General features: G+C 33.6%; 6 protein-coding genes and 4 pseudogenes across 6 annotated transcripts in view; 6 read left to right on the forward strand and 4 right to left on the reverse strand.

Annotated features, from left to right (window-relative positions):
- LOC120154351 overlaps positions 1-102 on the forward strand; it is a 1,156-nt gene extending 1,054 nt beyond the window's left edge. The window contains exon 1 of the mRNA XM_039166125.1: positions 1-102. This exon is cut by the window's left edge and continues 1,054 nt beyond it. The gene's annotated coding sequence lies outside the window, so the exon portion shown is untranslated.
- Positions 103-12,435: 12,333 nt separating this feature from the next.
- Positions 12,436-13,545, forward strand: LOC120154353. Its single transcript, XM_039166127.1, has one exon. The coding sequence runs from the start codon at positions 12,436-12,438 to the stop codon at positions 13,399-13,401; it is 966 nt and encodes a 321-aa protein (XP_039022058.1). The 3' UTR covers positions 13,402-13,545.
- Positions 13,546-33,094: 19,549 nt separating this feature from the next.
- LOC120154334 lies at positions 33,095-41,111 on the forward strand (annotated as a pseudogene).
- Positions 41,112-41,576: 465 nt separating this feature from the next.
- On the reverse strand, positions 41,577-47,963 carry LOC120154378 (TOM1-like protein 4). The gene is given in 11 exon segments (XM_039166155.1): positions 41,577-41,914; positions 41,916-42,423; positions 43,033-43,224; positions 43,297-43,382; positions 44,257-44,338; positions 44,949-45,097; positions 45,395-45,508; positions 45,602-45,700; positions 45,939-46,017; positions 47,274-47,443; positions 47,786-47,963. Coding segments are annotated over 10 exon segments (1,551 nt in total). The 5' UTR covers positions 47,384-47,443; positions 47,786-47,963; the 3' UTR covers positions 41,577-41,782.
- Positions 47,964-54,202: 6,239 nt separating this feature from the next.
- On the forward strand, positions 54,203-55,185 carry LOC120154335. Its single transcript, XM_039166117.1, has 3 exons — positions 54,203-54,283; positions 54,365-54,791; positions 54,866-55,185. The coding sequence occupies exons 1-3, from the start codon at positions 54,203-54,205 to the stop codon at positions 55,183-55,185; spliced, it is 828 nt and encodes a 275-aa protein (XP_039022048.1).
- A 2,980-nt stretch (positions 55,186-58,165) lies between these two features.
- Positions 58,166-59,936, reverse strand: LOC120154379 (transcription factor MYB14-like). Its single transcript, XM_039166156.1, has 2 exons — positions 59,686-59,936; positions 58,166-59,223 (listed from the first exon to the last, which is right to left on the reverse strand). Exons 1-2 carry the CDS (start codon positions 59,840-59,842, stop codon positions 58,376-58,378), a joined length of 1,005 nt encoding a protein of 334 aa, XP_039022087.1. The 5' UTR covers positions 59,843-59,936; the 3' UTR covers positions 58,166-58,375.
- An 11,329-nt stretch (positions 59,937-71,265) lies between these two features.
- LOC120154311 lies at positions 71,266-72,707 on the forward strand (annotated as a pseudogene).
- Positions 72,708-73,454: 747 nt separating this feature from the next.
- On the reverse strand, positions 73,455-97,707 carry LOC120154336 (annotated as a pseudogene).
- Positions 97,708-100,707: 3,000 nt separating this feature from the next.
- LOC120154371 lies at positions 100,708-105,941 on the forward strand (annotated as a pseudogene).
- A 38,114-nt stretch (positions 105,942-144,055) lies between these two features.
- The window catches only part of LOC120154358 (dof zinc finger protein DOF3.5-like), a 991-nt gene continuing 867 nt past the window's right edge, over positions 144,056-144,179 (reverse strand). Inside the window, exon 1 of the mRNA XM_039166136.1 lies at positions 144,056-144,179. This exon is cut by the window's right edge and continues 867 nt beyond it. Coding sequence (XP_039022067.1) covers positions 144,146-144,179 — 34 coding nt within the window. The 3' untranslated portion in view covers positions 144,056-144,145.

Raw genomic sequence — 144,179 nt, forward strand, 5'->3', positions numbered from 1 at the left:
TCAAGATTGTTTCTCACAAACATGATCAACGGATCATATATCTAGAATATTTATATGTTGTCATGTATTAATTTTCTGAAATATCTTTTTATAAAACATGCACGGAAGGCTTTGATTGGCTCATACACATGCTTGGATTTTAAGATGAATTTACTCTAACCATTCGATTTCCATCAACGGCTAGTATAATGTGGCAGGAATGAATATGTTTTTGAATTAATAAGTAATGCTGCCACCAACTTGAAAGCCCTTTTTGCTTGCTTAAAATAAAGGGTAAACCACTTCAAATACCACTCACCTTTAGACTCAGCCTCGTTTATGCCACCAACGTTTCAATTTTGTCAATTTTAACACTAATGTTTAAGTTTAACTGCAATTATGCCACTCCGCCGTTAATGGATTAACGACACGATGACAAGGCATCTTCGTGTTGTGACGTTGCTAACGTGGCTCCCTCACCAAAACGACGTCGTTTTGGCATGATTGTGTTTGGTGCTAAAAAACCCAAAACGACGTAATTTTGTTTGAGAAAATTCAGTAAAATTATGCTTTTGAAGGGATTTGAACTCATAAAAAACAAGGCTTAACCACTACACCAACTTAAGGTTTTAACTTAATTTTACAAACATAATATACATAACATGAGTCAATATTCCACAAGTTACTTTCTAAAAAAACCATAAAATTATTGAAATTCTAAAAAAAAAAACACCTTAAATTCCAGAAAATCTAAAAAAATCCTAAATTTCTAAAAATCTCAAAAGATCATAAACTCTAAATTGTAATCCCTAAAAATCATAAAACTGCCGTTAGTTTACTAATTAATATTAATGCATATGTTACAATATTATTGGTGAGACATTTGTGAGGTATATAATAGGGGTAGGAGAATTCTATTCATGTTAGGCACAAAATTTATAATTATTGCTGACTTCCTTGCTCGCATGGGATGTTGTCGAAGCATGGAGCTTTTCAAGCTCACTTAGCCGGCCCCCTCAAGAATTTTATCACATTTTTAATTCAGATCTAGCTAATATGCTAGATCGATCTACCCACTAATTTTGCGGCTATCTTTGTTACCAAAAAAAGCTTCTCCAAACAATATCCCACACAAGTTTGATGAAGCAGAGTTGCATCCATTAGGCTGAGGGAGATGTGAAGCACGCTACAAAACAATTAAAATCATTACAGTGGAAGAACTCGACAAAGAGGCAAACAACTACCAAGAAAGTGGATTCGAATACTTATTTTGATGACTAGGGATGTAAAATCGGGTAATCATTCATGTTTCAGTCGGATCTTGTCAGGTCAGGTAAAATCTTATACATGTCAGGTCAATTTGATGGTTCGAATCGGGTCAGGTCAGGTCCATGTCAAATTAGCTCAGGTCATTTCAGATTAATTTGACACCAGATTCAGTTCGAGTTCAGGTCGGTTTAATTTCAGTTCGGATCGATGTCAGTTTAGGTCAAAACAGTTCAGGTCTAGAGCAGTTAAACACCAGGTTAATTTAGGTTTGGATGGAAATCAGCCAGATCTCATTCATATTGAGTCACATCATTGACAAATAAAATTCAGGTCGAATCTTTACCGGATACGAATTGAGTTCAGGTCGAGTAATTTTTTATTTTTGGATTAATTATTTTTCCCTTTTGTGAATGTTGAATTACAATTTGTAATTGTATATGATTTAGAGCAAATTACTAAAAATAAGTAATCATTGATCATTTTTTATAAAAATATAAATTTAAGGACTAAATTGAACAAATATGAAATTACAAATAAAAATAAAAAAAACAACAAGCATTGATAAGGGACCTAATCAAAATAATTTTAAAATGTGATGTTGAAATTAATATAAAAAAGGACTAAATAATTTGAAGGACTAAATTGAAAAAAATTTAAATTTAAATAATTAAAGAACACAAATAGATCAAATTGAAATAAATGTAAAATGTAAAAAAATCTGAAAAATATACTAAATTACAATCCTTTCAAAAGTTGAGAAAAAAATTAAAACAATTATAATATATATAGTATATACTAATATATATATAAACTATATAGTTATATATACTATATCTAAACTATATAGTATGTAAACTATATATATAAACTATATAGAAACTATATAATATATAAATATATATATTATATATATATATAAACTATATATATATATAAATTATATATATGTATAAACTAATAGTTTATATATATATATAAATATAAACTATATAGTTTTATATAAACTATATATAAAATATATGTACTATATATATATAAAGTATATAGTTTATATTTATATACTATATATAAACTATATATACTATATATATAAACTATGTAGTTTATATATATATTGTATATGAACTATATATAGACTATATAAACTTTATAGTTTATATTTATATATTATGTCTAAACTATTTGTATACTTTTATATACTATATAATTTATATATAAAATATATATACTCTATATATAAATTGTATAGTTTATTAATATATACTATAATTTATTAATATAAATTATATAGTTTATTAATATAATATTAATTGAAAGAATTAAAAATATATAAGGATCAAATTGAAAGAATTAAAAATATAAAGCTTAAATTGCAAAATTACCTTTGGATTAAATTGAACAAATTTAAAACATGGGGACGACGTTACAAAGCCAATTAAACTTCAGAAACATGCGGGCAAGAGGCCCGAATTTTAAGAAATATATAAATGAAAATTCAACCATAATTTCGGTCATTTTCAATTTATTTCTCATTCTTTGATTTTGCTCCCTCTCTTTACACTCCAATTCTCTCAAAATCCTCTGACTTTTCCTTAGAAATCTCATTCATAAACACCCAAACCCCAAAAATCGTTTGATTTTTCGATCAAACATGTAACATCCCGAAATCCAGGTCAATGACTAAAATGAAAATTTATGAAATTTAGGGATCAATTTAGGAAAATTTAAAAGTTTAAGGATTTAAATAGGAATATTTAAGTATTGGATTAAATTATATTTATGGAATGAGTGAAGGGCATTATGGTAATTTTAGCTTAAAATATATTTTCTTCCCCATTATTAAGAGTGAACACGTGGGTTTAGAGAGTTATTTAGAACTCTTCTTTTTCTTCCTTTCTTCTTCCCGTGTGCTCAAGCTCAACCCTCAAATGTGAGTTTTAATTTTTATGGTTAATTCTTGAATGTTTAAGTTGGGTTTTATTCTTTGAGTGTTATATAAGATAAGGAAAGTTTATATAATATTAAAACATTAAGAAGAAAAAATTAGAAAGGAATTTTGATTAGGGGTTTAGAAATGAATTGTTGATATAAAGAGGTTTTTGAAGTTTTATTGATGAATTTGACTTGTCATCAACCTAATTAAGGAATATAAAGTGTTAGAATTGGATTTAGAACATGTTGAAAATTGAGTATGATTCTTGAATGCTTTGTGGAGGATTGGATTTTGAAGTTAAAGAGGTATTGAATGAGTATTAATTAGTTTAAGTAGGTGTATGTGAGTTAAGGATATGAAAGGGGTTGAAATATGACACAATTGAGCTAGAATGAAGTCATTTTCGTGCTTAAAATTGATTTCTGGGCTGGTATGTATCGGTACACATTCAATAGGTACCGATACATCAAGAGTAAAATCTGGGAAGATGTTCAAAGTGTACCAATACATTAAGGAGTGTATCGATACCCCCTTGATCAGGAAAAACTTTCGAATGTAATTTGTGTATCGATACATAGGTAGTGTGTCGATACACTCGTTAAGGAATGTATCGATACCCTATAGTATGTACCGATACACTTTAAAGGGAAAATAAAAATAGATCTTTTCTTTAATCTAAGAAATGAAAGGTTAGAGTATATCAATTGGAATACTGATATGTATCAATACATGATTGTGTAGACATTGATCGAAAATAATGTTCAGATAGGTCGACAAAGTAAGATTTACAGGAAAGAACGAGAACTTGATAGTTTCCATTGAGACCCAGGTGAGTACATGTTTTAAGATTTGGATTACGTAAGGGAATTAATACTTGTGATAAGTCTAATGTTGAGTTAATCGATCTACAAAATAGGCCAAGAGGGGGGTGAATTGGCAATTAAAAATTTGGTGGAAGTTTTTTGTAGAAAATTGAAAGTAATTTGCACATCGATTTATAGTGGTTCAACTTTCTCAATCAAAGTCTATGTCCACTACCTTAGCTATCCACACTAAGGATTTTCCAACAAATTCACTAATTGGTTCTTTCTTTTGAGGACAAAGAGTAACCTTACAACTCCCTCAAGAATTATACACCAATTCTTGAGCACACTCTCTCCCAAAGAGAAATACACAAATTTTGCAAACTTACAAGAAAACCTCACAAGGTAAGATGTTTTCACAATTCTAGAACAAGATAAGAACACTCAAAGATGATTACAAATGATCACAATGTGTGTTATTGAAAGCAAAATGAATATTGAAAGGAAAAATTGGCTTAAATTGCACAAACTTGGTGTTTGATGCTTTCTCTCTTGTTTCTCAATGATTTCTTGTTGATCAATGGCTTCAGAACTTGCTTAAATACTCCTTCAATTGATTCTGAACATTGGGGATGATTAGTGGAGTCAATGGAGCCATTTAAGTGTGAAAACAATTAATAAAACAACTTGGAGCGTGGGGGTATTGGTACCCCTTAATAGGGTATCGGTACCTGCAGAGTAAAATTCAAATATTTTGACCGTTATATGCCTTAGGGTATCGATACCACCTGAGGGTATCGGTACCATTTCATGGGGGTATCGATACCTATAGGGGGTATCGGTACCATTCGAGCATTCTGTTATTTCTCGGAACCAAAGTGTTCACAGGGGTATCGGTACCCTATAGGGGGTATCGATACCATACTAATAATTTTTATTTTGGCTCGAATATGGCTCGAAATACTTTGTAAAAGTTGTTTAAAAGGTATTTTAAGATTTGAAACTTAATTTTACACTTGAGTAAGGATTGAATTAGACTTTTGAAAACTTGGAGTAATAATTTTCATATTCGAATAACTTAATCGAATATATAATTCAATATAAAATGTTAAAATTAATTAACCACTTAATTTGTTATATTGAAACATTAAAATGTTTTCAACAATCTCCCCTTTTTGATATAACAAAATATTTTTAAGATTTTCTAATTGAAAATCAATTTTGAAATCAAGTTTGAAAAATTACTCCCCCTCCCCCTTACTCTAACACTTCTCCCCCTTTTTGTTAAATCAAAAAGAAGGCTCTAAAAGATTTATAAAACAATTTTTTTTGCCAATTGATGTGAATTAGATAAAGCTTAAGCTGCCAAGATCAAAATCAAGAGAAATGTTAGCCATTAGTTCCAAAATTTCAATATTCATAAATAAATATGCAATGGAAATTGGTCATAACTAAAATGATGCAAAAATAAAGAGTCATTTAAGTTCAAGATAAAAACAATTACCAAACATCCAAAATATCCATCACAAATATTCAAAGCAAATTTAAAAATCCATAAAGTCAAACATTCATAAGCATCAAAATGTTTAAAACAATAGGTTCGAAGTTCAATCCAAGACAAGCAAAGCATGGTTCAAGCATCCGTTGGAGGATCGGGAGGAGGAAAAAGAACTCGCATAGCGGCCATCTCATGTGTGAGCGCATTAATACGTTCATTCATAGTTGTGTTGTTTGAGCGTATCTCCCGGAGAATTTCCAATTATTGAGCTCCCATTGTGGATAAATGAGACTCTATGGAAGTTATACGTGAATCCATAGATGCGTATCGGAAATTGAATGTCTCCATAAAAGATTGAAAATATGGAGGTATTGGATCCGCTTGTTGTGCTTGTTCTCCGGGCTGCTCCGGCTCGTCGTCGGCTTCGTCAATATCTTGCATTAGTTGTTGAAGCTCTGGATCGTCATCCGCTCCCGGTGGAGCTCGTGAAGAACTAGCTCCTGGAGTTTCTTCAGAGGATCGAACCCATTCATCGGTTTCCTTATCCTTCGTCCATCCCGATCTCGTTAAGGAAAGAAGATTAATTTGATTTTTGAGAGGGATGGCTACATCAAGCTGTACCCAAAGTTTGGCTTTGTTAAACAAATTACTCAATAGACAACCGTAAACTAGACTCAGACAAGTTTTCTTATTAGGAACGAGATTCACGATGTCAACGAGAACTTAAAAGATGATATGAGGAAGGTTAATTTTCATATTATTCTGGATACAATGTATCCACCACAAATCTAAGGCTCTAAGAGTGGAGTATTTTCCTCCGGATGGTCTAAACCACCAAGAGATCATAAGATGAAGAAACCGATCGTGATGATCTAAGACACTCGCACTTGATCTAACATTGTAACGGGATCTGACGATTTGTTTTTCATTGTATAATCCATCATCATCTAAGCCAAAAGCATTTACTATATACTGAGAATCAATGTGAATGAATTGACTAAGAATATAGGATCAGATCCCTATGTTTGAGGTTTGTTCTCGATTTTGAATGCAAACGGCATTGGAATAGAAAATTCGAATGAGTTGTTGGTAAACAATCGGTTCGAGTTGACAGAGTTTATCAAATTTCCAATCTAATAGGGTAGGTAGATATCTAAAATTCATATCTACCATAGCTTGAAGGGACGATATGCGTTCTTCGTGAATTTTATATGACTCAAAGTAATGAGAATACCTATAGTAGAGATCTTGTCTACGACCAGGTTCATTAAAGCAAGAATTACCTATAGTCATATTGTAATCAGGAATTTGAGGAGGAATTGGAGGATTTGGATTTGGAGGAGGGTTTTGAGGTCGGTTTGATCGACTATAAGATGACCTATGGCGTTTGTGAGACATGACTTAGGAAATCAGAATAGAATGGATAACCTGCAATTTTGAAAACACATGTATGCAAATATATCAATCCCAAAACACATGACCTATGGCGTTTGTGAGACATGACTTAGTCGACATATTAATTAAATATTGAATGATTATATAGAAATATAAATAATCAAATAAAGTTTTACGGAGTCTAAATACTAAATGTAAATCCAAACAATAAATTGTTATTTTTATGATAGTGTAATTAAATTTACACTTTGAACTTTAATATAAACATCTGTAAAGTAGTTTAACCCATATTAATCAATTGAATTTATATAAATTCAGTCGATCGTCCTTCTCCTTCAATTTTTAACTGAAACATTTGAAATAGAAAATTTAATTGATGAACACAACTATTAAGTATAAATATATAAAGAAAATAGTAAAAAGGAATAACGTGGGTAATAAGAAAAATGTTTTTAAAATATGTCATATTCCAGGGTTAGGAATGGATAGCTTATGTTGTCACAAACTCAACACAGAGATTTAAAAAGAGAGAAAGGGTTATAGTAAATGAAGAAGAGGGAACAAGATCCAGCATGATGGAATGCAGCATCTATTGGGGATTAAGGGGCTATTTGTTTACTTCATAATGATTAAGCGTTGAATGATTCAGAGGGTTTGTATGAATTAGCTCTGAATGTGACATGCTTTTTGATAATGGCTTTGAATCATTCAGATGTACTTCTGTGCTGAATCATTCAGCACTGTTTTACTGAATCAGTGAGCACTGAATCATTCAGAGGTGCGAAACAAACACACTGAATGTTGAACGATTCAACATTCAACGCTGAATGATTCCATTAAGAGGCAAACAAACAACCCCTAAGATTATGAAAATCTATGGACCGCACTGCACTTATATAACCCAATTCCTATATATCAATCATACTTCCTACGTCATCTTCTTCTTGTCCAGCCAGAGATTGATGCCATTAATTGAACTTCATCTCCATGCTTCTTATAAGAACGTACATGTATATGATATTATAAATGTTTTGGGCTTGTCCTAAGCATACGGGCTAGGGATGAAGTTTGATGATAAGCTCAACCTGGTTTATCTGAAAAATGTTCTGGGCTTGTCCTTAATAAAAAAATAAAGAATTATTTCATATATGGTGCGTGAGTTAAAAAAAATTATAAACAACAAACTTTTCTCTCAATTGAAAGCTTCAAAAAAAAAAAATCTAAAGCAGCTCATCTCTTTCTTCAATAACGTTAGTTTCAATGGTGATCGCCGATACTAGTATTTTTTATTTTTCCTTAATTCTTAAATTACATTTTTCTTTCTTATTTTATTTTAATTTTTAATAATTCAGTATTTATGACTTGTTTTTCTATGTCTTTATGGCACATGTTCTTATGTGTTTTGACACATTTTCGATCATTTGATCATCGTTTTTTTTATATTTTTCAGGGTTAGATTTGATATCGACATGATACATCAATATGACACTTATTTACTATCATGTTGATTATCCATACTTTGGATTCTTAGATTGGATTTAGATACGCGACTTGTGTTCGTAGATAATTATTTTCACGTTGTTTGACTATGATTTATGATTTATTAATGGTCTTTTAATAGTTTTATATTCTTTTATGGTTCGTTTGTCGATGCGATCAAATATGTTCGTATTTATCTTTTGTACGAGTTTTTGGGTTAAATTTTTAATTTTTTCTTGTAACACCCTACTCCGATCCGACCCGAAGCCCGAAGGATTCGAATGTCACATAGAACCACTGGAGTGGCTAACAATTTTTTAAAATTAATAACTGTAGCCATCATTTAAAATCAAAAGATCAATTACAGTAATAAAATACTTTATAAAATTAGAGCTCCATGACATATAATTTAAATAAAAATAATACAACTCGAGTTTACAAATTCCAATAAGCAGTGACAATTGCCCTATAAAGACTCACTTTCTCTACGGCTCTGGTGGGTTCCCTTAACCAAGCCATAACCTATGAGTCGTCGGCTCATTTTTCAACATGCACGCGGTCAGAGCCTTGATCTCCTCCCATTGCTTGGGAGCTTACAGTTTCATGTTTTATTTAGCTTCCCGATGGGGGTTCTTTTCACCCTTACCTCACGGTACTACTTCGCTATCCGTCACCCAAGAGTATTTAGCCTTACAAGGTGGTCCTTGCTGATTTACACAGGATTCCACGAGCTCTATACTACTGGGGTCAGAGCATAAACTAGTGATGCGACAAGTAACCAAATATTACTCTGTGAGGAAATATTGGAAGTCCTACTGCGAGAGTGCTCCTCGAACGACTTGATATACCAACCTACGAACGGAAACATCGAAATGCTGAGCTTATAAATCCCATTAGTAATCTCTAATCTAGTGCAACATATGAATCTCATAAACATAAGCATGCTAGAAGACATGGTAGTAAGCAGTAGATGCAAACATGATCCTAATCAAGCGCTACCTACTTAAGGCTCGACATTTCTACCTCTTTATTGTAAGTCTTACACTTCCCTTAGTCTCTACTAAGGGCCTCGCCGTGAGTAAATGTAGACCTCAGTATCATCCTACTATACATCATCATGCAACACACAATGATAATACATGGTATCACAAAGACGTCAGATACAACCACTCAACAACAAGTAAGCAGCATGGTGTAGCCCGAGGGTCACTTGGCATCACGGGACTCACACTCCTATTTACTTACTAAAGAAACTTAGGCGAGACCTGTATCACATAACATCAGCATCTCCCTATACCATGAGTTACGTCCGGGTCACATAGAATCGAAACCTTGCTCGGTTAGTCTACTCCTCTAGAGTACTCAAGATGTGCCTGGGTCACTTAGTGTCGGCACAACATCCAACTAGCAATTTAAAGTGCAAAAACATTGGATTGGATATATTTGGATAATCTTTAGACAATTGGATGATCATCATACATACACACAACTAACTCGGGTGTCCTCATCGTTTACCCGATGATAAACAAAGACATAAGTCTTATTAAATCTGACCTCATAAGGTTTTAATGGTTATCACACATTACTATTATTATCATTTATAACACCATCAGGGGAGATCACTCCCCCACTTACTACTATTTCTTTTGTTCTCTTTCCTAGAACGTTTTGCAAGAGCTTAATAATATTTTAGTATTTTATGCCTTCAAGGCAATTCATATTCATTGCTACCCTCTTGATATATTACAACTAGCCCAATACTTGAATCGGGGATTAGTTCATGGATAACGACCCCCTAGTCGCTCTTCTCACATTTCCCATCGGTTCACCCTTAAACTTATAGGGCAACTTATAGATCTTTGGTTATAGGAGTTCATATGGTACTCATTTTCCTCTATCACGCTAGTCACATCGTTCATCGTCTCATTTATTAGCACATCTTTCAGAACGATCCTTCATTCACAATTACACAATACGTGTTCGATTGAAGATACTCAGAAATGTATCCTATAGTATGGTTACTTCGTTTGTAACCCACCCTATGAGTGTTTTCTAGGCCTCTTTGGCCATTTACGTCCTTTACGGACTAAGTTATACCATTACGGGTCATCTTTAGCTCCTACAGGCATTAACGATGTCAAATCTAACCATCCAAGTAGTATCAGTACTGTACTTGCAATATTGATATCCTATGGTCAAGTATCGATACCCCTATGAGTATCGGTACCAAAAATGGCATTAGTTCCTGAAAATTTGGCCAGTATCAATACTAGGTACCCTGAGTATCAATACTATAGTAGTAGTATCGATACTCTCCCCCAACAATATCAATATTCCCAACTGGAAAATCCTCAAATTTATCTCAATTCATCTAGTATCGATATTGTTCATCCAGTATCAATACTTAAACCTAGAAATGTCTTATTTAAGCTTGAGAAACACTTAAAATTACCCCAAAGGTCTTAGTTTGGTTCCTAATAATGCACTAAAGCTTTAGGAAATTATTTAGGGTCTTAAAGTGTCATAAAAACATTCTTTATACTAAAAATGTCATCTAAAACAAGAATCAAGTAAAACCCCCAAAATATGCTCAAATACCCAAATCCCCAACAAGGCATCATGTTTAAGAGTTTCATAACACAATAAAGGATTAAAAATATAATACCTTAGCTTAGGAATCCAAAATGAAGCTTCTTTCTTCATCTACACATGTTTTCTCCTCTCCATTTGCATTTGAATACTCTAAACTCATTTTCTCTTTGAGTTATGGAACTTGGAGAGGAAGAAGAAAGAAATGGAAAGGAAGAGGAAATGAAAGGAAGAAGATGAATGGAGAGATATAAAAACTCTCATCCTCTAAAATTGGGTAATTATGCTTTTGGTCCTTTCTCATATTTTTACCATTCAAAAATCTCCTTTTATTGCTAATTGGGCCCACTTTCAACCCAACTAAGCCCAACGACTTGAATTATTAATTCTACGAAGTCCACTTGCCTCTCAGGTAAACTTGAAACTACTAACCCATAATTTAGGGTGTTACATTTTTCCTTATATGATCTTTATGTGATCTTAAGTGGCTAGTTTTTGTGTCAATGATTATAAGAAAATATCTTAATTGTGTACTTAGTTTACGTTTATAATCGCAAACTTTCATTGTAATTCTAGATATTTTATCTTTCGATAAAACTAATTGCTTCCGTAAAAATTATAAATAAAATTAAATGAATGATATATGTCATCAAGGGTTTGATTTTTATATAATTTAAGATTTGTGGATTATGTTTACGTGTTTAGAATCTAGAGTTTTAAGATTTAAAGTTTAGTACATGTAATAATATTTAAACATTATTTATAAAACTAAAATATTTAATTAACGATATATCAAATATTACACCATGAAATAAAATTCTAAACCAAGTAATTTTCATTTATCTGAAACTCATTACAAATTGTTCGAGTTTGAATTTGTTTTATAAATAGTGATGATTATGTTTTGGATCTTGAGTTACATTTAGTTGATTGATTAGGAAGAGGGGCACTTTCAAATTTGTATTAATTTTCCCTATTCGTAAGGAGTTTGAACTAAATAAGCTTAATCATAAATATCCCACTTTTTAGGATCTAATAAAAAACATGTCCTTCATTTTCTTTATATATATATATATACACACACAATATAAATCAATATCATGCATTCTTTAACCCTAAATCAATCCTTGTGAATAATATATTAAAAAATCAACAAGAAAATGATAAAGCAACATGTAAAGCTTATTAGTAATAGAGTTTAGGGTTGAAGTTAAGATAAGATTTGAGTTTCAATCCTTATAATTTGGGTATATATTTTGTTTATTATAGTTGAAATAAATTAACGTGGGTATATACGTGACCGTTACATAACGGGTTTCAAACCCGGTAACAAAATTCAAAACACTCGCATGATAATGATAAAGTAAAAGTTACGAACAAAAAAGCAAGAGCCAACACTTTACCATTTGTCCAAATCCAACAACCTTGAACTGTATAAAACGGAGTTGCTTAATCTTTATCTATGAACTCGGAAACCAACAAAACACAAAATGGGTTGTTGCATCAGCAAATGCAAACCCAAGAATTATTACATGGACGATTTCAGTCATGTTCAAGACAAGCTTGTCATCTCATCATCACAACAAGCTCCCAAAACTCCCATTCCCCTCGCAAAGAAAATCTCCCCGTTGCCTCTTTCCCCCACCATCTCATCCTCTTCTTCAGTTTCTTCCTTCACCTGTTCCGCCATCAGCACAGCAACTGGTTCCTGTTCTTCGGCTTCCAGCTCGGCTTCTTCGACATTGAGCTCCAAGGATCGATACTTTTCCACTGAGTTTTTGTGGGCATGTGTTAAGGAAAACCCTCATATTGTCCGTATTAATTCAATCAAGGAAGCTTCTCGTACGTTAGCCGTCACTAAATCTCCTCCTCAGATATCGAACTCACCGGTTAAACCGGTGGTGGCACTGGCGAAACAGGGGAGTCCGGCGAGGGAGAATGGCCGCTCTACGCCGCAGAAGAGAGGACGGTCGAATTCACAATCAACTTTAACGAGACAAAAGAGCTTCCGGAAGGATCCTGATTATAGGCTTAACTCTCCATATAATTATTTACCAAGTAGAGTTTTGAGGTCGCCATCACCAAGCAGGAGATTTAATGGAGACAACAACAACATTAACAATAACTATAGAGGATTATTGGCAAGTACGTCCAAGGAAATTTGCTCATCGAAGCGAACCGTTGGTCCCAAGGTGAATGCACTCAACTCAGTTTCTTCCTCTCAAAGAAGGGAAAATTTCAGGGTTTCGAGTCCGAAGCTCAACAGCCATGAGCCAAGTACTCCATTGAAGTCTTGTTTGAGAAATAGAGAGACTTTGGTTCATCGAATAAGTTCGAAAATTGATAAAACTGCGCTGAGAGCAGCGTTGTCATCGCAGCAAGAAAATGAATCGGTTACTATGGAGGAGGACATTGTCAATCCTCTAATTTCATTGGATTGCTTCATTTTTCTGTAGATAAATTAGTTTGCATGCATACTGAACATTTATCATGTTCATCATACATTTACTTTTCTTTTCTTTTTTACGTTTGTTCATTGCATTTCAAGATTGTTTCTCACAAACATGATCAACGGATCATATATCTAGAATATTTATATGTTGTCATGTATTAATTTTCTGAAATATCTTTTTATAAAACATGCACGGAAGGCTTTGATTGGCTCATACACATGCTTGGATTTTAAGATGAATTTACTCTAACCATTCGATTTCCATCAACGGCTAGTATAATGTGGCAGGAATGAATATGTTTTTGAATTAATAAGTAATGCTGCCACCAACTTGAAAGCCCTTTTTGCTTGCTTAAAATAAAGGGTAAACCACTTCAAATACCACTCACCTTTAGACTCAGCCTCGTTTATGCCACCAACGTTTCAATTTTGTCAATTTTAACACTAATGTTTAAGTTTAACTGCAATTATGCCACTCCGCCGTTAATGGATTAACGACACGATGACAAGGCATCTTCGTGTTGTGACGTTGCTAACGTGGCTCCCTCACCAAAACGACGTCGTTTTGGCATGATTGTGTTTGGTGCTAAAAAACCCAAAACGACGTAATTTTGTTTGAGAAAATTCAGTAAAATTATGCTTTTGAAGGGATTTGAACTCATAAAAAACAAGGCTTAACCACTACACCAACTTAAGGTTTTAACTTAATTTTACAAACATAATATACATAACATGAGTCAATATTCCACAAGTTACTTTCTAAAAAAACCATAAAATTATTGAAATTCTAAAAAAAAAACACCTTAAATTCCAGAAAATCTAAAAAAATCCTAAATTTCTAAAAATCTCAAAAGATCATAAACTCTAAATTGTAATCCCTAAAAATCATAAAACTGCCGTTAGTTTACTAATTAATATTAATGCATATGTTACAATATTATTGGTGAGACATTTGTGAGGTATATAATAGGGGTAGGAGAATTCTATTCATGTTAGGCACAAAATTTATAATTATTGCTGACTTCCTTGCTCGCATGGGATGTTGTCGAAGCATGGAGCTTTTCAAGCTCACTTAGCCGGCCCCCTCAAGAATTTTATCACATTTTTAATTCAGATCTAGCTAATATGCTAGATCGATCTACCCACTAATTTTGCGGCTATCTTTGTTACCAAAAAAAGCTTCTCCAAACAATATCCCACACAAGTTTGATGAAGCAGAGTTGCATCCATTAGGCTGAGGGAGATGTGAAGCACGCTACAAAACAATTAAAATCATTACAGTGGAAGAACTCGACAAAGAGGCAAACAACTACCAAGAAAGTGGATTCGAATACTTATTTTGATGACTAGGGATGTAAAATCGGGTAATCATTCATGTTTCAGTCGGATCTTGTCAGGTCAGGTAAAATCTTATACATGTCAGGTCAATTTGATGGTTCGAATCGGGTCAGGTCAGGTCCATGTCAAATTAGCTCAGGTCATTTTCAGATTAATTTGACACCAGATTCAGTTCGAGTTCAGGTCGGTTTAATTTCAGTTCGGATCGATGTCAGTTTAGGTCAAAACAGTTCAGGTCTAGAGCAGTTAAACACCAGGTTAATTTAGGTTTGGATGGAAATCAGCCAGATCTCATTCATATTGAGTCACATCATTGACAAATAAAATTCAGGTCGAATCTTTACCGGATACGAATTGAGTTCAGGTCGAGTAATTTTTTATTTTTGGATTAATTATTTTTCCCTTTTGTGAATGTTGAATTACAATTTGTAATTGTATATGATTTAGAGCAAATTACTAAAAATATAAGTAATCATTGATCATTTTTTATAAAAATATAAATTTAAGGACTAAATTGAACAAATATGAAATTACAAATAAAAATAAAAAAAACAACAAGCATTGATAAGGGACCTAATCAAAATAATTTTAAAATGTGATGTTGAAATTAATATAAAAAAGGACTAAATAATTTGAAGGACTAAATTGAAAAAAATTTAAATTTAAATAATTAAAGAACACAAATAGATCAAATTGAAATAAATGTAAAATGTAAAAAAATCTGAAAAATATACTAAATTACAATCCTTTCAAAAGTTGAGAAAAAAATTAAAACAATTATAATATATATAGTATATACTAATATAATATATATAAACTATATAGTTTATATTTATATACTATATCTAAACTATATAGTATGTAAACTATATATATTATAAACTATATAGAAACTATATAATATATAAACTATATAATTTATATTTATATACTATATATAAACTATATATATTATATATAAATTATATATATTATGTATAAACTAATAGTTTATATATAATATATAAATATAAACTATATAGTTTTTATATAAACTATATATAAAATATATGTACTATATATATATAAAGTATATAGTTTATATTTATATACTATATATAAACTATATATACTATATATATAAACTATGTAGTTTATATATATATTGTATATGAACTATATATAGACTATATAAACTTTATAGTTTATATTTATATATTATGTCTAAACTATTTGTATACTTTTATATACTATATAATTTATATATAAAATATATATACTATATATATAAATTGTATAGTTTATTAATATATACTATAATTTATTAATATAAATTATATAGTTTATTAATATAATATTAATTGAAAGAATTAAAAATATATAAGGATCAAATTGAAAGAATTAAAAATATAAAGCTTAAATTGCAAAATTACCTTTGGATTAAATTGAACAAATTTAAAACATGGGGACGACGTTACAAAGCCAATTAAACTTCAGAAACATGCGGGCAAGAGGCCCGAATTTTAAGAAATATATAAATGAAAATTCAACCATAATTTCGGTCATTTTCAATTTATTTCTCATTCTTTGATTTTGCTCCCTCTCTTTACACTCCAATTCTCTCAAAATCCTCTGACTTTTCCTTAGAAATCTCATTCATAAACACCCAAACCCCAAAAATCGTTTGATTTTTCGATCAAACATGTAACATCCCGAAATCCAGGTCAATGACTAAAATGAAAATTTATGAAATTTAGGGATCAATTTAGGAAAATTTAAAAGTTTAAGGATTTAAATAGGAATATTTAAGTATTGGATTAAATTATATTTGGAATGAGTGAAGGGCATTATGGTAATTTTAGCTTAAAATATATTTTCTTCCCCATTATTAAGAGTGAACACGTGGGTTTAGAGAGTTATTTAGAACTCTTCTTTTTCTTCCTTTCTTCTTCCCGTGTGCTCAAGCTCAACCCTCAAATGTGAGTTTTAATTTTTATGGTTAATTCTTGAATGTTTAAGTTGGGTTTTATTCTTTGAGTGTTATATAAGATAAGGAAAGTTTATAATATTAAAACATTAAGAAGAAAAAATTAGAAAGGAATTTTGATTAGGGGTTTAGAAATGAATTGTTGATATAAAGAGGTTTTTGAAGTTTTATTGATGAATTTGACTTGTCATCAACCTAATTAAGGAATATAAAGTGTTAGAATTGGATTTAGAACATGTTGAAAATTGAGTATGATTCTTGAATGCTTTGTGGAGGATTGGATTTTGAAGTTAAAGAGGTATTGAATGAGTATTAATTAGTTTAAGTAGGTGTATGTGAGTTAAGGATATGAAAGGGGTTGAAATATGACACAATTGAGCTAGAATGAAGTCATTTTCGTGCTTAAAATTGATTTCTGGGCTGGTATGTATCGGTACACATTCAATAGGTACCGATACATCAAGAGTAAAATCTGGGAAGATGTTCAAAGTGTACCAATACATTAAGGAGTGTATCGATACCCCCTTGATCAGGAAAAACTTTCGAATGTAATTTGTGTATCGATACATAGGTAGTGTGTCGATACACTCGTTAAGGAATGTATCGATACCCTATAGTATGTACCGATACACTTTAAAGGGAAAATAAAAATAGATCTTTTCTTTAATCTAAGAAATGAAAGGTTAGAGTATATCAATTGGAATACTGATATGTATCAATACATGATTGTGTAGACATTGATCGAAAATAATGTTCAGATAGGTCGACAAAGTAAGATTTACAGGAAAGAACGAGAACTTGATAGTTTCCATTGAGACCCAGGTGAGTACATGTTTTAAGATTTGGATTACGTAAGGGAATTAATACTTGTGATAAGTCTAATGTTGAGTTAATCGATCTACAAAATAGGCCAAGAGGGGGGTGAATTGGCAATTAAAAATTTGGTGGAAGTTTTTTGTAGAAAATTGAAAGTAATTTGCACATCGATTTATAGTGGTTCAACTTTCTCAATCAAAGTCTATGTCCACTACCTTAGCTATCCACACTAAGGATTTTCCAACAAATTCACTAATTGGTTCTTTCTTTTGAGGACAAAGAGTAACCTTACAACTCCCTCAAGAATTATACACCAATTCTTGAGCACACTCTCTCCCAAAGAGAAATACACAAATTTTGCAAACTTACAAGAAAACCTCACAAGGTAAGATGTTTTCACAATTCTAGAACAAGATAAGAACACTCAAAGATGATTACAAATGATCACAATGTGTGTTATTGAAAGCAAAATGAATATTGAAAGGAAAAATTGGCTTAAATTGCACAAACTTGGTGTTTGATGCTTTCTCTCTTGTTTCTCAATGATTTCTTGTTGATCAATGGCTTCAGAACTTGCTTAAATACTCCTTCAATTGATTCTGAACATTGGGGATGATTAGTGGAGTCAATGGAGCCATTTAAGTGTGAAAACAATTAATAAAACAACTTGGAGCGTGGGGGTATTGGTACCCCTTAATAGGGTATCGGTACCTGCAGAGTAAAATTCAAATATTTTGACCGTTATATGCCTTAGGGTATCGATACCACCTGAGGGTATCGGTACCATTTCATGGGGGTATCGATACCTATAGGGGGTATCGGTACCATTCGAGCATTCTGTTATTTCTCGGAACCAAAGTGTTCACAGGGGTATCGGTACCCTATAGGGGGTATCGATACCATACTAAATAATTTTTATTTTGGCTCGAATATGGCTCGAAATACTTTGTAAAAGTTGTTTAAAAGGTATTTTAAGATTTGAAACTTAATTTTACACTTGAGTAAGGATTGAATTAGACTTTTGAAAACTTGGAGTAATAATTTTCATATTCGAATAACTTAATCGAATATATAATTCAATATAAAATGTTAAAATTAATTAACCACTTAATTTGTTATATTGAAACATTAAAATGTTTTCAACAATCTCCCCTTTTTGATATAACAAAATATTTTTAAGATTTTCTAATTGAAAATCAATTTTGAAATCAAGTTTGAAAAATTACTCCCCCTCCCCCTTACTCTAACACTTCTCCCCCTTTTTGTTAAATCAAAAAGAAGGCTCTAAAAGATTTATAAAACAATTTTTTTTGCCAATTGATGTGAATTAGATAAAGCTTAAGCTGCCAAGATCAAAATCAAGAGAAATGTTAGCCATTAGTTCCAAAATTTCAATATTCATAAATAAATATGCAATGGAAATTGGTCATAACTAAAATGATGCAAAAATAAAGAGTCATTTAAGTTCAAGATAAAAACAATTACCAAACATCCAAAATCCATCACAAATATTCAAAGCAAATTTAAAAATCCATAAAGTCAAACATTCATAAGCATCAAAATGTTTAAAACAATAGGTTCGAAGTTCAATCCAAGACAAGCAAAGCATGGTTCAAGCATCCGTTGGAGGATCGGGAGGAGGAAAAAGAACTCGCATAGCGGCCATCTCATGTGTGAGCGCATTAATACGTTCATTCATAGTTGTGTTGTTTGAGCGTATCTCCCGGAGAATTTCCAATTATTGAGCTCCCATTGTGGATAAATGAGACTCTATGGAAGTTATACGTGAATCCATAGATGCGTATCGGAAATTGAATGTCTCCATAAAAGATTGAAAATATGGAGGTATTGGATCCGCTTGTTGTGCTTGTTCTCCGGGCTGCTCCGGCTCGTCGTCGGCTTCGTCAATATCTTGCATTAGTTGTTGAAGCTCTGGATCGTCATCCGCTCCCGGTGGAGCTCGTGAAGAACTAGCTCCTGGAGTTTCTTCAGAGGATCGAACCCATTCATCGGTTTCCTTATCCTTCGTCCATCCCGATCTCGTTAAGGAAAGAAGATTAATTTGATTTTTGAGAGGGATGGCTACATCAAGCTGTACCCAAAGTTTGGCTTTGTTAAACAAATTACTCAATAGACAACCGTAAACTAGACTCAGACAAGTTTTCTTATTAGGAACGAGATTCACGATGTCAACGAGAACTGAAAAGATGATATGAGGAAGGTTAATTTTCATATTATTCTGGATACAATGTATCCACCACAAATCTAAGGCTCTAAGAGTGGAGTATTTTCCTCCGGATGGTCTAAACCACCAAGAGATCATAAGATGAAGAAACCGATCGTGATGATCTAAGACACTCGCACTTGATCTAACATTGTAACGGGATCTGACGATTTGTTTTTCATTGTATAATCCATCATCATCTAAGCCAAAAGCATTTACTATATACTGAGAATCAATGTGAATGAATTGACTAAGAATATAGGATCAGATCCCTATGTTTGAGGTTTGTTCTCGATTTTGAATGCAAACGGCATTGGAATAGAAAATTCGAATGAGTTGTTGGTAAACAATCGGTTCGAGTTGACAGAGTTTATCAAATTTCCAATCTAATAGGGTAGGTAGATATCTAAAATTCATATCTACCATAGCTTGAAGGGACGATATGCGTTCTTCGTGAATTTTATATGACTCAAAGTAATGAGAATACCTATAGTAGAGATCTTGTCTACGACCAGGTTCATTAAAGCAAGAATTACCTATAGTCATATTGTAATCAGGAATTTGAGGAGGAATTGGAGGATTTGGATTTGGAGGAGGGTTTTGAGGTCGGTTTGATCGACTATAAGATGACCTATGGCGTTTGTGAGACATGACTTAGGAAATCAGAATAGAATGGATAACCTGCAATTTTGAAAACACATGTATGCAAATATATCAATCCCAAAACTCAAATGAGTCCTCAATATTTCAAGGTTCTCTAAAATAATCCTAATGGGAAAAGTTTTGAAAACTATTTTGAAAATAATGTTTGAGAATCATAATACGTATGATTTTCATGAAAACAACATAATTGAACCAAAAACATCAATTAAACCCATGATTTTTGAAAATAAAACAAAAATTATTTTTTGAATTTTTGAATTTTTTATATAAAAATATTGTGTTTTTGATGAAATTAGTTTTAGAATCTAGTTTAGAAATAACATGTGATCAATGCCCGATAATTATTTCAACCTAGAACTAATTTAAACCAGTCATAAGTTCAAAATTTGATAAAATAGAGGTTTTTGGAAAAATACCTTAAAAATTTTGGATTGAGTGGAATTTGATGTTGTTTGCACAAATTAATGATTGAAACAAGATTGGGAGTTGATATGCAATCGAATTCCGACTAAAAATCAATGTTTTGAAGCAATGTATTGATTTAGGGAGATGGAGAGAGAGCACTGCGGCAAAGCTAGAGAGGAGAGGGTTTGAGAGAATGAGGTTTTTGGGGTGTTTATTAATAGACCCCGTAGAGGGCATCGGTACCATCAGGGGGTATCGATACCCATTCAAAGATGGTATCGATACCTATTGTAGGGCTATCGATACCTATTCAAAGGGGGTTTCGATACTAGTCTTAGGGGTATCGATACTTTATTCACAAAAATGTCAAAAATCCGTTTTTAAACACTTAAAATGCTAAATTAATTAGCTTTAGTGGTATTGGCAACTCATATATTGAAAATTAATCATGTTCAATCAATCAATTTAATCCTTAAACTACATTTGAACATAAAATTAATTTTTACCAAAGAACATAAACTCCCCCTAACTAAGCAAAGAATGCAATAAAAAATTTATTATTATAAGCAATTTTTATTTATTCTTTAAAAGTGCTAAAATTAATTTAAACAATGAGTGAGGAAATGTCAGTTAAACCTAATTCTTTCCTAAGTGTCCAAAATCTTTCTTTGTCTAAAGGTTTTGTAAAGATATCCGCTAATTGGTGCAAAGTATCAACAAATTCTAGAATTACATATTCCTTAGCGACATGGTCTCTAATGAAGTGATGTCTTATTTCAATATGCTTAGTTCTAGAGTGTTGGATGGGATTTTTAGTGAGACAAATAGAACTAGCATTGTCACACTTGATAGGAATGGTACCTACTTCAATTCCATAATCAAAAAGTTGTTGTTTCATCTATTAAACTTGTGCACAACAATTACCAACTGAAAAGTATTCGACTTCAGTGGTAGATAATGCAACACAAATTTGTTTCTTTGAAAACCAAGAAATCAGCATATTTCCAAGGAATTGGCAAGTACCGGAGGTGCTTTTCCTATATAATTTGCATCCTGCATAATCCGCATCAGAGAAGGCATGCAAGCTAAAGTCTCTAGGATACCAAAGTCCTAAACTATGAGTGTCCTTAAGGTATCTAAAGATTCTCTTAACAACTAGTAAATGTGATTCCTTAAGGCATGATTGAAATCTAGCACATAAGCAAACACTAAACATAATGTCCAGTCTACTTGCAGTTAAATAAAGCAAAGAGCCAATCATTGACCTATATAATTTAACATCCACACATTTACCTCCTTCATCTATATCAAGCTTTGTTGATGAGCTCATTAGAGTGTCATGAGGTTTCCCATTTTCCAGTCCAAACTTCTTGAGCATATCTTTGACGTACTTAGCTTGATTGATGAAGATGTCATCTTTTCTTTGCTTGATTTGGAGTCCCAAGAAAAATGAGAGCTCTCCCATCATGCTAATCTCGAATTCACTTTGCATTAGCTCAGAAAATTCTTGGCAAAGAACATCATTAGTATAACCAAATATTATATCATCAACATAAATTTGAACTACTAATAAGTCTTTACCTTTATGCTTTAAAAACAATGTAGTGTCAGAAATTTTAAATCTTTAAAACTAGGAGGTTGTTCCACATACACTTCTTATTTTATAAAACCATTTAAAAATGCACTTTTAACATCCATTTGATATAATTTGAATTCATTGAAACATGCAAATGCTAATAACATTCTAATTGCTTCCATCCTAGCTACGGGAGCGTATGCTTCATCATAATCTATGCCCTTTTCTTGAGTATACCCTTGAGCAACAAGTCTAGCCTTGTTTCTCACTATATTACCACTTTCATCAAGATTATTCCTAAATACCCATCTAGTACCTACAGTAGATTAATTACTAGGCCTTTCAACTAATGTCCATACTTTACTTCTCTCAAATTGATTTAACTCTTCTTGCATATCCATAATCCAATGTTCATCTTTTAATGATTCTTTAATATTCTTAGGCTCTATGCATGAGATAAATGCAACATAATTACAAATATTTCTAAGAGAAGATCGAGTTGTTACCCCTTTGGATGGATCTCCTATAATTTCACCAAACTTGACATAGTTGTATTTTCTTGGGTAAGATACTTCCCTTTCTTCAATGGTTGGATTCTCGAGAGGATCATGAGTTTCCTCATCTTTCGTTTCTTCCTTTGATGATGGTTCTCCAACGTCATGTCTAATGTCATTTGTATTTATAATACCTACATCATCATTGAAACAAGAATCCTTCCTCGGAAGGGGATTATCATCGAAAACAACATGTATAGACTCTTCTACAACTAAAGTTCTTTTATTAAATACTCGATAAGCTTTAGAATTTAAGGAATAACCCAAAAAAAATTCCTTCATCATTTTTAGCATCAAATTTGCCAAGATTGTCTTCACCGTTGTTTAAAATAAAACATTTACATCCAAACGGATGAAAATAGATAATGTTAGGCTTTTTATTTTTAAAGAGTTCATATGGAGTTTTCTTCAAAATAAGCCTAATCATTTCTCGATTAATAACATAACAAGTGGTATTTGTGGCTTCCGCCCAAAAATATTTTGGCAAATTATTTTCACAAAGCATGGTTCTAGCAATTTCTTCTAAAGTTTGATTTTTCCTCTCAATAACTCCATTTTGTTGAGGGGTTCTAGGTGCTGAAAAATTATGGCTAATACCATTAAAATTACAAAATTCAGTAAATCCAAGATTTTCAAATTCAGTTCCATGATCACTCCTAACACTAGTTATAGAGTAACATTTTTAATTTTGGATTACTTTTAAAAACGTGATGAATTTTTCTAATGCTTCATCGTTGGTACTTAAAAATAGAACCCAAGTATATCTAGAATAATCATCTACCAATACAAATATATATTGTTTCCACCCAAGCTAGTAGTTCTAGATGCCCCAAAAAGATCTAAATGGATCAATTATAACACTCTACTAGTGGATACGCCATTAATGGATTTAAAAGAAATTCGCTTTTGTTTTCATTTAGCACAAGCATCACAGATTTTATCATTATCAAATTTAAGCTTAGGCAACCCTCAAACTAAATCTCCTTGAATTAGTCATTGCAAAAGACGCATACTAGTATGTCCTAGTTTCCTATGCCATAACCAACTATCATGCTCATCTTTAGAAACTAGGCATAAATTAGTCATATCTATAGAATCTAAATGCACCATGTAAATGTTTCATATTCTATGACCAACAAGCATAATCCGATTAGATGCAATGTCAATAACTTTACAACCATTAATTTCAAACATGACATTGAATCCCTTATCATAAAATTGACTAATGCTCAAAAGATTATGCTTTAATCCATTCACATATAAAACATTCTTAATTTATATGGAAGAGGTATTACCTATAGTGCCTATACCTTCAATCTGACCTTTTGAGTTATCACCAAAAGTCACATCTCCTCCATTTTTGGCATTGAGCTCTATGAACCGGCTTTTGTCTCTGGTCATGTGTCTTGAGCATCCATTATCAAGGTACCATGAGTTTGAGTTTATTTCCTATGCCTTGTAGTAATACTCATTTTCCTACAAACATAGATTAATTTTTGATATTTGGTACCCAAATTATTTTGGGTCCACATTCATTAGTTTCCAAAATCCTAGTCCCCTTAGGTATCCATTTGTGTAGGATATCCTTATATTTAGTAGTAATGAGTTCTTTAGGAACCCCTATACTTCTAACGATTTTTCCATTAGAGGTTCTTCGGGGACCTCTACGATTGTAGTTTCTAAAAAATTTTCTAACAAAGTTGGTTTTTGAATTTTCTCATTTTTCAAAACGTTTTGATCCAACTTTATCAAAAGAAGCTTTAAGATCGTCAATTTCCTTTTGATGATTATCATTGACTCTTGAAAGTATATTTTGCAAATCAGTATTTTTATTTTCAAACTCTTCTAGTTTGATTTATAAATATTTGATTTTACTTTCAAGATCATTGTTGGTTTTGGATATGAGATTATTTTCATTTTTCAATTTTGAAATATCATTTTTGTATTTTAAAAACAATTTCTCATAATCCGAAGTCAACCCAGTATATTCCTCTAATAACTCATCATAAGATAAATCATCTAAATCAAATGAGTTAGAGGTTACCTTAGAATCTTCCCCGAATGCCATCAAGCACAAATTTGCTACTTCTTATTCCTCTTCATCGGAACCTTCTTCATCGCTCCATGTAGCCACGTGAGCCTTGTGCTTAATCTTTGATTGACCCTTCTTCTTCAATTGTGGGCAATCATTTTTGACATGCCCCGATTTTTTGCATTCATAGCAAATGATCGGGTCCTTCTCTTTTGGTTCATTTTTGAAGCCTTTATTTCGTTTAAATTTTCTTCCTCGGTTAGGCCTCATCATTTTTCTGAACCGCTTGGCAAATAATGTCATTTCCTCGTCATCGTCATCTGAATCACTCTCATCTTTTGTTGATTTGAGAGAAACTCATACGTTCTTCTTCTTCTCTATCTCCTTCTTTGGTTCGTCTCTATTCTCCAGGTCTTCCTCTTCTATAAGCATCATATCATGCATCAGGAGAGAGCAAATAAGTTCATCGAGGGTCAAGGATTTTAAGTTCTTAGCCTCGATGATCGCCTTCTTCTTTGATTGCCAATCTTTTAGAAGAGAGTAAACTAACTTCCTTACAAGCTTGTCATTTGGAATGATTTCTCCATATGATTTGAGAATATTGACAATCGTGGAGAATTTATTCGTCATAGCTTTGACATCTTCATCCGGTTTCATCATGAAATTTTCATAGTTATGAGTTAGAAGACTAATTTTAGATTATTTTACCTCGTTTGTGCCTTCATGAGTGACTTGTAGTTTGTCCCATATCTCTTTGGCGGTTGTACAAGATGAAACTCTCCCGTATTCATCCGGTCCAAGAGCACAAAAGATAATATGAATAGCTTTGGAGTTGAGCTGGAACATTCTTGTCTCTCATTCACTCCACAATCTTGGATGTGTGGAGGGTTTGATATATCCGTCTTCTATGATATTACATGCTCCCATCTCACTTTCTTGAATGAAATACATCATTATATTCTTCTAATAGACATAATTAGCTCCATTGAAGAAAAGAGGCTTTTTGACGGGCAATGAATCAAGACCGATGTCAGAGTTTGAAGTAGAGGTCATTGATGACTTGATTATCGATGTAACTCTTCCCGAATTGACTCAAGAGGTGATTAAACCTTCAAATGAGTGAGGCTTTGATACCAATTATTGAGTTAATCGATCTACAGAATAGGCCAAGATGGGGGTGAATTGGTAATTAAAAATTTTGTGGAAGCTTTTGCAGAAAATTGAAAGTAATTTGCACAACGATTTATAGTGGTTCGACTTTCTCAATCAAAGTCTACGTCCACTACCTTAGCTATCCACACTAAGGATTTTCCAACAAATTCACTATTTTGTTCTTTCTTTTGAGGACAAATAGTAACCTTACAACTCCCTCAATAATTATACCCCAATTCTTGAGCACACTCTCTCCCAAAGAGAAATACACAAAATTTGCAAACTTACAAGAAAATCTCACAAGGTAAGATGTTTGCACAATTCTAGAACAAGATAAGAACACTCAAAGATGATTACAAATGAGCACAATGTGTGTTATTGAAAGCAAAATGAATATTGAAAGGAAAAATTGGCTTGAATTGCACAAACTTGGTGTTTGATGCTTTCTCTCTTATTTCTCAATGATTTCTTGTTGATCAATGGCTTCAGAACTTGTTTTAAATACTCCTTCAATTGATTTTGAACGTTAGGGATGATTAGTGGAGTCAATGGATCCATTTACGTGTGAAAACAATTAATAAAATAGCTTAGAGCGTGGGGGTATCGGTGCCCCTTCATAGGGTATCAGTACCTGCAGTGTAAAATTCAAATATTTCGACCGTTATATGCCTTAGGGTATCGATACCACATGAGGGGTATCAGTACCATTACATGGGGTATCGATACCTATGGGGGGTATCGATACCTATAGGGGGTATCGGTACCATTCGAGCATTCTGTTATTTCTCGGAACCAAAGTGTTCACAGGGGTATCGGTACCCTATAGGGGGTATCGATACCATACTAAATAATTTTTATTTTTGGCTCGAATATGGCTCGAAATACTTTGTAAAAATTGTTTCAAAAGTATTTTAATATTTGAAACTTAATTTTACACTTGAGTAAGGATTGAATTAGACTTTTAAAAACTTGGAGTAATAATTTCCATATTCGAATAACTTAATCGAATATATAATTCAATATAAAATCTTAAAATTAATTAACCACTTAATTTGTTATATCGAAACATCAAAATGTTTTCAACATCTAATTCCGATTATAAGCTATATAGATATTGGAATATAAGCATGTAGTGTTATGATGTAGATGTATAGGAATAAAGGCTTGTGTCTAGATGTTAAGTGCATATGTACATATAATCTATGTGAATAAATGTATGTGATTTATATGAATATATGATAGCATGAGTCGATGTATGATTAGGATTGTATATTATGTGAATGTGCCTTGCTTGCATTACATGTTATGTGATATGCATTTATGTGATAATTGTAATATCCCAAAATCAGGGTGAGTGGCTAAAATGGAATTTTTGTAACTTTGAAGTATGATTTCAAAAGATTGTAAATACAGGGACTTATTTGTAAATATTTTTGAGGGATTGTTGGTAATTATTAAATGAAGTAAAGGGTAAAATGGTCATTTGACAAAGAAGATTTTTATTTTCGCTTATAAGATAAGGAAACCACGTGGGAAGAGAGAAAAGTTTCCAGAGTTCTCTTCTCTTCTTCCTTCTTCCTTCTTCATACGTGAAGGCTTGAACAAAAGGTGAGTCTTCTATTTAGATAATTTCTGGTTAAATTTAAGGTTGGGTTATGATCATTAGATGATAACTAAGCTTAAGGAAAGTTTAAGTTTTCTTAAAATCAAAAGATAAAGGAGTTAAGGAAGATTAAAGATTTGGAGTTCTTGAGTGAAATATTGAAATAGAGTTTATAATAAGAATTGAAAGTTGAATTTGACTTGCCATCAATAAGAATAAGAGATTTATGAAGTTAGAAAGGATTAATAACAAAGTTGAAAGTTTAGTAAGATTCTTAAATTTTAAGAATCATGAAGAGATATAGAAGATAAAGATGGTTTATATGGATATAAGTTGGTTTAAGTAATGGTAGTTGAGTTTAATGACATAATAGGGGCTTAAAATAGAAGAATTGAGTGAAAAGTTGATGGTTTTCGGGCTTAAAATGCAAATTCTTTGCAAGGTGTATCGATGCACATTCAATGTGTATCGATGCACTCTTTAAAGAAGAAACATCGAATGCAATTAGTGCATCGATGCACCCCCTTAAAATGATAACATCGAAGGTGATTGGTATATCGATGCATAGGTAGTGCATTAATTCACATGTTAAAGAATGCATCAATGCACTGTAGAATGTATCGATGCACTTCAAAGGGGAAATAGAAATAAACCTTTCTTTTGGTCTAAGAAATGATAGATTAGAGTATATCAATTGGATATTAATATGTATCAATGTGTGATTATGTAGATATCGAACATGAACAAGTTCTGGAATGATTATCAAGTTAAGATTCGATCGAAAGAGAGGAAATCATAAGTGGATTGGAACGTAGTGAGGCCAAGGTGAGTGCAGTTTATTTTTATAAGATTATATGGAAATTGGACTTATGATAAGTCTATTTCCTATAGTAATAGCTCATTAAGTCTTGATCATAAGTATGTTAACAACATGAAGTGTATGTATGTTTGATTATATGAATTGTTATGTTTTGTATGTGCTATGTGGTTTACATAAAAACACTATTAAGTGTTAATGAGAGAATATAAAATAAGTTATGAAATTATAGGAATATAGAAGATAAGTCAAATGATATATGGAAATGGAAATAGATGTCTATGAATAGTTATAGGAGAACAAATATAAGTCATATGATAATAAAAAAATAAGACTATGTGAATACATGGTTATGAGATAAAATATGTAATAATAGGAAAATATGATGAAAGTGAGTTCATGAGAAGTGATAGGAACTAAGTAAACATGTGTAACAGTATATGCTTAATAGAAACAAGAGTTGGACAAGTACATAGTGGTATGGTCCATTATGAGAATTAGTATAATAGAGCTTTTTGATTTAATGAGAGTTAAGGGAACTAAAGAAGATTGAATTATAGAATGAAATGGGAATAGTATATCAATTAGGAAACTTGAATATAAAAAGGATGATACGAATATATAAGATAAGTTATATGCTAAAGATTTATGGAGCTATATGAAAAGGTTATAAGGAATATATGAAATTGAATTAAGTAAATAGATTAAATTAATATATAAATAAAATACTATTAAACGATATATGTTTAGAAATACGACATAGTTTATGTAATCTAAGGGAATACAAAGAAATGAAGCATAAGGTAGATGATATGACATAAGTTATTATATACATATATGATATATGTTATCAAGTAATATGAAAGGATTCAGAAAATTGATATAAGTTATGTGGAAGTGTTCTAGGTGTTTCTATGTGCTATTTGAAGTATATATGATTATATGTGAACAAGATATGATATGTAGGTTTACATGAACATCTAAGAAATGATCTAAATATGATCTACGTGATTCTATGCACTTTGGATATATGTTATATGACATGGATCTATGTGACTACGTGAGAAAGAATATAAGTTATGTGACATGTAAATGTGAATTATATGAAAATGTTCTACGCGTAAGTGAACTATGTGTATATATGAATATGTGAAATGACATAAATGATAATGCTCATGTTATGTGTCATGAGAGCTAGGGGTATATTTGGCATGCCAAGAGTCGAGGGTCTACGCGGTCCTTCGAGACATATATGTATTCTTTGGAACATGTATGAGGTCTTTTGAGACACATACTTGATCCTTGGTATATGTATATGTTTCTTAAGGAATTTCTATGTGATTCTTATGGACATTATATGGCACTACGGTGCATTTCTACGTGGCACTTCGGTGCATTTCTAAGCGGCACTTCGGTGCATTTACATGAGCTGTGGTGACAGCATTAGTGCACAGCCTCTATAGACTCACATATATAAAGTTCTCACATGTGTACATGGGCTAATAAAGAGATAACAATAACCATATTACACGTGACTTATATGCTTTTATGTTATGAATTATATTACATGTTTTATATGATTATATTTGGATTGTATGAATGAATGAGTCATATGTTAGTTAAAATGATAGGTATAAGAGGATATGTTTAAGTGATATAAATGATAATAATATTGATAGTGAAATAAGGTTAATGATGGAAATGATGAGTATATTTGTGTATGTTCTTACATGTAATGATTTATTGTATAGGTGTTCTAGGTATTTGTTACAAGAATAAGGATATGAGTGATATGGTATGATAGCAGTGATTGTTACGGCATTATTACAAGTTATAGTTTACATTATATGTTTAGTTGCATCAGTAAGTCATAGACTTAGCGTGTGATTGTTTCACAAGTAGGTTTCGAGAAGAATAAAGAGCAAAGTGGATCAAGACAAGTTAGTTGCTTCTTACCGAAGATCATATCAGAAAAGAGTTTTGAATTAGATATATTTTGTACATTGAAAATAGTTGGCATGTAATTAATGTTTTGAATTGTATATGCTCTAACAGGGTCTGTATACAATTTCTTTTGTTAATCAATAGAAACTTCATTATATTGTAAAAATAAATGTTCTGAAAAGTCAATGTGAGACCTTGGACTCGTATCCGGGTCGGATATGGGTTGAGGGTGTTACAATAATGATCTATGAAATAATACAAGAATGTAACCTAAGTTATTTGATAATAAGTCATAAGATTACATGCATATGTAATATAAGTTATAAGATGAGAAAATAAGTGTTTATATGTATATGAGAATATATAAGAACAAGAAACAAACCAAGTGATATGTGAATATGAAATCATATGAAAACGTGACATGAGCTACGTGATGACATGTTATGTAAATACAAGAACTTGTGATATGAGATATGTGATAAGAAGATATGAAACTCCAAGTGAGTATTACACAATATATGTGATAAGAAGCCTTGAGCTTATATGTGTATATGACATGAATATGTAAAAATGTGATAATATAATAATAATGCCCATGTTTTGTGTATGAGAGCTAGGGGTATGGTTGGCATGCCAAGAGTCGAGGGTTTTATGTGGTCTTTCGGGATATATGTGTTTTATGTGGTCCTTCGAGACATAGTGGTCGTTCGAGACATAATTGTCCTACGGGACAAATTCTATCGCCCCTAGTGGGAATTATATGAGCTGTGGTGACATCATATGTGCACAACCTCTATGCACTCATATACCTTAAGTTCTCATAAGTGTGCATGGCTTTAAAAAGAATAAATAATTTGATATGATGATATATGTGTTTCTCATGAAATGGTATATGTGATATATGACATGTATAAGTGATAAGTTAGGATCATATGATAATAATGATAACAAGTGCATATGTGTAATTGTGATATTAGATGCTATGTTTTTGTGTATGATATGATTATAGTAATTGTTCATGTATTGAGGTGGTTTAGAGATTATATAATATGTTCATGTTAAGTATATGCTCATATGATATAAAGGAATTAGTGATAATAAAATAAGTAATGATAAGCATGTTTATAATTGTTTAAATATGTATGTAAGTAAAATGTATATTATATGGTATGTACATGCATTTGTTAATTACATATGTATTTACATATCTCACTAAGTCTATGACTTAGCGTGTAAGTGTCTTACGCGTAGGTGTCGATAAGCAAGAGGATAAAGACTAGTACCAGCAGAATAGCATATCTCCACTCAAAGATCAGATCAGAAATCTTTTGTAAAGTATGTTCTGTTATATAAATTAGTATGTTTGTATGTAAACTAAGTGATTAAGTATTTATGCTCTGATGGATTTTGATAACGTTTTGAACATGTTTTATGTAAAAAGAATAACTTTATACAATGTAAGTTTTAAATTTTCTATGGTTTTTATAAAAGTACATATTTTGACTAGTCAATGTGACACCTCATATTCATATTCTGGTCGGATATGGGTTGGGGGTGTTACAAAACACCTTAAAGTCGACCCTTGTTTATTTGTGTTCATCCAAAAACCCTCATTTGATATTTATAAACACTAAAACCCAAACCCTATCCTATTTTTTGATCAAACACCTAAAAATTCAACCTTTGTTCATCCGTTTTCATCCCCAAACCCCTCATTTGATCTTTAAAAACATCAAAACCCAAAACCCAACCTATTTTTTTCGATCAAACGCCCCAAATTCAACCCTTGTTCATTCTAGTTTATCCTTAAACCCTTATTTGATCCTTACAAACACCTAAATCCAAATTTTTTTTTGATCAAAACCCCAAATTCAACCTTTGTTTATCCATATTCATCCATAAACCCTTATTCGATCCTTAAAAACACCCAAAATAAAAACCCAACCTATATTTTGATTAAACCCTACATTTAACCCTTATTCATCTATATTCATCCTCAAACCCTTATTTGATCCTTACAAACACCCAAAATCAAAACTCAACCTGGTTTTCTAGATCTAACTGAGTACTATTCATTTTCTATCTTCTTACTCTCTAACCTTAAATCTAACTGAGCATTATTCATATTCTTCTCTAACCCTAAATCTAATTAAACCTCTTCTTCTATTATTCATCTTCTCTAATCATAAACCCTAACTGATATTATTCATCATCTTCTTCTTCTGTCTTTGTTCGTCTTCTCTGACACTATATCTAACAGAGACTCTTCATTTACTTATGTCTCTATTCATCTTCTCTAACCGAGGCTATTACCCTTGTCTATTCGAAACCTTTTTAGGGTTTCATAGATAGTTTATTTTAAGAGTTGAACTTCCAAGATAAGATTTTGATTTTTTATATTTTGATTTTTATTCAAATTAATAAATTATTTTTATCTTTTGTAGGAGAAACCTTAACATATCATAATGAAGAACATTATGAAAAAGGTAAATTGCATCATTACCTCTCTGTTCAATTATTTAATTAATTATTTTTTAAATTTTTATATATATATATATATATATATATATATATATATTGACCCTAAGTTTTTTTAAGGGGATGTAAATGATCAATTGTCAAAAAGCAGTTGATGTCAATAAATCCTCTAAGAGGAAAGAGACATGTTCATCAGAGTTTGGGAGAATAACTTCTCCTGTTTGGGAGCACTACACCTTCATTAAATATGTCAATGGTTCTGTTTGTGCCGAGTGTAAGTATTGCAAAATTAAAAGGTATAAAGATGATTCTTATATTGGTACAGCTAACCGTAGAAGGCATACTAAGAAACGTCAAGCTTATAAGGAATATCTTGCATCAAATCCTGGAATGGTAAGTTGTTTTGATCAAAACAAATACTGTGAATTGTTTACTAAGGCTATTATGTGTCATGGTTATTCTTTGAGTATGGTTGAGCATGAAAAACTTAGGGATTTTCATTATTACCTTAATTATATTGTTAAGGATATATCTAGGTATAATGTTACTAAGTATTGCATGTTGGAGCATGAAAAGTATAAAAACTTATACTTGATTCAATGCATCCTGTTTCAAGTCGTGTTTGTTATTTTGTTACTAAATTGCAAGAAATTGTTAAGTTAATTGATTCTTTTGACTCTTGATTTCGTGCCTTTGAATTAGCTGTTAAAGAGTGTGATTCTTCTTTTTGTGGTAAGTTGTTATTGGATGTTCCTACTCAATGGAATTCTACTTACTCAATTATTAATATGGCACTTGAGGCTTGGTTAGCTATTAACTTGTTTGTTAATACTGAAAATGAGTTGGATATCATTACTAATCATGAGTGGGAAACTGTTCAAACAATCGGTGATTTTCTTGAGCCTTTTTATAAAATTACTACTATGTTCTCTGGATCAAAGTATCCCACTTCTAACTTGTATTTGGCTAACGTTGTTGCAATTGAAATTTTTTTGTGTGATGCTCGTAATGATCCTTATGAAGGTATTTCTGCAATGGTAGGACCCATGCTTGAACTATATGAGAAATATTGATCTGATCACTCAATGATTCTATCTTTTTCTATTTTACTTGATCCTCGATATAAATTATAGCTTCTGAAGGAGTTGTACAATGTTCTTTATGTTGAGGATGAGGTTCAACGGAGGGTAAGTCTCATTTATATTGAGTTTCTTGAGTTATATGTATTTTACTAAAAAAATGCACCTTGTGGTTTTTCTTCTTCATCTTATTCTATCTAAAGTAACACATCTTTATATAGAAGTGTGTCAAGTTCCAATCTGCCTCGATCATTTAAAAAATCAAATATATTTCAGGTTAGTTTTTAGAATTTCATATTCAATTTTATTTATTTTATTATTTTTCAGTTACAAATTATTCCATTTTCTTTTTTTTTTCCAGAATTTTGATGTCAATTTAGTTGCTTCAAGGAGTGGATGATCAAATGTCGACTTTTACATCAATTTGCCCCTTGTATGTCGTACTGGAGAATATGACTTTGATATTTTGTAACAACCCGTAATTAGTTGTATGCTTTTAAGTCGGAGGAAAATGATGAATATTATCTTATCGTGCTTAATGAATTTGATTTTTAAAGGTAAATAATTTTTTTTCATTAATATTTCGAATTGATTATTAATGATATTAATTTTAATTTTGTAGGGTGTTGAACAATAATTCAAAACATTGGAATTGGTTTGTGACTTGTTTATTCCCTTTAGAGGTAACTCCATTTTTTTATATTTATTATGTTTATTAAATTAATTTTTCAAAAGGTTTATTAATGCTTATGTTTTTTGTAGGGTGCCTTACAAGTTACAACAAACATCATTCTAAATGTTTTTTGAATAATTATGTCCTGATATATTGCTTGATTTAAAAAATGTTTGTTGAATGCTTGATTCTGTAAATGTTTGGTAAAGTTGGAAATATTTGACATTGTTGGCTATTGTATTCCCTTTGGCTTTACCACTACTGTATGTTTGTTGAATGCAAAAAATGTTGAATTGATGCAATGTTGTTTTCTACTACTTCTTGATGTCTGTTGTTGCCTTGTAAATTATTGGTTTGATTGCATGCTTGTTGAATGCAGAAATGTTGAATTATCGGTCTGACTTAAATAAATTGTTGTAACTTGTAAATTATTTTCTAAATATGTTAAATTATGTTGGTGGCTTTTTGGCTTTTAAAGCTGAAAAGTTGTATGTAGTCTAAAATGTTGACAGCATTTAGATATTTTGACACAAAAATTCTATGAATAAATTTCTGGTAGCAAAGTAAGGCTTTTAGCCTTATAAAACTTTTGTTATAAGATATGAGATCTTAAATTTTAACACATTTGTTTTTGTTCATTTTATTGTAATTTTATTGTATTGAATTGTCATTAATTTTATGTTATTCAAATTTTCAATATCAATTAAATTCATCTTTTATATTATCTTTTATATATATGTCAAAATTTTTAGATAAATTATCTTTACATTATTAATTAATTATTACATAAAACATAAATTAAACTTATATATATTTAAATTATTTTTTGATTATTCATGTCCAATAAATAACGTATATTAACTTTTTAATGATTATAATTAATTTTATTAATCATGTTCAATATCAATAAATTATTTTAACATGTAATCATTATAATTAATTTAATTAATCACGTTCAATAAATAATTACTTAATAAAATAAAATTAATGATTATAATTAATATTTACAACATAAGAATCATAATTAATATAGTAAGTACATTTATTAATTTAATTATCATAATTAATATTTTATTATAACATTTAAAAATTAATCATATTAATTAACATGTTTTATTATAAACTCAAAATCTCACAACTTCATTAAAATTTGATAATTTCATCAATGGTAATATATAAGTCAGATGAATATCATATCAGTTCTATAACAAGTCGGATCATATAAAGGTTGAGTCAATTGCATGTCAGGTTCATAACACGTCAGGTTGAAAACATGTAGGGTAATACTAATTATTTACCATGTTAATCTCAGGTTCGAGTTCATATCAGTCGGATGTAGGTCGGTTTCAGTTATCATATTTTCGGTTCAATTCGGGTTCAGGTTGTTCTCAGATCGGACGCAAGTCGGGTTCAGATCCACAATTTTCAGATTTAACTCGGGTTCAGGTCAAAACTAGTTGCGACCCGAGTCAATTTCAAATCACCACTACTGAGGTCAAAAATAATTTTGACTCGAGTCGATTTCAATTAATTTTACAAGTTGAATCAACTTTTTTTTCATCCCTAATTATGACCTTGTATGACTCGTAATCGTGTAATACTAGCACTGACCATGACAATCCAACTACCTTCTCCATAGAGGCGGTAAATACCAAGTCAGATTTGAATGGTGCTAAATAATTCTCATTTGTCATTTTGGTGTTTGTATAATACACTATATCCAAAAGAAAAACTCTAGTAATTATCGGATTACCTTTCATTAGTATATGTTTTATGTTGATTCGTATAATGTTTATTCCTATCATGTTTATCTTGCAATTCATTAAAGAGACACTCCCCACGGACTCCATATCTCTCCTGAGATATTTCGAGGGAAATAGAAAGGCGATCAATCAACTGACTCAGCTATATGAAAGACAAACGACCAAGACTTCCACTAAATTATCATTACCATCCTAATAGAAAGTTGGGTAAAGTATATAAGTAGTCTCCAAACTTTTAGGGAGTTTGTATTTTGATCACCCAACTTCTAACACTTGTAATATAGTCATCAAACTTTTAATCAGTTTTTCGTAAGGTCCCTACGTTACCTTCCGTAACTGTCGTTAACTCTCATTCTTCTTTTTCTTATTCTTTTCCTTGGCCAAAAATGTCCACTGTAATGAAACCAATGTCCTTGGCAGATTCATCTTGCCTTGTCTCTTTGCCTTCACTCTTCACCGCTTCTTCCAAAGTCCCCTCTCTTCTCTCACTTCCTTCAAAACTCATCAACCATATTCTCTCATTTTCCTATCATCCCACCCTCAAAACCAAAATCCATTTCCCTTCTTTGGTTGCCTTTGTGGCCCAGACATCCGATTGGACTCAACAAGGGGAAGAAAACGACACTACCATAACCATTGATGATGAAGCAGGAGAATCGACATAGGAAAATAAAGAAAGCGATGGGGCCGTCGAACCAAATGAGGAAGCTAAATTGTTTGTTGGGAATCTGCCTTATGACGTCGATAGTCAATGTTTGGCTATGCTTTTGAGATATCTAACAAACCAGAAGGTGACATTTTTGTGCTTCTTATTACAGTTAAAATACAGATTAAAAAGGTTCATCTATGTCTTGGGTTCCATGAATAAATAATGAATTGAATTGAGTCCGAACACTTATAAACATCCTGACCCTAATGTTTTTGCATTTCAAGGAATATATATGATGAGAAGAAAACACACAATCATGTACTTAATGCAATAATATAGAAACCGTGTGCTAGAAAAACAGAAAGAAGAAAGAAAAACCAGAAAAGAAAGGAACGAATGGTGTTTTCTGGAGTGAAAAAGAGATAAAGAGAAGGATCTGTTCTTGAGAGAAGAGCGCATGCATGTAATCTAATTATATAAATTGCCAAATCTTGGAAATTATTTATAATAATGTCATTTGGTATACGGAATTTAAGGTTCATTTATGGAACACAAGTGGGGCTCCATTCATCTTTGAAGGAGTGGAATATGTTAAGCAATAGTTTTTCTAGCCACATGAGCCGATGCTGCAATTATTAATCCCAGGGTATTGTCTTCGAAGAAGAAGAATTAATGATAGTTAAGTGTAACGTTTGCAAAAACTAACGTTAAGTGACACATTAGTAAAAACTAACGAGAGATAACGGTAGGAACTTTATTGGAAACGAACAAAAAATTTTAATAATTGTATTATAAGTTTTAAAAGTTATATGACCAAAATATAAATATCCTAAAAATTTAAAAACTATTTATATACTTTATCCTAAAAAGTCAAGTAAAAATGACTTATACGACCAAGACTTTGATCCACTGCTCTTTTCAAGCCCCACTTATAATTACACGTGTCGTTGAATATGGAGAAATTATTAGATGATTTTAGTTTATCACGTGTCTAATCAATAATATATGTTCATATTATTTTTAAAAAAAAGATTTTCACATCTTTTTTACATATAAATAAGAAGTGAATAATTATTTTAAAATTTATGATTATTATTAATTAGAATCATGAATAACGTGATGAGTTAAATCCATCAAATAATTTCTCTCGAACATGACTTCATTATTCTACACGGTCGTATGGGGTTACATTAATTATATGAATGTGACTTCATTATTCGTAGTAAAAAATTGTAGGAAAGAGTCTACATTGTAATAAAGATCATTATTTATAGATAGATACATCGAAGGATGTTGAGTATATCATATTTTTCGAAAATTTTAAATTCCTAAATAATTTTAAGTATTCTTTATCGATTGTCTAAATATTGCATCATGGAATGTGATAGTTTTGTACCCTAAATTTTAATATAACTTTTTTAAAGTTTGTTTCGACACTCGACTTCATTGGTCTACACCTTCGTATGATTTACGTTTATTAGTTAATGTGATTGATGCTTCGAAATTCATTGGCCGTGAATCTTGGTCCATGCAATTCCTGTAAACTAGTAATCAATTATCCTGCATACATCCGGCAGAGAGTGGAGAAACAAGAAGAAGAGGGCACCATGGGCACTCATTGTATGTTAAAGGAGCTTGGTCTGCTTGCAGTTACGTTAGCAGTTGTAGCAACCTCAGTGGCGGCTGGAGCATAACCAGGGTGCCAAAGCAGGTGCGGGAATATGAGCATCCCATTCCCATTTGGAACCGGCAGTACCGATTGTAATATCAGTAGGAACTTCTTCATTCGTTGTAACACCACCTTCAACCCTCCAAAAGCATTCTTAACCACCAGTGAAATTGAAGTTGTCCACAGCTCTCTGGATGGCTATTTGCGCATCAATGAGTCCATAAGTTACGACTGTTACAACTCAGCCGGCCATAGTTCATATTTCGATATATGGATGGACCTCGTGAAATTCTCCATATCTCACACCAGAAACAAGCTCACAGCCATTGGTTGTGATACCTGTGCCTACGTACGGGATTATGAGGGAGATACGTATTCGACTGGATGTTTAACGTTTTGTAACAACATCACCGATGTGATTAATGGGTCTTGCTCCGGCATCGGATGCTGCCAGACGGCTATCCCTAAAGGAGTGAAGAGTTACCATGTAACATTAGCTAGTTCTAACAATCATTCCAAAATTTTGGACTTCAATCCTTGCAGCTATGGATTTGTCATGGAAGATGGAGCCTATAACTTCTCTGTTTCGGATCTTTACAGTGATGATTTCAGACACAAGGAATTCCCGATGATACTTGATTGGACAATCGGGACTCAAACGTGCGCGGAAGCTAAAATGGATGCACAAAATTATGCTTGCAAGCAAAATCCTGGATATTTATGCAAGTGTCTTGATGGTTTTAAGGGTAACCCTTATCTCTCCAATGGCTGCCAAGGTAAATATATCAGATTCATCATTCCTTTACATATGTATGTTTATATATATTGATCATATAAGGAGATGTGTAGATATTGATGAATGCGAGACACTAAAGCCTTGCAATGGAAGTGCAACATGTCATAATACAGCTGGAAGCTATAGCTGTTCATGCCCCGAAGGGTTCGAGGGTAATGGTTGGAAAAACGGAACAGGTTGCAGTCTTCAAGCCAAGCCGCGCCGTGAGAGTTTTCCCATCCTTGTTGTTTCACTTGGTTAGTACCAATGTTTTTTTTTTTCACACCAGACTACTAAAAAAATTCTTAAATTTCCAAAAATCCCAACTATTAATCGTCAACAATGTTTTTTGTCTCGTAATTACAGGAATAGGCGTAAGTCTTCTATCCTCGCTCTTGTGTTCCTCATGGGTGTGTTTGGGGATCAAGCAAAGAAAGCTCACCAAACTGAAACACCAAAACTTTGAGCAAAATGGTAGAATCTTGTTGCGTGAACACCTTTCACAGTAGGGCGAAACAGCTAAAATCTTTACAGTCGAACAACTCAAGAAAGCTACCAACAATTACCACGAAAGTAGAATCCTTGGACAAGGAGGTCAGGGTACTGTTTACAAAGGAACATTGCCCGATGGTCGCAACGTCGCCATTAAAAAGTCCATTATCGGAAATCAAAGCCAGGTCCAACACTTCATCAATGAAGTCATCGTGTTATCCCAAATCAACCATAGAAACGTGGTGAAACTCTTGGGATGTTGTTTGGAGACGCGAGTCCCATTGCTGGTCTATGAATATGTAAGAAATGGAACCCTCTTCCATCACTTGCACAATGCCTCGGTCATGCCATGGGAAGCCCGTTTGAAAACAGCCATAGAAGCCACAGAAGCTATTTCCTATTTGCACTCTTCTGCATCACCACCAATCATCCATCGCGATGTCAAGTTGACCAACATCCTTTTAGATGAAAACTACAATGCCAAAGTATCTGATTTCGGTGCTTCGAGATTGGTCCCTTCGAATAAAGAACAGATAACAACGCTTGTGAAGGGAACACTGGGATACTTGGATCCTGAATACTTTCAAACGAGCCAACTGACAGAGAAGAGTGATGTTTATAGCTTTGGGGTTGTTCTCATAGAATTACTAACAGGTTTGGAAGCGATTTGTTTCGAAAGATCTGAGCCTGAGAGGAATTTGTCTGTACTTCGTTTCTGTTATGAAAAAGGAAGGGTTGGTAGAAATTCTTGATGGACGAATGGTGAACGATGACAAAATTGAGCAACTTGAGGAAGCGGCAACTATAGCTAGGAGATGCGAGAGACTGAAGGGAGAGGAAAGGCCAAGTATGAAGGAAGTTGTGTCTGAATTACAAGGACTGCTGGCTATGGAGAAACATTCATGGGGAAAACGCAACTTACACGAGGAAGAGAGACTAAACACTTGCTTGATGCGTATGACAGTGTCATTGACTCAACTACCATCTCTATGGAGCCTGATAGCTTAAAAAACCAAGTCCCGTTCGAAATCTACGGAGCACCATGATTTTCCTTCTTTTACTTTTGGTTATAAAATAAGCAAGGGACGCTAAATCTGTTGTTGTCTGTTGTCTGCTGGTCTTCATATATGTTCTCTTCTCTTCTCACATGTAATCTTATTAGCCTACTTAATGTGTTTGTATAACAAATTGGCTCCAAAAGACCATCTCTAGTTGTTTTCACATATAATTGGAGTAATCTATTGGTTTTCACCATAAAAAAAATCTGTTGGATTTTATTGTTAATACTAGTTTTGGCACTTCAATGGGTTTATAATTGCAGACATAATCAACTAAATAATCAATTTTAAAAATTAATTTTTAAAACGGTAATATTTGGTAAAAAGAACACCGATTCTCCATTCCATTCATTCTCGAGCAAAGAAAAGAGAACGAAAAACACAAGCTGCACACCAACATCAAAGTATGAAAATCGCTTGCAAGATCAAACTGACGAAATGATACACCGAGTATTGATTATATGCAAAATATATTAATATATCCAACCAGCAGTTTGTCTCAAACGGAACCGATAAACAGCATAGAAAACCCATAAGCAATGTGTAAACGCATGTTTATTTAATAACATGAAACCTCGTAATCTAATACAAAACCTGATAATATCTACTAACTGTTCACGAGCTGTACCATCCAAAACCAAGCTGGCTACCGGAGACGATCAAAATGACCTGTTATTGTTGGGCTTGGATGATGAAGACGACTTGGCTTTGGCAAAATCAACCAGGTCTTTGAAGAGAGCGTCATCTGGTTTTACTTCTTTCGTTGGATTCGCCGAGCTAAGGGAGAGATTTTTGAGCTTGTCCAACCAAGCTGTCATACGAGGAACCAGACCCGTTACTGGAATTAGAAGAACCACCGGGATAACCATGTTTGTGCTCAAAGAATTGCTGTCTCTGATTAAACTTTGAAGGTGGTGGTGGAACGTTTTTAGCAGGAGCGTCCCAGGGTGCTGGAGGTAGCAACTCAGCATCAGTGGAGTTGCTCAAGGAAGCGGGTTTGTCGTATACAGGCTGTCCGTTGAACAGGGGTGAGGAACCAGAGTCACCAGAATGGTAAGGAGGTGATGATGGAGCTAGAGGGTTGGTGTGTGTACGAGTGCGAACGGAATGAGGTGCAAGTTCTCTTGCTTCAGGGGAATTCTCAGTTTTGTAGGTATCACCACTAAGGTAATCAACCATGCTGGCATTTGTAGCAACCGGACTTTTTGACGGGGGTGGAGGAGGAAGAAATGGATCAACTCGACCAGGCTCACTTTTAAGTGCTCTCCTGCCCTGTCCTTGAGAATTATCCCTTGCTGATCTGAAATAAGGGACATTAAATTTAAATCAAAAGCAAAAAAATGGCACAGACAAGAAATAAGGAGCCTTGTCAATAATCAATGACCTGATACTCAAATCTTGAAAACCTACATTCAAAGCAGTCTTTATTCATGTTTAACAAGGCGGATTCATTTTAGAGAATAAATAGACAAGACAAAGCTGCTACACTTTCATCCATACAATACGGTTAGGCCCCCATAGTTCATTTATAAATAAAAACATTCCTCCCATGAAAACAAAAATCCAATGAATATCAGGGAATGCAACACACGAACACAATATGATTAAATGTCCATAGTTCATTTACATGTGCTAAGTAGATGAATTCAACTAGTAGAAATTCGTGCAAGGCTAAAAATTCATTGCAGATGATTGCAACACATGAACACAATATGGTTTAAGTGTTCATAGTTCATTTTCATGTGCTAAAAGATGAATTTCAACTGGTAGAAAATTTCTTTTGTGTTTTTCATGTTTTCAAAGCGCAAGGCTAGTCTGCTGCACTAGAAAAAATTTACAGTAAATTAGCAGAGATATGTTAAAAAGCAAACAGAGAATGGAGTGAGGAAGAATAACACAATAAATTCACCTATGAGATAGCTGAGCAAATTCATCTTCTGACTCATCATCCTCATGGTTGATATTAACAAACGGCACAACAGGAGTTTCTGCTACTGCTCCTGTTGGAACAGTATTTCCTTTCAGAATGTCATCATGCTGGGAAAGAACACGCTGCAAGCTGTCATTTAGTGTTAATCCCTGAAACAGAAGTTCCTCATCTCTGAAAATGCAAAAGCAATCATCAGCATTATTCTAACACGAGAGAAAACTAAAGACACAAACAGATTCTCACGTGGTATTATTAACAAGAAGCATCACGCGCTTTTGGTAAGAACGACATTGATCAACAAGGTCGACAATGACTTCTTGCTTCATAGCCTGCATAACATCAATGCAACGTTTGGTCACACCGGTCTTAACACAAGGAAAAACTTAATTATTACATGCATCAGGATTATAAGTATTATTAATTTAATCACCTTGCATGCATTAGGATTGTTCAGTTATAAACTATTATCACATAAGAACACACAGTGAATCTCAGAAAAAGTAATGATCCTACTGAGACAAATACGCAGGTGCAAAAAGGAGACCAGAACTAAACTTATGAGATTATCCAATAAGTTCCATAATACAGTAAAACAAAGGGAACCCATCTAAGAGGCTGCAGCAGGTGTAGTGGAACCCAACTTAAATATAGGACCACATGAAAACCCAATACTTAATATATGTGGTATAACACCACTTAACGCTCCCCCAAACATGTAGCTAAACAAGGATAGGCAGGAACAACATAACACACCTGAGCTCAGACAGCACATACATCCATCTTAAAAACAATTTGTTCTACGCAAATGCGGCTTGAATATAAGACCATAGAAACTCAACGATTAAGTAGATGAGGAATAAAACCACTTTACAAGAAAGCGTGGATAACTCGGATTCAATTGAACTTGAGGAACTAATCATAATGAAAGGCAGAAAAAGTGGGAAGAACCAAACAAAAACAGTACTGCAGCAACAGAATTAAGAAAGCACATTGCTCGAAGTGAAACAGGAAAAATGGATTAATGAAGTCAATCCCATATAATAAGACAGAATAACTTTTAGAGAAATAATCTCCCCCTGAACTAAATACAAAAACAAAGAAGAAGGAAAGCACTATGTTTATCAGCAATCAGATAATAAGAATATTAGAGCAGCATAGACCATGTGACAAGCATAATGATGCCTTTCAGGGCAATGTTTTTACCTCAGGAGTATTTGGATCCAATGCACTAAGCATTTCCATTAATACATCTGCTAGCCCACTAGCATTTTGCATCTCTTGCAAGCTGGAAATGCACAAGGTTAAACTACAATTTCATGATAACAGAAATAATGCAGGTCTATGCAGGAAGTTTACATGTCAGCAGCACAGATAGAAGAAAGAAGCAGGATAGAAGAAAGATGCAGCACTCTATCTTTGCAGTGTTTTTTTTTTGTCATTCCAGTGAATTAAACCCAGTAATTTTCTAACTCCAACAATCTGGAACAATACACTAATGAGCTTAACTATTAATGAAGAGGCTGATATTTACATAAAAGCTTTCAGAAAATGCCCTGCACCAGTTTGAGTTATTAAAGAAAATAAATTCACACATAACTAGCAATGCAAATTATGAAGATTAAAATTTAACATACGGTACCACACATGAAGATTGACTATTTATTCATTATTAGATAATTTTCAATTTAATTCTGAACAAAGAGTTATGATTTTGCAGACACCTAAAACAAATCTTTTTTTTTCTGAATCTAATTGACTTTTGAACTAAGAAGCAAAAATCCTAAAGTAATTCATTGGAGCAATATTTTCACAATCCTTGTCCTGTAAAAAGCATGTGTGTAAGAAAAACTATGAGGTCCACAACTAGAAAATAGCATCTTTAGCAAATTTAGTACCTGAGGACAGAAGCATCGGATTGTAGAGAGGCCTCAATAGCAGCAGCATCATATTCTGAAGCAGGGTGATGAGTTATGGGATGAGTTTGAGGTGGTGTAAAAAATGGTACAGTGTTCTCTTCTCGAGGAGGAAATTCAACTCCAGCAGCCTGATAAATACCAAAAAAGAGAACTTCAAGAAACAGATATGGATAGATATACTTGAGAGAACACCAGGGCAGAATGTTTTGACTTTTTCAAACCAGCAAATGCAAAATATGAATTTTAGTACTGAAAGGCCTAAGAAATCAATATACACATTTACATTACCAAAATTGCTCCAAGCAACCATAGAAGAAAAGGGGAAAAGATGGCGATTGTAATCAATGGAAAAGGCCAGGATTATACAAACATAAGTAATGATGAAACTTTCCACTAGATCACCTAAGGAATAATAGAACATTTACCCGTAGCTCATTATATGCAGCAAAATATTGAGGATACTTTCCACTAGATCCTCCAAAGGCTTCTTGCCACGCGTCTATCAAAATAAGTATCTTTTCCCTAACATTCAAGTCAGGCTGCACAATAAACCAGAAGGAAGAGTACAAGTAGTAAGTTCCAGAAAGGGCTATCAAGAAAAAATCATCAAAGTTTATAGGAAAATAAGTCACCTTTTTCTTTACTATTTTAACCATTTCACGCAAGATATCACGCTCAACAATCTGCTGAAAAACATGCTCACCACAATTTTTGCTGAGAGAATCCAGTACCTGAACCAAGATATGAGATATATGATATCTTATTACCACATTATCATCATGCACCACTGGGGTGTTTGGGGGAGGGGTAGTACTAAATTAATAGTTACTTGAGATATGATTAAAGTAAATTGCTAAGAACCAACTTATATATGTTATTAGACCATTAAAGTAGATTTCAAGTAAAATACTTTTAAAAAGGCAATATGTATGTATGAAATATGAACATGGGGAGAAACATGTAACTCACAAAAAGAGCTAGTAGCTGTATTTTTGGATTTTTACTGCCCAACCGCTTCTTGAGGATTTTCAACGCATCCTTAGCCTGCCTGCATTAGAGAAATGAAGAATGAAAATCAAATAAGCTAGGGCCCACCATGCATCATAGAGTGTGAATAAGAGGCTAGGAAGTTATAACAAAGCAAGCAATGAATTAAATCAAATCATGGGAATGCGGAAACCGTGCAACTTTCATAACAGATGGTGCTTCTGGTCTATTGGAACCTTGGAACACAAATTCATACTTCAGACAATTAAATAGATGAATCTAATGTACACCTTGTATTCCATATCATCAGACCATATCTTTCTTCTAATTCAAACATTTTTCACCCATGTTCAGACTTCAAATCCTTCAATGCATTCATAATAAAAGGGATAAGTACAGCCCCATGAAACTACCCAGTTATATATATATATATATATATTAGAGGAAAGAATGAGAAGTTAATAGTGCCACATAGGCATATATACCAAACAATATACTTCCAAGAAAATTCAGAATAGCAGGGCTGTAGCATCCTGAATTATATCGAGTCAAGTGTAACTGTCTGTCATAATATTTCACACACAGACATTTCAAAATTTTCACTTAATCAAACAAACTAAAAGGAATCCAGGAGTAGAGTACATGCATCATGCATGTGCTTTAAAACTCTTCCTTTTTCAATGCAACAGCACATCCAAGATTCAGAAAATTCTCTCCTTCCACTCCTCACTCATGGTATATAAATCTAGCATAAAATTTCTATTTCTCTTCTCCTACAAGATCCATAGTGCACCATACTTGAAATATACAATTTTTCCCCTTCAACCATCTCTCCCTTTAAAACTCTTGGAAAAATCAAGTCATGACAACTTGCCTCTAGTTATAGAGCCAACCTACCTTTTCACCAAATTTGGAAAGCCTAGTTCTTATCTACATCAGTGGCGGAGTAAATCAAGTTAACCAAGCAATCTCCATCAGAACTCCACCTCTTTCCTAATGAAGAACAACTGAATCACAGCGAAGTGTCTCATCTAAAGATATATTATACCATTCAAAGGCGGATGGGGTCACAGTCTCACAGATTTTGCCTAAAACAATTTAAATAGAGATTCGGAAAACAAGGCTTACAAATTTGAGAATTCTTAAAGTACCCACATTGCAGAATTCATATTTACCATAGGTAGAAATACTTGTGCTTCCGAGTAAATCAAACAACAATTAAAAAATAACAATAATAGGTACTAGAATGCATTAGAGAACGGGAATTAGAAAAGTAAGCAAAAAGGTAACCAGACACAAATAGAAAGAATGATATACCCTGGATCCATGTTTATAATGTCGCATAGCTCAATGTTTAGAGCCCAATCTGGACCGAGCAGCATATCATTGGTTGCCCTCTCAGCACATGATGCCGCGCTATGAGCCATGTTATCAGCCTCTCTTATAAAGTTATGAGTCCCTGTTTATTGTATAAACAATCATAAAACCTGAAATATCATGAATTTGATAGGAAAAGGAATTATGAGTCTAACTAAAATAATACAAGATCAGAGACATTGACAGGTAAACGCTCATCAAATCAGCTCTAGAGCATGACATCAATAAACCCAATTTCGCAATTAAAATAAATTATAGCTACTCCGCTTAAGATGCTAATAATAACAGATTATAGGGTACCAAAAAGTCAATCTCCAAAATTACCCATGTATCCTTAAACGCCGCACTCAGAGATAAAAAATTAAAACCCAGGACGGTAATCAAAACCCCAGAAAGGAGATCAATAAGCTTGATAGTAATTGCAGTAAAATAGTAATGGTGAATAACATTACCTTGCACCAAGTGATCAAACTAATAAAACCCCCTTCGCGCCCCCCCCCCCAAGAAAAGAAAACAACAAAAGAATAAAGAAATCTTCAAGGGTTTAGGATTGAGGACTTTTCCTAACAAAATAGAAAGAAGAAGGAGAAGGAAAGAGATTGTCTTTGTAGTATGCTTAATCTTGTCTGCGCTTTCTGTTGGACGTCGGTGAAGACCTTTGCATTTGTTTTCAAGGCTTTGTTTATTTATATTTTTTTCCTTTTTAAAGTCTGGCTTTTGCGTCAGCCATTGGGTAGTCATTAATCAATGTAATCAATTTTTCTTTTTTAATTTCAAATTTGGGGAAAAAGAAAAAGAATAATGGAGTTAGGCTTAGGCTGAATTTTCTATGGTTTTATATTTTTTACCTAAAAAAAATGATTTATGACAGCCTGTGATGATGGTTTGGGTGACCAAACAATTATACTAAAAAAATAGTAATCTTGTTTATTAATCTATGTTTTAGAAGAATATTAGCTTAAATAAATCACTTTTTTTGTTTGTATCTAAAGAAAAATAAATTAAAATTCACGTAATTTTTTTGTTTTGTTTGGGTCAAACAATTTTTTTTATTAATCTGAGTAAGTACGAGACAATATTTGTTCAAAGATAACTCTCAACCTCTAGACATTGAACGCTCAACTCTTGACATCTATGTTTCTCAAACCTGAGTCTTTAGAAACAATAACAACTTTTGTTAACTACGGAAGCCACTTAATTCGTGCTCGGGTCAACAATTTTGATTGCCACAAAAAGTAGTTAAAAATAATATTTTCTAGCATTTTTTATTTTAGCATATGACATTTTTGGTGTTTCACAATTATATATATTTTAATAACAGGTTTAAAAGACAAAATATATATGTTGTAAAAAATTAATTATTTAATAGCGAAAATTTAATATTTTTTTGTAGTATTTGGTGTACCCCTAAACCTTTAACTATTAAAGTATATTGAGTTGTGAAAAAATAAAATACAATTTAGATGCATAATCATTTAACAAGATTTATGACATTAATAATTCATATCAATGTTTAAAAAACTCAAAATATATATCGAAGGAGATAATTCTTAAGTTTAACTAATAAAAATGGTTTTTTAGTCATCGTTTTCATATTTCAAAACTATTATTAGTGTTAATTATGATAATAAATGCATATATGTTAAAAAAATAATCTTAATAAATAATGGTCGGACACCCAAAACACAGTCAGTAAATGTCGAGCCATTAAATTAAAGATTTTCTTTTGGAGGGCTTCGGGTTATGTTTTCCTATCATTTTTGTTGTACTCGTCTAAGAATCTTTAAGTTTAAACAAATTATTTTTTGTTGTATCGTGGCATGGTACTATTCTCCAACTAGACTACTGGTGCTTCATTGGAAGTTGATGGAAACAAACGGTACAAATATAATAAAAATACATCTTAAATTTATATATCAATGTTAATTAAATATATAATATGATATATATTATTTTAATTGTGATATATATACAGATAAAAATTTAAATTTAATCTAATCATATACATAAAATTTTGACTTTAATTATATTTAAATTAACCAACAATCAGTTGATCTAATGAGAACTGTGAATGAAACCTGTTACCGTAGCAATCAAATATAAAATGTGTTTATGCGTATATTTTTTCTTTTGAAAATAAAATAATATAATCCAAATGTATAAAAATTAGCTAAAATGTTATTAAGTTTAAAAAATTATATTTAAAATGTATACAATTAAAAGAGAGATGCTTTAGTAGTTTTTTTTTTTGGGTAAAAGGTGTGCATAATGCATTCGTTAGTGAAACATACACAAAAATATTATTATATGCCTTATTAAACCCCTCTAAGGTTAGTCGGAAGAAAAGTGTTCATATAATAATACATAAAAAACACTGGTCCAAGAAAACAACCTGGTACAACACCAGACCCACCATAGCAGCCTTGCTACGGTCTTCAACAAGGATCTATGAAATCAGCATGGGGGAGAAGCAAAAGCAGCGTAGACGGGGTCTCGAAAATGGTTGATTCAAGCTTATTCAAATTAGTACTTTTTGCTAAAGTATCGACAATTTTATTACCTTCTCTACGCATATGTTGAATGTAATTCCCGGTCCATTGACGATGGCGGAGAGCAAAATATTGACCAAACAGAAAATGATGTCCGTCATAGTCATTACGAAGAAAACGGAACGCTTCGAGACTGTCTACTTCCAGCACGACCTGTCGAAAACCAGCCTCCCATGCTAGTTCAAGGCCGATCAAAGCACCCCATAGCTCTGCACGGATAACCGAACATGCACCGATGAACTTGCTGTACCCAAACTTCCAGCAACCAGCTGATACACGAGCGACACCGCCAGACGAAGTGATCCCATCAATCTCCCGACGAGCACCATCAGTATTTACTTCGATCCAATGATCTGGTGGGGGGACCAATGAGAAGAACTATTGACCACATCCGGTTTTGCCTGCACACTCTGTCGGTTTTCTTCCAACGCCTGAATGGATAAATTAACTAAGTGTTTTGCTCCGTCAAGAACACTGCCATAACGAGCACTCGTTGAATCGAACACTTTAGCGTTTCTGTCCAATCAAAGGTTCCAAATGATGGCACCAAATAAAAGATCCTAGTCACTGTTGTGAATGGCAAACCGGGTTGCATCCTTCAGGTTTATCACCATCCACTCAGTAATATTAAGGGATAAAAACTCATCCAACTTATCGGCTCTAATTAAACTCTTCCAAACCATCATGGCAGACGAACATCGTGGAAGAACATGACTGATATCTTCAACAACAGCCCCACAAGTCCGGCAGCTTCTATCCGTAACGAAATGCCTTCGAACACATTCATCATTTGTCATCACTTTGTTCCAACAAATAAGCCACATAAAAACTTAATTTTCGCTAATCCCATGCAGCTATTTATCTCCTTCCACGCTACACTTGAAGGCGGCACCGATGGGCCACAACGGAGAGAGTAGGCAGCTTTCATGGAGAACGACATATCATGTGTGATCTGCCACCCAATGGCATCCGGAGAAGAAGAGGACACTGGGCCTTTGGTAACCGCAACTCGTAACAAAATATCCCGCGGGAGAAGGTGTTCAAATAAGTTCCAGTACAAAATTACCCATTGGATCCACCATACTTGCAACTGACATACACTTAAGATGAGGAATAAGAGCTGGATTGACATAGTGGATCAAAGGACCTATTTCATTAATCCAAGTGTTCTGCCAAAAATCGACGTCTTTGTCCGAACAGATTTTCCAAACAATATTATCACGAACGTCATCCCAAATAATACTGGGCCCTTTCCAAAGTAAAGATCAATTAGAATTTCTCAAGGAATCCGGGACACCATCGGAGCATTTATACTTTGCCCGGATAAACCGAACCTAAAGATTGTTTCTCAATAAATTGAAAGCCAGCTTCATGAGAAAGGTTTCATTCTGAGTACTAATTTTGCGAAAACCACCCAAGCCTCCTTCGGGTTTATTAGCCGATAATTTAAATATATTATACCAACATATAAGATACTTTAGTAGTTTTAGTAGTGCGGAATTAAAATTAAATCCAAATATTGAATTATTATTATATGTTAATATATATAACTTTATGGGTTCATTAGCAGATATATATATATATATATAATTATGTAATATCATACTCACACTTTATTACATTACCAGCAACAACAAAAACTTTGTTACATTGTCATTCTTAATAAAATAATATAAGTCTAATGTAACTTTAAAATAATTAAATTAGAGAGTAACTTAATCATTAAAGAATTAAATTTAATTCAAATTTAACACTCTCCCTATAATAACAAAATCTCTTTTTTAACAGTATTTCATAAATGAAATTTAGTGATCTTATAGATATAGATACTTTAAAAAATATGTACGAAATATTTTATTTATAAATATTATATCAACAAATAATTATAAATAGAGTGATAAAAAAAACTTGTATACAATAGTTATTAGAAATATGTACGAAATATTTTATTTATAAATATTATATCAACAAATAATTATAAATAGAGTGATAAAAAAAACTTGTATACAATAGTTATTAGTCTCTTAGGTGTGATTCTTATGTATTAATTTTTATGTAAAAAATATATATTTGTTTAAACATCCATTTTTATACAGATCGGATACAAGGAAGTCGAATGTTTTTTAGCTATTTCGTGCATTTCGAGGTCATTTCCGGTAATTAGACATCCGATTCATGATCCTAATATCAATACGAGGCTCATCGTGAGATTTGAGGTCCAAAGATCCGATGGTCGGCGTTAACAGCCACGACGACCAACGAGAATTCTTTCATTGGACTTTGGAGAGATGAGAGAGTGGGGAGAGGGAGAGAAAAGTTTAAAAAATGAGAAATGAAAAATGAAATGAAAAAATAAAAAAAATGGAAGGAAAGAAGCTTTTATACCTGCTTCGAAACAACGTCGTTTAGGAGAAGAGGTGCTATATGCCGGTTTATGGGATATTTACGTGTAAAGGGTCCCTTTGTTTGTAATACTTCTATTTTAGTCATCGATAAAAACTTTTAATTATTTTAATTCGAGCTTTTAATTTTTCTCTGATTATATTTTAGTCACCGTGTTTGAATTTAATGCTTAGATAGTTTTGTGGTTTTATTGTATGTTAGTCCCTGATTTGTTGTGGAGTTTCACCTTAAGTTATGTGGTTTAATTCTATTTTTATTTTAACCCCCAAATTTAGGTTAAGTGTCAACTTCTTTCCATTTGGACTTAAGGCTAACAATTTTTTAAATCTTACATTTCAGTCCTTGATTAATTATTAGTTTAAAGTAAATATTATGCAATTAATTTGTTTTGGTTGCCATTAATTGTGCATAAATATATGTTTACTTTTCCAGCATGTTTCATTAATTACAAATATAAATATGTAATGTAAGTTAACGTACATTTTTATAAATGTCATTTGTGTATGTATTCATTTTCGATCAAATGTATATATTCCTTTTCTTTATTGTATCTTTTATGAATATTGAATATTTTCCATGTGTATTAAACGTCTCCTATGCTTTTAATCATTTTTATTTTTTATTTTTTATTTGTCTATCCATGTATATTAAATACATTTCCCCCTAAAATTTAGGTGAAATAGTGTTTAAGGTAGCATTTTTTATGTATTATATTTTAAATATAAGTGTTTGTTTAATATTTTAATTCTTGATGTTCGATTAATATTTGAAAGACCTCCAAAAATTTGAAATGTACTCCTGAGGATTGTTCGAATAAAATTGATATTTTATTCAATATTTATTTATATTCTATGACTTTTTTTAAAAGTACATAAGATATGTTTCATTTTAAGTAAAACTGATAAACGATGAATCCTAGTGAAAACGGGAACAATGCCCGACTGTTCTGTTCACCATATCTAATCTCCCACCTTATGGCCACGTGTTGAGAAAACTTTTTTAATCTCCCTATGTCAATCTAATTACGTTCTTTTTCACATTTATTTCTCTTCGATTATACACTCGAAAGAAGGAAAATGGAAAAAGAGAAACCTTTTGTTCTTAACTTCTTATTAATTTCAATGACGTTAGAAATTGTACCAACCAAGGGCTCTTCTGGGACGTTGTCGGCGTTAACCCAAGTTCTGCTGTATCATCGGCTTTGAACCGTTGGAATCGAAGATATCTGAATCATAGACTTAAGTAGGGATCTATTGTTAAAATAGAATCTCGTTAGAAATTTAAATGACGGTTGGTAGCAGAATAATGTAACTACGAAATTTAAGATCATTAGAAATTGTTTACTGGAAAAATGCCAGGAACCCTGTAAACAGATTTAGAAATTGGGTTCAAACTTGTGGCTGGTGGAGTGAACAACAAGAAACTCAGCTCCGAAACAGGCGATCATTACATTAATCGGTTATGATCGCCAGAATTTGCATTTTTTTGCTTCATATTTCTAATGCGTTAGAAGAAATTTGGTGCAGTTATTGGAAGCAATTAAGGTGGCAGAGAAAACAGAGGAGCCTCCACTTTCAGAGATGTCCACTGATGTCTAGAATCATCCACTGTCAAACCTTGAGGAACAAGAGAAAAATCTCAGGGAAACTATCAGCAGACATCCAAACGATTACCATCAATAATCTAGGAGTAAGAGGTGACATTTTACGAATCAGGAACACCCTTCTTATGCTTGGAGTTCTGCACAGTCACCCACCCTAGTAAGTGCAAGTCTTAAATAATTTTTCATTCATTCAACATGTTAATTCACATGTTGCCTTTATGTTCCCTTGTCTTCTGTTCCTTCTCGGAGCTGGTGTAGTGGGTTACCAGAGCAAAGCATGTCCCGAATCATTCGGGGTAATAAGCATCCGCGCCATGGAGGAAGAAATCTCAAAGAAGTTTGATGCATATGTTAATATGCTTCAACAAAGTGCAGAAGATTGTGAAGGCCTAGGAGTAAAATTTCTGAATTCTGAGCCACCACTTATTTCGTAGTGCTTTATGTTGGTAATATAGCATATCAATTTTCATGTATAGGTAGGCATAGAAGTTAAAATCACAGCTGGTTTTCCCATAAAGAAAGTTATAGTACAAGAAGTGATCTCCTCTAATGCAGCATGGGTTGTGCTTGATAGGTATATATTTTGTATTATGGATACATGGGATCATCATTTCTGTGTTACTTTCACCATGGCTTACAATCTTAATAGGCAGCTTCGACGGGACTTGAAGCTATATATTAAGCAGATACCGTGCAAGGTTGCATTAGTTCATGATAGCTTGAATGTGGAAGTTTTGAGAAACCATACTGTAAATGTAATAGAGGTGGCAGGGAACAAGCATTTTTATTCCATGTCCAAGCCTGTGCCCCTATCGAACCTTAATGTCGGTGAAAACATCGACCAGTTAGAAATCTCTTGTAGGAGCTACTCCTGGACCCCGATTTCAACCGAAAACAGACGTGGTACGCTATTCTGAAGGCTTGCGGCTATTCAGCATCAACAAGCATTATACTATTATATTGTAGTTTTCTTTCAGATACAAATGCAGAAGGAGAACATAAGCTACCTACTAGTTTAACTATTATCCAAAGGCAGAGAAGAAGTTATTTCCACAATAAAAACTCAGGAACACCTCTTCTTTGTGTTGCTTGTGGACTAAAGACTGAATTGTATATCCAAGATTCTATGACATTCACTTATCATGAGATACAACAAGCCACAGACTACTTTTCGGAGGAGAACTTGCTAGGAGAAGGCGGATACGGTCGTGTATATAAAGGTAAGCTTAAAGATGGACAGCTGATTGCTGCAAAGGTCCGGAACAAGAAAGTAGCCAAGTATTTTTTGTCAAAATAAGTATCTAAGCTTATCTTTTTGGCCAAAATAGGCACCTAAAGTATTCTTTAATTAATATCACATGTCAACTATTTTTTTTAACGTAGATTAAAAAATTGAATACTTTAGGTACCTATTTTGACCAAAGAGATAAGTTTAGATATTTTCTTTGATCAAAAAAATATTTTTAAGTACTTAGATAAAAAGAGAGTATAATTTAAGTATTTATTATAAAATAAGCCTAAATATAATTGGCTTAGTCCTTTGATTAAGAGATATATAAGCAAACAGGTGTCAAAATGACTTGTAAATTTTATGAATGAGACCTTCTCCAATTTCTCTTCTACTACTTCAATCTCTTCTATTCTGCTTCTTTTACCTACAATTTCCAGCAAGTTAATGACAAAGTTGCCCCTACATATAGACTCGTGTCTTGTTCGACGTTTCAACTTTTCACAATGACCAAAACGTCGTCAGAGTTTTCTGGCGTAAAAGGGAATGGAATTTAGGTTTTGAGGAAAAAAATATGTTAAAAAGAGTAAACTTTTTCCCTGATCCATTTTAGGTTCACAAAAAAGTTCACGATTAGTATTTTATCAAAAGTTTAAGGATCAAAATAAAAATTAAACACTTTAACTACTGTGCCACATCACCAACTAATAACATTTAACATCCTACTAACACAAGTGATTAAAACTGAAGTTTTTTGAATTTGATGTGCAAAAGTATAGAAATATAAAATATAAATGACAATTTCAATAATTTACCCTTAGGAAAGAATAACGAATGACATAATGAAAATAATTCCTAAAATACTTTTTCTAATTTAAAGTTTAAATTCCACCACATAAAACCAATTAAAATCAAGTCTTTTATTTGTTTCAAAAGGTTTTTTTTTTAATGTTTACTAAATATATGAGAATAGGCTGTTACAAGATTATGTTATTTTAGGTTAATAAATTTTTATGTTTAAAGTACATATTATTCTTACAAAATTACAAGATTCCTTACATGTTCTTAAAGAATATTTTGTAAATAGTTTTATGAATGGCATAATATTACTAGTAAATTAAAAAATCTGCTGAATGTTTTAATAATATATATATTGTAATTTTATTTTTCTTATTTTTTAGGTTAAACAATTTACTACATTTTATATCAAATTACTTCATTTTGTTATGAGTTTTACTAAATATGTTATTCTCTTTGTTGGTTTGTTTTTATATGGAGAAAATAATAAAGCTTAAACTCTTCATGTTTAAGTTTAGAAGCATTTAAATCAACGAGGACACTGATGAAAGATAAAGAATAATGGGCCTAGGTATTTTATATATATATATATATATTTCTTGTGCATTTCTTCTCAAAACTTATAACCACACAACATTAATTAAACAATAGGTTTTTGTAAGATATAAGCCTAATTAATAATTTATAGAAGCAGATTTTTTGTTCAAATCTTCTCAAAGGATAGATTTATAACCACCCAATATATGTTGCGTGGTTAATAATTTATAACCACACAACATTTTATATATTTTTCATTGTCATTCCGATCAACGACAATATATGTTGTGTGATGATCAGGTGTTAAACTCACTTCGTCAACCTACAAATAACAACTATAATCTCAGATCTCACACACACACACAAGATTGTTATATAAACCTCTATGCAATCTTTTTTTTTCTCTCTCTGTCACTCTAATACTATTTATCGTATTCAATTTACTACTCTTATAAAAAAATCATTATTTGTGACTATCACTCAAATAAAAATATATATATATATAAACTACCTACCATCATCCCAACTTATATTTTACCATCACATGTCTCAACCTTAAGAAAAATCTTGTGACATTGATCCTATTTTTTAACATTTTTCTATGGTAAATACTGCTAGTTATAATAGTTTGACCCCAGTTTCATACATCTAAATAGCTGGCCAGGTGATGTTGATGCGTGTCACTAGAGATGCACATAGCCGGATTTAAATCTGATCTGGATCGGATAAAAACCGATTCGGTTTTTTTACTAAGCCAAAAAACCGGTTTATAAAAAAATCGGTTCGAATCATAACCGGTTTGGAGGGCCGGATGATGTAACCGGTATAACCGGTTTCGGTTTGAAAAAAACCAGTTTTTTAAAAAAACCGGTTTTTAATCCGGTAAAAAATCCGGTCATCCAATTTTTTAAACCTTGGACCGGATTTTTAAACCCCAGACCAGATTTTTTTCAAACCGGTTTTTAATCCGGTAAAAAATCCGGTCGTCCAATTTTTTCCCAAACCGGTTATACTATCCGGTTTTAAAATATCCGATCCGGTTTAAAAAAAACCGGTTTTTCCCAAATCCGATTTCGGATATTTTTTACGTAAAATCGAATATTCGGATTTTTTGTGCACCTCTACGTGTCACCTTCAATCGACCCCCAGCTACATGTACAAGAATATTTATATACACACACACATATGATAATGGAGCAACACTATAATAGCTGTGCTGAATATTCCCCTTTTCTTTAGCTATTATCATCAACCCATTGCTTCAAACTCCAAAGGATGTCCATTAAAACAAGCAGTGTATGAATATCTTGAAAGGAACTTCCAACAGAAATGATTTTTTACCCTTGTCTACTATTACATCAGTTACTCATGATGGTTCCCTACGAAAGCTTTACTTCTAACAACAGTATTGAAAAGCTGATGATTTTCCTTTTCAGCTTACATTGATAATGTAAGGATGCAACTGCAACCAGCTGTTTAGGTTAGAATTTAGAAAATTTTAGATGTGTATTTATAAGTATATAGCTGGAGTTGCATTTATATTGATTCACATATTCCCACCATCGCCTTTCCACTTTGAGGAAAACCTATACTGCACTGTATTTTTTCCCTTGAAATACTTCATACAGGTCAATTGTGGAACAAAAAAAGCTAATGGTTACTGTTTTTAGCAATTCAATACATTAAATTGAATGCAGCAAAATGTCTGAAACTTGCACATATACCTTATTAAAAAAATCTTGGAAACTGAAGCAAAATGTTTTTTTTTCCTCCTAACTGCTAAAAAGCTAACATTGTCTTTTCTGCTTAACTTTTGCATGTTGATTATGAACATGCGTGATCATAATGATGCACAGGAAAGCACAGCTAGAACTGCTATTTATATTAGGAAAAATAGTTAAATAAGATGGGTTTTTTGTGATGATCAAGAAGAAATACCAACACCAAGAAAATCTATGAAAGGAACACCCATTGTTTTGTCTGCTTCATCTTCTTGCTCCTGCTGGGAATCATTTGTAGTATTGGGTGCATTTTCGTTTTTGCTCAACAACTCCTTCATCATCCCACCATTATTGCTTTCGGAATTAGCACCAAGTTTGAGGTAGCCAAAAGGACTTGGAATGACCCTCCTGTAGTTTTGAAACCCAAATGCACTGGAATTTCTGAAGCTGCTACAATATGCATTTGAATGATATTTATAAAGAGATTGATGATCTAAAAGCTTTGAACTGTCCATGGAGTAATAACTTGAACCAGAAGGCAGCAAATGGTTCTTTCCGTCTTTTAATGATAACTGGGCGCCTGAAGATGAATTATTTGAAGCCACCATTGTCGATGAAGCAAAATTCCAAGATGGTGAAGAGGTAGTTGATGTGGATGAGACTGAGAAAATCCTATCTTTACTTTGGTTTTGAAACTCAAAAGCCCTACTGTCTCCGAACTCAATTCTCGAGCAAAATGCCTCTTGACATCTTTCTAATTTCCTTGAAGTAGTGAAACCAGGAGAATATAGCTTGGAATCGCTAAAAGCGTCTTGAAAACTTCTCTTTCCGCATAGCTTGGATTGTTCTCTTTGCTTTCTTGCCATGATAACATGCCAATGATTCTTCACTGCATTATCGGTTCTACCTGGAAATAGTCTAGCTATCAATGCCCATTTGTTCCCATGGATATGATGAGCGGCAAGGAGCCTTTCTTCTTCTTGTTCTGTGAATGGCCTTCTATTGATTCTTGGGTCAAGTTGATTAAACCACCTCAATCTGCAGCTCTTACCTGGAAACACAGATGTAACAAAATTAGGCCACATGGGTGTGTAAATTAAAGGGAAAGAGACGAAGAGATCAATCTTATGCTTATAATCAGTTTCATGATTGAAGATCACAAAGAACATAATTATAAATCATGTTTGTATCTTACTCCTGTATAAATCATGTTTGTATCCTGTGCTATTGAAACTTGAGATACTATTATTAATTAAAAAAAAGTTGCTTAGAGAAGAAATAAGTGCAGAAAAAATGAAATCTAAAAATATACTAATCAGCAACCTCTCTCTCTCTCTCTCTATATATATATATATTACAACACCAACTCTATAAAGGAGGAAGAAACATCTTTTTCTGATTTAATCTTTTAGGTTAGAATCAGCTTATGATCAACACTTTGCATGCTTGAACATCATAATTTAACAATTCCCACAAAAGATTAGATTTCAAAAGTCAAATCAAATCAAATCACCTGATCTTCCTTGGAGTTTTTCTGCAATAGAATTCCAGTTCTGCGCACCAAACTGTTCCACAAGTTGCCTGAGCTTTTCATCTTCAGCAGGTCTCCAGTGCCCTCGAGGACAGGACTTGTTGACATCGTCACTAGAAGCAGCTCCCGAATCTTCCATGGATAAATTAAGATGAATATGTTAATGATCAGTAGCTAGCTAGATAGGGAGGAGATCAGCAGCTGCACAATTGTTTGTCATCGAGCACAACAAGAAAGAAACTCCCCAAAGAAGATATATATATATATATAAGGGGCAAAGGGGAAAAATGAAACAAGAAAGTGCGGTTGGTTTAGGGTTGTGGATGGGAAGTCACTTTTGTTGGTTTTACACGACACATTAAGCCTATATGTATCTGTAGAACCACTGACTGACCGACCCTTTCTTTCAACTGTTATGCTATTGGCCTATGAACCACTCTTTTATATATCAACATTTTCCCAGCTATCATATATACATATACATTCTATTTATTAATTGCTTGCTTACCCGTATCTCTCTCTTACAAGTTTAAGCCATGGTATCACGTTAAATCAAGCCTGGTGATTAGGGCAGTTAGTAGTTTTTATTAAAGGGACAGCCCTCCTGGTGCAAATTCATTAACAAGGGATCATGATTTATAACCATGATTTATCACCTTTAACATACTTTTATTTAGTTTTCCAAGGGTGTTTTGTCACGCTTATACTTCATGGATGCCCCTTCACATTATTAAGCAGTAGTTTTTTTTTTTAAAAAAGTAATAATGTTGAATATTTAGAAGTTTTCTCTTCTAGGCACATCATACTTCAGATCTGAAGCATCTTAATGTATATATTGCTGTTTTCTATATAAGCGACGCAAAATATCTTGAACTTTAGTGGTGTTTTGTTTTACAAACGTCGATATTGACTATGTATTTAATAGCGTTTTATTGTACAAACGCCACTAATTAAAACTAATTTTTCAAATGTTGTTTTATGCTCTTTTATTAGTCAAATTTAAAATTTTAACATGTACCATTATCCAATAAACTTGAAATCCATAACAACAAACTTGAAATCCATAATAATAAATCAAAGTTTACATAAAGTGAAATATAATGTAATTCAACATTGTTAACTACAATTAATTCACACGTTTCTTGAAACTTTCACATGGTTCCCAGGAGAAAGTTGGTATAATTCCTTCAATGTTGTACGTCCTCTAGTCTTGTGTCTTCGACCATTTTCAACTATATAAGAAATAATTAATGTAAGTTTTGAAAATCAACCAGCAATTAAATAAAGTGTTGAACATTAGATTCAATTTGTATAGCTTCTTCAACAGTATTTGGAACTTTCGAAAATCCAACACCACTAGATTCATCATTATTTGTTTCTTCCTCCTCTTGAGAAGCTCGAACAATCCGCAAATCACTTAATTTTCTCCAGCGCATAATATCTGCAATAAACAAACAACAATTTTAGTGAAAATATTACTATTAATGAATATATTGAATGACAACATGTTATAAGTTATAATATTATAAATTAATCAATTAAGATCTAAAATTTTACTATATTGTTATGTTATCATTTTTCATAAATAGCTTCATCCACGTCCTCCCGAACCCATTGAAATTGTGAAGTAGTATTAGTGATAGTTCCATCTAAGTTTTGTGCTACAAAAGGTAAAGGTTCTGAACTTGTTTCAATGTCATCTCTACTTCCATCCTTGATGTCTATCAAGTCTTTGGGGGTATTATGGAGCACAACATACAAACCTTCATCCATTGGATCATGACAGTAAGAAACTTGTATGACTTGAGAAGAAAATAGATATGGCTCATCCATCAATTGTTAACCGGTTTGAATTAATCGAGAGAAATTTACCATTGTAAAACCAAAATTATCTTTTTAATGCCTCGAGTAGTATTTACATCAACCAAGTCACACCGAAACAACACAACCTTTCGTTTTTCATAATAATCCAACTCAATAATGTACGTAAGAATTCCATAATATTCTGCATATCCCTCCACATGCTGATTGTCTTTAGCACTAGCATAACTTGTAGTTAAAGAAGTAACAACTACTCCACAATTTTGTGTCCTCCTTAATCTTTCACGAGATTTCATGTGGAACCTGAACCTATTAATGAGGAATGCATTATATCTTTTAACAATTCTATTCGAACCTTGAGAAAGCCATTTAACATTTTCACTAACTTATCTCCCACTCCAAACCTATTACATGTGAAAGGTGAATTAATTAGCATTTATGTCGATATATTAAAACAAGAGTTACAATGATTTAATTTCTTACCGTCTGCTCTAACCATTCATGAAAAGTTTCTGTGAATAACTTATGTATCTCTCGCTGATGTAATCTTCGGGAGAATGCACGAGATCTCAAGACTTCTTTAAACTCACTATAAAGTAGATTATATCGTTAAAGAATGAGAAATATAAAAGATTAAGTAAATACATTAGGATTTAGTTCGTAAAACTTACGTACGAAATGGATCTATTGAATCGTGATGGAAAATAACATATCGGTGTGCTTGTACCCAAGACTTATTATCTAAGTGTGCAAATTCAACTTTGTCGAGTGGTTCATCATAATTTCCAAACAAATAAGTCTCAGCTAAGTCATTAGTACTGAACACTTAATTTCTATTTGGTCTATTCAATATTGTTTCAACATTTTCCAAATATCTAGAGCACAAAGTCATACACTCATCTGCCAAATACTCTTCAGCAATTGATCCTTCAAGATAACGCTTATTACGACAGTAAGACTTCAACTTGCACAAAAAACCTAGACACAAAACAAAATATTATGTAAATAGTTGTGATAAAAAGGTATAATCAATAGTGATTTAATACATATAAGTTAATTAACACATCTCTATAGGATACATCCATCGATAGAAAATTGGTCCACCAACTTTAGCTTCGTGAGGAAGATGAACTAGCAGATGTACCATAATTGTGAAGAATAAAGGTGGAAATATCTTCTCCAAGTTGCATAAAGTCAAGATGGCTCGATCTTGTAGTTTCTTAAGTTCTTCAACTATTAGAACTTTCTCACGAATAGCTTTCATGATATTAGAAAGTTCAATTATACAATATGTCACCTTACTCGACATACAACCACCTAAAGCTACTGGTAGTAAATCTTGCATCAATATGTGATAATCATGTGACTTTAAAGAATAAAATAGTTGATCTTTAACATTGACACATCGAGATATATTTGATGCAAATCCATATGGGACCTTTATATCCTTCAACACTGTGCAAAACACTTCTTTTTCTTTTTTCGACATCGCAAAAATAGAAGGCGACAAGAAAGATTTTCCTTTAGGACGTAACTACGGATGAAGATCATGTTGAATTCCGATGTTGACTATGTCAAGTTGACTCTTTAGATTATCTTTAGATTTTATGTCCACATTGAGAATGGTCCCGATAATATTCTCACAAACATTCTTCTCAATGTGCATGACATCAAGATTATGTCTCAAAATGTGATCCTTCCAATAAGGCAACTCGAAGAAAATACTCATCTTTTTCCAAAAATCTATCTCATTTGGATCATCCTCTTCATCAGACTCATCATCACTCTGTTGGTCAACATCACAATCATACACATGCTTTGCCTTTTTCTTTGATTGTATATTCAGTGGTTGATTTATATTTTCATAAGTAAACTTGATATGTTTCAACATAAAGAAGATATCATGCCTGATTATTTGCTCAGGAGCTTTTCAGAACTTTTCAGTACCATCAAACATATTCTTTTGATTTCTAATTCTGTGATTTTCAGCTAACCTCCGACGATGTCCCATATAAGAGAACTTCTTTCCATTATATTCGAACATATTTGTGCAGCAAAACAAGGACAAGCATAACGACAACCAGATAAATTTGCATAAGCAGGGAAGTCATTAATTGTCCATAATAAAGTTGCACGTAAATTAAAGTTCTCATTCTTAAACTTAAGGCTTTTTTATTCAATGAAATACAACAGAAAACCAAAATATTTAAAAGAGAAAGAAGCATAAAATCAACTACGTTGAAATATCATGAAAATATGAAGCACAAGATCAAAACTAGTACTGATGAAGAGTAGATCGACCTTCGTAAAATCTGCAGAGATAGAATGCATATTAGGTGAGGTCTGAGGAACTAGAACCGACTTAGGATTAAAAAGGGCCTGCACTATAGGGGTTGTGCAAGGAAGAGGGATTTGGTACACCGCTGATCGAGATTGGGGGTTTTATAAAACTTTGCGGCGTTTTTTAAACCAAACGCCACTATATAACAAATTATATCGACGTTTTCAAACAAAACGCCACTAACGGTTCAACATATTCTTTTGCGTAATTTGTTTCAAAAACGCCACTAAAGAATGATTCCTTTGCGGCATTTGTTTAGAAACGCCACTAAAGTATTAGGTTGTAGCGACGTTTGTTTAAAAATGCCACTAAAGAATGATTCTTTTGCGGCGTTTGTTTAGAAACACCACTAAAGTAGGATTCTGTGATGACGTTTGTTTAGAAACACCACTAAAGTAGGATTTTGTGATGAAGTTTGTTTAAAAACACCACTAAAGTAATTATATGTAGCGGCGTTTGTGAAATAAACGCCACTAAAGTACAAGTTTTAGCGGCATTTATGGAAAAACGCCGTTAATGTTACCATTTTATGGCGTTTTCGATATAAACGCCGCGATATGTATAAATTGTTTATGCATGCACTATCTAAATTTGTTTTGATAATTTTCAGTTCAAAATTATCGGGCTTTTAAGTATTTTTTTTAATAAAAAAACCCTCTTTCGTGTTCTGCTGTGTCTGACAATACGTTATTTCTGCGACCGAACACCCGTTGTTTAATTTGTTCAACATTCCTTAATATTTTTCATGATAATAACAATTCCATGTAATAAGACAAAAGAAGCTAACTTCTTGGTTTGTTTTCCTATTTTATATTATTTTTTCCCCTATGGCAAAAACAGTACGTAATTTCTTCAACAAAGTCCTCCGTTTCATAAACAATTATGGCCGCCATTGCACGTTTGTCTTCCTTGTTATAGCAATAACAGATCAAACCAAGCACAATTATATATTTAATATCAATACGATGAACGTTATGTGAATATTATTATCTTATCATTCAAATCGTGTATTGATAATTATTCTGATTAGCGTAATAACTTTCGTTACATCAATAACCGCGATATAGTTAAAAATGATATTTATAAGATGCAGCATGTATCCGGTATGAAAGCAATGGATGCAGATGAACAGTAGGAAGAAATGGACAGAAACAACAGTTGGAGCTTATAATATAATGATGCGAAATTGAAACTTACTGAAGGGTTAAAGCGAATGCCGTGCAAGGACGGCATCGAGAAAAGTATGGGTAAACCGTCTGCCTTTTTTCATACTTACATGCAGATGGCAAGTCAAATAAAAACGTTGAAACATTACGTTGAAAAGTAATTAACTACAAGCTTATTATATCATTCATTGGGTTTTCTTAACTGATTGAGATTTTATACCATGAAAATTTAAAACATGTTAAATCCCATATAAAAAGGTGCTCATTGATCCATCTAAACGATGTTGTTGAAGCACTATGGGGATGCCGATGATCACTTGACCAGTTTACGATGAGTTAGTTTTTGAGTAGGTAGGCGAGGTTTGGTCGATCAGGTTACATGTACAAATCAGTATAATAAACCCAGAGAAGATTTTTTTTTTGGAGTGTATTGTAATTCTGGAAATTTTCTTCAACTCTTGTGCTTGACTGCAAACACACGTGCATAAAATAAATCGCACCATTAGATAGCTTGAGGGGCCTATCTCAAACTCAGACATGGAATGACTTGTAATAGTAATGATTGCAAAATGTGTATGTGCATGGAATTAGGGGTGTAAACGAATCGAGTCGAGTTCTACATGAAATTAGGGGTGTAAACGAGCAGAGTCGAGCTTGAGTATTATTGAGCTCGACTCGACTCGAAAACTCACGAGCTTAAAATTTTCAAGCTTGACTCGAACTCGAAATCCTGAATTGAAGCTCGTAAGCAGCTCGAAAAGGCTCGAAATGAAAAAAAAAATTCTTAGAGTTAGCTTGATTGAAGCCTCAAACTCGAACTTGAACCTTAAATACATGAAAATCTTACTGTATTTAAAAAATCAATACATAAATATTAATATTTATTAATAATTTATTTAAAAAATAAAATCTTAATATATTATATTTTCGAGCTGCTCACGAGCTTTTCGAGTCGAATATCAAGTAATTCGTTTCGGCTCGTTAAGAACTCGAGTCGAGCTCGAGCTCGAGTCGAGTCCATTCGATCCGAGTATTTATCGAGCCTTTATCGAGTCGATCTAGATTAGCTCGCGATCTATATCGTCTCATTTACACCCTAGATGGAATCTCCCCTTTGTTAATGACAGTGTTACCAACATGCAATCGTATGTTTCGAATTTAGTGATATAATTGATACTAACCTTAAAGTTCAATGACATATGCAGTAGTTTACCCCCTTTCTTTTACAATACTGGTGGTTGGTATTTATGCTAACATCATTTTTATTTTATTTTTCTTAAATTCCTAGTTTGAAATATAACGAGATGGATGGAATATCTGCTAATGGGATTAAGGGGGGGGGGGTGGAGAGAAAGCCCAGAAACTAGCCCTTTTTATTCCCTTAATCCCACCTACCTTGGAAAAGAATTACTTCTCTTACTAAACAATACTAATTAAACATGTGTTGCATTTTTCTACTTGATTGTAATTACAGTGTTAATGTAGAAAGAATGGTCCAATATTTGACATGTTATTGCATCAATCAATTCTCAACAGGTTGCAGGATGAATAGAATACCCCACGCGTGTTATCCAACACAAGGGGGTGAAGTAACCGATAAGGATTTCCTTGTTGAAACTAATTTCCCTTCCTCATCAAAACTAACTCCATTATATCATGACTAAAAAACTTGGATTTTTTACGAGGGTCAAGTACATATTAGTTGGTATAATTCAAAGTTTCAATTTTTATTATAGCATCTGCTTTCTTTCAATTTTGAGTGCCTAAATGTTATTAGTGGTGGGTGATAATGACATTTTAGCTACCTCTATGCTTATCTTTAGAAAGTTTACTCATCGTTTTTAGAAACTTTGTCAAAACTTGCCTTATCCCTATCTCTGAAAATAAGAAGAAGAAATTTTATTCCTAAAAATTCTGATTTAGTAAAGGGTAAACTATGTATATAGTCACCTAACTATTACTTAAATTTTGTTATGGTCGTTCATTTTTTTTTAAATTATCGTTAATGTTACGTTTTGGTCACCCACTGTTAAAAAAATAACGACGATGTTGACATGTCATCATAAGATAATGTCACGTTAATATTGAAAAAATAAAAAAATTGCCACAAGCAATCATTGTTTTTTTAACGATGGGTAACAAAAAAAAACGGCTTTAACAGTATACAATCCATCGTCTAAACCAGTCCAGCAAATCCAATCTTTTTCTAATCCAGACGATCTGAATTCATTAAGTGTTGTGTGAAAATCTGTCCACTGGTTAACCTCCTAGTTGAAAAGTTGTCTCCGAAGTTGTACATTCCAAGCCCATGATAAACTTGTCCTTACTCCCATATTTGTCACTCGCCACTCATTGAGGCAAGCTAGAGAATATATCCGTGGGAATTTAATTTTCAAAGAGATGTCGAGAAGCCAAGGGTCCTCCCAAAATAGAATAGAGTTACCATCACCTACCTTAACTGCAAAGTTCTCCCTTAAGCATTTGCGCACCTTATCCTCCTCGAAGGACTTTACAATGCTTTTTCCAAATTCAAGATGCTCGGTTTTGGATTAGATGAGACGGGAAAATGTGACTCGGATCATAATTATACTTACTGCAGATCACACGCTGCCACAAACACTCATTCTCATTCACGAATTTCCATATCCACTTCCCCATTAGAGCTCTATTATGAACTGAAAGTTCTGGAATTCCCAAACCCCCCAACTCTTTTGGACAGCAAACGTCAGGCCATTTAACCCAGTAAATTTTCCTCTTATCCATCGAACCACCCCATAAGAAATTAAACATCAAGCTGATGAGTTTCCGACGCACACCATCCGACATTTTGAACAAGGCTAGATAGTATGAGGGCAAGGAGGTTAGCAACGATTTAACCATTACCAAGCGTACACCAAAGGAGAGTTCCTTGTCTTTTCAGCTAGCTAAACGCTCGGTAACTCTTTGAATTATCGGATCCCAAAGGGTTAAGGAGTTCCTACTAGGACCTAAGGGTAGGCTTAAGTATTCGACCGGAAAACACCCTACTTCAAGCCCACAAAAGATGCCCACTCTGAAATAGTTTCCTAATGCACAATGATCCCTAAGATGCGACTTCTACTCAAATTCATCTTTAACCCCGAGGCAAGTTCGAAAATTCTGAAATGCACTTTGTTGTTCTTCTGTCTAACCTGTTCCCAAATGTCTTTAGTGGTCGTAACTCCTGTAGAAAGCAATGGTTGAGCAACACTTCGAAGCTTCATTATTTTCCTGAAACTCCAGCTGAAAGTAGGGGTTCTTCCATGAGCCAGAAATTTTTTTGCTTGATTACATAACTTTGTATCCATGCAACCCATAACGAACCCTCCACAGCAAGCAAATTTTTAATAAGGAGGATCGTGCACACTCTGTTCCAGAATTTAATGTCTTTGAGACCTAATCCTCCTTCAGACTTTGGCGTGCAGATTGTGTCCCAGCTTACTCTAGCTCCAGCAGCAGGAATGTTTGACCCTTTCCAAAAATATCTCGAACAAATTTGTTCAATCTTGTTGATGATGGATTGGGGCAATATAAGTTGTATGCACCAGTAGTTGGCAACGCTAAAGAAGACGGTTTTAACAAGTTCAAACCTACCTGCATAACTCAGTTTCAGTCTATACCATTGGTGCAGTTTGGATTTGATCTTATCGATAAGGGGCTGGCAGTCTTTAATAGTAAGTTTTCTAGTGACCAAGGGAATTCCCAGATATCTGACAGACAGAATTCCATGCTTGAAACTAGAAAAATTAATTATGTTTTCAATAGAAAGAAAAGAGATGCCAGCTATGAAGATCTCACACTTGAGAGCATTTAGTTTAAGACCAGAAAGCTCATAAAAATAGTTAAGAACAGTTATAACTCTCATGACAGATTCAATGTTCCCTTTGCAGAATATTAACAGATCATCAGCAAAAGTTAAATGAGTAAGACTAATTTTCTTGCATTTAGGGTGGAAGCCAAAAATCCCTTTGTCAACAGCATTGTTGAGTATCTTGGATAAAACATTCATAACAAGAACGAAAAATAAAGGGGATAAAGGGTCACCTTGTCTGAGTCCCTTGGCGCCCTTAAAAAAACCCAATCAAGCTTCCATTAAAGGCAATGAAATAGCTAGCAGTTGAGTAGCAAACAATAATCCAATCAATAAGTTTACAAGGAAGCTCTAAAGCCTTGAGGATATTAGGAATGAGGCCCAGTGAATTGAGTCGAAAGCTTTTTGAAGGTCGATTTTCAGTGCACACCTAGGTGAAATGTTTTTCCTCCCAATAACCTTTAACTATTTCTTCAGCAAGGAGGGTATTATCAATAATACTCCTCCCTTTGACGAAGGCAGTTTGATTAGGAGATATAAACTTAGGCAGCAAATGAGTGATCCTCTTTACAATAATCTTTGAAATGGTTTTGTATAGGACGAATCAGTATGATATGGGACGGAAATCTGAAACTTTATTGGGATTAGGGATTTTGGGAACTAAGGCAATAGTTGTTGCATTGAAGGCATGATAGATGAATGAGTCTTGAAAGAAAAATTTAATAGCCTCTGTCACTTCATCTCCAATCACAGGCCAAGCTTTCTTGAAGAAAAGGGGAGTATAATCGTCAGGACCAGGAGCCTTGTCATTAACTTGACTGAAAATAGCCTCTTTAATCTCTTCATTAGTGACTTCCTTTATGAGCCCTTCAAAATCATCAGTGGATGGGGTTGGATGCAACAGACCTTTAAGCAAGTTGGTTGAGTAGTCTTTAACTTTAGGGTTATGGGAACCTAAAAGTTTTTTTTTGAAAAAATTGGTAATTTCAAAGGACATGTCATCAAATGAATCCAATCTTCTTCCCTGGTCGTCGACAAGGACTCTGATGGTGTCACGGTTATTCTTGGTAGCAATGACAAAATAAAAGAACTTGGAGCACTTATCCCCCTCTTTCAACCAATGAGTTTTTTCTTTTTATTTAAAAAAACATAGCCTTGACAACCTCTAATATATTTAATTCGCTTTGCAGTTCAAGTTCCTTATCAATGAGCTCAACACCTCTAAGAGTTAGAATTTGATGTTTCTCGATCTCTTCTCTTTTTATTCTAACCCGAGCTGAAATGTCACTAAAGTAGTTCTTGTTAAGAATTTTGAGACTAGCTTTAAGCCTTTTAAGCTTGAGAAAGAGTTTCTTCATAGGGTTGCCTTGACTAGCTTGGTGCCATGAATGACTTACAATATATAAGAAATTTTGATGCAGAGTCCAGCAGTTAAAAAATTTGAAGGGCTTGGGTCTGTTGAGTTGAGTCTCTTTATTAAGAGTCACCAATGTCATACAATGGTAAGAAGGACCAGGGGCTAAGAATTCAACAAAAGAGTGTGGAAAGGATTCAAACCACTGAGTGTTGGTGAGAACTCTGTCCAGTTTTCTAGCGAGGAAGTTCACTTTGATTGTTGCTCCAAGAGTAAATAGGTCCAAAAAATGGATGATCGAGAAGATGAAGATCATTAGTGACTTCTTGGAATTCAAACATATCAGGGGAAGAAATCAGACCTAGGCGATCATGATTGGAACTTTCATTTGGGTACAAAGTGACATTAAAGTCACCCCCTAAGATCCAAGGACAGTCGGGAAACCTTGATTCAATATTTCGAAGGTCTTGCCAAAGGCTTCTTCTAGCTATTCCATCATTGTGACCATAGATCCCAGTAAGCAGAAAATGAACATTCTTGAATAAACATTTAACTGTAATACTTTGATCTGAGACATGATATAAAGATAAATATAATCCTTTCCTCCACAGTAACCATATCCTACCATTCTCTGCATAGTCGTAGTTGCATAAGACATTCCAGTTTTCAAATTTAGAAGCAAGTAAGTAAGCAGATTTATCCAATTTAACTCGGGTTTCCAGCAAACAAAGAATATCAATATTATTAAGAGCAGCTCTCCTAAGGTCTCTGTTTTGTTTAAGAGGATTGTTTAATCCTCTAACGTTCCAAAAAGAAATTATCATTTCACTGGGTGTGAGGGGATTGTTTCCCCCCTTTTACTACATGCTGGTGCATTTTTAGCTTTGTCAAGGTGAAGCTTCTTTTTAGATTTGAGCTCTCTAATCAATTCTGCAACCCTGAAGCTGCTGCCCTTGTTTTTTCCCCAGGTTCTCATAAACAGGAAGAGTATCTTCAATTGAATTTAGAATCTCAAAACTGTTCTCTTATTTTGATTTCTATCATCAGATTACTTGGAAGTCCAAAGTGCAGATATATTAGATTCCGATACATATAAGATGAAATTGATGCTTCAATAACTAGAGAGAGATCTGCTTGCTGATAACGATGCTGATGTAGAAGATATGTTAGGCACTGATCTGAACATGAAAATAGATGGTGAATGGTCTAATCCTATCAGGACAGAATCGATTCATGAATCACCTGAGGAGTCGTCATCCTCGGATTCTAATCTCAGTAGCATCAGCGGCAATAAAGAGGTATCATATGTTTCATCCAGAACTCCTAAGCAAATGCTTATCGAGTGTGCTGCTGTACTCTCCGAAGGCAACGTTGAAGTAGCTTCAGCCATGATAAATGAACTTCGCCCGCTGGTGTCGATTCAATGAGATCCTCCTCAGAGAATCGCAGCATACATGGTTAAGGTCTTGCTGCTCGAGTGGCTGCATCTGGAAAATATCTTTATAAAGCTTTAAAATGCAAAGATCCCCCTGCTTCTGATAGGCTTGCAGCCATGCAAATCCTCTTTGAGCTGTGCCCTTGTTTTAAGTTCAGGTTTATGGCTGCAAATGGTGCAATTGTAGAGGCGAAGATGAAAAGAGAGTACATATAATAGATTTCGATATAAATCAAGGCAGCCAATATATTACACTGATCCAATCGATTGCCAAGTTTCCTGGTAAACCACCTCACTTGAGGTTAACAGGGATTGATGATCCCAACTCAGTTCAGCATCTTAATGGAGGTCTCGAAGTTATCGGACTAAGACTTGAGAAGCTAGCTGAAGTACTTAGGGTCTCATTCGAGTTTCATGATGTTACCTCTAGGACTTCACTTGTTACTCCATCTATGTTGGATTGCCGGTCCGGAGAAGCACTTGTAGTAAACTTTGCATTTCAGCTCCATCACATGCCTGATGAGAGTGTTTCAACAATAAATCAGCGAGACCAGCTTCTTTGGATGGTTAAGAGCTTAAATCCGAAACTTGTTACCGTCGTTGAGCAAGATATGAACACAAATGCATCTCCCTTTTTCCCAAGGTTTATCGAAGCTTATAGTTACTATTCCGCTGTCTTTGAATCCCTGGATGCTACACTTCCAAGGGAGAGTCAGGAGAGGATGAATGTTGAACGGCAGTGCTTGGCACGGGATATAGTCAACATGGTCGCGTGAGGGAGAGGAAATGATAGAGAGGTAAGGGCAATGATGATGATGACTGGCTTCACTTCTTGCCTGATGAGTCCAAATGTGATCCTAGTATCCGGAAGCTTTTCAGGGAGTACTTTGACAGGTACAAGCTGGAGGAGGATTTAGGTGCACTTCATTTTGGTTGGGAAGGCAAAAGCTTGATTGTAGCTTCGGCATGGAGGTAGAATTATCGGGTTAATGCTTTCATTTTCCCGTACCTGGCTTTTTGATTCAGCTTTGTATGGCATTGTAACTATATATTTGTGTAGGATCCACATGCACTTCTGTTTTTTGCTGATGTAAAAATATCTGGGACTAGTTAGGAATGCAGATCAAATCAATCCCAATGTTTATATATACTTCATTCAAAATGCCATTCTGTGAACAATTTTCTTTTTTTACATATGATGTGAATGTTACTAGTCAAAATATTCTTTGCCTTTCACTTTCTCATCCACAATTAACCTGCATTTTCATTGTCAAGGCTCAATTAATGTATATAATTCATTACTTTTTTTTCCTTCTGAAATTAGTACAAAGTGGGATGGGAGCCCTTAGAATTATCATAGTTTCGCACCACGGGCATTTCTGCTGAATCTCATGCTGAGAAAACAGTAGTTATAATGGAATAATCATCAGCTTTGGGAGATCCTTTCACCATGAAGGTTTCCAATCAAATTGACGATTATTAAAACAATGAACTGCAGCTAACCCACCAAATAGCTGGTTCCCCAAATCCTGCTGCTCATCCATACCTTGATCCCGAGCCATTGGTGTCATCCCTACCCTTCCATTCTCAACATGGTTTTTACCCACTGCTGCTCTGATTCCATTGATTATAGCAGATTGGCCTAGCCCAACACCACCGGAATTATGGTTGACTATTCCATTCTCCACAAAACTGTTGTCACCATTGAGAACGGTATTGTTGGTAACATTCCGTTCACACTCTTCAGTCATTGCCTAGAGTGCCAACCCCAACCCTAGAACCCGTGGAAGTAAATTGGCTAGACATTAATTCATGAATGGTTTTCTGAACAGAGCTTTGTGATTCGCACGGTCAGTTTCACCAGTAAGAGCAGGCTGTTGCGTGGGCATATTCCCATGAGAATTAGCAGAACTCATGTGACTAGAAGCTGCCAGGGCACCATGACTAGCATCTAGAGGATTATTATTAGGCGAGGGTGTTGGTGACAGAAATGAAGGATTTGAGTGTGCCTGTGGTAACGTATTCGAGGAACGAGGAGAAAGAATCTGAACAGGATGTCCAGCATAGGGACTGCTTGCATTGTTCGTAGAATTCTGCTGCCTTGAGTTTATGGAATTCTGTTGTTGAAGCTGAACGGTAGCAGCAGATGGTGGTGCAGATGCTGCATTAAGAGAGTTATTTACATTATCCACACCAGCAACCTGCATCCTAGAACCCTGGTCAGAACTTTGATCACTATTAGAACTCTGAGCAACCGTTTGTTGCTCCGGTGTCTGCTGCTGCTGTTGTAGTCATTCCTCAGGCTGTTCAGCTCGATCATGAAGAATACCAGATGAAGTCATGGTTCTATGAGGGAACTTATCCAAACTCTGCAGAAATATAAAACAAATGAGATTGAAGACATTAGTTTTTTTTCCCCATTCGGTTTTATTATTATTATTATTATTAATATTATTATTATTATTTATTATTATTATTTATTATTATATTATAATTATAATATTATTAATATTATTATTATTACAGGCCCAAACCAGAACCCAATTATAAATGGGTACCCAGAAACCCAAAACCCAACCTAGCTACATAACCCTAAACCCAACTAAGGTTTTAGCATATTCACCCCGCTGCTCCTCTTCTCAGCCGTTGGATCTAACCTTGATCCAACGGTCTAGACAGTTCCAGCAAGAAACCCTAGGGCTATGATACCCTAGGGCAACGCGGCCGTCGTTTTTTTTTTCCGCCGCTACACTCCGTTTCAGCCGCTGCCACGTTCAAACCGAAGGCTCCAAAGATTTCAACTCCAGCCGTCCACGTCCTAGTGATAGGGTGAGTCACCACATAGTTTGGTGACTCACCGAAAGGTGGTCTTTTAACCGGTCCGAAGCAAGTGCCGGTGATGGTTATAAAACCATCGATCGAACCTGTAAGAGAAGACCACGAAGCAAGCTAGAGAGCACACAACAACCATAAACCATCAAAATATCAAGAAAAAATAAAGAGATACTTACCGAGGAAGCCACACCATCACCTGAGTAACCACGCGTCTCTACGCGCCACCATAGCAGACGAAATACCGAAAGTATTTCCTTAGATCTAGGAAAATATGTGGTTTTTTTTAGGACAAAAGGAGGTCGGAATCGAGTTTAGGGTACTCAGATCAATTATTTAGGGTAGTTTGGTAATCTCCGACCACCAGAGACGGTGGTCGGCGGCGGTGATCGACGCCGAAGAACAATGGCAGGAGACGGTGGTCGGTGGCAGCGATCGGCGCTGGAGAACGGTGGCCGGCGACTGCCGACTTCCTCTGGTTGGAGGAATTTAGAGAGAGGCGAGAGAGTTTTTTAATCTCTCTCAGCTAGAGAGAGAAGAGGAAAGAAAAAAATGAGAGAATGCCTCTTAAGGGCCGGCCATATTAGGGTTTAAATACCCCTTCCCAAACGACGTCATTTTAGGGAGGGGTATATGCGTAATTTTAAATGGGTAAATTATACCCGCTGCCATCCCATGTCTGTAAACTTTTGTTTTAGTCATTGAATTAAACTTATAATCCTTCTGATTCAGTATTCAAATTTTATTTACATTATAATTTAGTCATTAACATAATTATATATATTTTAGGTAAAATAATAGATTTAGTCCTCATAATTTTAATAATTAATATTTTAATTTGAATAGCATGTTTTAATTTATTTTAATTTTAATTTGATATTTTAATTTGATATAAATTTATTTTAGTCACTAAATTAATAAATTGGTAAAATAGCATGTTTAGTCACTATAATTTTAAATAATTAATTATGAATTATGGTATTTAATTTTAATAGGTTATAATTTAGTCACTAATTTTAATATTTTCATTTATTTTTAATTACAAGTTTTATTGTTTTTTATATTTAAATATATAGTTTTAATTTTATTCATTGTTTAGTTATATTTTAATTTTATATGTTTATTTTTAATATATTTAATTATTATTATTATTATTATTTAGTCATATAATATATATATATATATATTTAATAAATAATATTTATTTATTTATTTTATTTGTTTTCTATTAAAATCCTATTTATAAATTTAATTTTATATAAATTACTATTAAATTATTTTAATAATGTTTTAATATTTATTTTTCAATATTAAGAAAGAGCGGCCTTAAAATAACTAGATGTCAATTTTTCATATTTTTAAATAAATAAATATCCTACTTTTTATATATATTAATCTATTTTTTTAAATGTTTTATTAATATTTATTTATTTTTTGATATTAAGGAAAGAGCTGTCTTAAAGCACCTAGAAGTCCTTTTCTGATATTTCTAAATAAATAAATATATTATTTGTATATATATAAATTAATAAATTTTCTTAAAATTATAGTAATAAATTTGAAATAAATAGGATTATAAATTAAATATATCTTTGAATTTTGAAATTTCTAAAATAGAGACAATTTATAATTAATAAGTACCAATTTTGGGCATTATAGGGGTGCTAATCCTTCCCTAAATATAAACGACCACGAATCTTTTTTTACTAAAATTTTTTGTTATATGCAGATCAGTTTATCTTTTAAAATTATGTTTTCTTCAAAGCTATTTTAAAAGATTGTTTTTAGGTATTTGACCTAACTAACCCAAAGGGTCAATGGCGACTCCCAAAATATTTTATTTTAAATCAAAATCATTTATTTATTCATTTTAATTTTCCCACCAAGTAAAAATTCGTACCCGGGCGAAAACCGGTTATGACAACTTGGCGACTCCGCTGGAGACTGGTCAAGCTTTGAAATTAATTATAAATTGTCTATATCAATTAGAAATTAAAAATACATATTTATTTAATTTATAATTCTTTTCTTTTGAAATTTTTATTACTTATGATTTTCATAATATTTATTATATTTTTTTATTAATGTTTTTATTTTATTTTTAGATATTAAATTTCATTTGTTTGTCAAAGGTTTGAATATTTCTCCTCACACACAACACTTGCATTGCATAACATAAGCTTTATAATCAAGTTTGTCTCTTTTAAGTGGGAGTGAGAGCGACGTCTTCGTGAGAATTTATTCTTTGTATCAGACCTAGTAAGTAGCTTTCGGGGTTCATATACTCTATGTCTTCGTGAGAATTTATTCTCCGTATCAGGCATAGAGAAATGTGTCCCCTTGAATTGAACTCGATCCGCTTAAGTCTGTAGTGGACTAGGATTGAGGGTTGGTAGCCCAAGGGGCACTAACAAGGACAATTCAGGTACCTTTACTCTTAGAACTGAAACTCTGTATATAGTAAACCCTATAAACTCTTTCGATCTGAAGCCATGCCAAAATTTTATTCAAAATAGGTGTACACGATTCTAACTTCTTCATTTTTATTTATTTACTTCCCTGCTAAATAAATTGCATGTGAATTTAGATTATTTAAAGTATGCTATATAGAAAGTATGTTTAAATAGAAATATTTAGGTAAACATTATTATTAAATTAAAATTTTCTTTCTTTATTATTTGAACTAATTCATTTCTTTTATGTTTTCTGATATTTTTGTTGTTTGCATAGCATCATACATGATTAAAGGTATTGTTCTTCAAGTTAATCGTCTCATTGGAAAACCTTCATCTATGGATAAAAAGTGTTCAAATCAAATAGTTCCAAACTCATAAGTAAGACAGTGGTCTGAGGACTTACAAAGACAAGGAGGAGACAGTCTGCAGGATGATTATGTACTGATTTAGCAAGTTATGCTCCGGTTTCTCTAAAAAGAAATGATATGTAAGATTTGCGAGGCATTTGGGAGAGTTGGGATTCAAATAGAAAGCTGCAGTTCTATCAGTCTTACGGGGACATCCCATATTTGCTCTATGTCAAAGTTGATGATGACTTGCTTCGAGCCCTGATTCAATTCTGGAATATAATTGCTTCACATTCAATAAAGAGGACTTGGTTCTACTATTGAAGAGTACACAACTTTGCTACATATAGAAGGGGCTTTGGAGAATCGAATTTATTCAAGGTCAGTTAAAACTCAATATTTCCGAGTTAAATTAGCAAAGATTGCAGGAGTACGAGAGGAATGGGTAGTGGCCCGTACGAAACAAAAAGGCGAGGGCGAAGGCATAGCCTGGACCAACATCAAATAAATTATTCAAGTCATCTAGATGATAAAGTACGATTTGATCTCTTGGCTCTGGGTATATATGGTATGGTCATCTTCCCGAAAGCATTGGGATACATTGAAGCTGCAATAGTATATTTGTTTGAGCAGTTACAAAAAAAGGTCAATCCTGCTTCTGCAATCCTAATAGACTTTTCGATCTTTAAGCACTTGTAGAAGTCTGGGAGGTGGACGATTTTTGGGATGTGCACAATTGTTATATGTATGGATCTGTAGCCATTTTTGGAGGACAGAAAATGTCTCTTACCGTCGCTTTAGTACGTACTACTCACCATTGAAAGAGTTTCTAGAGCAAGAATGGCCGAAAGAAGTCACGAAAGACATGTGGATAAATGCCCTTCGAAATTTGCAAAGCAATGACATTGTTTGGCGCACCCCGTGGCAAATTCAAAGGGAATTCTTTTACAAATGTGGTGACTACAACTGGGTGATGCTGCTCAATTTGTGGGGAGGAATTGGATATGCACCACTTCTGGTTATAAGACAGTACGAGGGTCGTCAATTTGTTCCTGTTACTGCTCGGTTACATTCGTCTGAGTTCGCCTTTCATAGGAAAAATTACAAAAGAAACATCATGGATGTCGTTAAAGCTTGGAAAACAACTTTCTGTATTCGAGCCAAAGCAGCAAAAGTAATGTTAACTCCTGATTATGAGGAATGGAGATCTGTCAGGAAAAATGAAAATATTCCTCTACCAGACCAAAATGAGGATATCTCTATGGTAGATCGCATTCGGGTAGTCCCATCAGAGATAGAAATCCTGAAAGCTTAGTTTGAAGCAAAAGAGAGGGTTGGTTGAAAGAGTTAGAACAAATGCGTCGAGATAAAGCTATGTTAGGCGTTGACGTTGACTTTCACTCAGCACAATGTGCAATGCTGAGGGAAAACAAAGAAAAAGTAGATGGTGAGCTCAAAAGCCTTGAGAAAGGGAAGCAGGAAATAAAAGATCTTGAGGTTGATAAAAGGGAGCGAATTATAAAGCACAAAGCTGAAAGTCGAGAGATTATGAATGAAATGAGGAAAGAAAGGGATCGAGCCAAAGAATTAGAAGATATGAAGAATGGCATGTTTGAGGGATTTGAGGTTGAGAAAAATATCATATTAAAAGGATTTGAAGCTGAAATGAACAATATGATTGCTGAACTTGAAGTTAGGGGCCAAAGGATTGAAGAGTTCGATGTTGAAAAGGAAAAATGTGATTTTGAGAGAAAAAAACTTCAATACCATACTCGAAGTAGAGCAAGATGTGGCTAATAATTGGATGCAATGATGTAGAAACAAGAATGTGCAAATCCAAAAGCTTAATCAAATGACACAAGAAGCACGAACAAAACTTGAAGATGATATGGATCAATCTAAAAAAATACAGAGTTTAATGCTTACATCTTGCAACTTGAAGAATCATTATTCCAAGAAAAGGTTCATATAGGACCTAGTGATCTCAAAGAGAGTTATGAGGAGAACGCTTCACTACGAAGACGTATCCGAGATCTCAAAAATACTTTGCACATTTGTCAAGTCAGAATCACTAAGTTAGAGCAAACTCTCGATGGAACTAATGAACAATGGCAAAAATCTACTAATTTCTATGAAGAAAGAAGTGAAGAAAGAAGTAATATGGTATTTGAGGCCATGATACAAATGAGTGAAGTTGCCAGATATATTGGGGAGTTAGCTGCTGAAGCAAAGATTATTGAGCATCACATTAATCCAGTTTCTAAGTTTGGAAAGAAGATGTCATGGATGATGAAGGAAATCATAGAGCTTAATAGGAAAGTTATGTCGTATATGTAGTTATGAATTATTATATAGAAACTTTTGTATGCCGATGGAGGTTGTTCTATGACAGTTAACTTTTTGGGATCAATACCTTTTGCATACATTCATTGCATTATTTTATTTATGTATAATTTTTATTTTACATTAAGATAAACATTCATTAAGTAAAATTTGAAAAAATAATATCAAAAGGATTTTCAATCGCAGTTACCCTGGCCAAACGAGAAATTCAACATCACTACGGTACTAGAAAAACGACTAAGAAAATCATGGAAGATAAAATACAACGTCTCGAGGAACAACATAATAAAGAACAGGCAGAAAATGAGAATGAAGTTAGAGAAAATTGAAGCCAGCATTGCAAACTCACAAGAAAGTTTGATGCAGAAAATAGAGGATATGCTCAGAAAGCAAGCTACTATTGGAAAAATTCATGAAAATCCTGTATCTTTCGACCAGGAACCTATGTATCCTTTAGGTTTCTCGCCGGAACCGGCTTATCATTCTGGCATCACACCTGTGCAAATCCATGCTCGCAAATTGGTAATTCAATAGACCAAACCAAATGAAAATCAACAAATGGATCTCGCGTCTTCAAGCAAAAATCCGCTTAGATCAGACGTGAAAGATAGGAGATTTTAATGTTGAGCATATAATTCTAGATTTGAATGAGTTGAATGAGAAAGAAAAAACCAATGAAGAATTGACTAGACAGATCAAGATCTTAGAGGAAAGAATAAAATCCATAGAAGTAACTGAATCGTTCTATGAGTTTGACACGCCAGCGAATTGAGTTTGGTCCCGGACCTAATCCTCCCCATCAAGTTCAAAGTTCCTGAATTTGAAAGATATGACGGTACTATATGCCCTTCGTACCATATAACCATGTTTTGTCGCAGAATGGCAGGACATGTGAAAGACGAGAAATTGTTAATTCATTGCTTTCAAGATAGTTTGGCAGGACCAGCTTTAAAGTGGTATACTCAACTGACTAAAGCCCACATTAGATCATGGAAGGATCTGGCGAAATCATTTCTAGAGCAGTACCACCACGTTACAGATATGGTCCCTCATAGATGGACTCTCCAAAACTGAGAAAAAGAATAATGAAACATTCAGACAGTACGCCCAGAGATGGCGTGATACAGCGGCACAAGTTCAGCCACCACTATCAGAAAAAGAAGCCACATGATGTTCGTCCGCACTTTAAAGGCTCCATACTTAATCCATTTAATGGGGAATGCAACCAGAAATTTTGAAGATCTGGTCATTTCTGGAGAACTCATTGAGAATGTCATGAAAAGTGGCAAAATTGAATCAAGTGAGGGGTCTAGTTCAAAAAGACCCATGTATCAAAAAAAGGAGAATGAAGTTAACAATGCGAACGCCTACAATAAGGATACCTCAAAAAGTGTTACGATAACCCAACCAATGGTCAAGAAGGAAGAAACAAACACTAATCGAACGGAATCCAAAAGATCTAGCAGGGAAAATGAAAGGCCTTCTTTTACACCATTACCAATACCCTACCCTAAGATCTATGATTCGCTGTTAAAGGAAGATGCCATACGGCCCTATCCTTTAATTCCCATACAACCACCATTCCCTCCATGGTATGATGTAAAAGCACATTGTGTTTATCATGAAGGAATTACGTGCCACTCTATTGAAAATTGTTTGGCATTCAAAAGGGTGGTCCAAAATTTGATTAATACTGGAAAATTGGAATTCAATTCACCAGCTACATCAAATCATCCGCTGCCAAATCATGGAGATAAAAACATGAACGCATTTCAGGAAGAGAATAGAAGGAAAACAAAAACTGATGTCTCTGAAATTAAATCTCCCTTTGGTTGGATATTTCAACAACTCTCCCTATCTGGTATGATGCAGCAACAATTCAAGCCAAAGCATAATGAAGGCGAAAATTATTGTGAATATCATCAAGAAAAAAGACATGTAATTTAATTATGCCCTGAATTTAGGGATTTGGTGCAAAAACTGATGAATGACAAAGAGATAGAGTTCTTTGAAGAAGAACCATGAAAAAGAGAAGATGACGTTTGCGCATCAGAAGATTCTAAACCTAAGAAGAGAACAAGTGATCCTGGGATTATCACTATGAAGTCATCTACAGTGAATCCTGCTCCAACAAAGTCGAAAGTGGTTATCACAACTCCTTTACCATTTCCATATAAGGATACCCGCAAGGTACCTTGGAATTATACTACCAATGTTTCAATAGTAGGAGAATATGTTTCTCTGGAAAATACAGAAGAGAAAGCATTGAGTATGGATTCAACATCTGAAGCAGTAAGTGAAGTCGGATTCTTTACAAGAAGTGGGAGGTGTTATTTTCCCGAGACATCGAATGCATCAGAACAGGCAAAAGCAAAGGGAAAAGCTACAGTGATACCCCAAAAGGTATTTGATGATGAATCCCCGCCAACAGTCAATAAGCCCGTAACAGAGAAACAAGCGGAAGAATTTTTGAAATTTCTGAAACATACGAATATAGTGTGGTTGAGCAGCTACATAAACAGCAAGCGCGAATTTCAATTCTTAATATGTTGATGAATTCAGAAGTACACATAAATGCTTTGATAAAACTTCTTAATCAAACATTTTCCCTGAAGATATATCTCTCAACAAGCTTGACAGGATTGTGGGGCATATAGCTGCTGATAATACATAACGTTCACTGATGATGAAATACCTGAAGGTGGAATAGGATCAGTGAAAGCTTTGAATATTACCACACATGTCATGGCCATGTGTTGCTAGGAGTACTAATTGATAATGGATATGCTCTTAACTTGATGCCACTGGTCACACTGCAAAGGATGTCGGTGGATAAATCGCACATGAAGAATTATCAGAATGTAGTGCGAGCTTTTGATGGCACTCAAAAGGAGGTGCTAGGAAAAATGGAAATACCACTGTTGATAGGTCTGAGTGTACAATATTGACTTTGTGGTAATGGATATCCACCCTACATATAATTATTTATTGGGCTGGCCATGGATTTATTCTGCAGGAGTTGTTCCTTCTTCGTTGCATCAGAAATTAAAGTTCGTTGTTGACGATCAACTGATATGTAGGATCTGAGCAAGAAATCATTGCTTCTGTAACAAGTGATGCTCCGTATATTGAAACCAATGATGATGCTCTTGAGTGCTCTTTCCGAGCTTTGGAATTTGTCAATGAGACCTTTATTGTGAGGGAAGCAAAATTCCACATCACAGATTGTCTGATTGCACTAAGATGACTGTACGACGGACTTTAGACATATGAGCTAAAACTGGGAAAGGTTTGGGAAAGAATCTTCAGGGAAGTTCAGTTATTGTAAGCATGAAGATGAAGAAATTTCGTTTTGGGCTTGGATTTAAGCCTAATTTTCAGCAAAGGAACAAAGAGATGAAAAGCTGAGGTGAAAATAGAAGGGCAAGATTGAAGGGAGAATAAATTCCTTGGGAACGCATGTCTTTCCCTCATCTGAAGTACACATTCAAATCCAGAGGAATGATTAATGTTGAACAACAACTTGTTGATGCTCTTAAAGAAGAAAAGTTGACAAAAGATCAAAAAGTAGTTGAAGAAGCTATGGGAGGATTATTTATCAACATGATCACAAATGACCACAAGACTGACAAATACTTGGCTGGAATTCGCCCTTGCCTTCCTAGTGAAACGCTAAACAATTGTACTGTTGAAGATCTCCCTGTAGTTTTTAGTATTAACTCAGAGTAATACTCAGAACTAATCTTTTATGCTTTAGCCGAAGAATATAAAAAGTTTTTGTTATCTTGTAAGAGCAATTATGTTAAGTTCACTTAATATCAAATATAAGAAGTTTTCTTAAAATTCTCAAATGACAATCATTCTTTATACCTTACATTTTTTCATTCATTATTTCTCATTCTTTATATTTATTTCATAAATTTACTATATCCATTCGAAAATATGTCCGATTTAAATTTACAGGTGTCACAATGTTAATAGCATGATTATTCCTAAATTTAATCATGAGATAAATTTAGAGCGACCCATATATTTGGAGGAAATCAATGAGTGTGATGATGAAGTAGAATGTAATGTTCCTACCGAATTGTTAAGACTGGTAGAAAAAGAAGATAAACAAATCTTACCTCACAAAGAAGAGTTTGAGACTGTAAATCTGGGAACCAATGAATAAATGAAAGAAGTGAAAATTGGCACTACTTTGTCAACCTAGATAAAACAAGAATTGATAAATCTCCTCCAAGAGTTCAAAGATATCTTTGCATGGTCTTATCAAGATATGTCTGGTTTGAGTACGTATATAGTGGTGCACAAACTTCCAATCAGTCCAGAATATAAACTTGATCAACAAAAGCTCAGACGAATAAGGCCAGAAATGTTGTTGCAGATTAAAGAGGAAGTAATGAAGCAAATTAATGATGGATTCCTACAGGCAGCCAAATATCCAAATGGGTAGCCAACATAGTTCCGGTACCAAAGAAGAATGGAAAAGTTCGAATATGTGTGGATTATAGAGATCTTAACAAAGCTAGTCCAAAAGATAGCTTTCCATTACCTCACATAGACATATTGGTGGACAATACTGCATGACATACATGGTTTTCTTTTATGGATGGCTTTTCAGGATATAATCAGATAAAAATGAATCCTGAAGACATGGAAAAAATAACATTTGTAACCATGTGGGGCACATTCTGTTACAAAGTAATGCCATTTGGATTGAAAAATACAGGGGCAATGTATCAAGAGCAATGGTAACTCTATTCCATTACATGATGCATAAAGAGATTGAAGTTTATGTGGATGATATGATTGTCAAGTCCCGAACTGAAGAAGAACATATTCAAAATCTAAGAAAGCTTTCCCAAGATTGAGAAAGTAACAATTAAAGCTCAACCCCGCTAAATGCACTTTTGGGGTAACATCATGGAAGCTTTTGGGATTTGTATTCAGCCAAAAAGGAATCGAGATTGATCCAGATAAAGTAAAAACAATTCAAGATCTTCCATCACCTAATATAAAAAAAAGTTCGAGGCTTTTTGGGGAAATTAAATTATATATCTCGATTCATTTCCCAATTGACTGACAAATGTGATCCAGTGTTCAAGTTACTTTGAAAGAACAACCTGAAGTCTGGAATGATGAATGTCAAGAAACTTTGGATATTATTAAGAAATATTTATCCAATGCCCCATTTTAGTATCACCAGTGCCTGATAGACCGTTAATTCTCTACTTGTCAGTCTTTAAAAATTCGATGGGATGTGTACTGGGACAACATGATGAATCTGGAAGAAAAGAGAACCATTTATTATCTGAGTAAGAAATTTACTGATTGTGAAATTCGATTCCCACCAATATAAAAATTATGTTGTGCCTTGGTGTGGGCTACTCGAAGACTCAGACAATACATGTTATATCTTACCACTTGGCTGATATCTAGACTTGATCCGTTAAAGTTCTTAATGGAATCACCAGCTTTAACAGGCAAAATGGCTAGATGGCAGATGTTATTATCCAAGTTTGATATCGTATATGTTAACCAAAAAACGATAAAAGAAGTGTCATAGTTGATTTTCTGGTCAGTCGTGTATCAGATGATTATCAGTCTCTGAGTTTTAATTTTCTAGATGAAGATTTGTTATGCATATCCATGAATGAAGAAGTCAGAACAAATGATGAATCCTGGAAGCTTTATTTTGAAGGAGCATCCAACGCCTTGGGACGAGGAATTGGGGCGGAGTTAATTTCTCCAGAAAATATTTATTATCCTTTTACAAGCAGACTGAATTTCTTTTGCACCAATAACATGACAGAATATGAAGCTTGTGTCATGGGATTGAAGGCAACCATAGAAAGGAAAATTAAATTTCTCAAGATATATGGAGATTCATCGTTAGTGGTGTATCAATTACGAGGAGAATGAGAAATAAAAGATCCCAAATTGTTGGAATACCGATATTTTACTCTCGAATTAGTGAAAGAATTTGAAAGAGTCACCTTCAATTATCTCCCTCGAGAGAAAAATCAAATGGCAGATGCTTTGGCTACATTAGCTGCTATGTTTCAGGCAAATAAGAAAGTTGATATGATGCCGATTAAAATGCAAGTATATGAAATTCTTGCACATTGCTACAGTGTAGAAGAAGAGGTGGATGACAAACCATGGTATTATGATATCTTGCAATATATCAAGTATCAAAGTTATCCACAAAATGCATCTGAGATTGATAAAGAATATTGAGAAGAATGGTTGATGGATACTTTCTTGATGGTGAGACTTTGTATAGAAGAAGCAATGATCAAATGCTATTGAGATGTGTAAATAATAGCGAAGCCAGAAGCATCATTAAAGAAGTACATAGTGGGATATGTGGAACACATGTAAATGGTCTTTCAATGGCTAGAAAAATAATGAGATATGGATATTATTGGGCCACCATGCATACAGATTGCATTGATTACGCAAGGAGATATCATAAATGCCAGATATATGCAGATAAGATTCATGTACCTCTATCACCTTTACATGTAATGACTGCACCTTGGCCATTTTTTATGTGGGGAATAGATGTCATTGGGGCAATCACACCAAAAGCATCAAATGGACATTGTTTCATCCTAGTGGCAATTGATTATTTTACCAAGTGGGTTGAAACTGCTTCATATGCCAATATTAAGAGGTCTACAGTTTGCAAATTTATAAAGAAAGAAATAATCTGTCGATATGGGCTACCAGAGAGAATCATTACAGATAATGCTCTGAACCTGAACAATAAAATGATAACTGAACTTTGTGCACAGTTTAAGATAAAGCATACAAACTCAGTGGCATATCGTCCAAAGATGAATAGGACAGTTGAAGTAGCAAATAAGAACATCAAGAGAATCATTACAAAGATTACTGAAACTTACAAAGATTGGCACGAGAAGTTACCTTTTGCCTTATATGCATATCGAACTACTGTGCGAACATCTACTGTGGCAACACCTTTTTCTTTAGTCTATGGAATGGAAGCAGTCTTATCAATTGAAGTTGAGATCCCATCACTTCGAATCTTTAGAGAGGTAAAATTGGATGAGTCTGAATGGATCCAAACTCGATTTGATCAATTGAACCTTATAGAGGAGAAGAGATTGAAAGCTATTTGCTATGGGCAGATGTATCAGAAAAGGATGATGAAGTCTCATGACAAGAAATTACATCCGAGAGAATTCCAAGAGGGTGATCTAGTGCTGAAAAAGATCTTGCCTATACATAAAGATTTCGTGGGAAATTGATGCCTAATTGGGAAGGGTCATATGTTGTAAAAAGAGCCTTTTTCAGAGGAGCGTTGATCTTGGCAGAAATGAATGAAAAGTTATGAGAAACCCAATAAACTCAGATTCTGTCAAGAAATATTATGTTTGAAAATGAAGAAAAAAAAAAAAAAAAAAAAAAATAGAAAAGGAGGGTCAAGATGAAAACTCGCAAAGGGCGTCTTGCAACTAAAGGAAGGATTTGAGTTGAAAACCTGAAAGGGCTGCTCAAATGCATGTTGATATTAGGCATCTGGCAATTAAACCCTCTTAAGAGCTTGATATTTTGGGAGGAACTTTACATCTACAAGCATTCTGGCAACGTTCAAGATCTTCTAGACATAAGCTTACATCAGTGCTCTAAATTATATCAAGTTGATTAGTTTAGAAATACTTATGCTAATAATTTGTTGAGTCATTTGAATTTTTATCATTCCTATGTTTTCCATGACTTTGAATGCATTTCTATCTATATATTAATAGATTCCAAGTTTATCTTTTTGAAATTCAATTTATTTTGAAATTCAATTTATTCTTTTATATAAACATCAGGCAAATGGATTAACATAATTTTGAAAGCAAAAGATTTATGGCTATTACTTTATGTTAATACTTTTAAGTGCATGGAATCCAAAGTAAGTCTTATCAACATTTGCAATCATTGTTGAAAAGCAAACCAGTTATTACCATCATAGAGTCATTTGGAAGAAAGTAAAACAGAAAAGCAGAAAAGACATTCTGGGCAGAAGCCACAGGAAATGATGAATTTGTTGTCAAATATTTTACGATCCAGTAATTACGGTGTTGAACCAATGTTATGATCATATGGTGTTTCCATTTATTGATCCGAAATGAAGTTTGTCTTCTTCAACACCAAAATTTGAAGTGAGATATGATGAAGATTTTTTTCCACAGAATGGAAGTTGAAATTTTAACAACAAGAAATTAGTGGAGCCAACTAAGGTTGAACGATAGTTGTTGTTAAGCATCTCGATATGATATGGTCCAAGTTGCTTTGTTTGAGATCTGATTAGATGTGGAGACATGAAAGGAATTAGGATAAATACTCCTTATGATTTATTTCAAGAGTCAAATCAGAACATATACTACTCTCTTAATTTACATACTAAGTTTGGCATGTCTACATCTACATTCTTTAAAGATGATAGATTCTCTCTTAAAAGATGATAAATTCTCTCTTCAAAGATGATATATTCTCTCTTCAAAGAAGAAAAATTTATTGGATTTCTACACAAGTCCAAACAAAGAAAGCTAGTATTATCCATGATAAAATGGGGGGGGCAACAAGACCATATTCTGACAGCAGCAAGAATTTCGTGAATGAAACATTTCTTCTGAGACTTTAACGTAAATGAAGCACAAGGATAGAGTCTCTTCCAAAAAAGAGAATACCAGCTTAAAATGATTTTGACTAAGTGAAAGAAGACCGAGTTGGCCACTTTGAAATCAAATAAAGATGAACTTAACATTTATGCATTATATTTAGACATTTGCAAAATATGGGCATTTTCATTCATTTTATATATATTGAATATTTGACAGGAATTTCAAAGATTTTAGCAAAGATTCGAATCCATCATTCAATGGATCAACATTTCCGGAAGAGTTCATAATGAGAAGAACTCATCTGAAGAAGGAAAAAGAAGTTCATAATGAGAAAAATTTGTTCAACCTTTTGCTTTAATTCATCACTCGATGGATCAAATTTTCTTGAGAAAGTTCATAATGAGAAGAACTTATCTGAAGAGGAAGAAGAAGTTCATAATGAGAAGAACTTGTTCAACTTTTTGCTTGATTCTATCACATAAGGACATAGATCAGCATCAATATTTCCAGAAGTGTTCATAATGAGAAGAACTCCTCTGAAGAAGGAGAAGAAATTCATAATGAGAAGAATTTGTTCAACCTTTTGCATGACTCTATCACAGAAGGAGATAGATCATCATCAACTTTTCCAGAGAAAGTTCATAATGAGAAGAACTTATCTGAAGAGGAAGAAGAAGTTCATAATGAGAAGAACTTGTTCAACCTTTTGCATGACTATATCATAGAAGGAGATAGATCATCATTAACATTTCCAGAAGAGTTCATAATGAGAAGAACTCATCTGAAGAAGGAGAAGAAGTTCATAATGAGAAGAATTTGTTCAACCTTGCCTTAATTCATCATATGAAGCTGAATTAACAACCCCTCTTTTGAAAATCAGTATTTCCAGAAAGAGTTCATAATGAGAAGAACTCATTGAAAAAGAAGAAGAAGTTCATAATGAGAAGAATTTGTTCAACTTTTTGCTAGATTACAACACAGAAGAAGATAAATTGTCATCCCCAGTGGAAAAGTTCATAATGTGAAGAACTAATCCCAAAGAAGAAATTGTTTAACATTTTCATCCTAATCAAGTAAAGTCAAATGAAAAAAAAAACTTATTGTCTTTTCATCTTTGCCCTATTCTCGTTAACACAAGAATAAGCAAAGAGGGGCAGCTGAAGGCATTAGTTTTTTTTTCCATTCGGTTTTATTATTAATATTATTATTATTATTATGGATTTATTTATTATTATTATTATTATTATTATATTATAATTTTAATTATAATAATATTATTATTATTACAGGCCTAAACCAGAACCCAATTACAAAAAGTACCTAAAAACCCAAAACCCGGCCCAATACATAACCCTAAACCCAACTAAGGTTTCAAAATCTTCACCCAGCCGCTCTTCTTCTCAGCCGTTGGATCTTACCTGACCCAACGGTCTAGACGGTTCCAGTAAGAAACCCTAGGGCCACGCGGCCACCATTTCTTTTGCAGCCGCTCCACTCCGTTTCAGTTGCTGCCACGTTCAAATCGAGGGCTCCAGAGATTTCAACTCCAGCCGTCCACGTCCCAGTGATAGGGTGAGTCACCACATAGTTTGGTGACTCACCGAAAGGTGGTCTTTTAACCGGTTCGAAGCAAGCGCTGGTGGTGATGGTTATAAAACCATCGACCGAACCTACAAGAGAAGACCACAAAGCAAGCTAGAGAGCACATAACAACCATAAACCACCAAAATATCAAGAAAAAATAAAGTGATACTTACCGAGGAAACCACACCATTACCGGAGTAACCACACGTCTCTACACGCCACCATAGTAGACGAAATACCGAAAGTATTTCCTTAGATCTAGGAAAATATGTGGTTTTTTAGGACAAAAGAAGGTCGGAATCGAGTTTAGGGTACTCGGATCTATTATTTAGGGTAGTTTGGTAATCTCCGGCCACCGGAGACGGTGGTCGACGACAGCGATCGATGTCGGAGAACGGTGGCCGGCGACTGCCGGACTTTCTTCGGTTAGAGGAATTTAGAGAGAGACGAGAGAGTTTTTTAATCTCTCTCAGCTAGAGAGAGATGAGGAAAGAAAAAAAAAATGAAAGAATGGCATAATTTTAAATACCTCTTCCCAAACGACACCGTTTTGGGGAGGGGTATATGCGTAATTTTAAATGGGTAAATTATACCCGCTCCATCTCATGTTTGTAAACTTTTATTTTAGTCACTGAATTAAACTTATGATCCTTCTGATTCAGTATTCAAATTTTATTTACATTATAATTTAGTCATTAACATAATTATATATTTTTTAGGTAAAATAACAGATTTAGTCCTCATAATTTTAATAATTAATATTTTAATCTGAATAGCATGTTTTAATTTATTTTAATTTCATATTTGAATTTGATATAAATTTATTTTAGTCACTAAATTAATTAATTGGTAAAATAGCATGTTTAGTCACTGTAATTTTAAATAATTAATTATGAATTAGGGTATTTAATTTTAATAGGTTATAATTTAGTCACTAATTTTAATATTTTCATTTATTTTTAATTAAAGTTTTATTGCTTTTTATATTTTAAATATATAGTTTTAATTTTATTCACTGTTTAGTTATATTTTAATTTTATATGTTTATTTTTAATATATTTAATTATTATTATTATTATTATTAGTCATATAAATATACATATGTAATAAATAATATTTATTTATTTATTTTATTTGTTTTCTATTAAAATCCTATTTATAAATTTAATTTTATATAAATTACTTTTAAATTATTTTAATCATGTTTTAATATTTATTTTTCAATATTAAGAAAGGGCAGTCTTAAAATAAATAGATTTCATTTTCTAATATTTTTAAATAAATAAATATCCTACTTTTTATATATATTAATCTATTTTTTTAAATGTTTTATTAATATTTATTTATTTTTTAATATTAAGAAAAGAGTTGTTTTAAAGCACCTAGAAGTCATTTTCTGATATTTCTAAATAAATAAATATCTTATTTGTATATATATAAATTAATAAATTTTCTTAAAATTATAGTAATAAATTTGAAATAAATAGGATTATAAATTAAATATATCTTTGAATTTTGAAATTTCAATAATAGAGACAATTTATAATTAATAATATGAATTTTGGGCATTATAGGGGTGCTAATCATTCCTTAAATGTAAACGACCACGAATCATTTTTTACTAAAATTTTTGGTTATACGCATATCAGTTTATCTTTTAAAATTATGTTTTCTTCAAAACTATTTTAAAAGATTGTTTTTAGGTATTTGACCTACCTAACCCAAGGGTCAATGGCAACTCCCAAAATATTTTATTTTAAATCAAAATCATTTATTTATTCATTTTAATTTTTCCGCCAAGTAAAAATTCGTACCCGGACGAAAACCGGTTACAACAGAAATAACACGCGCATTCAGATGTTAAGCCTAACGTAAGAACAAATAAATCTAAAGCTACAAACGTATATATTCTTATTCCTTATACACTGTAATCATTATTCTGCAATCATATTGGAAATAAAGCAGAGTGTTTTGCATCAGATGGAGCAAGTCTTTAACAAAATAGGTTCATAATATGAGCTAGAGAAGCTACTAAAGAGAATGTATTCTACAACAGAATTAGACCATTATTACAAGAGGTATGGAGAGATGGAAAGAACAGTTATCCTGTATGTGCTAAAATTACCTAGTCGTTTGGACATCAAATTGTACCTATTTCAATTAAATATACAAATAAAGACGTAATTGCTTCAAACTTATTCAGTCTTAATGGGTCCAAACTTGTACTAGTGACCCCTCAAAGATTGATTTATGATTTCTTGATTCTTTATCTAGCATTTTGTATTAACCACGATCTTAGGCTTCGACATGACTTGAACAACTTTCTTCTTTCTCTCTAATTCCTTTTTAGATTCATGTTAGTGCAAAGTTATTAGCCTAACCATAAATTAATGCTACTGATGAGCTTTCAATTTCCTTAAGATGCTTGTGACCTTCGGCAAGCAAATATCATCTGCTTAAGTACAGAACATTATAAGTTGACAAGAAGGCCTATAAACTCACATCGAATATAAGATAAGCTCAGTCAGTAAAACTGATGCAATGAAAAGGCCACAAAAAGATCCCCCCCCCCCCCCGAAGGCTAAAGGCTTTAATGACCTACACAATAGATTGATTAAAATGTATTCTAGCTTATCTACACAAGAAAAATGGTTTCTCAAGAAAATCTTAAGTGAAGATTTAATGATGGCTGGATTAGCACCTTCAAACATTTGAAATTATATATTTACAAAAAAATGCAGCTGCGAAGGTTAAAAAAATATAAATTTAGCAAACTTACCCATGGGCCCAGTCCTTTTTTTCTCTACTGTAATCAATCAAGTCTTTCATACTATTAACCACTTCAGCTATCTGTTTAAAGAAAAAACAAAACATTGCATTATGAGACTATAAATTTCAATACAATGGTTCTTTAAGGAGATAAAACTGTAAAACTCATCTTCACAACTTAGTTTTTCCAAGTCATACCATGATAACAAGTTCAGTCAACAATGTACATCACAATGACAGTATTACACTTGGTCTTCATAAACGCTACTGCTATAGAACACTCTGGTGATGCAAGTACATTCAATGCCACAAGAACTTTAGAAGATTGTGGAAACACAAAAATTGTAGTAGGAAAAATTCCAACGTAACATGAAACAATATCAAGGACATCGATGATCAATCTGACTTAGAAACAAAAGGAAATTTTGGACAAAGGAAGAGCAATCTTTAAGTACAGAGAGATAACACAATTAACCATCAAAGCTTTGTTAATCTGGCAGTGATTCAGCTTTCCTCAAAAGAACTAGAAGCATTTGCTGGCTCTTTGATCAACAAAATTGTTTTACATTTTTCCAGTCTTTATCCAGCAGCCAACTGGGAGAAAGACCCAAGTACAAGATTGCACAACTTTCTTGTCAACAAACTGTAGCACAAAAAGAACAAATAAAATTTTCAGTTTAGAAATTAGAACAGTAAGAAACAAAGTGCAATTAATACAATATATACAAAATAGACAGAACATAGTGAGAAAAATTCCAAAATATATGAATACATCTCCCCAGTATCCAAATTTATAGTAAGTAGAAGCAGGAAATCACCTGAAGACACCGCATATATCTCTTTGTATAACCCAGATCATTTACCAATGGCACGTCCAAGGCTTTTGCCAATTCCCGAGCTGATGCTACAAACCTAAAGTTTATTAATAGTGAATTAGAAATCAATGCAAGCAGTAGAGGTCACACATATAACTTTTATTATTTAAACCAAAAAAAAAAGGATGAATCTACAGCAAGTCGATTCCATGTCCATGCACATTGCCCAAGCATGTGTGAGTGTGGGTGTACCAAGATTCATAACCAGGATCTTTATAAATGGAGCATCAAGCATAAGTGCAAAGAGACTAAGGGTGTGTTTGGTTGAGGGAATGTGAGATTCCCATGGGAATGGACCCCACATTCCCTGTTTGGTTGGCCGGGAATGTCATTCCCGGTAATCTTACATTACTAATAGTGAATTTTTTGAGGTATATTACCGGGAATGTCATTACCTCCCTTTACTTGGGTATTGTTGGATTACCTACGTTTTGGACTAAAATGCCCTTAATTTTTTTTCCCCAAAAATATTCTTATTTTGTCATTGAATAATAAAAATTTACGAATGTTAAATTACAAATTTATCCTTAAACTATTTTAGATTTACAAAAAAAAATCTATAATAAAAATTTTATATGAAGTTCAGGGGTTAAAATAAAATTTTACCCTTTCATTAAACTTTTTTATATTTTCAATTTTGTAAAAAAATATATATAAATTTTATGAATTTAAATTTTTTAAATAAATATATAAATATTTTCCAACTTGTTAAAAAAATAAATATATAATAAGGACAATTTGGTTAAATATATATTCTAATAATCTTTTATTTCTTTAACTAAATTCGGTAATCTTACATTACTACTAAACCAACCAAACACAAAATACAACATTCTCAGTAATTCTATTCCCTGGTAATCTTATATTTCACTGATAATCTTACATTTCATAAATCAAACGTATCCTAAGAGTGTGCTTGGTTGAGTGGAAAAGTAGGAGGGAAGAAAAAGCGAAAAGAAAACAAATTTTGAATGTAGGAAAGAAAAGTGAGAGAGACAATCGTTTTCTATCCTCATGTATAAAAACAAATCATTTCAAATTGGGGTGAAAAGGGGAGAGAAAATGAAAGCTAGTTCAAAATTATGTATTTCCAAAAGCTTTGTTTTCTTTCTTCTTTTTTAACTCAACTAAACAATGAATGGAAAGAAAATTACTTTTTCTTTCAGTTTTTACATCTTTCCTATCAAGCACATATTGGATGACAAAAACACTCAAAACAGGCGGGTTCTGACTTCTGACATGTTTGATAGGGTCATTTTTAAAATCGGGTGTTGGGTCAGGTTTTTTGTAAAAAAAAATTAGGGTCACGTTTGGGTGAAACCCACCTGCCCCAATATATTTACTAAAATACCCTTTTTCCTAATATTCTAATTATTTTCAAATAATATATTTAAGTGTTTTTGTTAAAATTCCTGGGGTCGGGTTATGCTTCCACTATGTCGGGTCGGGGCAGGCAAAAATCTGCCATGTCACATTGCCATATCTAAGCACATCAACGTAAAGAACAAATATATTTTTCATCTTTCTATTTTTCTACTCCAATTTTCCATCCAAATTTTCTTTCACTTAACCAAGCAAAGCAAAAATTACAATCCTCAATCCTATGAAACAAGCAAAAACGATGCCGATTAAGGGCAAGTGTGAACACAAGGAACTTTGGACTCTCAGTTTTTTTTGAAGCAAAAACTATGTTGTCTTTTCTTCATTGCAAACATTATTATTCTGAAATTTTAGGTTCACTAGAAGTTGAAGATCTGAATTTAAGATCCTCATTGTAGGTTCTTGTGTTATTTTATTTCATTTTCAGTTCAGATAACTGTGCAGAAGTTTCAACAATCATCCATAAGGACACCCGTCCTGACTCATCTAATTAAACCCTAAAACCACATCCAATTGTTTTACGTCCCCAAGGAACAAACATTTCCAAAGTTTTGTTGCCTACGATGCGTTTGCACCAATGGCATGCCCTTGCATACCATGAAAGATATATTTATAAGCAACAGTTCCTAGTCATAAGTCATAACTATACCCCATATAAGAATCCTCTGCGACACCTTCATAGCAGATCATCTAACTAAGAACACCAAAAGTATGTCCTCAAGGAAGAGCAAGTAGGAACAAAGAGGTTTCAAACCGTATATATTTTCAAAGCTGCAAACCAGATGCTATTTTCAACTATCAGAAATGAAGTGTATTGCAACCAAACGAAACAGAAAATGTTTTACCCAAATGACAAGAATTTCCAAACAAACACAGTTGGCAACATCAATGTATGTGTTGTGATTGATACAGCACATATGCCTAGGTCATCAGCAAGCAGAACACATATGGCATGCACACTCTATAAGAGTAAAAAGGAAGAAATGAGAGAGTTACCAAGCCAACCACCAAATAGAAATGAAAGAATAGTCCATTCAATCAGAAAAGGCACAATAATAAAGATCGTACAAGTTACAGTTATTCTGCAGCTCTGGAGCAGATAAATCTGTTGCATTTTGAGTTGCTGCTTGACACTTTTGAGCGGCAGACCCAAGCTGACTAACGTGCACAACCCACATTACTACCATCAAACATGATCAGTACCCCCAAACAAGTAGCAATAATACTCTTACAATCCAAAAAAAAAAAAAAACAGTAAAGATTATATTAAAGAGAAAAGGATTTACACCTGATTTTAGAGAAGATAAGAGAGATGAAAATCCAGCATCATTGTTCATAGTTGAGCGTGAGAAACGAGCTTGTTTTAATTTGGTAAACAAACCTAATAAAGTAAGCTCAAAATAGTTCAATTTTATCTCAAATCAAGCTCAAGCTTTTAAAATGGAATTGATTGACGTGGACCTGAGTTTATTTCTGAGCTGAGCTCAAGATTCTTATTGTTTGGGTTAGGCTAGGCTCAATTACACCCCTAATAAACAACAATGAGATTTTAAGAGATCATAACAGTCTTTAACCACCATAGAGACATAGACTTGTATTATCTTTGAGAGGACGAAAATGACGGAATGTTATATGCTGCCATGAAGAGTTTCACTCACACCGCTCTATTTGATATAAATTAAATCAACCAGGCTCCATAGGTTTCATACAGTTCAGGCATACTATGCACAAGTCAATAGCATATATGAGACGTTTTCAAGCAATATAGAAAATATTTGATCACAACTGAGGTATCAACAATTTTCTAGGGATGAGTTCTTCACGGCGCCGAGCACAAAATTCCCAAGAGCATATCTGATAAAAGGGGAAAAAAGAAAGAGCAATGAACAAAGGGGCTGTTTGTTTACTTCAGAATGATTAAGCGCTGAATGATTCAAATGTTGAATGATTCAGAGGCTGAATGATTCAGAGGCTCTGAATGGTTTGACTCTGAATGTGACATGTTATTTGATAACTGGCTCTGAATGATTCAGAATGTACTTCTGTGCTGAATCATTCAGCACTTTTTTGCTGAATCAGTCAGCACTGTTTTGCTGAATCAGTCAGCACTGAATCATTCAGAGGTGCGAAACAAACGCGCTGAATGCTGAACGGTTCAGCATTCAGCGTTGAATGGTTCCATTAAGAGGCAAACAAACAACCGTAAGTTAATAAGACCTCAAAATTTTCAAAGTTAGTAAAAAACCATTACTTCATCTTGTAACCTTCAGATCTGGTGAGAAAACTACCCGAAGCTGACCATCACGAACAACATGAAGTTGCTCAAAAACACTTTCTTGTATTGCTTTTGCGTAGTCCAACACAATATGGCCGGATGGATCCTGATGCTCACGGGCATATCAATGTATAAAAGTTCTTCCAAAGTACCACTCTCATATTTAATTTTGAAAAGCCTAGGGAGAACCTCGAAAGTCGCCTCTAAAAGCACAGTAGAAACATATTAGATATTTAAGAGTGATTAACATATTAACCTGAAGAAGCAAATGCATATTAATTTAGGCCAAATTAAGACGACAATCAAGTACGTTAACAACCCCAAAGAAAGATGGCAAACTTGTAGATTAACCATAACCTTAAAGACAGATGAACAACAACAAAAAAGGGGGAAAGGGGGTATAACATACCAAAACCACGACCTGGCTTCCGATTGCATATTCCACACTGCCATACATCCTGTAACGTTTTTCCAAGAGTTCAATTATCGTTTGCATTCATACCACACTATTAAAAACAGAAATAACACAACAGGCAAAGATACTGATGACATCCACAGGCCCAAAAAACTGAATAGAAATTTCATTTTAAGCCTACACTTAACAAACATTAATGAGGGGACATAACAACTAACAAAGATAAAAATTTAATTATATAGAAAGTCTAGAAGCAATCTACTTTAGTTTTGCATTTCAAGTTGTTAAATTTTAATATTTTACTGTTAATTAATACATAGTAATAATTAATGATATTGAATAAAAGTTTCACTTTTTTTAGTCAACATACTCCTAAACCTAATTAATCTCTAATAATTAATAAACGAGGGGCCCATTTTTTTTTTTTCGAATTTTTTAATATTAATTAAAAAAACTCCCTTCTCCGAACCCTGTTATGTTTCATCCTTGATGTTGTCGATATCTCATGTCATGTCAATTAATTTTTAATAGATTATGACGAGTTTGGAATATATAAATAATCGATTGAATATTTCATAATTTTGAATAGTTAGAGAACTCAATAAAATAGTTTCTAATAGTTGAAGGAACATTTTGTAACTTTTGATAATCGAAGATTCAATACAACAATACCATATAGTTAATGGATCATTTGTATATTTACCAAAATTAAATGAATATTAATTTCGTCGATAACGTGGTTTCTTTTTGAGTAAACTATGCATTTAGTACGTAAATTATATATTTTAGTATATTTTACTATCTAATTTTTAGTTTTTTTAAAACTATATCTAAATTTTAGTTTTTATTTCATTTTAGTACATATTAAAAATTATCGCTAAGTTTTGAAAGAAATTAAAAATTTAAGTACTAAAACTGACAAAAATTGATAATTTAAGTACTAAATATATTAAATTTTCAATGGTAAGATATTAAAATAAACAAAAACTAAATGTCAAATATAATTTTAAAAAATTAAAATTTTAAATACTAAAATAAATGAAAGTTAATAATTTAAATATTAAATACGTAATTTTTTTTTTCCCTAGAAAATTCAACTGCCGTGCAATTGTAGTATATTTGCTAACATCATTAACTTTTAATGAGAACATGGATAATTTGTAGTCTTTTTGCTATTGGATAATCTGTTTGGGTGTAGTTTTAATCCCAACTATATTTCATCCTCTATTTATATATATTAAATTTCAAATAAAATATTTAATGTGATTATTATCTTCTAAATATGTATAAGAAAATTTAGTATTAACTATTAAAAAGATATAAATATATATAAATAAGCTGATTAAGCAATCGAGTTGGCGCAATAAATCCGAAAAGTGGGTCCATCTCCATCCCATCCCATCTGCCAACAAGCAGTCGTCGTAGTTAGTACGCCAAACTTTAAGTCAACGAACTACCGCTCATTGGTGACGTGGCAATCATCTCCTCGTTTTTCCTTTCTCAGCCACGTTAGATCCTTCGTTAAAAAGCAATCCTTCTTTCGTCCCAGTTTTCAATTCCATCCTCTCAAACGACGGCCTGTCACAAACGCCCATCCTCACAGCCTCACTTGGATCTCGCACCTCAGCAGCTACTTCCAACGATCAAAGCCACGTGGATCATAAACAGAGTGGCTCGAGGTCTTGGAATTAAAAAAACCTTGTCTGTCACATTTTGGGTTATTGCTTTATAAAAGAAAAAGAGAAAATAAATTCTTTTACCCAACCGCCTTAAGCAAACATTTGGTTTTCGTTTTCCTTTCGTCCAAACTCTTTAATTGTTAAGTCATTTCTACATGATCAATTCCATTTCTCGGAATTGAAAACCCCTGATTTTTAGTGGGGAATTTCGACGATAGGTTTGAGCCTGCCTCTCTCTTTTATTTTCAAAAAGTCATATTATCTCCCTCGTATTCTTCAATATTTATGTTATTTTTCTTTTCTTTTCATGTGTTTTTAGTTCCGTTAGGGGTTTATTTTCATTCAGTGTAATCGACATTCTAGGGTTTTCTTGCACTGTTGCACCTTCTTTTCCCTTCTCTCTTGTTTAATTCTGTCAATTGTTAACTGCTTTCCTTTTCGATTGCAGTTAGGGCTAAGTAATTTTCTTGTTTCTTTTCGGGGAGAATTCAAGAAAAATGCTGCTCTGATTGTTCGCCGTACCAACGATAGGTGAGTCAAATATATTTCTTCACTTCTTTGCTTTGCCTTGCCTTGCTTTGGTGGCCCTGAGATCATTCAATTTGAGGAATTACTTTAAAGTTGATAAGCTTAATTGAACCTACCATGATTTTCCTGAATATTGATAAATTGGGGGCATATATAAAACAAATGTTTGTCTCTTAGTGCAGGAACTTTTCTAGCTAAGCAATGGATCTCTGAATGTTCATTCTCTTTATGATGGATTTGGTCCTCTAAATGAATTTGATGTTTGTTTCTCCTTGTTCTTTACATATCTATGCTTCTTAAGGGAGGCGAAAAGCTTTGTATTATTCTTGCTTTTTATATATTTATTGTTAATTAACATATATCGTATGCATTAACATGTTATAATTGATAATGTGATAACCTTTGGATTGCTTAGAAGATTGGTGGATGAATGAACAACTCAAAGGTAAAAGGATCCGGAAAGAATATTGGTTGTCAGTTTCTCATGCTGGATATCTGTATTGGAATAACCACTTTTTAGCATCAGTTTATAGTAATTGAATATGGGCAGATTATATTATTCTCATATAGTCACTCCTGATCTACACTGCTAAGCACTTTTCACCCGTTCAGTTGATTTTTTGAAATTAAGTTGGGTTGCAACTTATTTTCGTCCATATTTTCGAACTGGCATTTTCATCAATCAGTGCTTCTTGTAATTTTGTATGTAAATATGTAATTTATGGCTTCTTTGTAGCTGGATTAGTTCAGTATACGATTTCCAATGCTTTTCCTTTGTATTATTGGAACTTTGGAATTGCATTTATGCGATGCTTCTTTTCAACCTGACTGCCATTTTCTCTTTTTCATTTTGTTATGGTGGTTATATCAATGTGGTGTTTGTTCTTCTGTATTTCTTGTTGATTCTACGGTATCTATGTTACCTAAAAGTGATTTTGGTCCTGTTCCACTAGGTTTCTTTCCTTTTCTTTTGGAAGCAAGTGATGTTAAGACCATATAAAGGAAATGAGCGGCAAATGATAATGGAATTGTAGTGTGGTATGGTTATTTTGTTCTCAATTTGTGCATTCTTTGACAACAAAGTAAAGGGATTTTCTTTGTAAATTTTGGGTTTTATAGTAGTTGTTCCTCGCAGTTAACGGAAGGGAAACTATATTGAGCGACTGAAAAACAACAAGTGGTGAATATATCTCCTGAGTTGTAGATTCTTCAGCAAGTTAAAATTGTGATAGGCAGACATTGGCCTCTTGGATTGGTTGAATATGATTCTGGGGTGTTATGATTCCATGGGATGGAGAGGCGCCTTTTGTTCTTCATTTTTTCTTCTCACCCTAGTCGAATCATCAAGTAGATCAGAGAAAATATTATTGTCGAACTTGGGTGCCGAAGAAGCGGTAGAATTCAGCTGGCCAGTATTAGTGCTAGCATATTTGTCTTTGTTGCTCTTGTCCTCTCTATGTACCTCATCTTTGAGCATTTAGCCTCTTATAATCAACCAGAGGTTTGTTATCATCTTCCTTTCCTTTTCTGGAAATTTTCATTTTCTTTTGGTTTTATGTTACCATTGTTTTTATGTTGTATGCTTCTATTTTGTGCCTTTTCTTCTTAACTTCAGGAGCAGAAGTTTTTAATAGGACTCATTCTGATGGTTCCTGTTTATGCATTGGAATCGGTATTACTACATTAACAGTCTATTTTTCTTCCCTCATCTCTACCCTTTTTGGCTTCACCTTTTTTTTGTATTTTTTATGGTTTTCTATCATTAATGGAAATATGTATTTTGTTAGTCATAAAAAAGTATTGTTGAAAATATTTGTAAATTTATATGAACTGTGTTCTGGATTTCTTTGGGTGCAGTTTTTATCACTGTTGAACTCAGATGCTGCTTTCAATTGTGAAGTTATTCGGGATTGTTATGAAGCTTTTGCGCTGTATTGCTTTGAGAGATATTTGATAGCTTGTTTAGGTATGCTAAGATGGCTTCTATTTCCTTGTGCATTGGCAACTAAGAGTTGGTTACAATAAATTAACAGATTATATTCTCAAAAAAGTACCTTTAAGATCTTCATTTTCTCATTTTATATTTCCTTTTTGAGTAGATATGTTTTTTTTCATTATTTTTCTGTTTTCCTTCATTTGTTTTCACTTTTTTCAGCATCAATAAATTGTGTAAAGAAATGTGTAAGGACTGCTTAACTGAAGAGTTAATATGTGCTTTGTTGTGCAATCAGTGGGCTCATCAAGCGTTATTGAAATAGGAAATTTCTTTGTTACATGGATAAGTTTTAAATTGTTTTTTTCACTTTTCGATTAAAGGTCTAGAAGATCCTCTTTTAGTGAAAATATTTAGACTTCCCCCCTACGAACGTTGAATTTGGTGGTTACTGCATATCTTTGACTTCTTATATAGGTGGCCCACTGGAATGGAGGTTTTATGGACGAACTGACTTATGATTATTTGAAGTTGTTGCATTCTTATGTAGACTGTTTGAGGCTTAGCTAGCATTTGTTTTATTTGTTAGTGAGATATCGTTGACTCTGCCTCTTCTAGTTTATCCTACAGTATTTACTGATGTAGCTCTTCTAGTTAGCCACATTACAAAATGAAATCTATTGCCCAGAAAGTTGCCTATTTGTAATTCTATGCGGTTGAAACTAGGTAGTTTGATGATTTTGTCTTGCAAGTAATATGATGTGTACTGGTTAGGTGATCTGAGTTATGACTTAAAAATTCTAATGTCTAACTTTTCTTTGTAATATACACATGTCTGGGATGCGTGCTTAGAGATATATAGTGACAAGCAAGCAACAGACTGCTTGGATTCAAACCATGAGTTTTACGATGGGTTTATAGATAAGTTTTGTAACCTCCATGTGGACTATTAGTGATACCATTGGGGTGTCGTGATGGAAATAAGGCTCTTGCATCATGTTACATTCTTCTTTTTCTTCCACATTTTACTAATACCATTTTCAGCTGGCAAAGCAATAATTAGCGTTCATTTTTATTTTTTTCCCCAATTTTGTTTTGACCTGTAAAAGATGGTGTCTGTAGGAGGGGAGGAACGTACAATTCAATTCATGGAAAGTCAGACGGTAGTCACTACTAGCACCCCACTTTTAGAAGATGCGTATTCATATGGAGTTGTGGAACATCCTTTTCCATTTAATTGGTTCCTGAAGGATTGGTATCTTGGTCCCAAGTTCTATCATGCTGTAAAGATTGGAATTGTTCAGTATGTATGTGTTTATATTTCTAAGAAGCTTTCATTAGATTATCTACTTTTTTATTTGAAATTTTACTGCCTTCCGGTTCTTATCAGTGCATCCATCTTTCAGATGATACTGAAGATGATCTGTGCTTTACTGGCAATGATTTTGCAATCCTTTGGAGTTTATGGAGAAGGAAAGTTTGAATGGAGATACGGGTGAGATATATGCATTTTCAGAATCTGAAAACTTTATTGCACATAAATAATTATCACGGATGGCTTAGGATTTCAAGTACATCATTTTAGTAGTTTTTTGGGGTGTCTATTATCATATGCTGAACTTAAGACTCCTCTTCTCTGGCAGTTACCCATACTTGGCCGTTGTTCTAAATTTCAGTCAGACATGGGCCCTATATTGTCTTTTACAGTTCTATGCTGTTACTAAAGATAAGTTGGAACCAATTAGACCTTTGGCCAAGTTTTTGACATTCAAGTCAATTGTATTCCTGACATGGTGGCAAGGTGTTGCCATTGCATTTCTTTTTTCATTGGGAGCTTTTAAGGGGTCACTGGCTCAGGAACTGCAAACCCGTATTCAAGACTACATTATCTGTATTGAGGTATGTTTTTAAACAACCTATCTTTGTTAATAGTTGGTTGCAAGAATTTATAACTTTTTTCTGTCTTTCCTTTGTTGGCAACATTTTTGTTGATCTGAAAATGTACTAGTCTAGATCAGGGATTTAAATAGCGTTTGTAGTCGCGTCGCGTTTATCGTGGTTGCGGACATAACGGATGCTATCGCGGTTACTGCGGGTATTGCGGTCGTGAATTTTTTTAAATTTCGCACAATTTATCCTAAAATATAATAATTATAATTATAATTATAATTTTTAGGAGTGACCAAAATAGTAGCAGTTTGAAAGTTTCAGTCAATTGAAAAATTTTAAAGTTTAGTGAGTAAAATAAGAGGTAAGAAAGTTAAGTGATGATTTATGTAGTTTACCCTAATTAAAAAAAAATAGAAAATGGGAGTAACTGAGTAACAGTGGAACGGCTTTTTTCCTCTTCTCACTTCTCAGGGTTTCTACTATTCTCAGGCAGGGGTTTCATTTTTCTCCGATTTTTTACACCTCGTCTCCTCCCCTGTTTTCTCTTTGGCCTCCACTTCTTAATCGCTTATTTTCCCACGGTTGAAGTTTGGTCGATTGAGCACATCTCTTTCTCTTTGGCCTCCCCTGTTTCTGCTTGTTCTTTTTTTTTGAAGACTTTTGCATAACAGGGATTAAGGACCGCTATTATCGTGATTCTGCTATCCACCGTGATTTTCCCGAATATTGGTTTCAGACGGTGGTGCTACCACGAAATAGCGGCCACTATTGCGGTTGCGCTCCACTATTTGAATCCCTGAGTCTAATATTTGTGCAGCTGATTAAGCAATGGTGTTTAGGTATTGAAAAGTTTGCTGTTGTTGGCCTCCACAAGATAATATGTTGCCTGATCATTACCCCCTTGTCACGTTCATTTTTCGGGTCCTGGTAAGGTATTATTTGTCCAGTCATATATTAGGCATTTTTACCGGTCCTGTTGTCAAGACCGAAACCTATGTTAAAACTATCCTCTCATATCTAACATATCCAAGTAGGCACAGTGATAGGATATCTTGACACTAAATGTAAGATAAAGCCTAGAGATAGTTAAACACTTGGATCCATGGCCGACGATCCTGAGTTTGAGTAGCATAGGACATAGGTTGGAAATTCCTGTATTAATATGTTACCTTACCCAAATTTAAACATGGTACCTTTAGCATTTAGATACATATTTGAGGCAGGGTTTTTTGCCAAATTTATTTCCAAAATTTAAAGTGATATTCTTGTGGGAGGTTTAAAGTAATGTTTGCAAAATAGATGGGTGTTGCTGCTGTTGTGCATCTCTCTGTCTTTCCCGCGGTACCTTACAAGCGTGGAGAAAGATGCGTCCGTAATGTAGCTGTTATGACCAACTATGCTTCTCTGGGAACACCACCAGACCCTGAGGAGGTCCAAGATTGTGAAAGAACTACTAGGATGCGCATGGATCGGCATTATGAAAGAGAAAAGCGTTTGAACTTTCCCCAAAGTGTCCGTGATGTGGTCTTGGGAAGTGGCGAAATTGTAAGACATCAATTTCTGCTTTTCTGGCTGGATACTTTTCCCCCTTGTTTTCTTATTTACTTGTTGGTTTCCTTGAGGTGAAAGTTCCTTTCCTATGTTTTGACTTGGTGAACCTTTTATCATATTTCTAGATTGTTGATGACATGAAGTATACAGTGTCACACGTTGTTGAACCAGTTGAAAGGGGAATTGCTAAAATAAATAAGACCTTCCATCAGATATCAGAAAACGTGAAACGCCATGAAGAGGAGCGGCGGAGGAACTCTAAGGACGACAGTTATCTTGTCCCCTTAAATTCATGGAATAGGGAATTTTCTGAAGCTATCGACAATGTAGTAGAAGGTAGTGCTAGTGACAGTGGTTTGTCAGCCACCGGCAAGAGACATCAGCATATCCAATCCCGGAATAAAACTGCAAGATAGTAATCTTCAGCCTGTTCATTACAATTGGAGTTTACGAAAAGGTATTTCAACAAATCTTTTTTCTGGACAATATCAAAGATGCTTTGCATGTACATGCAAATTTGAGTCGTCGTAGATTTTATTTTTCCCACTTTCCCCCTTTTAAATGCTTGGTTTGTAATTTGGATGATGACACGAGGGTGAAGAACTTCAGAGAATGGGTGAGCGGGGATATGACCTCCATACTTCTCTAACTCTAGAAAATGTATAGAGCAAGACCCTGACTGAACTGCAAAATTTTGCTGGGTATGGTAAATGTATAGACATCACTTTTATGAACAGGTGAAAATTATGATGTTATTATATACACCCCATTTTACAAGCTATATTTGCTTCCTGAATTTTGTTGCCGTTTCTCTGTCCAGTTGATATATAAATGCACATAATATTAGTTACCAGAGCTGAGACCTTATTTACGGCTTTTGTTTTGGTATAAATCATCTTTTAGTCCTTGAACTTGTTTACTATTTTCAAATTGGTCCCTGAACTTTTTAGTCTTATTTGTCCTTGAATTTGAAAACTTTTTATACAATTAGGTACCTGTCATTTCTTGTATTTTGTGCATTCCACTCGGTTTATTTTGTAGTACTAGAACTAATGAATGGAATTATGACATTTTACAAATGGCAGTTAACTAAAGCAAATTTTAGGTTTGAAGAAATTATTTGGTAGACTCCTACCTGTCATTCCTCGCAAATATTTTTTACGTCATTATTTCATTTCATTCTTACTTGGCTTGTTTTCCAAATTATACAACACTTATATATCAGATAATCCCATGTATATTACATGTCTAGATACATAAAACCAATGTAGCCGTCAAAGCAGATGTTGCTTACGATTGACGAGGCTGTTTACAGATGTGTGTTTCCATAAATAATAATAATAATAATAATAATAATAATAATAATAATAATAATAATAATAAAAGAGAAGCCAAACTACATATGCCTGTTCTTGCCTTTTTTTGTTTTGTTTTGAAAAGTGCCTGTTCTTGCCCTCTTCTCAGCCTCAGGTAGACTTTAACGTATACAATCGATAAAACTCTGCATATGTCTAGATAAAGCATTAAATCGAAGAACTAGAAGCCGGATGATACGTTAACGAACATCGACAGACATCCTCACCATGATTGAGAGGATCTGTTCCAGTAAAGGCACTAGTAATGAAATCAATGTCTGCAAGCGATGAAGTTTTATAGAATTTAAATTCAATTTCGTTCGATTTCAAGTTGAAATTAGTGTAGAAAACTAAAGATTTAGAGCGTAAATATTTGATATAACATGAAAACTAGATTCGGTTTACGTTAAAAGAAGATAAATATGATTCAACCACATTAGTAAAGATAGATGATAAAAATTAGAACATTTAAATAAAAATTCTATCACATTATAATTGAGATAGTGTGGAAAAAAATGCGTTTCGTCTAACAATATAATTGCAGAAATCTCTCTTAGAAATGAAAAGAAAAAGACATTCAAAGAAACTCAGGAAAATGTTATAAATTATAACTAGAACATAATCGCTAGAATATGCAAATTAATCAACATCAATCTTTTTTAAGCATATAACTATTAAAGTAGTGGTGTTAGGATGATCAATTATGGTGTTAACATACTGAAAACATTTATTTGATTATTTCCAAACACTTTTTTTTTGTGATAAATTTTAATTTCATTACCCAAAAGAAACCAAACCTGTTACACCCAAACAACACAACTCAAAACCTGTCCCACACTACAAGCACTCTGAGGACTCTTGCAACACAACTAGAGAAAACCAACACCTGCATCACAGCAAAAGAAAACCAACAAAAACAAGAAACTACGGACTACATTACAATGCCCTAAGCATCACATAGCCGAGAATTCAAGGAGTCAGCCCTGTCAATGCTCTTCCTGCTAAACTGAACACTAACCACCTTCTTGATCAAAGCCAGCAGATCATCAGCAGAGCGAGTCTCGCCTCTGAAAGTTCTGTAATTGTGCTCAGACCACACAAAGTACAAATGAGCGCTTCAAGCTACCTTCAAAATGCAAGAAATCAGTGATATTCCTTCAAGAAAAGTAACAATCCACTGCAACTCCTGATCCTAAGCTATAACAGGACGAGGAATATTACAATATCTCAAAACTCCCCCCATATCTCCTTCGAGTACATGCATGAAACCGCATAACACACAAGAACTGTCAGCAACAATGCCCCAACCAACAATCTATCCTTCATGTTAAGCCGTCCCAAAATCGCCAGCCAATAAATAATCTAGTGCCTAGGGACCATAAGAGGAAACCATATTAGTTTATGCCAGGGAACAATGTTACCCTTAATCCTTAACTCCGACCAAAGCCAAGAAGGCTAATCATGTTCGAGTTCGACACCACCAAGGAGGAGAAAAACTTGCTCTTTGCATTTAAGGATCCTTCTCATGTACCAACTAAAATGACTTTTACTCTCAGCTTGCCATAAGCTTATCCCCTTTATCACATAACAATGAATCTAAGTAACCCACAAGGACCCCTGCCCAGCCAAGATATCTTGCATAAGAGAAAAAAGGTAAGCCCTATTCCAACACTTTAAATCTCGTAACCTTAGACCCCCATCAACTTTAGGCAGACAAATCTAAGCCTAGCTGACCTTTGCACCCACAGACGAGGAATCAGAACCCTTCTAGAGAAATATGACATAAAGAAGCTCAATGCGCTTAACAACAACTTGGCGAAGAATGAGTTGCCGGCACCAAAAAATTGGTAATGCTAAGAATAAATGAACGAACAAGCTACAAATGACCAACCCAACTAAGGTGACGATGACACCAAAGTCCCAATTTGACTTTGATCTTCTTAATAAGAGGTAACAATCATTCTCATATAAATTTTTTGTAACAAGGGGAATCCCGAGATACCTAACAGGAAGGTGACCCATATTAAACTCGAAAAACACCCAGATCTGCTCCAACCAATCAACAGTGATCCTTATAGCAAACAACTCACTTTTGGCAACATTAAGCCTCAACCCAGACCATAAATAAAATTTCTCCAACACACTTAATCCCAATAACAGAATCAAGAGATCACTTACAAAAAATAAGTAAGTCATAAGCAAAACTCAAATGAGTTAACCCAATCATTTTACATTTAGTATGATACTGAAAAAATCCCTTTAGAAGTAAACAGGTCCAATTGCTTCGAAAGCATTTGCATGACCAAGACAAACATGTAAAGAGACAAGGGATCTCCTTGCCTGATGCCCCTACCACCTTAAAAAAAACCAACAAGATTGCCATTCAGGACAATCGAGAATCTGAGAGTGGTTAAACAAGCTGCAACCTAACACCTAAACTGCTCAGGAAAACCTAAAGCCTCAAGAATAACCAAAATAAAATCCCAACTTAGAGTGTCAAAAGAATAACCAGAGTAGTGGCATTAAAAGAATGCAACATACATGAGGAAGAGAAGAAAATTGAATAGCATAAATGAAATCCTCTCCCAAAACAGGCCAACCAACCTTGAAAAACAAAGAAATATACCCATCAGGCCTAGGAGCCTTGTCACTCTCCTGTCTGAAAATAACTTCTTTGATTTTAGAAGTATAAACCTCCCGAAAAAGAGACTCAAAGACACCAATAGACAACACATATTGAAGCAAATCTTTCAAAAATATTTACACTATCCCCTGACCTCTGGATCATGAGTGCCAACTAGGTTAGTGAAAAAATAAATTTACTGGAGAAGAAATAATAAATTTTGTTCACATATATTGCTTTGATGGTTACAACAAGGTTTTATACAATAGTTTACTAAGAGTCTTAGTTAAGGTAAGAGCTATAGCTAAGTTAAAATTATCTCTATCTATTATTAGGGATTTAGTTAGAGTTCGAATAAAACTCTAATATTTACAAGGTATACGTAACAAAACTCACCCCCCTCAATCTAGGGAGTATATATTATAAAGACTCAGCTTGGATGTGATTTTGTCGAAAGTCACCCTTGGATGTGCTTTGGTCAGAATATCTGCTAGTTGATTTTTTGAAGAGACATATTTTAGCCTTACTGTTCCACCATTTACTTTCTTGACAATGAAGTGTTTGTCAATCTCCACATGTTTCATTCTATCTTGATGTATAAGATTCTTATCAATGCTTATGGCGGACTTACTGTCACTCTGAAGTTAAAAGTAGTTGTTACATACCTCCAATTCCATTAAAAGCTTTTGTAACCAAGCACTTTCACATATCCTGAGTGTTAGTGCCTAAAACTCTGCTTTACCAGTACTCTTGGAAACTACAACTTATGTCTTACTTCTTCATGTCATCAAATTTCCACATACAAAAGAATAATATCCTGTAGTAGATCTCCTAACCATTAGTTCTCTAGCCCAGCTAGAATTTGAGAAAATTATTATTATCCTATATTTATGCTTTATGAAAATTAATCTATGTCCCATAGTCATCTTTAAGTATATCAGAATTCGATACATAGCTTCTAAATGTTCTTCTCTCAGATTATTCATGTATTGACTCATAATACTCATCGAAAAACAATATCCGACCTAGTTAGTGATATATAAATGGGCTTACCTACCAACCTTTGATACTATTCTTTATTTATGGGATTATCTTCTTTTTGTAACTTCAAATTTGCTTCCATGTGAGTTGTTGCGTGTTGTGAGTAATATAAAAGTATACACAAATAATGTGCAAGTATACACAATCGCTCAAGTAATAAAGTGATGAGTGAGTATCGTCTCCATAGGGATTGGTGGAAATTACAAAGTTTAACCAAAACAATGCACTACTCTATCTAAGTATAGTTAGTGTTGATATGTACTAATGAAGAATGTCACGACAATGAAAATTGTATGTTGGTGGATATGGATTGAAAGTCTGATGGGGTAATAAATGGAAATGTAGTGGCAAGAGCAGATTATGATGTTGAAAAAAATAGAAATGTCAAGGCAATGAAAAACAGTAAAAACAACAAATAAATGATAGTTTGATAATCCTCACACAACAAGCTTCCACGGGAATGAATGGTAGAGACTAATTTAGGGATGCTAAAACTTATCTCTCAAACAGATTTAATTTTTCTAAACTTTACTTGCTCGATAGGGTTTGCTGAAAATGCTCCTGTTATCTCTAGTAAAAGGAACCTAATAAAATAAAATTTCACGGCATCTCCTCTCAGCCTCAACTATGGCATCCTATACTATTAATAAAAACTACCCCTCTTAGTCGTTAAAATCCTATCTTAGTCTCTCTCAAGCACTAAGGGATTAGGATACAATATTACTAGGCTGGTTCAAAGCTTAAGAAAATACTACACACTATTGCTTATGTGAATCTTACTTGTGTTTCCCTCGAATACTAAAAGTATTAATAGCTAATTTTCTCTCGAACACCTAGCATTCATCTAAGTAATGGACACTCTCATGCCTCCTAAAAACTTAGACGATGAAGCATTCATAAGAAAAACAAGTAAATACAAAAGATAAATATAAATCTACCATTAAAATAATGTTAAACATCCATAAAATCAACCCCACCAAATAAGGTTTATTCAAGGTGGGGTTCGAATCATCCATGAAACAAGACATGAAATTTATCCATTCCAAACCAATATCAAATGGAAAAATAGCAGTAAAGGGGAATGGATAAGAAGCCTTCGACGCGAGCAGCCGGAGCTCTTCTTAATCACCACAACTTGCCTTAGCTCGCTATCTCCTCTCAGACTCTTGGCTCGCCACTCCTTGGAGCTCGTAAATGGAGGAATACCACTAGAGAATGAAAATAGGGATATAAAGAAGAAGGTAAGAAAATCTAGCTGAAGGTGATCGATCCTCCTCATTTTCTGTCATATGCAATGTATATAATAATGTAATATCTAAGGGTAATAACCATCATACCCATCATACCCCTAGAATCAATCCTTAGGCGTGAATCTTATCCTCCCAGGTGGAAGTGGTCCCCAACAGGCGGTTATAACCATCAGACACGTGCCTTGCTAGCTGTTTTTTTACAAAAATATCTTTTTGTCCTTTTTTGTGCCAGAAATGCTAAGACATTTCAATCTGCTTTAGCAACGTGTGATGTCACAACATTCATTCCCAGTGCAACCTTTTTCTTGTTATTTCCTAACAACATAAGCAATTGCACCTTTCCATCACACAACATCTTTACAAGATAAAATAGCAATACCACCACTAATGCATCTATATGCGACTACATGATCCTAAAACGACTAAAATGAGCTTTTAAACAAACAATAACTTAAGTGAAAAAGGCCTTAAAAGTAACATTTTTAGGAAGTTATCACACCCCCAAACTTAAACTATTGCTTGTCCTCAAGAAATGGATAACAGTTAACACAATCAAAATGTCATGGCAATTTTCAACAATAGGATAGTATGACAAAAATTGAATTTCAACCCTCAGAAAAATTGGCTTCAACATGCTAGACATATCAAGAATTCAAGTACTTTTCCCTAGCTCAAGAATCTTTATGGTTGTGTATGTATATGTGCGCGATTATATCCAATCTATACTTAACAAATTTAAACAATTTCTAATCAAGTCCCCTAGTTTTGCCATGGCATTTACTCATTCATTAAGCACATTTATACTCCCTTTTTACTTACTACAATTTTTTTTTACAAGGATGCTATGAAGGGAGTCATCTCATCATACCTACCTTCCCACACTCTAGGTGAAGAGAGCATACCTTCTACCCCCAAGCTAGTTAGATAGAGTCATAATGTGACTACTTTCATTCAGTCATATGCGCATGGCTGTCATTTATTAAAGATAGTTCCATGCAATGCCACGACAAAGAGGAGTGTCCCTCTACAGCTATGGAAGCATTTATTCACAATATCATATATAAGGGAGTTATTTTTTATTTATCTTTAAGCACAATAATAAATTTCGATGCCAAGACTAACTAGAGTTCCTTCATAAACATTTTCTAAATTTCCTAAGTATAGAGAACATACAAATCGTGTAGGAACAATTCAAAAAACATCAAGCCCTAGAGTCAGTTCTATTATTGTCAACAGTCATTTACATTCAATTTTTTAGCCTAACAAGTTTACCATCAACAGGTATCATCAAGACATTTTATCTAACTATCCTACCAATTACTAATGTCATGGCATAATGTTATGTTAATACTATCATGCACATGTTCTACAAAGAACACTACCTCCCCCAAACTTAAGGGAAACAATATCCTCAATGCATAAAGAGAAGTAAAAGAAATAAAACTATATGTCATGCAATAAAATAAAAAATGAATACAAATGGAGGTACTTCATGTTTTCTATGGTGGTGTTGCCGAAAAGGTGCTGGTAGCTCCTCGTCTTGTACGCTTGTGAACTGGTGCAGGGCTGGAATCTGAAGATGTAGAATAAAATACGAGATGTTGATGCGTCCAGCCGATGTTTTTCTATGCCAGCTTCTGCGTCATGCAGAAGAAGGGTCAGTTGCAAGAATTAGACTATGGGTTTTGTTAGTTGGAACAACAGGTGAGTCCGGGGTCTGGGAATATTGAGGGTTTGGAGTCAGATCTTTAACAGGAGGATCATCGTCATCTGGTTCTGGAGATGCCTCGGCATTGAATGTCGGTAGATTTTATCCGGAAAACTAGGAAATTTGTTGCACGTGGGGAAGTATTTCTTGAAACATAGTTTCCACCACAAAATCTCTGTGTTTTACATAACCAAAGAAAATTTTGATGTCACCGTGTAAAGCGTGTAAATGAGTTTGAGTTTGCATAACTGCTTCTTTGAGAGTAAGCATCCTTGCCTCGACATTAGATTATGCATCATCTGCAGACTTTTCATTAACAGGCCCTTAGATTTTGGGTTTTCAAAACCCAATAATAATGGTAGTCGGGCCCTAGTAATACCCTAAACTCCAAATAAAATTTCATCAAAGAATTTTCACATACCTTTTTCTTGCAACATGAAGCAGTAATTAGATTTGGAAAAACTAAAGCATTAGCCTTTTTACCTAAGCATTCATGCACTTGTTGAACAATAATCCTACCCACATCAATAGAACGGTTACCATAATAGAATGTAAGAGCATTCATTGGGAAGAGATACCGTCGTATTGTGGGATATTGGCATTAACTTGTGCTTCAGGAAATGGTTCCACAGTTTGCCACGCGGTTAGAGATGTTCACGATTAACCGAGTAGCGGCTGGTTTGGTAACCATTCCACAAGGTATTTGCAAAGCATAAATCCTCCAAAACTCCATCATAAATGGCACTGTCAGTGTCTTTCTCAAACTTTGCATGTTGGTCTTCAACACCCTGCAAATGAAAGTAACGATTAATGGCAGTTGGTGCAAACCGAATATACTTACCTCGCACGAAAATTGCATGTTAGTTCGGTTAAGAAAAATTAGCATAAAATTCTTTCACCAATATACATTCACTGAACCAGGATGCCTTGCAAACTTGTGCCACTTGTGTGGAACGACTATATCTGGTCCAAAATCACCATCCACTTCATCTGTAAAGTAAACCCTAACTCAAAGAAAAGCTTCCTCTTTTTGAAGTTTTGAAACCTTACTTTTACTTCATCGTTTTCGAACTGCTGAGTAATAGGAGTTTGTGCCTCGGTAGGTCTTGTACGCACAATTTTTTCTTAGTGTTTTGAAGAAAGAAAAATGAAAAAATGAGTGATCTTTTCGTGTGCTTAGAAAGCTTGAGAAGTTTCGTATATGGAGGAAAATGAGGGAAGAATAAGAAGATATGAGTAAAAATTAAAGAAAAATATGAAAAAAATGGAGTGAGTGGACAGTTGAAAATAAATGAATGGATGGGGTAAATGGGTAGGTGGTAGAAAGAAAAAATAAACTGTAAAATTAAATGTGATGTAACAAGACAATGGAGAGAGAAAAGTAAAATAAAGAAATAAAATAAAAGAAAGGAATAAATCAAAAAGAATATTTTCCTCTTTTAATTTCTTTTTCCTTTCCTCCCTTGATAACCGTTCCCTGCACGGTTGTAGTACTGTGGGTACCCTACAAAATAAACCAGAATTATATACAAAGCAAGATAAGAATAAAAAATAAAAAAAAGGAAAGAATAAATTTATTATTTATGCACAGTCAACGAAATTCAATGTTGTGGCATTGAAATTTAGTTTTCAGTTGGGCACACTTCAACATCGTGCAGGTACAACACCGCCTTGTCACGCAGAGGTGGAACTCCATTATAAGCTTTCAGACGATGGCCATTGACTTTGAAAATCGTCCTATCATTTATATTCTTGATATTAATGGCTCCATGAGGATAAACATAATGCACCTCAAATGGTCATGACCTTCGAGATTTAAGCTTCCTAGGAAAAAGTTTAAGTCTAGAATTGTAAAGCAATAGTTGATGGCCAACATGAAAATGTTGTGACATCAGTTTTTGGTCTTACCACTTCTTGGTTTTTTCCTTGCATATTCGTGCATTTTCATATGATTGTTTCCTAAAGTCTTCCATTTTATTAAGTTTCAGTAATCTCTGCTCCCCAGCTAACTGAGCATCAAAATTCAATTGCTTAATGGCCCAGTACGCCTTATGTTCGAGTTCAACCAGAAGATGACAAGCCTTCCCATACACCAGATTGAATGGTGACATGCCCAAGGAGTTTTGAACCCTGTTCTATACGCCCAAAGTGCTTCATCTAACTTTGGTAACCAATCATTCCGCCTTGGGTTCACCACTTTTTCTAAAATCTGCTTGTCTCACGACTGGATATCTCTGCTTGATCATTTGTCAGCGAATGATATGTCATGGCAATCTTATGACGAACTCCATATCTCCTTAATGTCTTGGCAATCAACTTGTTATCGAAATGGATTTCTTCATCACTAATGATAGCTCGTGGTACTCCAAACCGAGTGAAAATAATGCTTATACAAAAACTTGGGTATGATTTTAGAGTCATTCTTTGATGTTACTATTGCTTCTACCCACTTGGATACATAATCCATAGCAAGCAAATATATAGATCTCCTCCAGAAGATGGGAATGATCTCATGAAATTGATGCCCCGAACATCAAACAACTCTATTTCCAAAATATTTTGCAGTGGCATTTCGTGTCGTCTGGATATGTTTCCAGTGTTTTGGAATTGATCACAAGATTTGTAAAAAGTATGAGCATCTCTGAACAGAGTTGGCCAGTAAAATCCTGATTGCAGAACTTTAGCAACAGTCCTTGCTCCTCCAAAATGACCTCACTTGGGGCCGAATGACAATGGTATAGAATGTCGCGTTCTTCTTCTTCTGGTACACATCGTCTAATGAGATGATCAACACAATGCTTAAACAAATATGACTCGTCCTAAAAATAATACCTTGCATCGTGTTTGAATTTCTTTTTTCCCTGACTGTTCAAATCAAAAGGCAGTATTCCACTAACAAGAAAAATTAACAAGGTCAACGAACCACGAGATAGTCGTGGCATATAAAATTTTCTCATCAGAAAATTCCTCTTGAATATCTACAGCGTCATGGCATTCAGAATTGTTCTCTAGCCTAGATAAATGACCAACAACTTGGTTTTCAGTACCTTTTCTATCTACAACCTCTAAGTTGTATTCTTGCAAAAGTAAGATCAACCTAATAAGTATAGCTTTGCATCTTTTTTATTCACTAAGTATTTTATAGTCTAATGATCAGTGTGAATAATACTTTAGTGCCTATTAGGTATGTCTAAATTTATCAAAAGCAAATACTATGGCAAGTAATTCTTTCTCAGTAATAGTGTAGTTTAATTGTGCTTCATTTAATGTGCGGCTAGAGTAATATATAACATGAAAGAGTTTACCTTGGTGTTGCCCCAAAATAGCTCATATGATATAATCGCTTGCATCACACATCAACTCAAATGGTGATGTCCAATAATAGGTGCCGAGATCAATCATTGTTTCAGCTCAGAGAACGGACCGAAGAATAACTCATCAAACACAAAGGGCTGAAGGCCTAGAAATCTTGGAGAAATCCTTGATGAATCTTCTATAAAATCCAACATGTCCAAAAAACTCCTTATACCCTTGACCGAAGTTGGTGGTGGCAATTTTTCAATTACTTCAATTTTCGTTTTATCTACCTCAATGCCCTTGCGAGATATTTTGTGGCCTAACACAATGCCTTCAATCACCATGAAGTGACATTTTTCCTAATTCAATACCAAATCAGCTTACTTGCATCTTTTGAGAACTTTTTCCAAATTACCGAGGCATCACTCAAAATTGTCTCTAGAAACAGAAAAGTCGTCCATGAATATCTCAAGGAAATCCACAACCATGTCTGAAAATATAGCTTGCATGCAACGCTAAAATGTTGTCAGGGCATTACAGAGTCCAAAAGACATCCTCCTAAAGGCAAAAGTTCCATAGGGATAAGTAAATGTAGTCTTTTCCTAGTCCTCTGGTGCGATTTCAATTTGATTGTACCCTGAGTACCTATCTAAAAAGCAATAGAATGCTTTAACTACTAATTGATCCAACATTTGGTCGATGAAAGGTAGATGAAATTGTTTTTTTTTTTGTAGCTTTGTTGAGTTTACGGTAATCCATACATATCCTTCATCCATAACAGTACGAGTGGGTAATATCTCATTATCCTAATTGGTAACCACAGTCGTGCCTCCTTTCTTCGGCACACATTGTACAGGCATACCCATAAGCTATTTGATATAGGGTAAATCACTCTAGCATCAATCCATTTTAGAATTTCTTTCATTATCACTTTCTTCATAACAGGGTTTAGTCTTCTTTATGGTTCTATCAAGTTGTCGTGGCATTCCTCAAGCAGAATCTTATGCATGCAAATTATGGGACTAATTCCTTTCAATTCAGCCATAGTCAAACCAAGTGCTTTCTTATGCTGCATCAAAATACTTAACAAACTTTGCTCTTGGTTAGTAGTAAGGTTAGTGGAAATAATCACTGGTAAAGTTTTATCGCAGCCCAAGTAAACATATTTAAAATGCCCTGGTAAGGTCTTTAGCTTTAAGGTAGGTGCATGCTATAATGATGGCTTAGGAGGAATAAATTCATCAAAATTCAAATGTTCAAAATTCATACCTGATCTAGCTAGTAGTAAGCTAGATTGCTCTTCCAAAATTGGGAAGTTGTCGTACTCCACTAAGCTTTCATCATCCATCTAATATTCCTTATCTGCAAGCTGAGAAAAATTGTTCTGGAAAAGCCGTTCAATTTCTTCTTCAATTACTGAGTTCAATTTAGAAATGCCTTGGCATTTTTCAGTGTCATCAACATACTTGTCAAGACGGTATTTCGCCCGGCGAAAACAAGTGTCGTTGCTTTCTAAATCTTGTCTTGAAAAAGTAAGTGTTTTTCTTTTGGTAAGATAAAACACAATTTGTGGAGTCACCACCAATCATTTTATTGAGGTGTGATTGGTCACCAAAAATGTTATGTTATTTTAATAAAATTTATAAAAATATTATTAAAATAACACAAAAAAGGGTATGCTTACCAGAAAATGAGTTCGGGAGTCAGTTACGTGTAGGGAAGGATTAGCACCCCCACAACGCCCAAAATTGGTACTTTGTTTATTAATTAATGTTTTTTCAATAAATTTAACAAATTTATATTTAATTTCAATTTATAATCCCATTATTCCATATTTAATCGCATAATTTTATTTAAACAAAATTCTAAAAATTAAATATCAAAATAAATATAATTAAGTTAAACATATATTTTTAGGTTTTTATAAACAAAACATTTATTCATTTTTAAAAATAAATATTATCATTTAATCAAATTATGAAATTGATCAAGTTATGCTTATGAAGTTTTCATATATATTCATAGGACTAAAATAAAATGAATAAAAAATAAAGTGAAATAAAAGTATTGCGATATATTTGTCACAATAAAAGATTAGAATAAAAATATAGAAATTTAAATGCTTAATATAAATAATAAAGAATAAAGACATAAAAATTAAATGAATTCTTAAATTAAAATTGCATAAAATAAAAGTATTAATATTAAAAAAATAAAAACTTAAATATAAATAAAACAAAAATGGCACAAAATATTACTATAAATAGGGACGAAAATAAATAGAAATAAAGTTAGGAGGTCATACCAAAAGTTAGTGAAATAAAAGGGATAGAAATAAAGACCAGCGAATTTTGGAAACCACTCTTATGATTATCCCCTAAATTAATGACTAAAATGATAATAAAATAAATAAAAGAGATCAAAATAAAAGAAAATAAAAATATAGTAGCTAATTTCGAAATAATAAAAAAATAGAGAAATCAGTGACTAAACTGTAAATAGGCTCCTAAATTAGAGGGATTATTTTGTGATTTTCTCTATTTTAAGTGAATAAAATAATGGACTCCCAAAGTGTAGGGACCTAGCACATGATTTACCCAAAAGTTTTATAAACTTAAAAATCATATTCTCCCTCCTTATTTCATACGCAGGACACCCTAAAGCTTTCAACTCTTCTCTTTTCTGTTTTTATTTATTTATTTAACTTACTTTTTTTCAAAATAAATAAAAATAAAATACAAAGCTGAAAAAATAAAACCAAATGTAGAAATAACCTTTGTAGTGCTTTTTTCTTTTTCAATTTGATGTGTATTTCTCTTGATTTTTTTATGTTAATTTTACATATTGCTCTGGGTTTTTATAGCCCCAGTTTACAAAAGAAGAATCAAAGATGATTTTTTCTTTCTCCTTGTATGTGTGGCTGCTGTAGAGGACCAGCTGTTATTGGTGGAAGCTGCTGGAATTTGTTGTGGTTGAGGTACTGTTGGGTTGTCTGAAACGTGGAGGGGCTACTGGGTATGAAAGGTAAAAAATGATGATTACAGTTGCCCCTCTTTGCTCGTTGTTGTGGAACAGGAATGGAGCAAAGACATAAAGCACCATTTTTAGCTTGAATGGTTCAAACTTCTGATATATAAGTTCTTCTCATTATGAACTCTTTCACTGGGAATGTTGACGTCTCAAGTGAGGTGTCGTTGATTCAACTCCATATACGATGAATCGAGGCAAGGTTGAACAAGTTATTCTTATTATGAACTCTTTCTGGAAATGACGAGGCTGATATATCTCCTTATGTGATAGAGTCGAGCAAAAGGTTGAATAAGTTTTTCAGATTATGAATTTTTTCTTCCTTTCTGATGAGTTCTTCTTGTTACGAAATCCTTCTGGCAATGTTGATGTTGATATATCTCTATATGCGATGAATCGAGCTAAGGTTGAATAATGTTGATCCCTCGAATGAGGTTGTTCTCTAATTCAACTCCATAAGTGACAAATCAAATTAAGGTCGAACAAGTTCTTATTCTTCAACGAGTTCTTTAGATTACGAACTCTATAATCAAAAAACCCCGAAGGCTTAGTTTCTTAGTTGTCAATGAACCTCTTTTGTTAGGCTCAACTTCCTTTAACACCATTTTGAGATAATTAGTAAACCGCTAAAGGATTGGTTTATAAAATCTCATTTGAAAACATCCTGCACTGAAGGTCTTATGGATGACCGAAGGTTTTTTGAAAAACATCCTGCACTGAAGGTCTTATGGATGACCGGAAGGCTTTTTGAAAATATCTTACACTGAAGGTCTTATGGATGACCCAAAGGTTTTACAACTTACCCGGAGGTTTTAATTTTCTAGAACATTAAATGAGAAACTTTGGTAATCGGTTTCTCATTTTCATGTGAAAATCATATGTGAACATCTACCCAAAGGCTTTACGGATGACCCTAAGGACTTATCATCTTGCTCGAAAGACTGACAGATGACCCGGAGGTTTTAAGCATCATGCTCGAAAGACTAATAGATGACTCGAAGGATTTACAAATTTGTGGAAAATACTTTACTAGGTAAGAAACTTCTTACTTTTCAAGAATTTGATTTTCTAGAACATTAAATGAGAAACTTTAAAAATCGCTATCTCATTTTCATGCGAAAATAATATGTGAACATCCTACCCTAAGGCTTTACGGATAATCCTAAGGACTTATCATCTTGCTGAAAGCCTGACAGATGACCCGAAGGTTTTAAGCATCATGCTCAAAAGACTAACAGATGACCCGAAAGATTTACAAATTTGTGGGAAATACTTTACTAGGTAAGAAACTTCTTACTTTTCAAGAATTTGATTTTCTAGAACATTAAATGAGAAACTTTGAAAATCATTATCTCATTTTCATGCGAAAAGCATATGTGAACATCCTACCTAAAGGCTTTACGGATGGCCCTAAGGACTTATCATCTTGCTCGAAAACTGACAGATGACCCGAAGGTTTTAAGCATCATGCTCGAAAGACTAACAGATGACCCGAAGGATTTACAAATTTGTGGGAAATACTTTACTAGGTAAGAAACTTCTTACTTTTGAAGAATTTGATTTTCTAGAACATTAAATGAGAAACTTTAAAAATTGCTATCTCATTTTCATGCAAAAATCACATGTGAACATCCTACCCAAAGGCTTTACGGATGGCTCTAAGGACTTATCATCTTGCTCGAAAGACTGACAGATGACCCAAAGGTTTTAAGCATCATACTCGAAAGACTAACAGATTACCCGAAGGATTTACAAATTTGTGGGAAATACTTTACTGGGTAAGAAACTTCTTACTTTTCAAGAATTTCATTTTCTAAAAAAGATTAAATGATAAACTTGTTGGTTGGGTAATATGCCCCAATTTAAAATAATGCTTCATTTGTGGATTGCGTTCATCTATTCTTCAGATGTTCCTAACATGTATGTATTTGGGATTTGAATTCTACCTTACATTTGTAAGGTACTTTGTCCCTGCATCTTCATGTGAAAAATGTATTTATGCAAATGCAATCAAATGTAATGCATGATATTTTATGCAAATAATGTTCTTATGAATGCAAAATGTCGATTCAATATTCGTTTGACTTCATAGTAACGAATTTAATCTTCTTCCACTTAATAATTCCTTTCCAGGGTTTCCTCCAAATATCAGTGTAGCAACTTATGCTATCACACTTGCATTTTTGAAGAAACATCTGATCAACTTGTATCTTTGTGTCTTCCTTGTCTCAATTTGCATTAAAGCCTCAGAAGAAATGTTTCATTTACGGAGCTCTTGTTACAGTCAGAATTAGGAGCTCTTGTTACAGTCAGAATTATGCCTCAGTGTCCCCATTTTATCCTTGAACTTGTGTAAAATCCAATAAAGCTTTCATTTTTGAAATGAGAATCTATCATCTTTGGAGAATGTAGATGTAAATATGCCAAATTCAGCAAATACCAATAGGATAACAGTGTTTGTTCTGATTTGACTTTTGAAACACATCACAAGGAGAATTTATCCTAGTTCTTTTCATGTGACTTTTGCCCAGATTTTTCAGTGAAGCTCTTTGCATAACATGCAGAGCTTTTGTAGGACGTCACTTAAGAACAAAGCTCATTGGGAATACAAGTGGGATGCCTTAACTTGTCAGCATCAATGTAGGTGAAATTACTAGTATAATGCAACCGTATGATGAACAAAATGATCATATATGATCATCTCCATTGTCACTATTTCACCATTTTCATTCTTCATACCTTTCTGTATCATTGGAAATATTTGTTCAAATCAATGATCTTTCTGAAGGATGATATGTGCTTTTAGCATGCCCCAGTGTTTACTTCTTGTTGATATGATCCTTCAAAAATGCCCTTCATAAATCATTTCTAATTGATTGGAATGAGCCTTTAAAATGTCTCAACATTCTATTTCTGGTTGAAATGGATCACTTCTATATTTTCATGCTGATGTGAACCTTTAAGATACCCACATGGATAGCTTATGTATTTTTATGCTGATGTGAGCCTTCAAGATTCCCCAGATAGATATATGGACCTTCAAAATACATCTAACCTTCAAGTCAAAAGGTTTACTCTCAATGTCCATTGAATTTGAATCTCATGATTCCTACCAGGTACAACTTTGATAATGTCTCATTGTGGGTACTTGTAGCTCTCTTCGTGACCAAATATGTTATTCTTGAATGCTCTCATTCCATTGTTACTAAACAACAATGTTGTTAAGTAACTTGAGGGATTCTCTTCATGTTGTCGCCACAAATATTTAAGAAGTAATCAATCATTCTGACAGAAATGTCTGAGATATGTGTCTCTTCTGAATAAGGTGATTATCTCCTTCTTGATTTGGTCGTATTCTTGCCCTTTTTTTATACACTGGGATATATGACCTTTTTGAATAGGGTAATACTTCTTGATGAATTGCTGATAAATTCACAAAAGAGTGTTTACAAGTTCAATTCTCCATACTTTCTGTCTTATTGAACCACTTGCTTTCAAGAATGTGAAGTGTTTCATTATTCTGGCATTTCTTATTCTTTTTCTCTGATAGAGGTAGAATAAGCGTCAACTTGCTTCAAAGACCTTTCTCATTTGAGACTGTCTTGTTTGAAAATGTTTTTCTTCCTTTCTTTATCAAAGAATGGAAGAATTTTATAAAATATTACCCCTTATAGGTTCACAATTGAATCAAATCATAAGCATGAGTTCAAAGAATATCAAATAAATCAACTACTCTTTTAAATCATTCAAAAGTCATAGTCCTATGGCAAGTGTCAAAATTATTGACTGATTTAAGGTGTAGGTTAATTCTGGAAAGGTAAGTTCTTTTAGGTTGGTCTAGTATATATGTCTCTTTAAGCGTCCACTAACTTGAAGAAATGGTTGTTATGCTCGTCTCATAGAGATACTTTTTGATTCCAAACTCTCAGGAACGTCTTTGGGATGTGTGGTGCTTCATCAAGAGCATAAGATCGTTCTTATGTCATTGTTGCACTATTCAATATTCTAGTCGCCTTTTCAGGTTTTCAACTCGAATCCTCCTTTGGTTTCAAGATGTTATTTAGAAATTTTACATCTTGAACCCCCTTTTATTATTTTTCATATCATGCATCAAAGATTTTAAAAACATTTTTTTTATAAATAAAAATTCATCCTGAGAGGCAGAATAAAATCTGAAGATAGTCTCTCTTACTTAGAGATCTATGTATGATTATAATGGACTTTTCAGGTACGTAACGTAGACCAGGCCTCATGGTTATGAAAGAAAATGATAAAAAGGCCCAAACAAGTGTTTAAGGGTAATTGAACCAAGGATCAATTCAATCTTGCCTTGCTTGACTTGGATATGCTTTGCTACTTGTATTTCATCATTTCTTTTTCTGGATCCCTCTTATATCTCGAATATTTCTTGCGTTTCTTTTTGAATATGAATCTTTGAACTAATTTGCACTTGATTAACCTTGTAACTTGAGGCTAAATGAATCACCCATCTTAATTTAATTTATTTTTTTCCTTTTTTTCTTTTTTTTTTTTTTTTTCTTATGGATGAGTATAGGACTAAAATCTCATTTGAGCACCTTATTTTCTTCTTGCATTTCAAAAATTCTTTCATTATTCTTGAATGAATTGATCTTTAAACACTTTGTATTTGATTTACCTTGTGGTATCTTGATATTTCTCACTTTATTTCACCATGATTTACTTTTGTAGTGAAATCTGGATTGATGATCTTTACTCATGCGAACAGATGTCCTTCATCTTTGCCCCCCAATGTGGAGGGTGATTCTTGGTTAGGGTTGAATCAGAAGAAAAATCATTCAAGCTCAAATGGGGATAACAAATGATATATTTTTCTTCTTTTGTGAAGGGATAAAAAAAAGAAGGTCGTTCATCATTTCATACACAGAAACCTTTGTAAAAAGAGGTATCCACAGGGGGATGAATATACATGAATTAATTTTATTTACATGAAAACAATGTAATTAATGCATGATATAGTTATTTAGATCAATCCCTTTTTTTATTCTTTTATTCTTTTTTCTTCTTCTTACTTCGAGCATGCCCTTACTCGAAATTCTCTTCGACAAGTTGGTCCATGATGCCCCATCTGTTTCTTCTTGCAGGAAGATTCACGGATAATTGCAAGTTTGGTTCTTTTAAGGTTTGTTGGTTTCACCAGTATGAAGGACAACTGTGTGACTTTTAAAGTCGTGTATATGGTGGAAAACCAATCAACTTTACCCAAGAAGGTAAATATCTAGATTTGATGTCTCAAAAACAAGTAGAGACATTACTTTAGAGTCTCAGATAAATGTAATGTTAGGATTTGGTTTTGATAAGGATCAAGAATAAATCAAGTAATTGTATGGAATATGAGAGGTCTAATTTTACCACTTGCCAAAGATCTATAACTCTTGAAAAAATTAAAAGTATTTAATTTACTTGATACTCAAAAAAAATTGCAAGATTAAAATTTGATTATTTGCTCATAACCTTAAAAGTAACACATATTTATTTATATAACCTTACAAAAAGGTTTAGATAAGACAAAAAACAAGTTCAAACAAGATGCTGAAAACAGGAAGTAGTACAGTGGTAGATAACAACTTCCACTTATTTATTTAGCATGCCCCATTACTCTTAGAATATGGGATGTATAATTGGGCTAGATTCTTTGTCCTCATTTGCCCCCCACTTCTTGATGATTTCTCTTGTCAAGACTTCTTTGTCAATGAGCATCTCTATTTCTTTTAACAGTGGTCTACAATTCCCTTTAGAATGCCCAACTACCCCCAAGTGGAAATCACAAACACTATATTGATCATAGCTATGAGCATAGAGTTTGGTGGCACTTTTGTTGGCCTCGGTTTGATGTAATGACCTTTAATAAAATGAGGATACAGCTCTGAGATAGAAGTTTGGAACACCTTCAAAGTATTTTTCGATCTTGGGACTTTCTTTGGTCGATCCGAATGACTAATTACTCCTTTTCTTTTGCGGTTACGGGGATTCTAGATGCGACATTCATTCACATCATCAGCTTTCGCTTTTTGATCAGGTGGGCTTTTGGATGTGACTTTTAAGTTTCCTTCTCTGATTGCATTTTCAATCAATTCCCATTTGTCACAAGATACTTAAATCCATCCCTCGAACTTGCCAGCATTAACTCATAGAAAGGAGCTGGAAGGGAATCATGAAACATATATGATATCTCTTCTTCTATCATGGGAGGTTGAACTTGTGCTTCCACTCCTCTCCATCTTAAGGCATATTCTTTAAATCTTTCATTGACTTTCATCCTTATCATTTGAAGATCCTTATGTTTAGAAGCTAAGTCTTTAACATATCTATATTGTCCAAAAATACATCAGCTAAATTAACCCATCTCTTAATCTACTCTCGTTTCAAATGATTGTACCATATTAATGTTGGCCCAACGAGACTATCATGGAAGGAGTGAATTAACAAATCATCAACATTTAGGTACCCTTCATTTTTCTGCAAAACATTTTTCAAGTGGATTAGGGGATAATTGGTTCCTTCATATTTCTCAAATCATGAATCCTGAATTTATGGGGAATAACCAAACTGAGCTCTCTTGCTTCTAGTTCTTTGTGTGAGGCATTAACACCTTTCATAGCTCTGATTGCTTCATCCACCTGCTTAAATCCTTCCTCATGTTGTGCATAGTTACTGAGACTATTCTTTAAGTTCGAATGGGATACCCCAGGGTATGTTATCATTCTCGATGCATTAATCTGATAGCATTGTTGCTCTTTAACGATCTTATCTTCTTCATCCGTAATCTTAGTTTCCATTACTTGGACCATATGATTCGATCCATCTTGTAATGATCCCAATGTTTCATTATTCGTATCTTTTTGTAACCCAGTCAATTATTCTGACAACTGATCTTGTGATCCCTCACGAGATTCCCCCATTGTTTCCATGATGATATGATAATATGAATGAATGATCTCGGTTTAACTTTTACAAAACCTTTCATGAATTATTTACATGCTCTTATAATTAATGCATGAAATAATACTTAAATAAATAAATGTGATGCAAATATGAAAATGCAAAAATGGGAATGCAAATTATGCAATGCAAATGCATGTATGCAAAAGGTGTTATTCGAGAGTGATTATCTTAAAACAACTTTCATTGAACACAAAAGTTTTGATACATCAAACAAACTTTACAGATAAGAGATAACTTTAACTCCCAGTTTTTCTATTTCCCTCAAAAGCCAAATTATCTTCCACTCATGCTCAGGTGTTGAGTTGTCAATCTGCTTTAATTCTTGTGTAAAGCTAGCTAAATCAATCAGTTTATGAGCCACATCGCTTGCCTGGGAAGCAACTTCCTTTATGAAATTGTCTTTTTCCTTTATCTTGCAGGTTAATTCTTGGATTTGCAGACAATATTGTTCATTTTCTCTTGTAAAAGAATCTTTGTGGTTATGAAGCCCTTTTATAATATCTCTACAATCATCTACAATCCTCATCAATGTCTTGTTCTTGGCTTTAGTGGCTTTTAGCTCAACATCATTTTCCTGCTTATGGCATTGATATGAATCTTCAATATTAGTAATGGACCTATTCAACATCTGATTTTCGACTTGACATCTTTCCAAATTGATAACGGTTGTATTGAATATTTCTTTTGCAATCCACAAATCATGAGAAAACTTCTTGGCTAGACCTTCGTGTGTCTTGTAATTCTTTTTCAGTTTAATGACACCTGTTATCCACTCGTCCAGGGTATTTCCTAAACTAGCCTTTTGAAAGGTTTGACTAATATTTTGGAAATCCTTACATATGGTTTCCATTTTTGCACTCAATTTATCATTTTCAATTTTCAAATGATGCATTTGAGCCTTATATTTCTGCAGATCTTCTTCTTTCTGGATGCCCTCACCAATACTCTTACCTTTGAATACCTTTAGTATCAACCTGGTAGGATAATCAGTAACCAAACTAGGTCGATTCTTTACCTCGAACTCTAGAATTCCATAATCCAAAAGATTTTGAACTCGATGCTTAAAAGAGGTACAATTCTCAATGGAATTTCCTTGAATTCCGGCATGATATTTACATTGAACATTGATGTCATACCAATTCGGATATGGAGGTTGCCACGGTTTCACATAGTGTGGAGCTACCTCTCGCGCTTCTAGTAGCTTATTGTACAACTTCTTATATGATATAGAGATATTATCAAAACGAGAACCACCTTTCATCTTGGATTGATCTTGAGTTTCCGTTCTTGGGAAAAGACTCTTAAATACCGACGAATTCTGATTGCATGACTTCCTTTCATCTCTGGAACTTCTACAGTTGTCACCATTTCCTTGGTATCTCCAGACAACTTGTTGATACGAATGATGATTGCGTGTGATATCTCAAATTGGTTAGGATCAGAAGTCCCTTGTATATCAGCGATTGCAGGATTATGTTCATTGAGCTCTGTCTCTTTTTGTGCAGGAATCTCTTTTCCTTTGGCCAAAACAGATATTTTATCCATCATCTTGGACATTTGCTCTCTTATCTCTCGTAACTCCTTTTGCTCTTCGACAGACATACGATCTTTGGGTACATAACTCTCTTCTATCCTTGAAGGTTCCTCAAGATGCCATTCCTTGGTTGCGTTATAGCTTACTTGATCATGAAACCCTTTGTCCATAATGAAAATCTTTTATTTTGATGACCACTCTTGAATCAACACCCTTGATTATGCCATGATTATGCAATGCAAGCAAAAGAAATCAATATAATCAAATTAGAAGAAAATAAAATGTATTTACATAATATATAAAGATAATCAAAAGGTTAATAATATTTAATGGAAAAGAAAAGATTATATACATCCTAACCTCATGTTTCCTAGTTCCATGGTTTGTTTGGAAAAATAACCTAACTGCATGATTTCTAGTTCGCATGCATTTATTTCGGAAAATAAAACAATACTAAATAAATTAAAAGACTCAACTTTTCCTTTTGTGCTAACCTTACAAGAATTATTTGGGTCAGATTCTGAAGCTCTAGGTTTACTATATGTTGATTTATGGCTCTAAGGTAAAAAGGGTCAACGAATGGTCCTTTGTTGGTGCCCCCTTGGACTGCCAAGCCCTCAATCTTGGTCCATTACAGACTTTCGGACTGAGTTCAATTCGAAGGAACACACTTCTTTATGTCCATACGGAGGTCAAAACCACACGAGGAAAATGAGGTGTGAGCTCAAAGAATGGTCCCCTATCCCATACGGAGGTGAAAACCACATGAGTGAGTAGTTTCTCATTCAAGCTAAATAGGATAAGAGTGAGGTTTTAGCTCATGTCAAGAATGCAGTGCTTAGTATATGAGAAAAAACATAAAAAGAAATAAATAATGTAAAATACACAAATTTATTCTTTCAATATAAAGATATAATTAAACCTGAAAACAATAGTAAACCAGTTAGTACAACTATTTATACAGAAAATGGTTATTAAAATAATCAAGTAATTAAAACAAAATTATAATTTTTATTGCAAAGACAATTAATTAATAAACTGGTGGCTTAACTCTCTTTTAAAAAATTTCCTCAGCGGAGTCGCCAAGCTGTCGAGACGGTATTTCGCCCAGCGAAAACAAGTGTCGTTGCTTTCTAAATCTCGTCTCGAAAAAGTAAGTGTTTTTCTTTTGGTATAAGATAAAATACAATTTGTGGAGTCGCCACCAATCATTTTATTGAGGTATGATTGGTCACAAAAAATGTTATGTTATTTTAATAAAATTTATAAAAATTTTATTAAAATAACAGGAAAAAGGGTCTGCTTACCAAAAAATGAGTTCGAGATTCAGTTACGTGTAGGGAAGGATTAGCACCCCCACGATGCCCAAAATTGGTACCTTGTTTATTAATTAATGTCTTTGCAATAAATTTAACAAATTTATATTTAATTTCAATTTATAATCCCATTATTCCATATTTAATCTCATAATTTTATTTAAAGAAAATTCTAAGAAAATTCTAAAAATTAAATATCAAAATAAATATAATTAAGTTAAACATATTTTATTTTTTAGGTTTTTATAAACAAAACATTTATTTATTTTTAAAAATAAATATTATCATTTAATCTAATTATGAAATTGATCAAGTTATGCTTATGAATTTTCATATATATTCATATGACTAAAATAAAATGAATAGAAAATAAAGTGAAATAAAAGTATTGCGATATATTTGTCACAATAAAATATTAGAATAAAAAATATAGAAATTTAAATGCTATAATATAAATAATAAAGACATAAAGATATAAAAATTAAATGAATTCTTAAATTAAAATTGCATAAAATAAAAGTATTAATATTAAAAAAATAAAAACTTAAATATAAATAAAACAAAAAGGGCACAAAATATTACTATAAATAGGGACGAAAATAAATAGAAATAAAGTTAGGAGGTCATATTAAAAGTTAGTGAAATAAAAGGAATATAAATAAAGACCAATGAATTTTGGAAATCACTCTTATGATTATCCCCTAAATTAATGACTAAAATAATAATAAAATAAAGAAAATATATCAAAATAAAAGAAAATAAAAATATAATAGCTAATTTCAGAATAATAAAAAAATAGAGAAATCAGTGACTAAACTGTAAATAGGCTCCTAAATTAGAGGGATTATTTCATGATTTTCTCTATTTTAAGTGAATAAAGTAATGGACTCCCAAAGTGTAGGGACCTGACGCATGGTTTACCCAAAAGTTTTATAAACTTAAAACTCATCTTCTTCCTCCTTATTTCACACGCAGAACACCCTAAAGCTTTCAACTCTTATCTTTTTTGTTTTTATTTAACTTACTTTTTTTCGAAAATAAATAAAAAAAAATATAAAGCTGAAAAAATAAAACCAAATGTAAAAATAACCTTTGTAGTACTTTTTTCTTTTCAATTTGCTGTGTATTTCTCTTGATTTTTCTTGTCAATTTTACATATTGTTATGGGGTTTTTATAGCCCCGATTTACAAAAGAAGAATCAAAGATGATTTTTTCTTTCTCCTTGTATGTGTGGCTGTTGTAGAGGACCAGCTGTTGTTGATGGAAGCTGCTGGAATTTGTTGTGGTGGAGGGCTGCTAGGTTGTTTGAAACGTGGAAGGGCTGCTGGGTATGAAAGGTAAAAAATGGTGATTACAATACTTTAGAGTACAAAACACATTGACAATCACACACTGATCAGCCACTCTCATGGTGAGTTCACCTTTTTCACAATCTATCAAAATACAACCAGTGGCTAGGAAAGGTCTACCCAGAATGATAGGTGCCTTGGTATCAACTTCGCAATCCAAATTAAGAATTCGACTGGAAACACAAACTTATCCACCCTTCAGGTTTAACATGTGATCTGTTGGCAAGTTGTAAAATAACCAATGTGGGTCTTGCATCTCCTATGCCAAGCTTCAAGAATATAGATTTCAACATTAAATTTACACTTGAACCAAGATCACATAGTGTCTTTCCAACGAAATTAGCTCCTATAGAACAGGGGAGAATGAAGTTGTAACATCTGCAATACTGGGTTAGTGACTAAATTGTAAAGTTTCAGAATTTGGTGACTAAAGTAGAAAAATGAAATAGTTCAATGATTATTGGAAATATATGAAGAAGGTTATTTAGTAATTATTAAAGGAAATAAAGGGTAAAATGGTCAATTGACCAGAAAGATTTTTATCTTTCTTTTAAGGTTATAAAACACGTGGAGAGGGTTAGAAGAAAAGAAAACTCTGGAGCTTGGGTTATCTCCTTCCTCTTCTCTTCCCGTAAGCTCCATGGCAAAGGTAAGGTTAATTTCAGTTGGTTAATTCTTGAGTTTTAAGCTTACTTTTGATTCTTGGGGTGCTAAGAAAGATTATTTAGAGATTAAAGTAGGTTGAAACTTCAAAATGGATGAGTTATGAAGGATTAAATATGAAGAGTTTTTAAGTGAATTAGTGAAATAGAAGGAGTTAATAGATTTTGAAGTTGAATTTGACTTGTCAAGGGTTAAATTAAGAGATATGAAGTGATAAAATGAGTTTTAAAACATGTTGGAAATCTGGTATGATTCTGGAAGTTAATAAAGAGGAGAGAATATTAAGGTTCTAGAAGAGGTAAATGAACATAAATGAGTTTAAACATGTGTACCGATGCATCAAGAGTTGAGAACATGAAAGGGGATGAATGGTGAAGCATTTGAGTTGAATTGAGTAGATTTTTGGGCTTAAAAATGAATTTGGGCTATGTGCATCGTTGCACATTCAATGTGCACCGATGCATCAAGAGTAAATTTCCAGAATTGTTCAGAGTGTATCGATGCACAGGAAGTGCATCGATGAACCCATTAAAAATGGAAACATTGAATGCAGTGTCAAGGGGAAATTGAAATAGACATTTCTTTTGGTTTAAGAAATGATAGATTAGAGTATATCAATGGGATACTGATATGTATTAATATTATTATGTAGATATCGAACATGAACAAGTTCCAGAATGAGTATCAAGTTAAGATTCGATCAAAAGAGAGGAAATCATAAAAAGGGGATCAAAACTTAGTGAAGCCAAGGTGAGTGCATAATAGTGACATGTATTGTTTAATGGAAACAGGACTTGCGATGAGTCTATTTCCTAGAATAATATGCATGAAGTCATGAATGAGATTATGTGGTTGTTATTATTATATGTGTTATGTGTGATTATATATTTTACATTAATTGTATGTATGCATAACTAAAGACAGTGATATACTTTGGATATCCTATAGGATTTTGTGTAAAACACTAAAATGTAATATTAAAAGAACATGAAATAAATTATATGATAGAGACATAAGGAATGAAATGAACGATTGAGTATAAGATAATCGAGTATAATTCATATTATATGGTATAGGTGATTACACGAAAAAGGTTAGAAGACTCTATGAGGATAGTATAAATTCGAGGGTATATGTATAAATAAGGATACATAAGTTATATAGGGATGATTTATATAGTTAAAGGAAACTATGGGTTATGAATTATAAAGTGAAGAGCTACAAAGCTTTATGAAAGAGTATATGTATGAAGTAATGGGAAATTGAACTAATTAAATAGATTAAATTAGTGTATATATATAGATGAATTATGTAAGTGAAAGGGGAAATGAGATAAAATAAGTAGAAATTATTTATAGGATAGAATGAGACTATTTGATCATGTATTATAAACTTTATAAAGGAGGACATAGGTTAAATTATTATATGCTATAAATATAGGGCATTACTATGTAAATTATATTAAAGAGACATGGTTACATGATTACAAGATATGATACCGGACATTATATATATGAAAGAGAAAGTATATGTGATATGAGAAAGTGAAACAAGTTAAATGATATTGAATCATGTGAATGTAAGAGATTAAAGTATAAATTATATGAAAATATATAAGTCATAGGATATGGCATGTTTATAGGAACACAGGAGAAGTGTTATATCCCATGTGATACATGAATACGAAATGATATGAGAATTTACATGAACTATGTGATTAAATGTATATGTGAATGAAGCTACGAGTTTATATGAATATGTGATATATTTACATGAATATGAAAAAGGATATAAAAGATAATGCCCATGATATGTGTCCTGAGAGCTAGGGGTATGGTTGGCATGCCAAGAGTCGAGGGTTTACACGGTCTTCGGGACATATATGTATTCCTTGGAACATGTGTGATGTCTTTTGAGACACATACTTGATCCTTTGTATGTGTATATGATTCTTAAGGAATTTTCTACGTGGTCCTTAGGGACATTTTATATGGCACTTCGGTGTAATCCTACGTGGCACTACGGTGCATTTCTACGCGGCACTTCGGTGCAATTATACGAGCTGTGGTGACAACATTTGTGCACAACCTCTATAAACTCACATATTTATAGTTCTCACATGTGTACATGGGCTAATAAAGAAATAAAAACAAACATTGATTTGTATGCTTTTATGATATGAATTGTATTATATGATTTATATGATGATATGTGGATTGTACGATTAAATGAGTAAAATGTTGTTAAAATGTTAGGTATAAGAGGATATGTATGAAATGAGATAAATAATAATGATATTGATAATGAAATGAGGCTAATCATGGAAATGATGAGTATATATATATATATATATGTTCTTACATGTAATTATATATTGCATATGTGTTATAGAGATTTGTTACATGAATAAGGGTATGATTGATAGCAGTAATAGTTCGTGCATGATTATTCGTTATAGTTTACATTATATGTTTATTTGCCTCACTAAGTCATAGACTTAGCATGAGATTATTTCACACGTAGGTATAGAATCGAGAAGAGAAGCGAAGAAGAGCAAGACATGTCAGCATCTCCCTTACAAAATTTCAGATCAGAAAATAGATAATTTAAATGTGTTTGGTTATTTTGAATATAGTTGGCATGTACTAATTGATTGAGTTGAAAATGCTCTGATTGATTTTGGTTATTTTGGTCGCTTTATGTAAATAAACCGCTTTTATTTTAATGAAAATTTTAAATTTTCTTTGAATTTTCTCAAGAGTCAAAGTTTGAAAAGTCAATGTGACACCTCATACTCGTATTCGGGTCGGTACGGGTTGGGGGTGTTACAGAAGTTGCCCGGATCATTTTGCTATGGTGGTAACTTACTCAATGAAGAACAAAATTCTATTTCCGTTGCAACTGTCTCATACATCTCTACTTTCCTCTTCTTGGTACAAATTTCCTTAAGAAATTTGCTATATGTCGGCATCTGTTCAATAACTTCCAAGAGAGGTACGTTAATATGGAGCTGATCAAGAATGTCCACAAACTTCTTGAACTGAACTTCATCATTATGCTTCTTCAATCTTTGTGGGAAGGGTGGTGGGGGTCTAGCTTCCTTAAATGAATGAATTGGAATTATTTTTTCCTTGGCATCAAAATTTTGTGCCTTGACATGCTAATTAGTAGAATCCTCCTCCTTGTCCTTCTCAGAAATGATATCATCATGTAATTTAGCTTTACCCTTTTCAGTAATGGGGTAAAATCATCCTGTTGTGTTCCACCAACCTTGACTTGGTGGTTAATTTGTGTTCCACTCCTAAGAGTTAACACGTTACAATGCTCTTTTCCAAGCATTTTAGTGACTTCAGTGTCACTTGGGAAACGTCCTTGCTGACACTCTTGCAATGCCATAGCAATCTGACCAACTTGACCTTCAAAAGCTCTCAAAGACGAGCTATGACTTTAAAGTAAGGCGCCTTGACTATGAAGTAAAACTCCTTGATTCTTAATTGAAGTGGAATGGTCTTGCAACATTGTCTTCGTAGTAGATATGAAATCTTGAATTGTAGTTTCCAATGAACTAATGCTTTCGCTAAAGATGAAGCTCCATTGTTGGTATCCGTGTTCTCCTTCTTTAAAATAATAGTGTAAATAAATGAAAACATTATTATGAATTTTCCTTTACCTTGACAAAAAAGTTAAAACTTGCAACTGAGATAATAGGAATATGAAAACCTTAGGACTGCAAGAATATGACTATGGAAATAAGACGGAAACAGACTTCGAAAAGGTATTAGCATTTGTTTTCCGTTTCCACAATTATCTGGCTTCTTCATCTGCGATTAGCCCACCTGTTCATATATATCTTAATAACTTAGTATCTTTTACTTCCATTCTTGAGATTTAGACCTATGGCACATTTCTTCGGGTGTAGCTTCTCTCTCTTCTGACATAGCTTGCTTCGTAATTGATTCTTATTAAACGCTTCTAACTGATCAAGTTAATGTTTTAAACTCGGAATCAAGATGTTGCAAGAGATTTTGGGGCAGTTTGTACGCCAGAGTTTTTCCCATTTAAAAAGGTGATCACAAGCTGTGTAACTTATTTTATGTTCTTGCAAACATCAAACGTTGGTTTTTCCCTTGAATTACCTTATTAGGCTAGGCTACCATCCTTGAATCAGGTTGGCAATGATAAGCAAGTAGTGCACATTGTCATGAAGGTTTTATTGTTGGAAATTTATGATTGATCACCATGTGATCCACTTGGAAGATTGTGGGATTAAGTCTTGGGATCATGTTGAAGAATCTTTTAAATAATAGGCGATAATAACTTGTTAATCTCTCTCTCTCTGAAAAGAGGATGGAAGGAGGCCATTTGAGCTGGTATATCACGGCCAATTTGATGATTCCAGGCCAAGTAATAGTGTTCCTGTTACCGGAAGGTTTTACGTGATTTTATACTTAATATGATCAATAATTTGACTCCCCATCCCTGTTGCGCTACTAAACAATCTACTTTGTTTAACAATTTCTACAGACTTAAGCGTTGCTATAGACAGTGTTCTTAGTGGCCAACCAGTACCATCAGTTCAGAAACCAAGGTGCATTTCTTCCTTAACTACTTCCATTTTTATGTCACTTGATGGATTACCTACTGAAAATCATTATTTCTCTTTAGCTAACAGTTTTGGATGCAGCATAAAGTGGCACCCGCATAAGAGCTCAAAATCTGCAAAAACTTTTTCCAGTTATCTGATGAACTTACTGTAAGTGAACCTTTGTTCAGAGAAGCGGCATTTGATTTTAGTGAAAATAGATGATATTGGAATGCACTTATTTTCCTGTCATAAATGATTTGGATTCCCCGAAGCACAGCGGACATGGGAAGATTTAACATGTAAATTTATATATATAAATTAATTTGCGTACAGATAAAAGGCTGTTACAGAAGTGTACCGGTAAGTAGCATGCAATAATCATTTGCTACTAATTACATACATAGGTTCTAGCATGCAGGCTTCTGACTCTGAGAGACATTGAAAGAAGCGGTTGTATTCCTTGTGCGTCTGTGTGTGTCGGCTATGGTTGAGGATCTTGAGTGGGCCAAAAACAGGAACATGAACCCATCATTATCTTATATTGTTCAACCCATTCAATTGTGTCAGAAAAAAAACATCCCAATTTAAGCACCTGCAATTTGCACAATTACACATTGATGAAGAGCAAGCAATGAAAGAAGGAAGGAAGCAAGGCCTGGTGCTGTAATGATGGGTCATGTGAGATTGCTCCCCACTGGTCAATCTATGATGATAATGGCTCCAATTGACTGTTGGATGGATGCAAGGACACAACTGCAGAAGTATTTCATTTGGCTTCTACTTTCAATCTCTTCAATAACACCGTCCATCTAAATCTATGCTACTGGAGACATGAGATCATATTATTTTAACATGTTTTGTTTGGGATGATAATGCAGATGTAAATATTTTTAAATATATGATTTTTCTTTTTGAGTTTTTTTGTAGTATTAAGACTATTCTAATTGTAATTCGTAATAAATTGAAAATAAATAACTCGAAAAGAACAAAAGGATGAAAGGATGATGCAATGCCATCTCAAGTAATCAAACATGTCGGTGATTGCAGGTCTTGAATATCATGAATTTACTCAAGTTTCTGTTACTATGGAAGTAACATAGAATGAATGAAGCAAAAAGAGAGTTCAGCTATCATTGAAAACTGATGTGCATATACACTGGTGGAGCATCCATTTAAAGGCTGTAGATCAAGACTGATACAACCGTTTAACTACTTAACCACCTCTAACAACTACTTAACCAAAAGTGGTTTAACATTCACCCTGCTTCTTACAAACCTTCTTTAGCTCAAAAACACACAATTTACTTTTAAACAAATCAAATTTGACCAAAGGAAGAGGTTTAGTAAGTATGTCTGCAATTTGACTACTGGTTGGTTCATAGTTGATTTGCACTTCATGTGCTGCCACCTTCTCTCACACAAAATGCAGATCGAGCTCGATGTGCTTGCTTTTTGCATGCAATATGGGGTTTACAACCATAGCTACTGCACTGGTATTATCGCACCGCAGCATAGGCTCTTCAGGGAGGGCAATATGCATTTCTTGCAGCACAGCCTTAATCCATACAACTTCAGAAGTGGTATCCGCGAGACTCATGTATTCAGCTTCTGCAGTGGACTTGGACACTGCACGTTGTTTTTTTGAGCTCCATGCCAGCAGGTGGTTCTCGTTGTACACACAGTAACCAGAGATTGACCTTCTGTCATCAGCATCTCCTCCCCAATCAGAGTCCGAGAAAGCATTGAGTGTCACCAGCTTTTGTGCTTGAGCAGGAAACCAGAGGCCAGTTTCCAGTGCTCCTCGCAAGTACCTCAGAATACGCTTGACTGCCAGCCAATGAACCTCAGTGGGCTCTAGCAAGAACTGTGCAGCTTTGTTGACTGCAAATGAGATATGTGGCCTTGTATGGAAGATGTACTGCAGTGCCCCAACTACACTTCTATACTGTTGAGGCTTGTGTAACACTTCCCCATCATTCTTACTAAGTTTGGTTGTGGTTGCCATAGGATTGGATGCTGAATTCACACTTGACATTTGATTCTTATGTAGCAGTTCAGTAATAAACTTCTTTTGACTGAGGAACATGCCATTATCTGATCGGTGTACTTCTAAGCCAAGAAATTACTTGAGTTGCCCAAGGTCTTTTAGAGAAAATTTTTCATGCAGTGCATGAACTATTCGATCTACCTCGAGTTGGGAACTGCCTGTGATGAGAATATCATCCACGTACACGACCATGTACATCACTTCATGATCTTCTTGGTGAACAAATAGTGAAGAGTCTGCCCTCGAAGATTTGAATCTTAAGCTAAGCACGAAGTCTCTTAGTTTGAGGAACCAGTTTCTTGGGGCTTGCCTTAATCCATACAGTGTCTTCTTCAGCTTGCACACTAAGATAGTTCCATCACTGGACTGTTCTTCAAAGCCAGGAACCTTCTGCATGTATACATCCTTGGTTAGATCTACTTTTAGAAAGGCATTGTTGACATCCACCTGTCTAATTTGCCAGTGACATGAAACAACCAATGATATTAGTATATTTACTATGAAAAAATGAACCACTGGACTAAAGGTGTCCATAAAATCATAGCCTGGTATTTGAGAATACCCCTTGGCAACTAGTCTAGCTTTCAACCTCTCAACTGAGCCATCAACATTTTTTTTACCTTGAAGAGCCATTTGCAGCCAATGCCTTTCCTACCAGCTGGCAACTCTACAATGTCCCATGTATTATTGCTAATAAGTGCATTATATTCAGACATTACAGCCATCCTCCAGTCATCATCTTCGAGAGCAGCTCGAATGTCAGCAGGCACTACTTTGCATTGAACTGAGTAAATTTTGGGCTTAAAGATCCCATGCTTGCTACAAGTTACCATTGAGTGAGTATTGCTCACTCGAGTTGCTGGGACAGTTTCTGAGCTTTGAACATGCTTAGTAGAGACAGACTGATCTTACTCAGCAGAGACAAATTGTTCTTGTTGAGAAGATGCAGAATGTTCTTGTTGAGAGGAGACATCAGCAGTTGACTCATGGGCAGTAGAGCCAGGTTCAACATTTGCTGAATGCTCTTCAGAATGTATGTGCAGTTCATTTCCTGTGGCTGCAATTAGACTGGCACTGCTTGCTTCCACTCCTTGACCAGTGCTGATATCAATGTTAGTGTCTGACCTTGGCACAAGCCTGGTTTGCTTGTGTGGGCTGTTAACAACTGGTACAACTCTAGATCGAATAGCTTCATTACCATCTTTCTTATGAGCTGCTTCTTTGTGAGCAAATGGAAAGATGTGTTCATTAAACACTACACTTCTTGACACATAGATCCTTCCATGCTCATCCATATACTGATAACCATGATGCATTGGTGATTACCCTAGAAAAACACAAGTCTTGGACCGAAAATCCAACTTGTGTGTATTGAACACCCTAAGATTGGGGAAGTATTGGCAGCCAAAGATCTTGAGAAAGCTGTAATCAGGAACCTTGTCATACAGCCTATGATAGAGATAAATGTTGCCAAGGGACTTAGAGGGCATTCTATTGATGAGGTACACTGCACTAAGGACTACATGAGACCAAAAAGTTAGGGGCATTGAGGCTTGTGCTAGTAGAGTCAAGGCAGTTTCAACTATATGCATGTGTTTTCTTTCCACCATCCCATTTTGTTGGGAGGTACGTGGGCAAGATTTCCTTAGTTGAATGCCAAGTTTACATGTGATAGCTTCAAGAAAATGAAATTCACCTACATTGTCAGTTTGCAAGGCAAGAATGGTTGTTTTAAAATGATTTGAGACCAAGGTAGCAAATATTTCAAAGGACACAGTAACCTCACTTTTATTCTTTAACAAATAAACCCAACTATTTCTCGAATACAAGTCTACAAAGCTCACAAAATATCTGAAGCCACTAGAGAAAATAGGAGCAGGGCCCCATACATCAACCTCTATTAATTCAAATGGTTGTTTATACACTATTTGTGACATAAGAAACGACTGAGTTTTGCATTTTCCCATCTGACAGGTTGCACATACTTCACACTTATCTACACTTAGTCTCTTGTTGAGGATTGTCATCACTACCTCAGTTGCTAGATGCCCCAACCTTTTGTGCCACAACCAATATTCATTGGCACTTTTTACAACAGTGTTGTTTAGAGCTGTTGTGTCTTGCAAGGTCTGGCAATCAAAGCTATAGAGTCCTCCATCAAGTTACCCTTGTACCAGCACGATTCTTGTGCTCTCATCCTTAACATAACAAGTATCTTTGTAAACTCAAAGAAAACCGAATTAGCTTGAGTGAATCTCGAAACAGACAATAGATTTTTATTAATATTTGGAACATGCAGAATGTGATCAAGCAAGAGATCTCTAGAATCAGTCTTTAAAATATTTGTACCAATATGTGCAATTGAGATGGTGGAACCATATCCTAGATGAACCTTACCACTTCCAGTGTAGGCTTGTTTGCTCGAGAGTGCAGAGGTAGTGTCAGTCACATGATGAGTGGCTCCTGAATCAGGAAATCATTTAGCATGGCTCAGAGGACCATTGGCCATTAAAGCATTGACCTGTACATTGTCATGTGGCTCAATGTCAGCTGTATCTTCATCTCCAGTGTTGGTATTTATGAAAGGACTGTAATGACAGTCAGTTGCATGAGGGAAACATGAGCACATGTTTGCCTGCATGGCATTAGACAAGGAGCTTTGCTAAACAGTGACGCCTTTGAAATTCTGGTCAAACATGTGCCAGCACCTGTCAACTAGATGGCCTAGCTTTCCACATAGTTGACATTGCTGTTTGGGTCTACCCTTATACTTGTTACTAGTCGTATTGTTAGACTTAGTAGATCTACGATTCTTGTATTGCTGAGTGTCCGAGCCCTGATTAGTGTTATAGCGTGTGAAATTGACCCCTATTGGAAATCTTGAGGAGTCATCAAGACGAGACTCAGTATCAATGATGACCGATACCACATTGTCGAGGGAAAATGGCTCTCTGCTTGCAGTAATCGCAGCCACTATTGGCTCATACTCGACTGGAAGACCATTAAGAATGGTGGCAATATGATCAATGTCTGAGATAGGGTTGCCATATGTGGCTAAAAGATCACAAATTTCTTTAATGGCCATGGTGTAATCTCTCATAGATTGAGAGCCTTTCTTCATTGATCTAAGGTGACAATGTAAAGCCATTATTTTTGTAGTGGATAATGTTGAATACAGTCTGGTGATGGCATTCCAGACAGCAGCTGTGGATTCAACACCAACCAATTGAGGAAGAATGTTGGTGCTAACGGTGGAAAGAAGCCAAGGAACTATCTTGCTTGATATACCGTAGATAGGCTGGATTAACAACCTGCTCACCATCATCATTAAGCGATAGTTTTGCTGGAAACACCATGGAATCATCAAGAAAGCCTTCGAGCTCGAGACCTCTGATTGTGAGAATTACTTGTTGTTTCCAAAGAAGATAGTTTGAGTCAGTTAGACAGACATTGACTCTTTTATTAGCAAAGGTGTGAGAGCTCGCTTCTGTCAGTTGCTCATCCTCAGCCATCATCGTCAAGCCTTGCACCATGACTTCTCTTCCAAAGGAGACAAGAACAAGAAAGCAAGAAAATAGTGCACAGCAAAAGCCTATTCAGGATCTAAAGGCGACTGATACCATGTTAACTATGGAAATAACATAGAATGAATGAAGCAAAAAGAGAGTTCATCTATCATTGAAAACTGATGTGCATATACACTAGTGGAGCAGACATTTAAAGGTTGTAGATCAAGACTGTTACAACCGTTTAACTACGTAACCACCTCTAACAACTATTTAACCAAAAGTGGTTTAACAGTTTCGATCTAGCATTAGATATGATATATATCACATAATACCCCTTTTAATGGTGAATCCGTAATTAGATGGATCATCCATCATTATATATTTCTGGTAATACATAAAATCATATTATAATAATTCACTTTGAACAGTAAATCTTTACCGTTAAATATTTCATGTAATACATAAAATCGTATTATATTCATTTACCTTGAATAGTGAATATTTTCTTGTATGGTTCATCTACCCTTATATATTTCATGTACTACATAAAACCATACTATAATAATTTATACAGAGTTCAAAGTTTAATATGTAATATCAACTTACAATTATTTTGATTATAATTTTAATGAATATCGAATTATAATTACATTAAACATAAAATAAAATTTATTTTATATATATTTATTCGTTTAAGGTGATTACAATGTATTATCTCTTCGAAAGAAATTTTAATTTATTGACAATGCACACATACACATTGTAGACATAATTACTCGAACATAAATTTTCTAAAAAAATGAACATTCTCTTTTATCACTAAAATCATCTGGTAGATCCACAAAACCTTTTATAACTTTTTTTATAATATGAGTTTATTAGAATGAAGTATATGTTCTTAATCTTTATTAAACATCGATAACATACACCCTACAGACGCAACTGCTCAAACTCAATATCATTAGAAAGAATAATATTCTCTTTAACTACTTATACGACTTGATGATTCTATGTTTTTGACAGACCAATGAATTCTAATTATGTAGATAACAAAATAAAGATGTATATATATTTTTTTATATAAAAAATGCGTACCATACTAAAATGAAACACGCTAAATAGTAGGCATAGACTTGGCGGAAGCTCTAAGGTTGATAATCCTAGAATTAGTAATATGAAGTTTTAGATCCGTCTCAATAGCATCGAATTATTATTGTTATTGTTATTGTTATTGTTATTGTTATTGTTATTGTGACGATGATGATTATAATATATTGGAGAAACATCATGTGAGGGTCGACATCAGATAGGTAGATTAATGGGTGGCAACTTCCAAATTAGGGATCCCACACCAACATCACTGGACAAGCATTAATCCTCCCAACCTCTTTTCCTTTGATCATCGAGGCATCTCTCTATTACTTCCATACGTTATTTTCATGTCTTTTTCTTCCATCCCATTTATCCATATTATTATTATTATTATTATTATTATTATTATTATTATTATCCATACCATTTATTTATTTTTGAATATATTACTCATAGCATTTATATCAAACACTCTATTTCCTTTTTTTTTTATTCACTTTTATTATTGACTGCAATAATCTTGTTACGAATTTAAATTTTGGGTCATGTTGGTTGATGTGATGTAAGTGATTGAAAAATAATTACTGATTAGAGGAAAATTATTCTCTATGCAAAGTACGTCATAGATTCAGTTAATTAACCGCAAATTTAAAGATGAATTTTATTTAAATATATAATATGATAAATGAACATCAATTTACGTGGTTAAATACATATGTTTTTTAATTTTATTATACATATAAACTTAAATTTTGATTTAATTATAAAAAATTAGAAAGAATAAACGCGTTGAATTATTTTATATTAAATAAATATAATTATTTGTACATATAATACTTAAACAAAACTTTATATTTAAATGTTATAGGACACAAGGGCATAAATAGGACAACGAGGTACAACTAACAACATCTCATATATGCTACAAAAGAACCCAAAAAACAACCATAAAGGTTACTCTGGTTTAAAACTAATAGATATAATTGTGAATGAAAAATATATGATATGGTAAAATGATAATGACATATTTTAATTTATTAATTAATTTTATAATTTACATGGCGGAAAATAAATATATAACGTGAAAAATACTTACACCCTCTCATCTGTTGCTGGGGATACTATCATTACCATAAGATAAGATGTCCACATTTTTATTTTTTACATTAATTCTAAATAAGTTTCACTCTTTTTATGTTCGAAGAATATTATTTCCATTTATTATATTTTTTTAGAATTAAGTAAAAGTTGAAGGAAAATTAATGTAGGGAATGTTTGATAAAAAAGGAAAATTAAGAGGAAAATTAAAAATATTTATTATATACAAACACCATAATTAACTATTAGCAATACATTTGATTCCAAAATAGAAATAAAAAAAGAAAAGGGTGAAGTGGGCAAGTAAGCTACTGGAATTTATAATGTTTTAATATTTTTATTGTATTCAAATAAAGCCTTATTTAAAATGAACTAAGGATTTATTTGGATAAATCAAATGGTGACAGCTTATTTGAATACAATAAAAATAAGGCTTTTACACTAATAGTTAGTAATATTTTAATATAAAAAAAGTATATGTATTACTATATAAAATTGGAAATTTGACTTTGACTTCATGGTTTTGAAAAAAGTTCAAATCCAGACAGA

This window comes from Hibiscus syriacus, unplaced genomic scaffold (genome assembly GCF_006381635.1).
Source record: "Hibiscus syriacus cultivar Baekdansim isolate YM2019G1 unplaced genomic scaffold, ASM638163v2 tig00111128_pilon, whole genome shotgun sequence".
NCBI lineage: Eukaryota > Viridiplantae > Streptophyta > Magnoliopsida > Malvales > Malvaceae > Hibiscus > Hibiscus syriacus.

Bases quoted from the DNA above. Each gene is read 5' to 3' on its own strand.
- LOC120154353 (XM_039166127.1), top strand. From the start codon at position 12,436: ATGGGTTGTTGCATCAGCAAATGCAAACCCAAGAATTATTACATGGAC.
- LOC120154335 (XM_039166117.1), top strand. From the start codon at position 54,203: ATGGAGGAAGAAATCTCAAAGAAGTTTGATGCATATGTTAATATGCTT. The intron at 54,284-54,364 runs GTAAAATTTCTG...TTTCATGTATAG, and splicing joins AAGATTGTGAAGGCCTAGGA to GTAGGCATAGAAGTTAAAAT. The intron at 54,792-54,865 runs GTACGCTATTCT...GTTTTCTTTCAG, and splicing joins TTCAACCGAAAACAGACGTG to ATACAAATGCAGAAGGAGAA.
- LOC120154379 (XM_039166156.1), bottom strand. From the start codon at position 59,842: ATGGAAGATTCGGGAGCTGCTTCTAGTGACGATGTCAACAAGTCCTGT. The intron at 59,224-59,685 runs GTGATTTGATTT...CTGTGTTTCCAG, and splicing joins AAAACTCCAAGGAAGATCAG to GTAAGAGCTGCAGATTGAGG.